This window comes from Cibotium barometz, chromosome 38 (assembly GCF_041138505.1).
Source record: "Cibotium barometz isolate CiBa-2024 chromosome 38, ASM4113850v1, whole genome shotgun sequence".
Classification (NCBI taxonomy): domain Eukaryota; kingdom Viridiplantae; phylum Streptophyta; class Polypodiopsida; order Cyatheales; family Cibotiaceae; genus Cibotium; species Cibotium barometz.
In genome coordinates, this window is record NC_141083.1 from 41,769,771 (window position 1) to 41,913,949 (window position 144,179).

The 144,179-nt window shown below is 43.7% G+C and overlaps 1 protein-coding gene across 1 annotated transcript; it reads right to left on the bottom strand.

The window, feature by feature from the left end:
* Window positions 1-8,061: 8,061 nt before the first annotated feature.
* On the bottom strand, window positions 8,062-95,440 carry ELM1 (fission ELM1-like protein (DUF1022)). The gene is made up of 10 exons (XM_086777796.1): window positions 94,977-95,440; window positions 75,018-75,256; window positions 74,756-74,852; window positions 38,993-39,142; window positions 38,698-38,824; window positions 38,493-38,605; window positions 9,095-9,158; window positions 8,894-8,987; window positions 8,692-8,800; window positions 8,062-8,586 (listed from the first exon to the last, which is right to left on the bottom strand). Exons 1-10 carry the CDS (start codon window positions 95,160-95,162, stop codon window positions 8,482-8,484), a joined length of 1,284 nt encoding a protein of 427 aa, XP_086633922.1. The 5' UTR covers window positions 95,163-95,440; the 3' UTR covers window positions 8,062-8,481.
* Window positions 95,441-144,179: the final 48,739 nt, after the last annotated feature.

Here is a 144,179-nt window from a genome sequence, read left to right on the forward strand (position 1 = left end):
CACACTTGGATGTGGCTAGATGAATCCTCAAGTACATAAAGTCCACAGTTGATTATGGACTTTTCTATGAGGCTATTACAGAGATACAGTTGCATGGGTACACAGATGCTGATTCAGATGGTAGTATTGCAGACAGGAGATCTACCAGTGGTTTTATGTTCTCATTTGGGAGTGTTGTTGTGAGTTGGAGCAGTAATAAGAAGCAGCCAACAGTTGCCTTGTTGAGTACAAAGGCAGAGTATAGGGGTGATGTTATGGCAGCTTGTGAAATAGCTTGGTTTTTAAAAGCTAATTGGTGACATGAGAGAGCCCGTAGATAGGACAATTGTCATATATTGTGACAACATGAGAAGCATACAGTTGGCCAGTAACCCAGTATATCATGCTAGAACGAAGCACATTGAGGTGCATTATCACTTTGTGATTGAGGAAGAAGGTTCTAGCAGGAGATGTAGATCTGGTATATATTAGCACAGAGGATCATGTGGCTGACATCTTCACAAAGGCATTGGGCACAAAGAAGCTCCACAGGTTTAGAAGCTTACTTGGAGTGTAGTGTGTGGAGTTAAGCTCAAGGGGGAGTGTTGAGATATCGAGCTCAACTAGTGCTACCGGCGGACACTGATGACCCGCCTGTAATAGCTTCCGCATCTACACCACTGGCATGGTTGGTGAGATTATGGGTGATATATGGCCAATGGGATGACAGGATGTGTGACAGCCATTTTGGATTACTAGAGACTAGCATAGTTATAGCGCCACCTCATTTAGTTGGGTTCACATTATGGACTGACCCTTGTATGTTGTAGTAGTTGAGTACTAACCCTCACCTACACAATACGAGGCAAATGAAATCTCAAGGCTACATTATAATATTAACTACTTATGGGTATCTAGACACATTGATAGAACTTTTTGTTGTCCACATAAACCATACATTCATATAAAGAAGAAAAGGCATATATCATAGAATTGCAATTACAATCAGACATACTATCACAAAGAACCTCACCTACATAATAGTGGAGAGTTACATGACATATAAATGTGTCAATAAGTCAACATGTTCTTGAATTTATAGCAATAGAACACAACCAAGATATCCAAAAAAGAGCTATAGACCTTTGCTACAAACGTAGTCACAAAAAAACAAAACATCAAAAGCCATCACATCCATAATCCATAGGAAATAAAGACACATAAAGATAAGTCCAATCTCTCTAGAGCGTTAATCCAAAGGTGGACCACACACCACCTTCATCAAGCACTTAATGTATGCATAGGAGTCCAACTCTAAGCATAAGGAGTGCCGAAAAAACAACTCTGCACTAGCTAAACCAAGGCCTTCACAACCCGCAAAAAATATCGAGTACCAAATATGACTCCATCATGAATGTGGCAAGCAACCACCTACGCAATGACCCCAAGAATTAAAAAAACTCACATAACTTCATGTACACTTCTAATATATCCTCCATCACACATGAGAGTCCATGTATGATGGAGTTTCAACCCATCTCTACTTGCACACCTCAAAACCTTCCGAAGATGTTGGGCAAGGCATAAAGTAACTAGAAACCCTTGGTCTACAAGAAACTCTTGTGGCAAGTCCACAACTCCCTTCATGAGCCACGTAGAGAAAACATTCCACTCGGGAATCTCTCTCTCAATGCCCTCTACAATATTTTGTAGTGCAAAAGAGAGAACAAAGTAAATATTTTATCCATAAACAAATAGAAATCACATAAGAGAGTATTACACTTGCTTGTGTAGTCACATGACTTACCCTGTGTCATTAACCCAAGATATTTGGAAACTAGTAATAAGGTGGGAAAATCGGCAGACAAGCCAAGCAACCCTCGTAGATCATGCACCATGATAGATATACATGTCATTCTTGTGAGATTCCATGAAATCTCGAATACTGCACATATTAATTTACTATAAATCATCACAAACAATAACCATTTAAAATAGAACACAATGCTCAAATGCATGTATGCAAACCTTTTGTGAGCAAAGTCATAAATGGCTTCCACATCCATGAGCAATACATCGACCCTAGTGATATATTGAAAACCTAAATTGGGTCATAAGTAAAAAAGTATATTATTGACTACATGCAAGCCCTTATGTCTCAAAAATATATTCAAGTAAAGATATTGGAACTATACCTCTTTGCTGTGTAGGCGGTCGCCTCTCAAATCGCACTATATCCAAGGATGACTCTCCTACAAAGGAAGACAACCTACTCCTCCCCGGGTTTTTCGCATGGCGTTAGGTCACTATCATGTGCCTCTGGATGACATCCCTCCTCTCTTGTTCTTTGTCATTGTCTCCTCTTTAGTAGCATGGCGTTAGGTCACTATCATGTGCCTCTCACTTGGATGACATCCCTCCTCTCTTGTTCTTTGTCATTGTCTCCTCTTTAGTAGCATCCATCTTTTAGATGTGAATGTGGGATTTTCATCTCCTCTCTTCCTTTTCTTCTCCTTCCCCTTCCTTCCACTCCCCCTTTCCTCTGCATTTCTCTTCTTTAGCATTGGGGATTCCTCCCTCCCATTCATAGGACAAAACTCCTTAAGAAACCCTTACAAATGGATGTAAATGACACAAAACATATAATTTTACATAGTCACAATGATATACATATCGAAAAGACATATTTGCTAAACAATACTCACTTGCATGTAAGTCATTTTCTTTTTTAGGAATCATTCCTATGGGATACTCTATCCACCATGGATACTCCAAACACTCCCATGGAGTGATTCCCCTCTCTTGTAGAGTGGGAGATAATATTGTGTTCTCATCCCCAAGATTTGTCCACTCTCCCATGATAGGAGGCATGAGTAAAATTTGTTTATTAGCCATACATTCGCAAAGCCATCTATAAAAGTTTAGATATGCCATATTTGTGAGAGTCATACATTCACACAAAGACATCTATATTCACTTTCAAAGAAATTAAAAGAACGGCCTATACCTATAAATAGCCTCCTGCTTGAGTGCACTAGCTCGTGCATCTTCTCAACATCCGCGATGCTTTTAATTTCACCTAGAAGGTGACAATATGCCTATAACACATGCTGTCTTCATTGCGCTTTCAATAAGACCATCTACCTCTAGCACACAAATGAAAAGACATGCCTCACCATACATGTGAGCCCAATATGCCTATAACACATGCTGTCTTCATTGCGCTTTCAATAAGACCATCTACCTCTAGCACACAAATGAAAAGACATGCCTCACCATACATGTGAGCCCAATATGCCTCTCTCCTCATGTAGCTCCTAAACGTTTTGTAATCAAAAAAGTGTGCTGTGTTTGGGTCTTTTTCCATGGACAAGCTCATGGCAAGCAATATTTCCCTCTTCCTATCAAACACTCCTGACACAAAAAATAGTCAAGGATAAGCGCACACAAAACAAAATGTGGTTATGCACATAATCAAATGAGTTTTAGAAACTTCTAGAGCATTGAAGAGCCATATATGTCAAAGGTACCACAACGAATCCATCTATGCATCTGCTACTTATGGCTAAATATTTGCATATGGCACAATGCATGGGTTACTGCATTGCACTCTATGCCACTTCTAGTGGCATAAACTTGCATATTATAACATAAAATGTATAAGCCTCCCACGATTGCTACTTGAGTTCTTTTAGTTGTCATCCTCTTGGCTTATTTCTTATTCATATCCTAATGAAAAAAGATTTAAGGTAGACCAATGTTAGTGGAGGTGGAGTGCATATTTTATTGAAAAGTAATCTCAAAACTCGTTGGTCTTTAGCTTTTAGGCTTGTCTTCCACTTTGTAAGTTTGTCCCCTTACACCCCCTACCCACCTACCCTTTCCCATTTTTTGCGCAAACTATCGTGTTGAGCCCCACATCACATATCAACTTGGCTAAAAAGTGATCCAATAATTGTCAAAAATAATCCCCACTCCCCCCCCCCCCCAAAAAAAAAAAGTAGCTTACTTCCCCAAAAGGCTTCCTATACCTACATATTATCAAAACATGGTTTTTCAAAGCTATTAGCATTATATTTTGCTCCATAATCTGCTATCAAGCTTGAATTCTTATGTTTTCTTCCCATCTTGCCTCTATATTCTTCATAGGAAGAAGGACATTTCTTGAATAGCGTCCCATATCTCTATTTTCCTACCCGTACTCTTTACTCCTACCAATAAGTCTACATAGGAAGACTGTTTCTTAAGTAGCCTCCCATGTCTCTATTTTCCTACTACCAATACTCTTTCTTCTCTACTCCTTATGTCTTTCTTTCAAGGATTCATTTCCTTATCTCATCATATTCTTTAGTTTCTCCATCCAAATTTTAGTTTTTAGGGTAACGAAAGAACTAGACCTATCTTCTTCAAGCTCTTCTTTATAATGACTACCACAATACACCCTAAGGACTACATCTCTTCTCAACATTTATGCATAATATGTTGAGGTATGTAACTTTTAAGAGTCTTCTACATCAATCACAGAGACCACTTGATTCCCCATCCCGTGTACCCTTCCCCCCCACAGTAACCATAGCACCCATTGAGCTTACAAAGGCATGGACTTGAGCTCACATGCGTGGGTTGCCGCCTGTGTGCTCCATGTTTTATTGAAATGAGAAAAAAAAAAATCTTTCTCTCATAATCATCAGTTCCACGAGCAATGCCTTATTTGAATAAACATGTGAGCTTTCATAGAACTCACATGGCTGTTGCGTGCACTCCTGGCTGCTATGCCTCCCTTTCAACCTCCCTCACTTGCCGCCTTCATGGCCTCTGTTGTTTCCTAAGGTCTCCCTCTAAAAGAAAACCTTCAAGTTTCACATATGTACCAACTTTGCAACAAACAATTTTGATGTACCAACTTGTTTCCTAAGGTCTCCCTCTAAAAGAAAACCTTCAAGTTTGACATATGTACCAACTTTGCAACAAACAATTTTGATGTACCAACTTGTTTCCTAAGGTCTCCCTCTAAAAGAAAACCTTCAAGTTTTGACATATGTACTAACTTTGCAACAAACAATTTTAATGTACCAACTTGTATAACAAACTATTTGGTATGTATATAAACTCATTCATACGTCAGATACCTAGAAGCATGAGTTATACAAGTTAACTTTTATGTGTAGGATTGCAGAAACAACAAAAATAGCTTTAGAGTGCCTTCCAAGTGCTCTAAAGTCTTAAGTTTTTTGTAAGGGACATGCTCAACCTTGAACCAATCCATTTAATGAACTCGAGGTAGACTTAAGGTCAGAAAGAATAATCAATACAATGTTCATCTGAATGATAGTGCAGCTAACGATCCAAGATCATCATACCAACCATCAAGCTTAAAATTATGTCCCTTCGGTGATACACAAGGAAGTGTTGCTAGTCTAAGAAAGTTGTTTGGAATAACATGAAATCTTTTAATACAACTAATAGTGAGGACTTATTGGATTAGAGATAATAAAGTGTACATTTGCATTCTAAATAATAGAAGGGACTACTAATTCAAAAATACCACCCTCAACCCACTAGAACATCTAACATGAAAGTTGATAGCGGGTTCAGCTTCAAACGTGTTTTTTTAATCTCATCACTAATCACTCTATTAACACTTAAATATACGACAAAGCACTTAACCAACACATGGAAGACTTAATGAGGCAATGACTGATGTAGTATTCCTTCTTAATTGTTAATTATACTCTTGATTAGACTCTTACTTGTCTACCTCTTCTTCACGTACAAATCTATATAAAGATAGTTCACATTCCTAATTAGCTCCTTGGTAGGTGCTTACTTCTCTACCTCTTCTTCACCTCTATTAACACTCTATCCACACCAATCCAGACTCATGAGGTTCCCATTGCAACTCAACTGAAATGGTGGGCTTAATTAGTTAAATGGTGGGCTAGAGACACTATTAAGTTCTTGTCTAGTTATTTATGGACTAGAACTAGATTTTTGGTGGCTCAACTAAGGCTTAATCTTATACATGCAAATAATTCCTAAATGAACTAATACAAGAGAGAGCATAACACTAGTTTTCCCAAAACCATTTTCACTTTTCACCAACCCAAAAACCATGGGAGGTTTGAGGTTTACCACTTAGCATTTAGCATAAACCAAGGCTTTACAACCTGTCTAAAGACAATTTCTCATTGAATGTATTTAAATTTATACGCCAAAGCAAGTATTTTCTAATTTCAACGTCAACAATATTAAAAGCTAATAGTAATATTTAAAAAATAAAAAAAATAAACCTTTTGATTAATAAAATCATATTGATAAATGGCTTGCATTTAAAGCTACCCTTATTCAATTGGTTCTAGCCCTAGCCTGAAGGATGTCTTTAAAGTTATGGAGATGTGAATAATAAATGTGCATCCAAAGAATTATTCTTTTAAAGAATGACGGGAGGTAGACAGAGTGTTTTATTCTTCCTAACAAAAGGATCTCATGAAAATCATTAGACATGCCCGACTTTTTGTAAAGTAGTTGTGGCTTGTTTAATGAAACAAGTATGGCCCCTACTCTTACCTTTCTGCTCATTTAACGTCCACTTGCTTGCAACCGAAGAAAAGAATTGTTTCACAAGCAATTGTGGAAATGAAAAATGCAAAGGCTGTGATCTCATGGACTATTGGTGCACAAAACCTTAGTCGACAAGTTCAAATGAGAGGGGATAAGCTCTTACTAAGTGCCTATTTCTTGCAAAGTCTATTACCTCCAGATTTCAAGCTTGTGACATTGAATGCAGTGATTCAATTTAGTATTGAAACTATAGAAGTGGAAGCACCCTCTCAATGGGATATTGAGCGCCTGCAGTATTACTTCTTGGATGCTTCATTGTCAAGTATTTATGTCATGGTACACACTATAACCACTCTATATGTTGCTGATAGCAAAGAGGATGCTGATCAATGCAATGACAAAGGGACTTTTAATGATAATAAGGACACAGTTGACCTTGAGAGCACACCAACAAATTATTCAACCTTAAGGAATGACCTACCAAATATTTATGCTAGTGATGATCCTATAGGAGACCTCCTTGAGAGGTCAGACGGTGACATTTTGAACTTTGAGAAGATGGATAAAGAGAGACATGTGAATATAGACAGTAGGGTATGATCCAAAGAAGAGGCAAGTTAGGAGTGTCTTGCCATGGATATTAGGGTTTACAGGTGCCAACCACTTGAGGAAATTAATTGACAAATCATAGGGACTATATTCTGTTTTTGAGTTACCAAGCAAGTATAATGGAGACATTTTAATTGAGCTTTTGCCTACGTACAACCAATGTAAAACAATGGATGGCATGGAGCAGAGATTTGATGGTCCTAAACGGACAAGGCCACAAAGAACAAACATGTCTATAATTCGTCTAAGCTACTGCCTGGAATCATTAGAGTATCATAGGGTGAAATGTCAATTCTATTCGGACAATAAGAAGTTCAATGATTCCTACTTTCGTGGATATTTAAACAAGCAAGTAAGCAAAGGACTTTAGACAGAAGAGAAGACAAGAATAATATGTCATTATTCAAGAAAAGTGTTTCTTGTGTTGCAATATGCAATGGTATGATCTACTATGTGCTACCTGAAGATGAAGGCATGACATACTCGGTGGTGCACGTGGGCGAGCACAAACATGGGATCCAAAGTGATCTGAAGTCGTCCACAATCAAAGACACTACATACCTTCTGGATGAGACCTTACATAAGAAGCTGGTTGATAGTCTTATCTTCTTGCGTGATATTAGACCAGACATTAGTTTTATTCTTAGTGCTTTGAGTAGGTCTCTAACAAGCCTCGGGAGAATCATTAGAAAGCATGCATGCAAGTGTTGAGATGCATCAAAGATACTCACCAAGAGTAGTTATATCACGGCTCAGACCCTCAATGGCTTTCCTGACGCACAGCGAGTGATTCAGACACCATTCAATCCAACACCCTATCTTAACATTGTGAGGCCCGAATGGGACCAAAGGTAAGCCCAAATGGCCGTGGGAGGTGGAAAAACTTACAAAATTTACAAAAATTTCACAGCCTTCCACAAACACACATTCTTTATTAAGCAAGATTATTCATCAACCTTAAAAAAACCCAAAAAGAAACATACATATATACACCCAACGTGTTGGAAACAAGAAGAAATGAAAATGGGATATTTCCAATCAATATTGGCATGTGGTTGCCACTATGACAGAAGATTATAGTTCAGAGGCTATGATGGCAAGCTCCGAATGTGTGTTCCTAAACACTCTCCTGATCTTGCATTTTGTGTGAGTTTACCTATTAGAGAGGAGGTGCTGCACTAGGGTTCTGATCCGTGTACGTAATGAACTCATGCACCCTTATGAAGCATAACAATCCTGGTGAAGATCTCAACTGTCTGCTTGATGAATAATAACCACACCTTTCTCAAGCTGCTGCCTTAGTGTGAAGACGAGTGGCAGCAGAGGACCAGATCACCTTCTGCTGATGCTCCAGCCGTGTTCAGCAATTGCTTGTCGGACTCGAGTTGCCGCCTCTACATTATCATTGAGAGGAGGGTAGCTCCAGCTTTCGCCTATCTGCGACCCACCAAACAAAGACAAGACGTGGCTTCTAGTCAGAATTCTGCCCACCACCATGACCACTGCATAAGGAAAGTCTTGTATTTAAGGCGAGAAACACACATCCTCTGCACCCGTAAAGGATCGTACAACACCACGGTGACGCAGGCTTTTGTGAAACGCTGCGAATTTCCATTTGCATTTCTCCACTCCTATTACATAGACAGGCTTTCTGCACACACGGAGGGGAGTGCTGCCATTAAGTTCCACACTTAGCTCAGCTGAGCACAAATAATGAAGTTTTCTTTAAGAACCTCGAGCTCACCCCGTGCTGCATGCCTCACTTAGCATACTGATCGAGTCTGCTGTGATAACGAAGGCGTCTGCCCAGGCTAAGTGACCCAGGTGAGGATTCAGACCTGCATTTTCATGATGTAAGTAATCAAAATAGGCCCAAATACCGCTGGGAAGGCCCTTGACTGAGTGGTCAATTGTACTCCGCAGACCACAGGGGGGCCTAAATTACCTTGGCCATCCCAAATGTAGACTTTTGGGTAAAGACTCAGTTCAGATCGTATGAAGTCCACCATCTGTAGACACATTGTTTTTATTGATTAGTATGAAAATGTTGTGTACATTTACACACACACAACCTCCTCAAACGTTTATAAACCATTTGGAATGCATGTTTTCAAAAGTTTTGCACAACCATACTTATTAGAAACTGAAACGTGCAAACAGTGTGGGTTTTTTTAAGTTGTGATTCTCAAAGGGGAGGTACTGTACACATGCAAATGTACATTATTTTTAAGAGAAATTTGAACCGGGGGTTGAAACCTTGGGGATAGAGAGAGGTTTCGTAGGTCTAACTTAGTGTTTGAATTGAAATTTGGGCACGCCGGGAAAGGGAAGGGGGGGGGGGGGGGGGGGGGGGGGGGGTGTTTGTTGTGGGGGGGGTGCGGGGTAGTTTGCAGGAAAAAAAAACCCAATTCTCAACTAAAAATTTGGGGGTTTTGCATTTTTGTCCAAATATGGTGGTTTTCACTGACATTGAGGTTGGCTTACACTCTATGAACCTTGCTTTCACCAAATTTCAAACAAACAAGAACCTTATGATAGGATTAAAAATGCTGATTTGGTCCCTATATATATATATATATATATATATATATATATATATATATATATATATATATATATATAGGGACCTTGAGGTGGAGAAAGTGTATGCCTCATCCAGGCAAGTTCCTTGGGGGTGGGGATGGACCGTGTGATCCAACGGAGCCTGAGTGCCTTCCTCTGTAGCAGGTGATAAGAGCTGAGGACGCCGTGCTGCAGTTGTAGAGAGGAGAGGGCCAATGCTAGGAGAGAGTCACTACAGAAGGAGCAGCACAGAGGAAGAATCTCAAGAGCTACTGTAGTGGTCATCATGTACAGGTCGCAGAGGGAGCTGCAAGATGGAGTTCTGCAGGTTGCCAAGAATCTGCTGAGGAATTTACTACATTTGCTGATGTACAATCTATTATGAGATCCGAGGGAGATATCACTGCCTCTTCCGAGAGGGTTTTGGGCCATTACGCAGGGTCATGGAGTTGAGGATCAGAGATGCCTCGGATTGTTCCTAGTTGAACTTTGAGCTCAGGAGACACAGAGAGACCCTCTTGGCAGACAGAAGACCGAGCCATGATGTACGTAGACAAAGGATCCTCACAAATTTCCTCGGCACCGGCACCTCCTGATACCTCCTCCATCGGGCCATCAGGGCACCAGCCACGCTCCCAGGGAGTCACCACCGATAGAGCAGTCATCTTACGTCGTGCTCGTCGGCCACACCCACCAGGATCCCGACCACGGCATCCTCACCATCGCCAAATCAAAGCCATTATTGCTCGGCATCGGAGGCGCCTATCTCGCTTCTACGACCTCTCCATTCTAGACAGCCCCATGGGGGAGATATTTGATTTGAGGAGAAGGCAACACTTCAAATGATCAGCATACATGGATCTACTTGAGAAGACTTGTCAAGAGAATACATAGATTTATTCCATACTTGTTTGGGCTTAAACTTCTCCCCAACCATACACAATCTACTGTAGCTATGAAGACTGCCCTGTACTCAGCCTCACAAGTAGATGTGGCAACAGTGGGTTGCTTTTTGCTCAACCAAGATATGCATGAACTGCCAAGAAAAAGCAATTCCCACTGGTGGATTGCCTGGTATCATAATCACCAGCCCAATCTGAATCATTGTATGCATAAAGCTGCAAGCTGCCTCCCCGGGATAGAACAAACCAAAATCCAGGGTATCTTGAAGAAAACGAAAAATGCGTTTGACTGCTTGCCAATGCTTTGTGCCTGGGCTGTGCATGAATTTGCTCAACAAAGACACAAGTAAATGAGGCATCCCACTGCCTGGCTGTAAATGCCGGTCTCAAAAGGCTCTCCAATATCATGCATAGTAAGCCGTACACATGATCCACATGAAACCTTTTTATCAAACTTTTTATGTACTTAGTTTGTTGCATAACAATGCCATCATCTGTATGCATAAACTGTATGCCGAGATAGTAGTGTAAAGGCCCCAAATCTAACATATCAAATTCAGCTTTGAAATCTAAAATTTGTGCCTTGCTAGTACCTGTAATGAGCATGTCATCTACATACAAGATGACTATGAGAATATCGGCACCGGTTTTCTTCACATACAATGTGCTTTCAGCTGGACTATTCACATAACCTTGGTTGGTTAGATGAGCATGTATTTTATCATACCAAGCTCTTGGAGCTTGCTTTAACCCATACAATGCTTTGTGTAACCTGCATACTTTATGTTCCTCACGAGGAACTACAAAACCAATGGACTGATTTACATATACTTCCTCCTGTAAATCCCCATTTAAGAATGCAGTTTTGATGTCCAATTGATGCACTTTCCATCCTTTATGTGCACCCAATGCAATCACTCTTATTGTAGTCATTCTCGAAGTAGGAGCAAAAGTCTCCTCATAATCTATTCCCTTTTTCTGGGAGTAGCCTTTAGCCACAAGTCTTGCTTTGTACCTGTCAATTGTACCATCAGACTTCCTTTTGTATTTGTACGCCCACTTTGTTCCAATGACATGCTTGCCTTTTGGCAATTCCACAAGATCCCAAGTATTGTTCTTCATGATAGAAGAGATTTCATGTTGATAGCTTGCACCCAATGCTCATTCTCATGTGCTTCTTCATAAGAAGAAGGCTCTTCTGAATCAAAGAGACCACCCATGGCTAATGCAGATTCCTCATGATGCATATTCAATGCATGGTTGGAACTAGCCCTTGTTCTACCTATGAGTGGAGCTGCAAGTTTGCTTTCTTGCAAAGTTTTCAGCAACCATCTTGGCACTGACTTGGCTGGGTCTATGGCTGTTTGCTCTTCCCTGACAAGATCTTCCACTTCTTCCATAGAAGGGGGCTGAATGGCTGGCTGTTCCACATGTTCAACATGAGGATTTTCTTGTGTAGGGACTGGCTGATCTGAATCCCCCCTAATTGCAATGGGTAATAGTCCATCAAACATGTCATGTATGCCTGTATCATTACTTTTATACAAGTTGTACATGGGCTGTACTGAATTTTCAGCAAATACCACATGTCTACTAACAAAAATCCTTCGTGTTGTTGGATTATAAAGACGGTATCCTTTGCTCTCATTGCTGTAGCCCACAAAAATGCATTTCATTGCTTTATCATCTAGCTTTGTTCGGAGTTGTTCTGGCACATGTGCATATGCCAAACACCCAAATGTACGCATATAATCCACTGTTGGCTTTCAGCTATACCAAGCCTCAAATGGTGTTATGGTTTTCAAAGCTTTTGTTGGACACCTGTTTAACACGTGAGTTGCACACATTATTGCTTCCATCCAAAAAAATATGAGGCAACTTTTGTGCTTTCACCATGCATCTTGCCATCTCCATGAGAGATCTATTTTTCCTCTCAGCTACACCATTCTGCTACGGTGTATAAGGCACAGTACATTGGTGTTTGATGCCCTTTTGAAGCATATAATCCTTAAATGCATTTGACATGTATTCTCCACCTCTATCTGAGCGGAGTGTTTGGACTTTACATCCACACATATTTTCAGCCATTGCTACAAAGTGTGGAAAGCATGTAAACACCTTTGCTTTCGCTTTCAAGGGGTAAACCCAAGCAAACCTGGAGTAGTCATCAATGAATGTGACGAAATAAAGGTGTTAGCAGTCATCTCCTGTCTGTATATTTACACCAGGGCCTCTGTTGCGGGTGTGCCCGCCCGGATTAGGTGTTTTCTCATTTTTCCCCACTCTCCATATTTTTCCCTATTTTTTCTGCAGTGGGAGGGTGTCCTGTGCATGTCGGCTACCTCTGTATGCTAGCCGACTGCAGGACTGTGTATTCAAACACTGGCCGATTACTCCCTGCTTCTCTCCACGTGAAGATCCCGATACTCCCCACGTTCCCAGTGGACCGTCAGTTGGACGGGAACAACTACGGCATATAGAAGATAATGATGGAATATGTTCTGGAGTCTTACAACCTTGCTGATTTCATTGTTGTTGGGGTTCCAAGGCCGGAGTTAGAGGAAGAGGAGTTACCCTCAATTCGGAAGGAATGCGAGGCACAAGCACAATTGTGGGATCGTGTCAATGCGAGGGTCCGTTCTTTAATTTTCCTCAACTGCACACCGCAGGTAATCAATCATATCAAGCATATGACGCTGGTCAGAGGTATCTGGTAGCATTTGGCTTCTCTCTACAACAAGGTATCGCCCATGAAGAGGATCTCCTTGGAAGTACAAATGCGGGTGATGAATCCTGCAAAGTCGTCGACGATGCGGGACACCGGGAGCACATCAACAAGCTACAAGCTTTTCAACAAGAAGTTCTCCAGGCTGGGAAAGAGATATCATCAAAGGATATGGCCATGACGTTGCTGTCACATTTGCCCTCTCAGTACTCAGCTTTCTACTCTTCTTTGATTACCAGTGGCAGGCTCAGCACCATCACATGGGAGGAGCTTGTGCCCATGGTCTTGGACCACGAGAAAAGATTCACGAACCCTCCATAAGGCGGAGGTTCAGAGGCCTTAATTGGCCAACAGTCGAAAGGCCGTAACAACAAGGGCAAAGGGGAAGGCTTTATCGGAGAAGTCTTTTGAGAAGATGTCCGACGAGAAACTGAAGGCAGAGAGGACCTGTAATGATTGTGGCGAGAAAGGCCACTATTGAAGGCAGTGTCCCAAGCGGAGCACCGAGAAGGGTGCCAAATCCTCAGTAGCAACCATGAAGACTCCAGCTTTTGTGCACATGGAGGTTATAGACACCGGTGTCTCATTTTCTTCGTGCAGGGAGGAGGTTGGAGGACTCTCCGCTACGGATACTCGGAGGGAGTGGATTCTAGACAGTGGTGCTTCCAGGCACTTGCAGAGGTGGTGAGGTTGCAGAGGTTACTTGGCAGGATTGGGTTTCCACTGGAGGAACCCACGGTCATCCAGAGGCATTTTGTTCGTGCACAGATCGTTGCTGATGACATCTTGCTAGAGATCTATTCGACGGAGGACAATGCAGTGGACCTCTTCACGAAGTCTCTATCTCAGGCGGCACTCCAGCTCCCTCGGGTTGGTTTCACATCTAGGAGCTGAGTGGGGGGTGTTAGCAGTCATCTCCTGTCTATATATTTACACCAGGGCCTCTGTTGTGGGTGTGCCCGCCCGGATTAGGTGTTTTCTCATTTTTCGCCACTCTCCATATTTTTTCCTATTTTTTCTACAGTGGGAGGGTGTCCTGTGCATGACGGCTACCTCTGTATGCTGGCTGACTGCAGGCCTGTGTATTCAGACACTGGCTGATTGCTCCCTGCTTCTCTCTACTGCTGGCCGACTTCACACGTGTGAAGGCCGACTGTTTGATGCTGGCCGACTTGAGATGCAGCAGTCGAGTGTCTATATATGAGTGCTGTCGACTGTCCTACTACTGGCCGACTACACATGTGGGGCCATATAAAATGGCCCCATGGCCCCCCACTCATTGTATTAGGTTTTCGGGATTTTCTTGTGTATACATAACAGAGTTACACGCCTCTCTCTCTCCTTCTTGTGTATGCAATGCACTTGCTCTTGTGTTCTCAGATTTTGTCATCATCTCCGCTGCATATTCTGACAAGAATCTCCGCTGCATATTCTGACAAGATGCCCCCCTATGGATGGTGTCCGCATTGGACCACATACATCACTATGTATGAGTTGTAATTTACTTTCAGCTCTAACAGCTCCATCTTTGGGGAATGGTTTACGTTGCATCTTTCCCAAAATACACCCCTCACATACATGTCTTGTTGGATACTCGAGAGGCGGCATATTATCAACCATATGATGCTTCTGCAAAAGCATCAAACTCCGAAAATTTACATGCCCAAAACGAGCATGCCTCAGCTATGCATCATGCATAGCAGGAGTGTGGGCAGCCACTGTATTTGCATCATAAGTACGCTTGTCATAGCTGTCCAGCTTATACAAGCCTTTGTATTGTGTTCCAGAAGTGACTATTTCATAACCCTTTGATCCATCTTCAAATTCAACCTTTAAACCTTGGTCGTTTATGGCTGAGATGGAGAGAAGATTTTTCTTTATCCCTGGAATATACAATACATTTTTCATACATATATTGGCACCATTGGCTGCAATAAGTATGACGTTGCCAATTCCCTTTACTGGATATGTGGTATGATCTGCACATGATACAGTGCGGCCATTTGAAGCATAAACCAAGTGCTGAAATACACCTTTGCATGAAGTGATGTGGCTCGAAGCACCACTATCAAAATACCATGATACATTCTATCTGTCAAATGCAATGCAAGACATCATTGTCTGAAGCACTGCATGTGACCAAAAAAGTGTACTCTTCTTGAATTACATTAGCTGATTGTTGCTGTGCTTTGTCATCAGAAGAGTCTGCTACTGCATTGCCTGCTTCTTTCCTTTTCTCTTTTCCGCTTTCTACATTCACTGATGTAGTGTCCAGGCTTATGGCAATAGTGACATTTGCCCTTCTTTTTAGGCTTGTTTGCATCCCCTTTGTGAGACTTTTCACCACCAGAAGAGGGCTGTCCATGACCAACCTTGCTAGACTGTTGTCCCCCATGCCTAAAGCTCTTTGCTTTACCCTTATCCTTGGCTGTAAATGCCTTGCCTCCACCACGGTTGCTAGATAAGTTTGCTCTTGTTTGCTCTTCCTGCAAGAGTAAACCCACCAGGTCTTCAAAAGTGACGGGATCACCACCTCCTCTCATAGAGAGGTTAAGAGAGGTGTGAAAGCCCAAGTAGGAAGGTGGTAAAGAATGAAGAGTGTTGGTGACCAACTGTCTATCTGGGATAACCTCATCAATGTTGAGCAATTGTTCCTGCAAATCTTTCACTTTGGTGAGATGATCTGCCATGGAGTCACCCTCATCCATAGAAGGAAGATCCAATTGCCTCTTCAAGTAGGCAACTCTTGCCTCGTTGCGTACCTGATACATTGCTTCCAATGTGTCCCATGCAAGCTTCGATATCTTGCAAGAACAAATGTGCGGAATAATAGTTGTTTTCACTAAAAGGGCTATCAATGACATGGCCTGTGCATGCCTAGAGTCCCATCTCTTCTGCTCGTGTGGAAGCAGGTTCTACCTCAGGAGCTCTTTGAGCACCTCCTCTTTGAGGCGTTGATGGATGTGTCATCACCACACGATGCCCCAAAACCCTTTGGCTACCATCAAATTAGGGATCATGAAACTCCAGAGGGAGCACTTAGATCCATCCAACTTGTCCTCCTGGGTGAGCACACCAAATACATATGTAGCATTTTGAGCCATGTCAACAAAATATACCTGCAAGCAAACCAAGCACCAATGTGCACTGCCAGACAACCAAATGTCCTGTGCAAATTTTTGCCTGCAAACTGAAGCAAGTGTAAACTTGCACCTGTTGGAAATAAGTGCACACTAGGTGTACTATTTCTCTAGTCTAGTTTCAGTTGAGTCTTTGTGTCTTGAGTCTAGTGCCATGTGGCACCTCTACATTTATCCCATAAGTGAGTCTACTCAATCTTGTACTTCTCACCTATAAATTGTAGGTGTCACATCAATGAAAGAATCAATCTTGTGTCTTGTCTACACTCATCTCAAGGTAACTCTTTTGTCTTTCATTTGTGTTCTTGTTTCATTTCTAGATTGCTCTTGCTTTCATATTTCCTACATGGTATCAGAGCAGGTTTATCCTGGCTCCCCTCATCTTTGCCCTTGTTTCCTGTGAGCGACTGCCCCTCTTCTTGCTGCAGTCACTTGGTTCAGAACAGACCACCGCCTTTACTGTTGGCCGCCGCCTTTGCTGTTGGCCGCCGCTTAGCTGGGAGCTGCCTCACGTTTTTTTCTGTATTTCACCATTTCTATATGTTCGCTTCTGTCCTCTAGTATTGCACATGCAGCTCGTCATATCAGTGAGCAACCCGCCGACCTGAATTTTCTGTCCGCCCATTTTTTTGATGCCCACCCTGTTCAGACTCATACAGCCCGCTGTACTGTTCTCCTTTGGCTGCCTTCTTCATCGACTCAAGGGTGCGCATCATCTAGAAGAAGCTGCAGATTGACTTTCCTCCTAACGAGCTATTTGCTGCATTCAGTTCTGCCATCGCTTCCTCTTGAAGAGTCTACAAGGTACTGTGCATTGTCTCCTTCAGTTTGCTGGTCAGTCCTTTTCTTATCCTCATATCTGTAAACTGCTAGTTCCTCATGCTTCGATGGGCTGTCACATGCTATGGCCCTGACAAGTGGTGAGAGAGCCGGCTTCTAAAAACAGTTTGGATCTCTTCTCTCATTCATTTCTGTAATCTTGTAAGGGAATAGACACTGCCCTTGCATTTTAGCAAGAGGTAAGACCTTCCCACATGGCCTCTTCTACTCATTCTCTCATGTCTATCGACAAATTCAATGGGTCCAACTTTCATACTTGGCAAATCAAAATCAAGTGCCATCTTATGAAAGAAAGTCTTTGGGACGTTGTTCACCATGCTGCTCCCGAAGATTCCGACATTGAGCAAGTTATCACTTATGCTCCCACTGCCAAGAATGACAAAGCCTATGCTATCATCTTGCTCGGTCTTGGAGATGATTACATTCATCACATCTCCAACATACAGTCTGCTTCTCGAGCATGGATCACTTTGGATACCCTTTTTAGACCCCGCTCTAAAAACTCTAAGATTGCACTTATGATCCCATTCTTTGATCTATATATGCAGGAGGGAGCTACTATAGCTTCGCATGTCAATTATTTTCGCAGTCTTATGGTTCAGCTTGCATCAGTGAAGTCCCCCATCTCCGAAGATATTGCTATTGCTGTGCTTCTCAAAAGCTTACCTGACACCTATGCTACTCTTGTCACTACCTTCAAGTATCACAATAATCCTACTCTTGAAGGTATCATCAATGCTCTCCAAGAAGAAGAAAGAACAAAACTACAAAAGGTAACTGACACTGCATTTTTAGCAAAGAAAGGAGGTTCTAAGGTAAGAAAGCCTTGCACCCATTGTGGAAAAACTAATCATATGGAGAAGGACTGCTTCAAGGCTCATCCATGCACCATTTGTGGCCGTGATAATCACCGGGAGAAGGACTGCTACTCTAAAACCTCTACATCAGCCCCTGCATCTACCTCAGCCCATGTTGCTGCAGCATCTCAATCAGCAGATCTTGCTGTTCATTCCTCACATGATGAGGAGTGGGCTTTCTGATTACTTCACCTTTCTTGTCTACCACTTTGACCACCGATGATGTAGGTCAAGGGGTTCTAGTGTCTTACTCATTATGCTTTTTGACCTCTCTCTTGTCCCTACCCAAGAGGCAGAGATTGCCCTTGAGGAGGGGATGTCTTCAAGGTCCATCTGGATGTCTTCAAGGTCCATCTGTTTGTCTACAGTCAGTCTTCTGTCTATCTAGTCTTGTCTGTCTATCTATTTGTCTATCAATCTGACTGTGTCTTGTTTTAGATCCACTCTTGTCCCTACCCTTGTGGACCCATATGAGGATATCACTTGAGGGGTGTCTCAGGATCTTTTGTCTCTCGTGTCTTGTCTCTCAGTCTATCAGTCTTTATGTCTGTCTTCTAGTCTTGTCCATCTTGTCTTCTAGCTTGTCTCTCAATCCTTGTCTAGTCTCTCTGTCTTGGTCTTATCTTTTGTCATGTCATAGTCTTGTCTTTTTGTCTTCCTCCTAGTGTCCACTTAAGGAGGGTGTTGGAAATAAGTGCACACTAGGTGTACTATTTCTCTAGTCTAGTTTCAGTTGAGTCTTTGTGTCTTGAGTCTAGTGCCATGTGGCACCTCTACATTTATCCCATAAGTGAGTCTACTCAATCTTGTACTTCTCACCTATAAATTGTAGGTGTCACATCAATGAAAGAATCAATCTTGTGTCTTGTCTACACTCATCTCAAGGTAACTCTTTGTCTTTCATTTGTGTTCTTGTTTCATTTCTAGTTTGCTCTTGCTTTCATATTTCCTACAGCACCAAATAGTCCAATTACACACAATGTGTATACATATGCGACAATTCATTGCTGTAATGCCTAATTACATGCTCCAATCTGAAAAGCCCCAATTTTTGTGCACTACAATTGCTTCAATGTACAGTTAATTGACCAATTTTCACAAAAGCCCTAAATGTTTGCAACTAAAAGAGGCTCAATTTGCTTATTTTGACCTCAATTTGGGAAACCCCCAAATTCTAAGCAAAGCAGTATGTTCAATTTTTCCAATTTATCATCAAATTGAGAAATCCCCCAAATTATCCGAACCCTGTACCACCTACAATTTTCCAATTTTCTTGGCAAAGGGGAATTTTGATAGACCCCCAAAAGTTGTTGAACCTGCCCTCCTGAAATGGAGGCAAAGCCCTTTTTTTATATATAATATATAATAATAAAAATCTGAAGCAAAGGTACCTGCAGGCGAGGACAATACGTGTGGTGCAAGTGTCACCCGGGCAGTACACAAAGGTGCAGGTACAGATGGCAGGTTAGGCACTGCACCGGAGCAGTGCCAGTACACGTGGTGGACTGGAGTGCAAAGGCTATACCCGTAGGTACACGCACTGGAAGAGGCAACGGGAGCACGGCGGCCGGAGATGCCGTGCAGACGGGCGACAGGAGCAAGCCGTGACGGAGGGTGCGAACAAGACGCCGCCGCCAGGGGAAGGAGGCGGAGGTGGTCCTGGCCACAGTAATGCCGACGACGCACGTGGTGGATAGTAGCGCCGCCGGCTCGGCTGAGAGGCGCCGCCTGCGAGCTGAGCGGCGGTGGTCCTCTCCACACTAGTGCCACCTGTTTTGGGCGGCGATGACGGCTGAACCTGGCGGACGGAGTTCCACAGGCGACAGATGGAATTCCATAGGCGACGGAGTTCGGCGGACGGAATTCCACAGGCGACGAACGGAATTCCACAGGCGACGGAGTTCGACGGATGGAATTCCACAGGCGACGGAGTTCGACAAACGAAATTCCACAGGAAACTGCAGAGACTGAATTTCCAGAAACTGAGAACCTCCAGAGCTCTGATACCAATTGTTGGTGTTGGACTCACACACACATAAACCTGCACATTAGGGTTAGGTGCAGGAAGAAGAAGCTCACACAGAAATGAGAGAGAGAGAGAGAGAGAGAGAGAGAGAGAGAGAGAGAGAGAGAGAGAGCCAAAAGTGTGGTAGCCACAAAATGCAAGTCAACCCTTGCATGTGTGTCACATCCATATAATATAGAAGTACAAAATATTATATGTAGAGTGTCCTTTCACACTTGATATCCAAGGGGAAAAACCACATGGGAAAAAGTGCCCTTGGTTAAGCCCTGTTCACACATAGCAGTACCATAAGTGAGCATATGCGTACAAAGGAAACCCTTCAGAAGAGAAAAGAAATACGAGTGTCTAAGGAGGGTCAAACACCAAAGCTAGTGAAGCATGAATAACAAGGTGAAAATGTACTAGAATGACTAGCAAGAAAAACTCAAAACAACTGTTGGATATTTCGGAGTCTAGTAAGTGTCCAGTGGTGTGTGAACACCCTCTTATTAAGAGAACATAAGACAGGGACTTGGTGCCTGTATAAAGCATTGTACATGTAACAAGCCTTCGCAAGGGCTGTGGCACGCGTACCTAGCTTATCTTCAAGAAAACAAATTCATGCATAAAACCTTGATAAAAACAGAAAATAAACGAGAGAGAGAGAGAGAGAGAGAAGAAGAAGAAGAAGAAGAATATATTATCGTCCTCGGGAGGCCGAAAAAAACGGCCCATGGGACCCCACGAAGTAAGTACAAAAGCTGTAAACAAAGCCTCCTCCTTTCATGGGAGGGAACTAGTGTGTGGCCAATTGCGTTACAAGGTAGTCACGGTGCTTGAGAATTTTGATGAAGTATATGCCAAGGGCAGCAAGTTGGCAATGCGAGAGCAAATTCACTAAGTCGGTGTATCCTTCTAACGTGGTGCTGAAATCTCTCCTAATGTGCTGATATTGTGGGCATGTTAAAAGAACATGCTCCTCTGTCTCCACTGCTCCCAGACTACATAGCCGGCATAATCTTTTCTCTCTCGAGACACCGCTCCATGCTCCTCTCTCAATCTCGAGAGTGTGTGACCAGGTGCGGATGAGCGCAAGACCTCGCCTGGCATTAGCAGGAATGGGTGTGCTTATGTATTTCTGAGCATTATCTTCTTCTTGCGAGTATGTGACCCAGTGGTTTGAATTAATGTGCGAATAGTAGTATTCATATTTAGCCCTTTTTTCTGTTGATTGCCATTGGCAATGTAGTGCTTCCAATAATGCTTGGTGGAATGCTATCTCGTCTACTTTGTCTAGTGATGTATCTAGGTACGAGGCTACACCCCATCTTTGGAACCAGCCCTTGATGTCATGCATCCATCCTGATGATAGCATCTTACTTTTGTTTGTCTTTTGTGGTCTCTTACTTGCTTCCCATGCTTTCCTCGGTAGTCTCTCTACCTTCATGGATTTGATATATTAACTTTTCTAAGAGGCCATATTGGCCTATGAGACCAAAACTGAGAGTACATCTAAAGTTGGTGTCTCATCAAAGAGAACAACTAAATGAGACTAAAAAGTACAATAAACAAATTGTCCTACAGTTATAAGAACAGAACTGTAAGACTTCGAGATGATACTGAGTAGAAAATATTGAAAAATACTGAAAAATGTATATCAGGTAGATCCATGTATGCTGATCAGTTGAAGTGTTGCCCTCTCCTTAGATCAAGTATCTCCGCCATGGGGCTGTCTAGAATGGAGAGGTCGTAGAAGCGAGGTAGGCGCCTCCGATGCCGAGCAATAATGGCTCTGATCTGGCGATGGTGAGGATGCCGTGGTTTGGATCCTAGTGGGCGTGGCCAACAAGCACGACATAAGATAACTGCTCTATCAGTGGTGACTCCCTGGGAGCGTGGTCGGTGCCCTGATGGCCCAATGGAGGAGGTATCAAGAGGTGTGTGGGCTGGGTTGTTGGTGCTGGTGCCGAAGAAATCTGTCAAGGTCCTCTGTCTAGGTACATCATGGCTAGGCCTCCTGTCTGCCAAGAGGGTCTCTCTGTGTCTCCTGAGCTCAAGTAGAAACAATCCCAGGCATCTCTGATCCTCAAACTCCATGACCCTGCGTAACGGCCCAAAACTCTCTCAGAAGAGGCAGTAATATCTCCCTCGGATCTCATAATAGACTGTACATCGGCAAATGTAGTGTTCCTCTGTCTCTACCTCCTGGTAGCATAGCTGACAAATGCGGTCATCCAAGATCTAATGCACATATCGCCTTGTCTCAATCCGCAGCTCGTGTGATGAGGTCCAGATCTGTCCAATGGCACAACGTAGAAGAGACAACTAGGGGTTGGAATAGCCTTGGGCTGACACACCCACCCCCCCACCCACCCCCTGTCATGTGCACAGTGTGTATCTACCGTGTGCTACACGCACACAAGACTAGCTTCGAGATCTGGGGAAGCTTGGAGCTAGGCAGGCTGATTGGCGAGCTGAGTTAGGGATAGACTAACGGACCGGCACCCAAGTATGGACGGGCGGGCGCCCAAGTGTGGACGCCTGATGACCGGCCAAGAGCCTATAAAAGGGTGGCCAAGGTTAGTCATTAGTTCATAGAGTTTCGCGTGCCTTTGTGAGAGCTCTATGGTCAGGAGCCTGGATCTAGTGCAGACGTGCACCTGCTTTATGCAACCGAGGCCGGCAGCAGTCTCGAGGCCCGCGAGGGTAGCTTCGTGGCAGTATGGAACGTCACGAGGTAAGAGATTGGTCGGTACGTCCATCTAGTTAGCTCGGCTCGGTGGGGACAGCAAAGACTTGTGGGCTTGCCCACGTCTGTCAAGGTTGGGAGGTGAGTTAGGCCTGCACCCCCTTCATGTTTGCAGGTTTCGAGTCTTGTACCAGGAGCGTTCTGCGAGGTGATCCTATGGGGATTTGACAGTGGTATCACACTATATTTCCATGGATTTTATAACCGGATTGCCGAGAACACATCAAGGCCACGATTCTATTTGGGTTGTGGTAGATCGCTTGACAAAAATGGCTAGAATTTTACCGACACAGAAGACCATTACAGCTACGCAATTAGCAAGGCAATTTATCGAGCAATTGTTTAGACTGTACGGGTTACCGCAGGACATAGTCAATGATAGGGACTCTAAGTTTACAAGTGATTTTTGGAAACTTGTTTTTGAGAAGTTGGAAACAACTTTAAAGTTGAGTTCCTCAGATCATCCTCAATCTGATGGCCAGACTGAAAGAGTGAATCAGATTTTGATGGATATGCTTTGAGCATATGTCTCCAAAAGACAGAGTTCATGGGAGGAATATCTTCGTATGTTAGAATTTGCATATAACAGTACTAAGCATACGAGTACAGGTTTCAGTCCTTTCATGCTTATGTATGGTTTTCAACCTCAATCACCTATTACAGTGGGATTCTCAGGACTTCAACATGAAGCAGCACGTAATTTTTTGCAAGATATGCAAGAAATGTTACAAGTTGCGAAAGAATCTATTAGAAGTGCTTAAGATAGAGACACATTTTATTCTAATAGACATCGTGCACCCAGAGAGTTCTCTGAAGGAACGATGGTGTATTTGCCAGTTCCGAAAGATTCCGAGATTTCGAGACTTTACGGACAGGTCGATCTCCGAAATTATCCCCTAGATACTGTGGACCGTTTCGTATTACACGATGGATTGGTTCAGTCGCATGTGAATTGGATTTGCCTTCTCATGTGAAAGTTCATCCTGTATTTCATATCAGTAGACTTAAGGAAGTACTGGGTGGAACTGACCAGTTAGTTACTCCTCAAGAAATCATAGATGTCGAGGACATGACATTTGTTCCACACGAATCTGAAAAGATTCTTGGATTTCGTGAAAGAAGATTGCATAATACGCTTATCACGGAATACAAGATCAAGTGGAAGGATCGTGTTGAGGAGGACGCTACATGGGAGACATTGACTACTCTTCAAAGAGATTACTCTGGCTTTTTATTGAGCTCAGGAGTGAGCTCTTAGAGGAAGGGTAGTATGTCATGTGCACAGTGTGTATCTACCGTGTGCTACATGCACACAAGACTAGCTTCGAGGTTTGGGGAAGCTTGGAGCTAGGCAGGCTGATTGGCGAGTTGAGTCAGGGATAGACTAACAGGCGGGCACCCAAGTATGGACGGGCGAGCGCCCAAGTGTAGACACCCGATGACCGGCCAAGAGCCTATAAAAGGGTGGCCAAGGTTAGTCATTAGTTCATAGAGTCTCGCGTGTCTTTGTGAGAGCTCTATGGTCAAGAGCCTGGATCTAGTGCAGACATGCACCTGCTTTATGCAGCCGAGGCCGACAGCGGTCTCGAGGCCCGCAAGGGTAGCTTCGTGGCGGTATGGGACGTCAAAAGCTAGAGATTGGTCGGCACGTCTATCTAGTTAGCTCAACTCGTGGCTCGGTGGGGACAACCAAGACTTGTGGGCTTGCCCACGGCTGTCAAGGTTGGGAGATGAGTCAAGCCTGCACCCCCATCAGGTTTGCTTGTTTGTTTGCAGGTTTCGAGTCTTGTACCAGGAGCATTCTACGAGGTGATCCTATGGGGATTTCATAGATGGTATCTAATCAAATCCCCATACGATCACCTCATAGAACGCTCCTGGTACCATTTGTCAAATCCCCATAGGATCACCTCGTAGAACGCTCCTGGTACCATCTGTTAAATCCCCATAGGATCACCTCGTAGAACGCTCGTGGTACAAGACTCGAAACCTGCAAACAAACAAGCAAACATGAAGGAGGTGCAGGCCTGACTCACCTCCCAACCTTGACAGCCGTGGGCAAGCCCACAAGTCTTGGCTACCATCTGTCAAATCCCCATAGGATCACCTCGTAGAACGCTCCTGGTACAAGACTCGAAACTTGCAAACAAACAAGCAAACGTGAAGGGGGTGCAAGCCTGACTCACCTCCCAACCTTGATAGCCGTGGGCAAGCCCACAAGTCTTGGCTGTCCCCACCGAGCCACGAAGAGAGCTAACTAGATGAACGTACCCTACCTCGTGACGTCCCATGACGCCACGAAGCTACCCTCGCAGACCTCGAGACTGATGCCGGCCTCTCGGCTGCATAAAGCAAGTTCACGTCTGCACTAGATCTAGGCTCCTGACCGTAGAGCTCTCACAAAGACACGCGAGACTCTATGAACTAATGACTAACCTTGGCCACCCTTTTATAGGCTCTTGGCCGGTCATCGGGCGTCCACACTTGGGCGCCCGCCCGTTAGTCTATCCCTAACTCAGCTTGCTAATCAGCCTGCCTAGCTCCAAGCTTTCCCAAAGTCTTGTGTGCGTGTAGCACACGGTAGATATGCACTGTGCACATGACATACTCCCCTTCCTCTAAGAGCTCACTCCTGAGCTCACTAAAGCAAAAGGGTGCAAAGACCAATGCAAGACCCAAGCCAAAGGCAGCTAACCAGTTGTCTTTGACAAGTACGTCAGTTACTATACTTTCTCGCCCTAGTTCATGTTTTGATTGTCTGTTCAACTTTAAAGTTTTTAGCTTGCATGATCTTCTCCAAGTTTATGGAGAAGCAATGGCCAAAGAATCCACATTCTTCTAGCCCCTGGCAGCTCACACAATTTTGTTAATTACAAACTTGTGCAAAAATTGGGTCTTGACGCAACACTTAGCGATCATACCTATGAGGTAAGCCTACCTGCGGGTCGGCAAGTATGGGATCGAAAGGTGGAGACGCTACCGATCCGGATTCAGGACTACGAAGATCCTCTGGAATGCTATATTATGCATCTAGAGCACGTAGACTTGTTATTAGGGATTGAGTGGTTTAACACTCTTCAAGTCCAGATAGATTGGTCTAGTCATATTTTTTCTTTTGAACATAGGAATACCCAGTATAGTATCTTAGGTGATTGTATACATCCCTCTCAGGGACCTCTTGTACATACAGTTGATTTTGGTAATATAATGGATTCTTCTTTGTATACTGCTTTCCATTGTGTCTTGATTCCACTTTCTTCATTTCTCATACCTACTATGGATGTCAATGAATTAAGTGTGTTTGAAAGCAAAGAATTAAAGCAGATACTTGATTTGTTTCAAGATGTATTTCCTAAGGAACTGCCATCGGGCTTACCACCCGAAAGGACAGTAGATCATCGTATTGACCTGGTCCCTGATACTCACCCTGTTAGTATTCCACTTTACAGGATGAGCCAAGCTGAGGAAGATGAGTTGGCCAAACAACTCGAAGATTATTTGAGGATGGGCCAGATCCGTCCAAGTAAATCACCCTGGGATGCACCTGTGTTGCTTAGGAGAAAGAAGGGCAACAGCTAGAGAATGTGTATAGATTACAAGAGATTGAACAAGCTGACAATTAAGAACCGTTATCCTCTTTCTAGATCAGATGACCTAATTGACCGGTTAGCGAGAACGAAATATTTTACAAAGATAGATTTACGTTCTGACTATCACCAGATACGTATCCATGAAAGGCATGTCGAAAGAACCGCCTTTCAGACTAGGTATGGCCATTACGAGTTTCTCGTATTACCTTTTGGGTTAACCAATGCTCCAGCCACTTTCCAGCAAATGATGAACGATTTTTTTCGTGAACATTTGGAAAAATTTGCGGTTGTGTTCCTGGATGATATTTTGATATATAGTCGTACTCTTGAGGATCACGTTAGACACCTCACGATTGTCTTAACTATTTTAAGACAGAATCGACTATATGCTAAATTAAGTAAATGTGAGTTTTTCATGACAGACATCATTTACTTGGGACACAAGATCACTAGAGATGGATTGAGCATTGACTATGACCGAGTTTAGAAGGTCTTGGCTTAGCCTATACCGCAGACAGTGAAACAACTTCGTTCTTTTCTCGGTTTTGTTATTTTTCTTCGGAAATCTATGTGGGAGTACTCTCAGCTCTCACACTACCAATGACCGACTTGTTGAAAGGTCGTGGACGTAAGTCGAATCAACCTATCACTTGGAATAACCATCTGGATATGGCCTTCAGACTTTTGAAAGATAAAGTCAAGGAAGCACCGATCTTAGCATTACCCAATCCTAGTCGGCCTTATGTTCTTGAAACTGATGCTAGTGACTATGCAATCGGGACTGCTCTATTTCAAGATGGTAAACATGTTGCTTTCGAGAGTAAAAAGCTAGACGACACTCAATTTCGTTGGCCAACCCTTGAGAAGGAGCTTTATGCTGTGATTCACGCTCTCAAGGTTTGGAGACATTATTTTGTGGTATTGACTGATCATCAGTCAATCAAGTATATGTGTGATGCAGATGATTTGAGAGGAAGGAAAGCTCGATGGGCTGAATTAATGCAAGATTTTGATTTTGATTTTGAGATTCGTTATAGAAAAGGGTCCATGAATAGTGTCGCAGATGCACTTAGTCGAATTAGAGAGGTGAATACTTTGTCGTTCACCGAGATTTCTATTGACTTATTTCAATCATTGAGAAGGCTTTGCAGGACTGATAGTTATTTTGGTACATTTTGGCAGAAGATCCAAGACGGGAGCTCATCGATTGACCAAGACTCAATGACTGAGCAGCCTACCATTCAGGCTGCAGGAGGCGAGTGGATGATTTGGAATGGTTTACTATTCCGTAATTACAAGACTCAATGATTGAGCAGTCTACCATTCAGGCTGCAGGAGGCCAGTGGATGATTCGGAATGGTTTACTATTCCGTAATTACAAAATTTGTGTACCACAGATCCCGGACATTAGGTCCAAGATTCTTAAGGAGTGTCACGACAACCCTTCTGCTGGTCACCCTGGGGTACACAGGACATTATCGTTAGTGAAACACAAAGGGTCTGTAGAAGATTATGTTCTCAAGTGTCAAGTTTGTCAAGCAAATAAAACTGAACGCTTTAGACAAGCTGGGATGTTGCATCCTTTGCAAATCCCAGGTGATAAATGGGAAAGTATTTCCATGGATTTTATTACCAAATTGCCAAGAACACGTCAAGGCCACGATTCTATTTGGGTTGTGGTGGATCGCTTGACAAAAATGGCTAGATTTTTAGCGACACGAAAGACCATTATAGCTACGCAATTAGCACGGCAGTTTATCGAGTAATTGTTTAGACTGTACGGGTTACCGCACGACATAGTCAGTGATAGGGACTCTAAATTTACAAGTGACTTTTGGAAACTTGTTTTTGAGAAGTTGGAAACAACTTTGAATTTAAGTTTCTCAGATCATCCTCAATCTGATGGCCAGACTGAAAGAGTGAATCAGATTTTGAAGCATATGCTTCGAGCATAGGTCTTCAAAAGACAGTTTATAGGAGGAATATCTTCCTATGTTAGAATTTGCATATAACAGTACTAAGCATACGAGTACAGGTTTCAGTCCTTTCATGCTTATGTATGGTTTTCAACCTCGATCACCTATTACAGTGGGATTCTCAGGACTTCGGCATGATGCAGCATGTAATTTTTTGCAAGATATGCAAGAAATGTTACAAGTTGCGAAAGAATCTATTAGAAGTGCTCAAGATAGAGACAAATTTTATTCTAATAGACATCGTTCACCCGGAGAGTTCTCCGAAGGAACCATGGTATATTTGTGAGTTCCGAAAGATTCCAAGACTTTACGACAGGTCGATCTCCGAAATTATCCCCTAGATACTGTGGACCATTTCGTATTACACGACAGATTGGTTCAGTCGCATATGAATTGGATTTGCCTTCTCATGTGAAAGTTCATCCTGTATTTCATGTCAGTAGACTTAAGGAAGTACTAGGTGAAACAGACCAGTTAGTTACTCCTCAAGAAATCATAGATGTCGAGGACATGACATTTGTTCCACACGAACCTGAAAAGATTCTTGGATTTCGTGAAAGAAGATTGCGTAATACACTTATCACGGAATACAAGATCAAGTGGAAGGATCGTGTTGAGGAGGACGCTACATGGAAGACATTGACTACTCTTCAGAGAGATTACCCTAGCTTTTTATTGAGCTCAGGAGTGAGCTCTTAGAGGAAGGGTAGTATGTCATGTGCACAATGTGTATCTACCGTGTGCTACATGCACACAAGACTAGCTTCGAGGTTTGGGGAAGCCTGGAGCTAGGCACGCTGATTGGCGAGCTGAGTTAGGGATAGACTAACGGACGGGCACCCAAGTATGGACGGGCGGGCGCCCAAGTGTGGACGCCTGATGACCGGCCAAGAGCCTATAAAAGGGTGGCCAAGGTTAGTCATTAGTTCATAGAGTCTCGCGTGTCTTTGTGAGAGCTCTATGGTCAGGAGCCTGGATCTAGTGCAGACGTGCACCTGCTTTATGTAGCCGAGCCCGGCAGCAGTCTCGAGGCCCGCGAGGGTAGCTTCATGGCGGTATGGGACGTCACGAGGTAGAGATTGGTCGGTATGTCCATCTAGTTAGCTCAGCTCGTGACTCGGTGGGGATAGCCAAGACTTGTGGGCTTACCCACGGCTGTCAAGGTTGGGAGGTGAGTTAGGCCTCCACCCCCTTCATGTTTGCTTGTTTGTTTGCAGGTTTCGAGTCTTGTACCAAGAGCGTTCTACGAGGTGATCCTATGGGGATTTGACACCCCCTCCAAGTTATATTAGATAAAACCCCTTAGACAGCACAAAGAAGAGTCAAATTCATTGCAAAATCCACACTCAGAGTTAGGAGATACATCACTTAGAGGAGTCTTGAGTACAAGTTCTTAGAGCTAGAGAGCTCTCTAGTCTTTTGACATGTCTCAACAATGAGAGAATACCTGAATATATAGTTCTCACTTTCTTGCTCTCGCGGCGTATACTGGCACCAATCTGCTGTGGGGGAAAGACTCGTAGGTGGGAATTGTGGGTGTGTACTAGAGCAGGGCCATTGAGGGCCGTTACATGGGTGATTATGAGTGGGTGTGTGCATGTGTTGCAAGGTGGGGGGTGTATGAGCGTGTTTTTAGTCTTTTGTGGTTTTTAGCTTTTTTTTGGGTTTTTAGATTTTATTCTTGACAGATGTGACTACACACAGGAGTGGGGGTACTATGTTGTTACATATGTATATCAAGGGTTATTTTATTCCCGATAGATGTGACTGTACACTCGAGTGGGGGTACTACATTTTACACATGTACAACAGAGGGGTTTAGGGTTTATGGCTTACCATGTGGGTTCAATGAACGAAGGTGGAGAACCGCTTGCCCATCCATGACAAAGTCTTTGATGCCACTGATGTCATTAGTGCGCTTGTTTGAACTTTGGCCTTCCAATTGGCAAGTTGATGTTGTGTCATGGTACATAGGGATGTTGTGGGATTGTGTTGATGCAATTGAATCTGAGGGACTCTTGGTGGTGCCAAGTGAGTGTATATGCGGCTCTCTTGGGGGCTTGGCACCAAGGGTGGCTCCTCTTTGATTTTGATTGATAGGGGTGTGCGCCCACGGTGAATGAACTTGGTGAAACATCCACGGTTTCTTTCAACTGCTTTGTTGGGGCATTCGACACGTGAGTCAAGGGTGTTGCCACTGCTCTCCACTCCTGCTTAAACTTTAGGGGTTGCATCAGAGGGATGGCCTCGGTCTCCACATCCACTTGGATTTTACATTCGAGAGTGTGCTTCAAGTGGTTGTGGCGCTATTTTCTTTGGTCGTACAACCCAAATGTAGGGGTCCTTGGGCATTTAATGATTTTATCTCAAGAGGCCCAGGGCACGGTTTTCTTTGATCTTAGAACCTAAATGTAGGGGTTCTCTTCGTAGAAGCCTTGGGCTTTTAACAATTTTTGTTCAGTCTCTACTTGGGTGGCATGGGTATTAGGGCCCCCACTTGGATACTTTTGCTTAGGGGATTGCAATGCGATAGCAAGATTTTTGGAACCCAAACAAAAGGGTTTTCCTTATAGAAGCCTTGAGCTTACTGAGATCTAGCGGGGCTTGGGTCGAGAGTAGTACATATTTGCTTAAGGGTCATCCCGTTAGGTAGATCTCCGCTCATGGGTAGGGTTCTAGTTAAATAGTGGTGGCTAGCTAGGTCTTTTCTTGGTTGTCGTACCTTCCTTGGCTAGCCAAGGTACTCTTGGGTACCCACTCTCTCTCTTAGTGGTCTTCATGAGGGATTGTTTAGGATGATGTTTGGGGGGTGGTCTTCATTTTTGTTGGTAAGGTTTTGAATCTTTACAATGGGTTGAGGGGGAAGGGCCAACACGGCGAGACAAGAGGAGGGTTGAGTGTTAGGTTCACCTAATGTGATGGCTTTTAAGTGGGCTTGGGGATGTTGATAGTTCTGGGGTGTCCACCAAGGGCACGATAACCATCCTGTAGTGGGGGAGACAGAGTAGCCTTACGAGGTCGGCGGTATGCGATGGCTTTGCGTGGTCTATGTGCAATGGCCGTGAATTTACGTGGTGAGGAGAACAAAGGCGAGGGTGAAACTGGGTGTCTTGGCCAACGTAGAAGGCGCTGAGGTGAGGAGGGGATTGGAGAGAGTCATGGCTTGCATCTTCCTAAAGCATGCATGACCACGTGGTTTTTTTTTGCCTAGAGTGTAGCCTAGATGTGGCCACATGCCCTTTTTCATACTATTGGGAGCTTATTTCACTCTCTTTCTCACAATTGGGAGCTTATTTCACTCTCTTTCTCACAATTTTGTGAGCATACTCATTGGTTTGCTTTATATGAGAGGGTGATGGGACGAACCACATGCCCAAGTGGTCTGTCAGAGGAGATACATAGTTCTATGGGGGGTGAAGCAGGGCTGCCCACTCTCCCCGCCACTCTTTGGCCTGTACATAGATGAGATCACAGACTTGATAAACAGAGGAGGGAGTGGTGCAGCACTCTCAAGGGTTTTGGTCACTTTACTACTCTATGCAGATGACATCATTCTGATATCTGACTCGCAAGAGGGACTGCAACGCCACATGGACGCCTTAGATGATTTTTGTACACAGAGAGGCCTTTCAGTGAACCTTGGAAAAACCAAGGTCATGATCTTTCACACTTCAAAAGAGTTATGAAAGATACAATGATCACATATAGAGGCAGTCAAGTGGAGGTGACATAATCATATGTATACTTGGGTATTACCTTCACTAGTAATGGGAGCCGTTTCTCCATGAGACACGCATCACAAGACAGGCTCACCCGAGATTATGTTGGCCTTGCATTGATGAAGCGAGAGTGTCATCAGGCTTGCTTCCAAGAGCCTCGCACCAATGGCTATTTGACAACTTAGTCACCCCAACGATGATGTATGCAACACCGATATTGGCCCCTAACATCTCCGCATATGATTGGCGTCGGATGGAGAGACCGCAGATCCTCATGATCTCCAGGATGATTCGCAACAAACCATCAATACCACATGAGATCATCAGAGCAGGGCTTGGAGTGTCCCCCATGATGGTAGAGGCTCTCTTTTCAGACCATAGCCTACATCAGACGCATCAGAGCCATGGGTCCAGAGAGACTACCCCACTTAGACATGGAGTCCTCACAAACTATTGCCACAGAGGGCCATCACCCATCATGGTATGCTACAGTAGATGAGTGGTTCTCGGCACATGGGCTCAACATGGATAGATTACCGCCCTTCAAGTACGATGATGACTCCCCATACTTTACACTCTCCCGAGAGGAGAGGAATAGAGTTCTGAGACAGGATTTGATCCAGATGCACACCAAGGAGACTTGGTCGGGTTCCCTTCCCACCAAGATGCAGTGCTACAGAGATCATTTCCTTAGATTCACAAAGGATGGATTTGTCAGACGCCCAAGCTACATGGATGTACACATGTCTCACACTATGAGGGTGACTATTGCTCAGATCAGAGTTTCCTCTCACACTCTGAAGATTGAGGCAGGGAGAGCAGCACAGACCCCTAGAGAGGACAGAGTATGCAAATTACGCCACAAAGAGGTAGAGTCAAAGAAGGATTACATATGCAGATGCCCTGTATATTATGAGATTAGAGGGAGATACCACTGCTTGCTCAGAGAGGGTTTTGGCCCACTTAATCAAGTGATGGAGTATCCTGATCAGAGATGCCTAGGCCTTTTCCTCTTTGAACTACACCGACATAGAGAGAGGCTTCTACAGGAGAAAAGCCAGAGATCCCAGCCACAGATCACCGGCTTCTTCAGACCTAGCAGCGAGCCACATCCCCATCGCCTTGTATCATCTACCTCCCGACGAGGGCTCACACTACAGAGAGCCTCGGAGATTAGAGCTGCCAAGAGACCGCGATTACCCTGACGCAGACCACCACTACTCCATCAGGCCTAGTCTGCCCAGATTCACGCACAATATCGCAGAGCTATGGAGGAGAGAGTCGAGAGGCTACACCAGGGCACAGCAAATGTGAGAGTCCTCCTCGCCCCATGCCCCATGTATGATGTACTACACCCCACCATCTCCACACTGGGTGCAATTAGTAGTATACCACTTATCATGATCATACATCTATAGCATGCTAGACAGTGACTGCACAGTGAACTACATATGACTAGGATTAGCTTTTCATTTCAGTTTTTCTTTCCATGATACTCAGGACATGGACTTGTTGTATACAGATTTGTCTCATAGGCCAATCTGGCCTTCCGTAGACGTTAATATATCTTTTCTTTCTCATGCTCACGCTGCACGTCACACGACCTTGGTGCTTCTTGGCTCTTGATCCCTGGTGCTTCTTGCTCTGTCTCGCTATCTGAAGTGAGCTTTTGTCCCCTCGTTCTTGCTTCTTTTGTGAACTCTTTTAGCTGTCTAGCGCTCTCTTGGTCTTCTGAGCTTTCTTTGGCTATCTTGCATTCTTGCCCACTTAAAAAAAGTGCTTCAAAACTCACTTATAGGCCAAAAAGTATCTTTTTAATAATAAAATCTCTTCTCTTTTTAGTATTTATATTTTGCTTTCCAAAAGCTGGCCGCATCATTCCAAGCCTGTAAGGTTGCCCTCCACTACTATCCTGCCATGTGGTAGTACCACGTCATTACCGTCACGTCAGTATTACCACATTTAAAAATATATATATTTTTGTTGTGTTGTGTTTTTGCATGTCAACAACTTGTATCATGATGCTTCGGTGACATCTTCCCAACTCATTAAACAATTGTCCTCAACTGATAGGTCTAGCTTTGTCTTAGCTTTTCCTTGCTTTTTCTTGCTATGGTCCTAGCTCTCCTCTCTCTGGATCTTGAGACATGGTTCTTCATGCGGAATGTCCTCTTCTCTTCTCTTGTGCTTGGCTTCGGGGGCATCTTTCCCTCACAGTTTTCACCCTTCACATAAAGTGACCTTGTTGGGTTTGACCTCTCTCACAGATACTCCCACCCCTTGCACCTCTAGAGTGGAGTTTCCCAACATGATTCTCTTCCTGTCAAGATCAACACACACCCGTTATATGTCAAAAGACACAAACACATGCACACATCATAGTCATAGGGGACGCAGGGGATGGGACCTTGGGACGCGGGGACGTCGTTCCGGGACGCAACAGCAATGGGGATGGACGGACGTCCCCCCTTGGAGGCATCCCTCAAAAGGGACGGGGGGACAGGGACAGGGACAGGGACAGGGACAGCTAGGGACATTGTGGGGGATGACAGAGAGTCATTGAGCTCTCAACGGTTAGTTTTGTGACCGTTTATCTGGCCGTTTGGGGACGTCGTCTCCTCTTACCTTGGCCCTTGCCTCTTCTCTTGATTCTTGCCAAGTTGCCTCTCTCTCTTGCCTATCTATATAAGAACAAGCACACACACACACCTTCAAGCCTTCAAGGAAGTTCAAGTCTCTTGAGTCTTTGCTCATTGCTCAAGCTTCATGCAGCAAGCCACACTCTAGTCTCTACTCTCTCTAGTCTCTCTCCCTCAAGCCTCTTCCAACTTCCAAGCCTCTCACACAAGGCTCAAGCACCCTAGTCTCTAGAGTCTACTCTCCACTATCTAGTCTCTCTCTCTCAAGCCTCTTCCAACTTCCAAGCCTTTAGGCTCTCACACAAGCACTCTAGTCTGTAGTCTTCTCTTCCTCAAGCCTCTCTCCTCACGTGCTGGGGCTTCCCGTAGAAGGACGACGGGATGGACATGGTCGGAGGAGGTTAACTACACCCCATCCGCTCATGGAGGCAGTTCTCAGCCATGGGCATGCAAGCTTTGCCTGTACCGGCGAACGGGTGGCGCCGACAAAGTGTGAGCCCACCTCTTGCATGCGAGTGGGCATGAGGTGCGGTTTTGCACGAATGTCACACCCAAAAAGAGATAGGAACTTCTCGACAAGCTTGCCGTCTATGAGGCAGTCGAAGCGGCAAGAAGGACACCACGAGTGGCCGTGGATCCTATGACGATGGGGAGAGGAACTCAAGCCTCTACGATGGAGTCATGTGGTGGATCGGGATCATGCACGCCATCACCTTCACCATCGAGTCAGAATGTTGCTCCATCCATGACGCCGGTACCCTCCATCTCCACAACCTCTCAACCCTTGCGTGGCCCACGGCGACAATCTACACTTGGGGAGAATTGGAACCCCATGTTGAAGGAGGAGGTGGATATAGCGGTGGCCCGCTTCTTCTTCCACGACCACATTGCCTTTCAAGCGGCTAGGTAAGTGTGATCGATCATTGCCAATTCATCATTCATGTTTTCATCATACTAGTCTCCTTCTCATTAGTAGATTGCTTTCATGAATAGGTCGGAATACTTCAAGGTCATGGTTAAGAAGATTGGGGAGTATGGCTCAACCTATACACCCCCCTCATCCGAACAATACGCTTGTCAACACTAAAATGAACTAGCCACAATACACATAATCACTAAAAGATACATCAATGCTCAAGACAATCTGCAAAAGAGAAGCATTGCACAGTACACCACCATTGGGGCTGCAAACGGGCCAACTCCCCCTTCAACACTAAAGCATGTTATTGGAGTATTTTATTTGTGTACAAAGTTCCAAGGGCTTGCTAGCCAGATAATCCATGCAATGCATAATATGAAGACATATTACCCAAGCAAGTATTTGCCGGTGAAGAATGTCGAAGCCGGACTCATTGAATGAGTCAATACATCCAACCCCGACTCCTCATACACCTGGAGTTGTGTTAACACGAAACTGTCGTTCCAAGACCACGCACGAGCAGGCGCTCTCGTACTAGAGCCTGGCTCACACAACTCACAGAGGAACGGTCTTGTTCCTCCCAAACAGACAGGTGCTCACACTCTACAAGTACACAAACAGGTACTTGTAGATCCGGTACACAAGCTAGTACTATTAGGGTTTCATCAGGTACAACCTTGAGTACAGTTCTGATTAAGCAAGTACAGCTGGTACAGTTAGGTTTTCAGCAGGTACAACAGGGAGTACAGTTCTGATTTTCAGCAAGTACAGCTGGTACAGTTAGGGTTTCAGCAGGTACAGTGGTTGGTACACACGGTACAGCAGGTACACAGAAGGTACAGTTAGGGTTTCAGCAGGTACACAGCAGGTACAACAGGTGCCCACAGCAGGTACTCAGCAGGTGCAGAAGGTGCTGAAAGGAGCAGTCAACCGGCAGAAAAAGGGGAGTAAGCCAGGGAGCGTTGGGCGCCAGCTTCTAGGAGAAGGGAAAGTGCAAAAAGGTGGAGGAGAATGGGGTTGAGGAGGTGGAGAGGTCCAAATCCCCTGTGCCATGTGGCACAGCCCACCATAATTAATGGTGGGCACCGCCTTAAAGTGTCCACACACTTATGAGGCCCTTTGTAGAATGCCCACCGTTTGGGCTGGCCACACTTTTGACCTTGGGCCCAGGGCACTGAGCCAATGGCCGGCGCCCAGCTTTAATAAATGTGAACTGCTAAGGTTATTAAACCTTTGCAATAATAAACAAGGGTTAAATGAATACTTACCACCTATTCACATGCCACAAACCATGTCATCCCATGTGCTGGCTGACCTCCTCTAGACTCGCACTTGCTGCCTAGGTCCCCCTTGATGGCTGCCGACTGCAGGCTGGTTGCGTGTGATGGCTGCCGACTAGGGTCCGAGACCCTCCATCATGATGATGGTGCTGCTGATGATGAGGATGATACTAATGTTGATGCTAACAATGCTACTAATGTTAATGCTGCTACTACTGATTCTCATCCTGATGAAGATGGTGTAGGCGACCTAACTGCACATCTTAACTCATGATTAATCAAGAATTAAGACTATTCATGCTAGATATTAGCCACGGCACGGGCGTGCACGTGACAGGTACAGAGAAACTCCTGAAGTTCAGGAGCTTACTTGGAGTGCAGGGTATGGAGTTGAGCTTGACAAGGAGTGTTGAGCTCAACCAAGCGGATATGAGTGACACGCCACGATAACAGCTCCGCACTGGCATGGCTGGTGAGATTATGGGTGATACGTCACCAGTGGTTTACAGGTTGTGTGATAGCCATTTTAGTTTACTAGAGTTATGGCATAGTTATAACACCAGCTCATATAGTCGGGTCCACACTATGGACCAACCATTTGTATGTTATAGTCATAGCAACAAAGAAACGTGTTTCTTTCGAAAAGAAATGTATGGGACGTTTCTTACAATAAGAAACGTTTCTTTCATAAAAAACGTGAGGTAAGGGGTTTTTTTTTTAGATTTTAGCCTTCGCAAAAGTTTTAACGTTTTGACGTTTTCAATTCCACGCTCGCTCTCTCTATGCCGCGTGAGCAAGGAGGAACCGGCTTGCATTGCACCTGGACATTCATCAGATCATCGTATAGGCCCTTGTGACATCATGAGATCCCTCTACACGGGGGATTCCAGCTAGCAGAGGATTAGTAGTCTTTGACACTCCCATTGCAAGGAAACTATTGGGAGGACACCCCCCCCCCCCAGCCGCGCGGCACGCCCGTCACCATCCCCCTCTGATGGGAGGTGCACAGAGATCACCAGCACCATGCACACTAAACTTACACAATTCCAACCAACAAAAGCCCTAACAGAGCGTAGCTACAACCAAAAAGGCCGTACCCAGCCAATGAGGTGGTAGCTCAAGTGGTGAAGTGTTTGTCTTGGGACCAGGAGGTCCTGGGTTCAAGCCCCCACTAGGCGCTCAAGTGTGTTTGTCTTGGGACCGGGAGGTCTGGGTTCAAACCCCCACTAGGTGCTCCCTTGGCGCCATCACCTACGGGCAGAAAAAAGCGCCTACAGGTGGTTAAAAAACAGTAACTATGGGAGGATCCAGTGAAATGCGCCTACGGGCGGTTTAAAAACAGTTAACTATGGGAGGATCTTGGGCCTAAGGCCAGTCAGAAAAAAAAAGGGGTCGTACCCAGCCATTTGCCAAAAATTTCCTAAAAAATAATTGCATCACCTTGGTTGGGGTTCTTTGTGAGAACGAGATGCGTACGCTTCCACAAGTCGCTAGAACCATCTTCAAAGCAGAAACGAGTTCAAGCGCAAGATTATCCCCATATTTACAGTGCCCTGCATGACCCCGAGTTCAAAATTCACAAGGATTTATGATCATGTATTAAAACACAAGAGGAACTACAAGAGGACCTAGAATAGAATCATACTTGTGGGGCCCCCAATGTTCACCACAAGCAAGGGTTTTGGAAGCGGAGCCAACTCATCATGCCACTGTGCAGCTGCCATGCGAAGCATTACCGCATCAGCATGGTGAAGAGCCCCAGTGGTAAGCACCTGTAAATACAAGTAAGAATAGCTAACATTCAGTAAAACACACTTGACATTAATACAGCTTTTCTACTTGAACTTCATGCATCACACTTGACATTAATACAGCTTTTCTACTTGAACTTCATACAGCTTTTCTACTTGAACTTCATGCATCACTGATCACAAGCTCACCACATGCTTATCGGGTGGATGCCGAGGAGAAATCCATCGCAGTAGAAAGTGAGGAACCTCTTGACTTGCTGCTGGCGTCAATGCATGATAATCGTGTTGAGGAGTAATTACCATATCATACTGCTCAAGGCGACTCCTAGGTAGTTGTATCTGAAGAGAAAAAGAAAAAGCAAAGACACATGTTTCTCCAGGTCACATTATGAGAAATTTAACCACCTGGGAAGAGTTTACAAAGGACTTTGCAAATAGTTTCCGTCTTTCAGCTTTGGTGAACATGTGCACACTAGAATGATCTAAACCATAAAAGTTACGAGTCAGTCAAGTATAACATATGCAAAATACTCGAAGATGGTGCTAGAAGCCACGGTTTGAGGTGGCATGAGAAAATTAAAGCAGGCCCATTCCCCTATATTTGAAAGACCTTGGACCTGTATCAAAACCTCCCTAGAAGAGATGAAGAGCACAGCCCAATTGCTTAAGAACATTCATCACTTGGCCCCTAAGCACATTAAAAGCATGTTTCAGTTGTTTCCACCATACCAACCAAAGCAGTTTCGGTTTCCGCAGCAATGCATTTTTCCGATTGGACTGTTCCTTTTCTGCTGTTTAAGCCCATTCCCCAAGAACACTTGCCAATTCAACGTTGCACCCTGAATTGTGGGCTAGGTTTAGGTCAGATTCAGTTTAAGTCAATAAACTAGTTTCCAAACTTATCATCTTCTATCTGAATCTCCTCCCTCTTTCCTCTCTGCTCCTCTTTCAATTTATTTCTAATCCACACTCCTTTCCCTTCTCACTTCTCCTCCTCCCACCCCCCTTGCTTGAGTCATCCTCAGTGACGTGGCACGGTGTTTCCTGTTTTAGCCCCCTCGAACTATGTAGCATGCCTTGCATAATTATATTTAAAAAGGTATGCTTTTGAAATCAAAGAAACCTTCAATTGAACTTTCATGAAAGTTGGACTACTGATTAATAAACATGTTGATTCGTCTCCTTTTCAATGTTACCCATTATTACGCACCGGACATAAAGGAGCTGTAAATGTAGTATTTACTAGACATCAAAAACACAGAAAAAAGATTTTCAAAGCTTGGGGGCAGCTCAAGAACCATTCAGCTCTATCCTCATTGGATTCCTCTTATAATAGTCAACAGGGAGGGAGAATACTAGCTATCCAAAAGCTGATATTCAGCTTTAATGTTTCCAAGTAATTCTTATATTGAAAAAATGTAAAGCCAAACATTCCCAACTCTGAAGCCTTAAGTCCTGTAAGGAAAGAAGCGAAAAAGAAACAACAATGATTAAAAGATAAAGAACCAGAAGAAACTAAAGAGCTCTTAGACACAAAGAAACAACAATGATTAAAAGGCATGGAGATAAAGAACCAGGACCTTGCTCATCAAGATCAAGTGGTGGATCCTACCTTGGAAGAAGAAACTAAAGGGCTCTTAGATGCAAAGAAGCAGGAAGCACAAAAGGCAGCTTTCTTGAAGCATGCGAGAAACAAAAATGCAATTCCCATTGACTTAGCAATGGCCTAACTTATTTCTCAAGGGTTTTCAGTCTTGGATGCAGCTGGAGTCATACATGATTGTACCAGCCTTCTTCGTCCCTGAGTAGGTTAGGAAAAGTAACTCAAGTGTTACTAAGAGAGAAGGAAAAGTCAAATACTGTAGCAAAGGGTACTTCTTCTTCTGAGCATGCAATCCATCATTCATAGAGGAAACAATCTCATCACAAAGCAACAGAACAGACTTCTACTCATGTTCTCAATGTACTTGTTGAATTCTTTCTCCCTATAGGTGAAGATCCTGAAGTTCTACTCCACTGCATGAAGAACACGAAGGTCCATAAAAAGGAAGAGGGGCAGTTGAGAAAAAGCAACAATAACATTAAGTTTGAACATTGAATGGTAAGTTGAAGATTGACGGAATAATGCTAATTTATTCTCCATTTAAGTCTTTTATTACGGTTTCATTTGTATGAACATTATTAAGTGACTTAAGGACATTTTAGTGTGTGAATGTGAATTTTGTAATAATCAGCCATGAAGAGGTACGTGCATCAACCTCTCACAATTGTAATCAACAGAATTCTCATGCAATAGAGATGCTTTCAGTTTTCTGATGCAAGGCAATGAATCAAAGGTATGTTCACTATTCAATTGTTTAGTCAATTGTTGAATTCATTCTCATTAAATTGGTATCAGAGGGCCTATGGGAGACAAATTGACCAAGAAGAGTCCATCTCCGTGGCATGTGGAAGAAGAACAAAGAGAAATGTCTTAGGACTCATGTGAGTCCAAGGTGTAGGAGAGAGAAGAATCTAGGAGATGATTGCATGCCCAAAAAGGATAGGGCAAGACCAACGATAAAGACAATAGCAAGGTAACGAGATGAACAGCCTGTTGATCGTGATGTATTGCAAGTAGAGCACTCCGTGGAGACAAAATCAGTAATGGTCATGATGAAGGCCAGGGCTGACGTGCGTGAGTTTCTCCTTTCTCTGTGCGCGTGGCAAGCTCCTCTATTTGAAGCCAGGTCCAGTTTTTCGAAAATCTGTAGAGCGATGTCTTCTCTTTGAAAAGCTCAGGGAACGTTTTTCCTAATGCATCCTACGGTTAGGCTGCTAAGGAGAAGAAACAGTGGTTGTTTCTTGGTCTCACTGGGACAGATGATGCTCCTTTGCTTCATTTGTAATTCCACCGGTCGGTGTGGAATGCTTGGTTGAACACAATGCTAATCAATACACTTACATACACCAAGATCTAATGGACAACAAGCACAATACAAGATGTAATTTGCTGAATTGACAAGAGACGCACAATGAGCCGGAACAGCCGACCCCTCCCTCAAATAGTGTATATTAATCTTGGGTACATAGTGTCATGGGCATTTCGGACCAGATTTCCATACCAATGCATATGAATACAGTATTGCAAACAATATGGTTGTCGGTGAAGATCTGCAACTCACACTACCCTCTCAAGTGCCCATGTTCCCTACCATCTCCTCTTTATTGTTCCACCAACACATGACATAGGAAAAGAAAATACTACACAAGGTATGTTGGAGTCCTGCTCCTCCCTCCTGCTACTTGCTTCCATAATTGAGCATTAAAGCTTACCAATTACAAGTAGAGTCGATGACAGCGGAAGTCTTCGTGATGGAAGCATCTCGAGTGTTGAAATCTTCAATCTGTCGCAATTCTTTGTAACAAAAGTCTTCAAGAGGATGAAGGGAACCTTGGGAAAGATTCCCCTATGGTTCAAATTGAGAAAAGAATGCTGAAATTAGGGTTTTCAATCAAAAGACCAAAAATTACAGCAAATATAAGAGCTGTTTTGCTATAATTCAATCATTGGAAGTGTGTAGGAGAGTGAATACCACCTGGAAACACTCTTGAAAGCTTGGAAAACACACTAGCAAGCTTGGATATGGAGTTGCAAAGGAGAAAGTGCAGAAAATACAGCCAAAGAGACTCATGAAGGGGGGGGCGCCTACTTCTAGAGAGAGATCAGAGAGGGAAGAGAGAGATGATGAGATGTCCACCCTGGGTGTTGTTAACAATCCTAATATGGGATTGATCATAGTGATAGACACAAGATTAAGCATAAGATTAACATGGGTTATACCACACTAAAAACTCCATGACTGGAGAGAGAGAGAGAGAGATTGCACACTCAACAAAAGTTCTCTATTGCATTCACAATGAACCATACAATGATATAGGCCTTCTAGCCTTATCCCACTTTACACATCATCATCCATGTGACACTCTCTTTTTCACTCTTTCGGTCAACATTTACACACCATATAATATTACATGTGGCATTCTTATCTTACCACACTATCTTGCACCTCTAGGGTGCTTTCCCACATACACACAACACCGCGATTACATCTCTCAACACCCCCTCTTAATCGAGGTGTTCCACGGCTCACCCATCACCCATAACACCAATGTAGCATTGCCAAATGCAACGCGTCTCTCAACACTCCCCTCAATGTGAAATTGGAGTGTTAGTCAACGAACGTATGCGCGTGTCTACCATCTTAGATACCGAAGTCCAGTTTGAGCCAACTCGCTCATAGCGGAACCACTGAATCCGACTTGAACAAAGAAGTTCGGATAGGAACCAACCCATGCGCATGCACCTCACACATGCATCGCTCATGCACACATCACAACCACCATTTTGAGCTTCTCAGTGAGGTTGGGCAGGGCAACCCTCATACCAATGGGTGAATACACATCTCGTTTTGAGCACGCAGGCTCGGGCACGGTTGCTCTCATATACATGGGTGAAACAAATACAATGCCTTTTGGCTGAAGCCAGGCAGCGGACCCTCGTACAAATATAAACATGGCTCCCAAAGTCACCATGTCTCTCAATAGGGCTAAATCCATCCTTTTGTGCCTCTAAAATTTGAGCTCATCAATTTGTGGATTGAATGACCACATAGCACTCCTCGTATCTTGCCATGAGAAAACCACTTTGCGATCCCACTCGATCACCAAAGAACCATTCATGATGGTGTAGATCTCCTCCATATGAACCTTCCTTTACCTAAGGCTCTTTATACCACACACGATAAGCTTCACCTTATCTTGGTATGTGTTTGCGTAGCGATACCTATGATTCTGTCAGGACCTGGTTATGACGGCTACAAATGTTGTGCAACTCACAGCCACACAATAGCTGGAGTGACAAGTGTGAGGCCACTTATCTCACTTTGATCCACTTTCTGACAAGTGTGAGGCCACTTGTCTCACTTTGATCCACTTTCTAACAAGTATCAAGCCACTTGTCTCACTTTGATCCACTTTCTTGCCACATGTCCCAATCTAAGACATGGGTTCTCCCATAATCTTTACCTCTAAAAATATCCCAACTAGTAGACATTCTGTCATAGGCACTCTGCCAACTCTTGGTATCTGCTCAATTCCAGATGTAATGACGAGAACAGAATTTCCATCGGAGTCGGGCCAAAAATAGCAACTCTCCTAAATTTTAGAAGTATGGTCCTTTGTATTCTAGGATAATCCCCCATTCCCAAAGCTTGTACTTTCCAAATATTTAGACATCTTGGAGTCCACCAGACCCCTTTCATACTGGAAAATGTCCAGGCTGGTGACAGTCAGCATAACCCAGTAGCATTCTTAGTAGAAAGCCCAGTATCCAGACCATTCAGGAGTCTACCATTCTCAAAATCTCTAGAAAAGACTTGGATAGCATGACCAATCCGCATGTCGATTCCGCACAGTTTGGTACTCAAGCCAGTTTGGCCCTCAATTCTAAGCCTGGCCATTATTCAGTTCACAGACAGGCACATAAGTCTAGACGAGATGTCCACTTCAAAGAAGGTGATAGGGTCTATCTGTGCATCATAAAACAGAGATTGAAACAAGTGGTCAAACGTTGTCCCAAGCTGTCTTTCTGTAGTTTTGGACCTTTCCCAATAGTTAAAAAGATAAGTGATGTCTCCATGAAGTTGAAGTTGCCTAATAGTTGGACAATGCATGATGTTTTCCATGTTTCTTGGCTAAAACCATATGTTGGACCAAAGTGTTTGATGTTTAAGATGAACAGCAGCCAGACGTGGTAGACAAAGTAGAAGTCATCGAGCCTAAGCAGATCCTTCTTCATCGTTGGAAGCATGGTTCCGGTCGACGAATACGTCAGTTCTATACGAAGTTCCGAGATCGAGGTACCCACGAAGCTGTTTGGCTAGACCAGGAGTTCTTTCAAGAGTACTCCCAGTTCTTGGCAGACTACTTGGAAGCCATGAACCTGCCGCCAAGCTAACCAGGAGGGAATGTCACATGCACTCTACACTATAGTGCATGGTAACAAGATGGCTCATCATCATCAATGCAACATTGTACATTATTAGTACCCTTTAGGATGATAATTGTCGTACGCCGTGACCCCATTCTAATCCTCAATCCAGGATAAGTCAGGCACGAGCTACGTAAGTCATTCCTTAGCCATAACAAGTCAGTCAATCAGTTAGTCAGTCAAGTCCCTTAACCCACTTGAAGAGATGCATTCATGCATGTAGAGTCAATAGAAACCTTAGGGTTTGCATTAGAAAGCACTCTGCATATTGCATATCATTCATCCATTGCATATAGACCATTGCAAAAGCCTTCAATAGTATTTATTAGTATTTATCTGGCATTTTTCCCATAATTTCTAGCATTTAATACCATTTATTTATCATGAACAAGTCGTGTAGCATAAATAGCTACAGTCGGCCAGCGTCACAGCCAACCGACCAGCACTTGGGAGCATATAAATAGGTTTGCTTTTGCACCATTCAATCATTCATATCAATCTTCAACCAAGTGTTGCAGTCCTCAGCCATTGGAGCATCATCACTTGCATCATCAGCCACCCAACAGCAAAACGCAGCAGATTCAGTAGCCGGCCAGCATCAGGTCATCATCAGCCTTGCGTTTTCAGCCTTCACAACAGCCGGCCAGCATCTGTGCATCATCTTCCTTGCGTTTTCAGCATCTAACAGCATTCAACCCGCATACAACTCATCGTTTTTCTTCAGCCACTTTGGTGAAGGTAAAACTCAGCATTCATACATAGCCTAGAATAGTCCCAAACACTCCACACCTCAGCCTCATATTTGCAGCCTTCCCTCATTCCATTGGGAAGAGTGCATAGGCTCGAGATTGGTCATCATTGGTGCTTCTACAGGCGTATACAGTTCTGCCCGACTCGTTAGGACAAGCATTTAGGATATCAACAATAGCAAAGCATCAGAATTATCATCATCAGGAGCAGCAGCAGTATCATCATCATTATCATCAGCATGGTCATCAGCATTCACATCTTCAGCAACCCATTAAGGAGGTATGGGGCTTGTCAGCTGGGAGCCCATGGCCTGTTGGCTGGCAACAGAGCTCCATACAGCATGCAGCAGCATGAGTTGAAGGCCAGAATCAGATTGGACAGCACTCATTGAAGCACAGCATTTAAATGAAGATTTTAAAGAATATTTGTCCAATGCCATTGGTCGACAGCACCACAGCTGGCCGACCAGCACTCCTGGAGTATATAGAAGCATCTCACATAATTCAGCAAAGTCATATTCAGTATTTCCTCATCATTCATTCATAGTACTCAGTAGCACATATGTAGAGAAGGGGCCAAGTCACCCCTACGGGGCTGACCATAGGCCTGAATCATGTACAAGCATCAGTTACCTTTTTGTACCATAGTAATAAAGAAAACTTGACACCTAATCTCTCTCTCTTGTGTCTTAATCTTGTGTTAATTAGCATCAATGTTCTTAATCACACTTAGGGCTGTGGATCTATACAGCAAGGCTTCTACGCATGCAACATTGGTATCATAGCATTCAAGGTCAGCCCACTAAGCTATGTCCCAAGGAAGGTGCCCAGTTCCAACAGATTGGATGCAGCGGGGTAGCAAAAGGAGTGGTCTGCAAAACAGGCGAAGCCATTGGAAGCATCCCCGTAGTTGCATCTTTCAATTTGCGGAATGTATCTCTCTCTACATTAGTCCATTTGAATATTGCCTTCTCTGTCAAGTCATGCAAAGGAGAAGCAATCCATGCATAGCGCCGAATGAACCTGCGGTAGTAAAAGTATAATCCAAGAAAACTACAGATCTCATGCACCGATCTCAATTCAGGCTGAAGGGAGAGAATTAGGGTTTCATGTGGGAGACATACACAGAGAAGAAGAGAGAGGGAGAGAGAGACATGTGGGGATAAGTCAACTCATTGTATGAGTGTGTGACTCCCCTATCACACATGTATATTTGCTCTAGTACACATAGTGCACTTAGTACATTAAAAGTACTAAGTGTACTATGTACTATAAAACACATGGGCTTGTACACACTATAAGGGTGGGCATAATGCCTTTACCCCAACAACCTCCCACTTAAAGGCAAAGTGCCCTTAAATGAAGGAAAAGAAAAATCAGCATGTACATGATAATATACAAGGCCATATCAAGGCTGAAACTGGCCTCATCCAAATGCCCATCAAGTGTCTGCAATGAGCAAATCGCTCTGGAGGCAAACTCTTTGTCAACAGATCAGCCGGGTTGTCATCCGTATGAATCTTGACAAGCTGAATCAGCTTGTTCTCTATCACCTCTCTGATGAAGTGATACTTCACATCCACATGCTTCGTCTTTGCATGAAAGACAGGGTTCTTTGCGAACTGGATGGCACTCTGACTGTCACAATGCAACAATGGAATATCCCCTGTATAACCAAATCAACCACTAACCGAGATAGCCATAATGCCTCCTTGCAAGCCTCTGTGGGGCTGCAATATACTCGGCCTCTATAGTAGATAAGGCAGTGCACTTCTGCATCCTGGATATCCATGACACAGCACCTCCTGTGAATGTAAACACATAACCGATAGTAGACTTCCGGTTATCTGGATGACCGGCATAATCCGAATCCATGTAACCATGCACTAATGCATCCTATTTGCCAAAGCATATGCACATATCCTGTGTGCCCTTCAGGTATCTCATGACACCTTTCAGTGCTTCCCAATGCTTCTTGCCAGGTTTGGCCATGTATCTAGAAACCACTCCCACTGCAAATGCAATGTCCGGCCTAGTAGCAACCATGGCATACATGAGACTGCCACAAGCTGAAGCATACGGAATCTTGGCCATATCAGCCCTGTCACTATCCGACTGTGGGCTGTCCATAGGACTGAGTTTCACATATGGAGGCAAAGGAGTACTAGTCTTCTTCCCCCCGTCCATATTGAAACTCTGCAAAACTTTGCCAATGTATTCCTTCTGAGACAAATACAACACATGCTGATTTCTATCCCGAAGTATCCGCATACCCAAAATGTGATTTGCATCACCTAAATCCTTCATATCAAAGGTCTGATGCATCCTCTTCTTCAAGGCATCCATCTCTTTACGAGATTTCCCGGCAATCAACATATCATCAACGTACACGATGAGGATCAATAGACTGCCATCCAAAGCTTTCTTGGTGTATAAGCAGTGATCTATGTCACTTCTCCTGAAATCTTGGGATTGCATGAATGTATCAAATTTATGATACCATTCCCTTGGTGCTTGTTTGAGCCCATAAAGACTCTTTTTCAGCTTGCATACAAGCTTCTCCTTTCCATTCACTGCATAACCCTCTGGCTGTTGCATATATATCTCCTCATGGAGATCACCATGAAGAAAAGCAGTCTTCACATCCATCTGAATCAAATCCAGATCATCATGAGCAACCAAAGCTAATACAACTCTAAGTGTGGTCATTTTGACCACTGGAGAGAAGATCTCATCAAAGTCCACACCATATTCCTGCTTGAAGCCCTTAGCCACTAACCTGGCTTTGTATCTTGGCTTTGCATCAGGTGCAACTTTGAGCCTGTAAACCCACTTGCATGGCAAAACCTTTTTGCCTGCAGGCAAATGCACCAACTTCCATGTTCCATTTTTGTGCAGAGAATCCATCTCTGACTTCATAGCACGCTCCCAAAGAGCCTTGTCTGCCCTCTGTAAAGCTTCCTTATAACATGAGGGCTCCCCACAGTCAGTGAGCATCAAGTAGTCAACCCCTGGAACAAACCTGTCAGGGATTCTGGAGGGTCTTGTTGACCTCCGTACCCATTGACCATCATTTGCAGGTTGCTGTCCAGCCTGCATATCACCCATTGGTGGCTCCTGTTCCATGCCATAAGGTTGAAAGATCATGCCCGGAATCTCCTCTAACTGTGGGATATCCATACGGATATCTTCTGCTATCTCTGGCTGTCCATTTGGACCATTTTCAGCACCATTTAAGGGCTGGTTTTGTTGCTGTAATGGCTGATTTACAGCCCTTGGTTGTTGTCCATGATGTCCATCATCATCAAAGATGACTCTGCCAGGCTCCTGTTGCCTTGCAGGCTCCTTATACATGCATGTTTCATCAAAAATGACATCATTGCTGCGTATAATCTTTCTATTCACTGGATCCCAAAGTCTATACCCCATTTCACCTCTGTCACCATATCCTAGGAATATGCATTTGTGAGACTTAGGATCAAGTTTGGTGCGCATTTCCCTGCGTATGTGCACGTACGCAACGCAACCAAACACTCTCAAGTGCTTGTAGGACGGAGGCTTCCCTGTCCATACTTCCTCTGGCACTTTCCCACCAAGCCTCGTGTTAGGTGACCTGTTTATAAGATGAACGGCTGTCATAACAGCTTCAGCCCAAAAACCATGAGGTAACGCAGCATGTGACAACATAGAACGGACCTTCTCCTGAATGGTCCTGTTCATCCTCTCTGCTGTCCCGTTTTGTGGAGGATCATAAGGAGTAGAGAGCTCCCTCTTGATGCCTTTAGCATCACAAAAGTCCTGAAACTGTTTGGACATATACTCTCCACCATTGTCGGAACGCAAAGCCTTCAGTGTTTTGCCAGTTTGATTTTCAACATGAGCAACAAACTTCTGAAACACTGAGATTGTATTGCTCTTCAAACGAAGAGGATAAACCCACACCTTGCGTGTGGCATCATCAATAAAAGACACAAAATATTTTGCCCCTCCCAAAGAAAGCTGAGGCATCTCACACACATCTGTATACACAAGCTCTAACTGAGCATCTTTCTGTCCAAGAGCTTTCTTGTGGGGGCACTGGAGTTGCCTGCCATATATACAATGCTCACAAAACTGAAAACTTGAGAACTTTAGAGAAGGCAAGTAACCAAAACGAGACAATTGCTCCATTCCTTTGACACTCATGTGTCCCAACCGGCTATGCCACATAGAGATTTCCGGCAGCTCGGTTGCATTTACATTAGCATGATGACAAACATTAGCATGCATGAAGTAAAGACTGTCCACATTAGAGCCTCTGGCAACAACCAGTGAGCCCTTACTAATCTTCCACTTTCCACGACCAAATGTGGTAACATAATCAGCATCATCAAGCTGTCCAGTAGAAAGCAGGTTCTTCTTGATCTCAGGCACATGCCTGACATCATGGAGCATAAGCTGTGAGCCATCTGAAAACACAAGCCTCACATCACCTCTGCCAAGAATCTTGCATGCATGGTTGTCACCCAAATAAACTACTCCTTCATTGCCAGTAGTATACCTGACAAACAAGTCTCTGCAACCTGTGACATGAAAGGAGGCACCTGAATCAATGATCCATGAGTGCATACCATGACCATCTCTTGCAAGAAGTGAATGGGCATCAAGTGAAGACGTGAATAGGACTTCATCCTCACTGTCACCTGCATGTGACACATTGACTTCTTCAATCTTGACTCCACTTTTGCCCTTTGGCTTTGCATCTTTGGCTTCATCTTTGTCTTTGTCTTTTCCTTTGCCCTTTTCCTTTTGATCATTCTTCCATTTGTAGCATTGCTTTTTGATATGTCCCTTCTTGCCACCACAATAATGGCATTCCAAGTCCTTTTTGGAGCGGGACTTGCTCCTTCCCCGTTCTTGGCTTTTACCCCTTTGTTGGGATCTCCCACGTGCATTCATTGCATTGAACTTTCCAACAGAGTTGTTCTTCTTGTTCATCTCCTCTTGAAGAAGAGCACCCTCCACATCTGCATATGACAGCATAGCATTTGAATTGCTAGTGGCTGTCCTGAATGTGTCCCAACTCTCTGGCAAAGTGCATAAGAGAAAGGTGGCTTTGAACTCATCGTCCATTGCCAACTTTTGATTGATGACCTGGCTGACAACACCATTAAACTCATTTAGATGGGCTGTCATAGACGCCCCTTCCTTCATTTGAAGACCTATGAGTTTCTTCAACCAATACACTTTGCTTGAGGCACTTTGCTGGCCATACAAGTCCTGCAATCTTTGCCACATTCCCCAAGCTGTCTTCTCTTCACGTATGCTGAAAAGTAAAGAGTCTGACACAGACAACATGATGGTAGATCTTGCCAGCTCATCCATATCTTCCCATTCTTCACCAATAAGAGAAGCGGGCATTACACCCCTTTCCTTGATGGGCTTGTGCTGCTTCTTCTGGAGCAACACATTATAGCACTGGGTTTGCCAAATGTCATAATTATGTGAGCCTTCAAGCTTCTTGATGTGAAGCAATGAAAAGCTCTCACCTGTGGTTGCCATAGCAATATGCAACCTTTGACACAGTCAATGCCTGACTCCCTGCAAGATGTGCAAACACTGCACCAAAAAGCACACAAAGTGCTCACAGTTGTTCTCCCAAAGTTTATCTCCCACTGCGGACGCACGAATGCAACTCTCTTCCTACTGAATGTGATAAAATCACCAAAATCTGGTTGCTGCAGATTTATGACAGCACCTTAGATTTCCCCTTGCAAAGTACTGTACAACAGTACTAAGTGCTCACCAATGATGTACCAAATCTGTACCGGCAAGTACAACAGCTGAAAATGAACCTTTTCCTCACTCAAATCAATGTACAGCCATGCCAAAACTTGTACAAAGTTGTACCAAATCTGTACCAGCAAGTACAGTAGCAATAAATGCTCTCCTGGCTGTCCAAATGAGTGAAAATCAGACCTTGACAGTCCCCACCACTGCATACAACAGTCCCGGACAGAAATTGGGCAAAGCCCCTTGACTGCAAGTGGATTTCTGAGGGTTCAAGGCATAAAAGTCTTCCCTGCTGCTTTGCCAAGCTCAACAAGCATAAAATCTTGAAAAGCCCCTTGATTCAAGATCAATTTCTGATCATACATGGTACATTAACGCACACGAAGGCATCCAGAGTATTCACAATGCTTCCCCCTGGCCACATATACATCCAATACATAAAAGCCCCTTGATTTACAGGCACATTGAGTGCTTGACAGGCATCAACACATTGCCCAAAGCAATGCCAATGCCTGCATGCAAATCAACCCAATTGGCACAAAAGCCCTTTGATTTGCACTCCAATTTCTTGCAATTTTGGCTGAATGTGAGATTGCTCACATCATACAGCATGTATGAATGCCCAATGGCACAATTACATCAAAAGCCCCAAATTTGACATCCAATTTCCTGCACATTGACGCGGAATGTGACCAATGTCACCTAATTGTTGCCAATTTTGCTGAAAAACTGAGCAATTTGGACCTGTACCTGCTCAATTGATGATTGTACCTGCTCAATTGCAAATCCCAAAAAAATGAAGCAAATACCTCTGGAATTTCTGATTTCTGAGGCAGAAAAAAAAGAGGGGGGGGGGGGGGGGGGGAGCGTAATGCTGACTCGTGTGAGGTGCTGCTGCTGCTGCTGTGCAGCTGATTTACCTGCGCTTCACGGCCTGCCAAGACACCTACAGTAGCCCACAAATCAGTTGCTCCATGTGCTTTACGTTGGCCAGCAACCTTCTTGCTCACTGCCTGTAGTCAGACCTACACACAACTGTGTTTGCTACTGACCACAGTCGACCTGGCAGCATACCTACCAACGTCGCTTACAGCTGGCCAAGCTTGCAAACGCCTGTACTGCCCAGCGATGACACACATGCGCTCCCTGCACCTATGATGCTATTGCGCTGCTAATGGCTTCCCTTGTTGTCGACCCTACTCACGCTTCCAGGCCTGTATTCTGCACACAGGCGACCAGTTCTGCACACGCAGCACACCCAGGTGACCAATTCTGAAGCGGCACGCAGGTCCGTACAGCACACGCAGGCTCTGATACCAATTGAAGGGAGAGAATTAGGGTTTCATGTGGGAGACATACACAGAGAAGAAGAGAGAGGGAGAGAGAGACATGTGGGGATAAGTCAACTCATTGTATGAGTGTGTGACTCCCCTATCACACATGTATATTTGCTCTAGTACACATAGTGCACTTAGTACATTAAAAGTACTAAGTGTACTATGTACTATAAAACACATGGGCTTGTACACACTATAAGGGTGGGCATAATGCCTTTACCCCAACAAAGGCCAATTCCGAATTACATCAATCTTTGCAAGATCCGTCCACACTCCATCTTTGGACACAATATGCCCAAGATAGTGTATTTCTAACAAAAAGAACTCACTCTTCTTTGCATTTATGAAGAGTTTATGCTTACAGAGTTCTTCAAAAACAATAGCCAAATGAGCTCTATGCTCTTCTTCGGTCTTCAAGAAGAGTAAATTGTCATCAAAGAAGACACCTGTAAATTTTTTGTACCCACGAAGCATGCAATCCATCATTCTATTGAATGTAGCCAGGGCATTCGTAAGACCAAACGACATAACGAGATACTCATAAAGCCCAAAAGCTGTCCTAAAAGCAGTTGTATATACATCCTCAGGTACCACACTCACTTGATGATACACACTCTTGAGATCAATTCGGCTAAAGCATGCCGATCCATCCAACTTGTCAAGGATGTCGTCTATGCGTGGAATTGGAAACCGATTCTTGATAGTGTGCTTATTCAAAGCTCTATAATTCACACACATACAAAAAGATCTATTCTTCTTTTGAACCAAGAGGACAGGTGAACAATATGGGGAAAAGCTTGGCTGAACCAAACCCTTCTCTCAAGAAGCTCATTTACTTGCTTCATAACCTCCTCTCTGTGGGATGCACTCACACGATAGGCTAGCCTATTAGGTGGTCAGCTACCCGGTACAAGATCAATGTGATGATCTTCCGGTTTTACGGATGGCAACTCATTTGGTAACTCATCAGCAAAACAATCATTGTACTCTTGCATGAATTTCAGTCTATCATTACTAAGAGTGTTTACATACACGTTAGTTTCTTCAACATGATCCCGTACAAAACTCAAGCACACAAAAACACCCTTTTTCATTACTTTCTTAATTTGTACATGAGATACAATGGAAATAATATCACCCTCTTCACCAACAACAATCACATGCTCTCGGCCTTTATGCATGAAGGTGATCATGTTGGTCTTGTAAGCCTTGCACGTATCAATGCACGGCCCTTGCTGCTTCAATTTGAGGACCCATGTCCTCCACTTGAATACCCAAAGCAGATGCCATATGTGTAGATATAAAGTTCTCAGTTGCACAATCATCAAACATGAACAAATAGGGCTGATCCTTAAGCTGTCCCCAAGCTTTACATACAACCCTATCTTTGCTATCATGTGAAGTGTTGCCCTGCACATCCGGAACCATATGCACATTGGACTTTGACGCATTCGCATTATCACCCTTTTTCTTGTTTGGGCATGCATTTGCAATATGCTCGGTACTACCACAAGTAAAGCATTTCCCCTTGCTTATATATTGCTTTTTCTACTCCGCAGTGAGACCATAGTCTTTCACTTGGAAATGACGCTTCTTGGTAGACTTACTTTTAGCATTTGGACCATTTTTATCTTGGTTTTGGTCCTTTTTAGGCGGCTATCCACTACTTTGTAGGTTTTGGACAGCCCTCTCTTTGCCTTGGAATGAGGGTTTAGGCTTATTGGATCAACTCAGCTTGAGTTACAATTGCTCAGTAGCAATTGCAGGTGCAATTAGTTGCTATAAGGTGTAACCAAGATACATTTGTAGTCTTGCTTTGTACACGGGTTGCAATCCCGATTGAAACCTTCTCTTCCTTTTTGTCTCTGGAACATGCATAAATGGAGACACCTCCGATAGCACTTTCCAAAACTTTTGCACATATGCATTCACCATTTCCCCCTCATTCTGCTTCACCCGAACCCACTTCATTGTTATCTCATTTAATGCATTGGGAGACAAGAACTGGGCATAGAACCTCTTCTTGAACTCTTCCCATGATCTAACAAGATTTGGTGAGAGCTTCTCAGTAAGCCACTAATGAGCAGCAGTACCTTTCATGAACATGCTTACATGCCAGAACATGGATTTCTGAGTGAAATCCTCATCCCTAAAAGCAATATCAAACTAGGCAATAAAAGCAAGTGCCTTTGATGCATTATATTCCCCATGATATGTATCAAACTTCACAAATTTGAAGTCATGAGATTTTGATGCATTAGCTTGCATCTCAACATGTTTCCCGCATGTATGTTCATTGGGACAGCCCTTGTGACCGGCATCATTGTAGGAACAAAAGGTGATGCATTAGGCATAGATACATATGCCCTGTAAGCATGAGGCATGGCTAGCCCCTCAACACACAACACTCCAGGGCATGAGTGGCATGAGAGATATGCGGAGTACTTGCACCAGCAAAAAATTGCAGCCTATGTTGCATGTGTTGTGCATGCACATTTTCAGCTAGCAATGGCATTTGACATACATTTTGACCATTGCCATAAAAATTGCATCCTTCATGGGCTACATAAGGTACACCTGCATGGCGTGAAGTCGCCGATGGTTTCTCTCTAATAGCACAAGAATTCTTCTTCTTAGACATATTTTCTTGTTCAACCAGATGTGGAAATACCAAGACATGTGGGATGTTGCCTTTTCTGCATAGGCGTCCTCGGTACAAGCCAAGTATGCACATTGCACATGTTGCATCTCTCGGTTGCATGTGCAACTCTTGAGCAATCATTGCCATGGCATGATCCATAAAAATGCTTTCTTGGCCTTCAAATGATCATGTATCAATGGATCCTCGCGGTAGAGCTTCGATTCTTCTTGTTGTGCATAAAGAAGAGCTTGCATACGAGTAAGTGCAGTCCTTAAAGCTATGCACTCTTCTTCCTGCATTTTCTCTTCACCACGGGACAGTTGTCCCACATGTTCTTGTTCCTTGTTATGCACCACATCAGTTTGCTCTTCCTGTAAAGCATTGGAAGCATGCATTTCATTATCCCCGTCTTTTGTGTTGGCATCTTGAACATTCACTATACGGCTGTCCATAGTGTTCTAGGTGTAGAGATATATATACCTAGATGAATCCAGTAACATGCCCAAATTCACCTTTTAGGAACGTGCATGTTCTATACTCATGGTAGTCAACCCACAAGACTATATAACTATCAACTCCATTATGCATAGTATGGAGTCATGGACTAGATACTACGACATCCCCACTAACGTCATCAGTGCCCAATAGTGGGTGTAGAACTCTGTATCAAGATATGCTCTCACACACGCACTCCACACACACACACATAAGAGCATATATTCACACAAATCCCTTCGTACTGAGTTTCTGTCAAACCTCCGGAGATGCAGGGCAGACTCAACCATAATGAAGCCTACCACTAAGGGAAGTAGCAAATAGAAAGAATTAGTACAACAAATAAGTAGTTGATAGGGCAAATGCACCGCTAAAGATAGAAAGAATAAACACACTATCATCTAGCCACAACTCGGATGAAAACTCCACAGTGTGAAATCTGCATGTCCGCTAATACAGCTGAATTATATACCCGCCTGATAAGTATTTCACGATAGAAGTGAAAGAGAACCGTATGCTCTTATACAAAAGTAATTCCACCGGTCGGTGTGGAATGCTTCGTTGAACACAATGCTAATCGATACACTTAAATACACCAAGATTTAATGGACAACAAGCACAATACAACATTTAATTTGCTGAATTGACAAGAGATGCACAATGAGCAAAAACGGCCGACCCCTCCCTCAAATAGTGTATATTAATCTTGGGAGAACTATTGTCGATGAAGATCTGCAACTCACACTACCCTCTCAAATGCCCATGTTCCCTACCATCTGCTCTCTATTGTTCCACCAACACATGGTAGCAACAATTTGCAAGGGAGCACGTAGGACACGAGAACACTACACAGGGTATGTGAACATGGAGTCCTACTACTTGCTTCCATAATTGAGCATTAAAGCTTACCAATTGCAAGTAGAGTCAATGACAACGGAAGTCTTCGTGATGGAAGCGTCTCGAGTGTTGAAATCTTCAATCTGTTCGCAATTCTTTGCGACAAAAGTCTTCAAGAGGACGAAGCGAACCCTGGGAAAGCTTCCCCTATAGTTCAACTTGAGAAAGGAATGCTGAAATTAAGGTTTTCAGTCAAAATCCCAGAAATTACAGCAAATATAAGAGCTGTTTTGCTGAAATTCAATCATTGGGAGTGTGTAGGAGAGTGAATACCACCTCGAAACACTCTTGGAAGCTTGGAAAACACACTAGCAAGCTTGGATATGGAGTTGGGAAGGAGAAAGTGCAGAAATACAGCCAAAGAGGCTCATGAAGGAGGGCCCCTACTTCTAGAGAGTGAGGGAAGAGAGATGATGAGATGTCCACCCTGGGTGTTAGGTAGAGAGGACACGTGACTTGTGGTGCAAACTCGATGGACACATGCCTGGTTGTTTTCTTTGTACAAAGGGGATAAGGTCTAGGCGGTGGGCATTGAGTTTTTTCCACCTCGGGACATAAGTGTATGTGAACACAAGGCTGGTCATAATTTGTAAGTGAGTTTTGGTTGCCCAAAACTTAATGAAGTGTCTACACACTCTTTCACAAATTAGTGCTACTTTCTAAGGGTAGCTTTTGACCAATACTTACAACCTGTCACGTGCCACATAACCATGTCAGAAGACAGTTTCACACGCATGGTTCACGGGCGGGCATCCCCTTACCCTGAACTACACATTGGTCAGGCAAGCATGAAAACAACATGCAAATTCAATTGCAAGCAAGCACATAAAGATACTATGCAATGCAACATTAGTATGCACAATCCCTGTTCATGAGACTATACCAAAATAGACGTGTTCCAAGCAAGTACACGAGGTACCAAAACCAATGGAACAAGTCCCAACGGAAAGCCAAGTCCACAGTATCACATGAACAGGAAACATGAAAGGTGCATCCGCGCCCAATAGATGGTATACCACTCTCCAAAATATCAAGCATGGGGTTAATGAGTATGGCAAAGAGGTCTCCCTCAGCTAAGTCACGTGGAAAGGTAGCTCGATGGCGATGGAGCATGTCCTGAATTTGGAGCTGATAGGGGATTGTGGCTAACGTCCCGAGAGTCGGGGGCGTCGGGCACACTAGAATGCGGACGCTTGGTCCAAGGTAACTCCTCTCAGGTGAGGTGGGTGTAGAGCAACCCAAGGTGGGTCCACAGGATCCACTATATGGGTGTCATCCTCCTCCAGGGTCCGGAAGAAGCTAGTGATGGTTGGTTGGCGAGGGAAGGATCGCGATGGCTGGGACCGAGTGTCACCAATTGGCCGACCAAATTTGTGTCTCATTCACTTGAGGCCAGGGCGGTGTCTCATGTGAAGGGGCCAGTATTTTTTGCATAACATGGACGGGAGCCAGACTGGTGCCACCCGTGTATGACCTGGACCGTGTTCTATCCATGGGATTGTCACGCCATGGAAGAGCCAGTATTTGTGCCATGTCTTGCCTATGGGACTATCACTCCATAGGGAGGCTCGTGCCTGGATCTGTGTCTTACCTATGGGACTGTCACTCCATAGAAAGACCGGGATTTATACTTTCTGTCGTGCCATCACTGTGCCCGACAAGAATGTTAAGTACTTGTTCCATGAACGGGAGATATGTCCATGATACTGTTTGCACATGCATTCATGTTTTGCATGCTTGGAACTGTTTTCGCGTGACTTGTATTCTTGTGTTTGCCTGCTGACGTGCCACTTACTGAGCGGGGACGCCTGCCAGTGAGTCGTGAAGTTTGCTCTGTCTTCTGACGAGTTTTGTTGCGTGTGAACAGGTGGTAAGTGTATTCCATTTGTTTATTTTATGGCATTATTTCTAACCCATGGTGGGGAGGGGAGCCCTCCCTTAACTGTATGTGGGTGGTGGTGGGTGCATGGTCACCTAACCCACCCCCCCCCCCTTTGGAAACCTTCAACTGGCCGCCCCCCCATGCAAAGGGTGAGTCGGCCAGCTGTACGTGGTCGGCCACCTTTGCCCGCAAGTGACCCTCTCCACCTTTGGCGTGCGGGCAACCTTCCCTTTGCTGCCCACAGGCAGCGGCACACTAGTGATTCTTCTATTGCCCGCAGGCGACTGCAACGAAACGACTGCAATCCGACGACCCGTCCTTCTCTTGCCCGTAGGCGGCTGTGCCCAGGCGTCCTACTCTTGCCCATAGGCGGCATCGCACAAGCACCACCTTACTCTTGCCCGTAGGTGGCATCGCACAAGCGCCACCCTCTCTAGCCCGCAAGTGGCATCGCACAAGCGCCACCCTCTCTAACCCGCAAGCGGCTACAACAGGCGTCACTTTTCTCTTGCCCACTATGATTTTCAGGTTCGTGGAGCACATGCCACCGTGCTTCATGAAACTTCCCATGATGGCCCATGGAGCCCATGCAGATAGGGCTACCCCGTTGGATAAGGGGAAAAGAAAAAGAGAGGACCATGAGCCTCATGCAAGAAAGCTCAAGCAGGTGACAAGTCCGTTAAGTTTGATGTTTTTCATGGAGAGCATGATGCTTCCAAGGTGTTAGCATTTGTGGCACAGTTTGATATTGCTTTTAGTGATGAGGACTTCACTGAGAAGTCTAAAGTACGCCATGCTAGCATGTTTTTGAAGGGGACAGCCGCTCATTGGTGGATCACTGAAAAGACCACCAAAGATCCCATTTGCACTTGGAAAGAGTTTAAGGACAGATTTTATGCCCAATTCTTGCCACCTAATGCGGAGCAAACTCTCACCCAAAAGTGGGATAGACTTGAGCAAAGAGATAATGAAAGTGTGCAACAGTATGTCAATAAGTTTTGGAAAGTGTTGCTTGAGGTAACTCCCTTTATGCAAATCATTGAGGATGAAAGAAAGAGGAAGTTTCGCTCCGGATTGCAACCAGCTTATCGTTCGGGCATTGAATTGCACCCGAAACACACTTTGCAACAACTTATAGCCTCTGCTCTGGCTACGGAGCACTTGGGGCTCAAAATTAAGCAAGATCAAGGAGGTTCAAAGGGCAAAGATAAGGCTGTCCCAAATCTGCAAAAAGGTGGACAGCCACCTAAAAAGAGTTTTCGGGAGATCCAGAAGGGAGGTAAAGCTGAAAATACCTCATCTAAAGATCATGGGCCAAAGAAGAACAAATTTGGCTTGACCCCCGAGCAAAGGGAGCAATATGCCAAGGAGGGGAAATGTTTCTCTTGTGGCAGCAAAGAGCACATGTTTCGACAATGCCCTGACCGCAAACCAAGGTATGAGGACAAGCAAACCAAGGCAAATGTGCATGCAGTTCCCGATGTGCAGGGAAACACAAAACATGATGGAAAAGAGCGGATGGTATGCAAAGCATGGGGTCAAATCAAGGATCAGCCCGCCTTATTTATGTTTGATTATTGTGCAACAAATAACTTCATCTCTATTCAGATGGCAGCTGCCTTGGGTATTGAGGTTGAGAACATGAGACCTCAAATTGAAGCAGAAGCTGCCTTTGTTGGTAAAGAGGTGCAGGTTACCCCACTAATAGGGAAGTTGCGCATACATATCCAGGGTTACCTTGATCATGAGCATTTCTTGGTTGCACCACTTAATGCATGTGATGTATTGCTTGGCAAGCCATGGCATCATAGGCTTGAGCCCCACAAAGAGTACAAGACAAACATGATTTCTTTTATGCATAGAGGCCGCATGCATGTCATTGATGCCGGCAAGGAAGGGAATTCCATCCCACTTGTATCTCACATCCAGATTAATAAAGCAATGAAAAAGAGTCTTTCTGCGTACTTGGTTTTTGTTCGTGATAGCATTGAACCAAGTCATCAAAATGTGAATGCTTTGACTCATGATAGGCTGAATTTCCTTCATACATTCAAAGATTGTTTTGCTGATGCATTGCCAGGTAAATTACCTCCTCAAAGGCCCAAGGATCATCGCATAGATCTTGTGCCAGGCAGTTCTCCACCTAATAAACCCGCATACCATGTGAGTGCCGCACAACAAGAAGAGATCATGAAGCAGGTTAATGAGCTTCTAGAGAAAGGTTTGGTTCAGCCAAGTTCCTCACCTTATTGCTCTCCCGTGCTTCTTGTTCAAAAGAAAGACGGGTCATTCTGCATGTGTGTGGATTATAGAGCTTTAAATAAGCTAACCATCAAGAATAGATTTCCAATCCCGCATATTGATGACATTTTGGATAAGCTTGATGGCTCGGCTTGTTTCAGCCGTCTTGATTTGAAGAGTGGTTATCATCAAATACGAGTAGTGCCACAAGATGTCCACAAAACTGCATTCAGGACAGCTTTTGGATTATATGAATTTTTGGTGATGCCTTTTGGTCTCACCAATGCCCCAATCACATTCAATCATATGATGGATAGGATATTCCGACCCCATCGCAATCATTGGTGTATTCTTTGATGACATCTTGGTTTTCTCCAAGAATGAGCAAGAACATAGAACTCATTTGGTCACAGTGTTCGAAGAGTTGCGGAAGCATAAACTTTTCACTAATGCCAAGAAAAGTGAGTTCTTTCTTTCAGAGATACATTATTTGGGTCACATTGTATCCAAGGATGGAGTAAGAATGGATCCTGCAAAGATAGAAACCATTCGGAATTGGCCAGAGTTGCAAAATGTACATCAAGTACGTAGTTTTCTGGGATTATGTTCATACTATAGGCGTTTCATAAGGCATTTTGCTACGATAGCCACCCCTCTACATGATCTCACAAAGAAGAAAGCCACTTTCAAATGGACTCCAAAGGAACAGGATGCCTTCTTGCAACTCAAGCATGCTATCATACGTGGACCCGTATTGATCGTTCCCGACCTACAAAGGTCATTCATAGTGGAATGTGATGCTTGTGGCGATTGTATAGGGGTTGTCCTAAATCAAGAAGATCATGCAGTAGCATATGAGAGCCATCGTTTGCATGATGCTGAGCTTCATATGGATATCTATGAGAATGAGCTCTTGGCTGTAATTCATGCCTTAAAGATATGGAAACATTATCTTCTTGGGACTGAATTTGTAGTCAACACAGATCATCAAAGCTTGAGATACTTTCTATCTCAAACAAAGCTTTCGGAGAAGCAGATGAGAATGGCAAACTTTCTTTCCATGTTTCATTTTCAGATTGTACATACTCCGGGAAAGAAAAATGTGGTGGCAGAGGCATTATCCACGAGGCCTTACGTGGCTGCAGTTTCAGTGGCCTCTCATGGGGACTTATCTGCCATGCGAGATTTGTATCATTTGGATGCTGATTTTTGCCATATATGGACTGATTTGATGGCTGGTCACTCTCACATGCCTCTTATGTGATCAAAGAGGGTTATCTTATGAAGGATAACTGCTTATGTGTGGTGAAGGATATGCGTCCAAAGGTTATGGAGGAATGTTACGCTCCACCTTATGCTGGTCATAGAGGTATCATGCCTACTACACGCATGATTGAGAGATATTTCTTTTGGCCAAGCATGCGTAAAGACATTGAGGCATATGTACGTGCATGTATTACTTGCCAAAAGGTAAAATTTGACAGGCAAAAACCTCCAAGTTTGCTTCAGCCATTACCTATTCCCTCGCAGCCATGGGAAAGTATTACTATGGATTTTATTATGGACTTGCCTAGATCCCAGCATGGGAATGATGGAACTGTTTTCGCGTGACTTGTATTCTTGTGTTTGCCTGTTTGACGTGCCACTTACTGAGCTGGGACGCCTGCCAGTGAGTCGTGAAGTTTGCTCTGTCTTCTGATGAGTTTTGTTGCGTGTGAACAGGTGGTAAGTGTATTCCATTTGTTTATTTTATGGCATTATTTCTAACCTTTGTTTTTATAAGGTCTCCCAATGTAGCGTTTATGACTAAGGGACCGTCCTTGCACAAATACGAGCGGTGCATTTAGGGTGATAGGTTTAGGGACTCCTCTCTAGATCAAAATGGCCATGTCCAAATCTTCTCCCTTGTACATAACTTGAGAATCGAACTGTCTAGCCTACCTATACCAAGGATCTCCAAGTGATGTAGCAAGATTCTCTCATCCTACCAATCAAGTGTACACTACCAGTCTACCTTGCCATATTTTTTAGGCCTCTCAACAACCCCATATGGAATACTGAGTGGACATGAAAGTTGCGAAGTACTGCGGGCATTTGGGATCTTCATTAAGCAGGGTTTCTATATTTTTTTAAGCATTTGGAAATTTTTTTCCCAAAAAAATTTTTTTGGGAAAAAACAAAAACCCAAAAAAAAAAAAACTCGTACCGGCTCACACTCGTTAATGAGTGGGCGGTCTCCCCAATATCTCATGGTGCCCTTTTTAGGGTGGGCACTCATTATGGGCACCCACTCTTGGACCATGGTGGGAAGGGGAGCCCTCCCTTAACTGTATGTGGGTGGTGGTGGGTGCATGGTCACCTAACCACCCCCCCCCCCTTTGGAAACCTTCAACTGGCCGCCCCCCCATGCAAAGGGTGAGTCGGCCAGCTATACGTGGTCGGCCACCTTTGCCCGCAACAAGCGACCCTCTCCACCTTTGGCGTGCAGGCAACCTTCCCTTCGCCTGCCCACAGGCGGCAACGCACTAGTGATTCTTCTATTGCCCGCAGGCGACTGCAACGAAACGACTGCAATCCGACGACTCGTCCTTCTCTTGCCCGTAGGCGGCTGTGCCCAGGCGTCCTACTCTTGCCCGTAGGCGGCATCGCACAAGCGCCACCTTACTCTTGCCCGTAGGCGGCATCGCACAAGCGCCACCCTCTCTAGCCCGCAAGTGGCATCGCACAAGCGCCACCCTCTCTAACCCACAAGCGGCTGCAAACAGGCTCACTTTTCTCTTGCCCACTAGCGAGCTACACACAGGGCCCAGGTCTATCTCCTACCCACAAGCGAGCTGCATTCAGGCGATTCTCTCTTCCACAAACGGGCAGCTACCGGCGTCTCTCTCTACCACGTTCATTGAATGAGATTCAAGCAAAGGTCCTTGGTGTAAAACATTCGAGGGATATTCACTGCTGCTAAGACCCATTCGGTGCCGGGTAGTCCAAGCTTTTGGAGAACCACGGTCCATGGGTGCCGAGATCGGGAGAGCCAGGCGTTAGTACGGGAGCGCCTGTTTGTGCGTGGTCCTGCAACACCAGTGGGGCGCTCTCTGCGGATTCCGGTGAAGGCACGGGACCATAGAGACTAAACTTCTTCGAGTGGATCGCTCTTCCTCGAACGTCTACTTCAAGTCTCTTGTTTGGTAACTGTATTCATTTCAGTTGTACATGGACATCATCTGGTTCATTGAACCCATGGAGCATTGTATCACTTAAATACTCCCAATAATATATTATATATTGAGGGGGGGGGTCGGCCCGTTCCGGCCCCAGTGTTGGTGTCCATTGATCATTTCCTTTCATTTCAGTTTTTCAGTTGTTATTGAGTTGTCCATTCATATTGTGATATTTAAGTTGTGCTATTACGCGTGTGGGTGTCCAACGGAGTCTCCTCCCACTTGACCGGATCGGTTTCACCGAGGCTCTCTCACGAAAGTGTCCGTGTGTCTGCAGACCTCGAGCTAGAAAAGCCCTAGGCAGCGCTAGTCCATGAAGTCAATGATCCTAGAGGTTGGGCGAAATCCCTCATGGAACAGATAGTGAAACCTCTCGCAGATCTCATAGTATACTAGGCAGCGACATGTAATGCTCCTTTGTCTCAACTTTTGTGTGGCATGATAGGCAGACCCTCTCCTCCCTCCATCTCCATATGAGCTCCCCGGCTCTAAAGACGTGCTCAGCACTACCTATCTCCACTTTGAGGCAGTGGGATTAAACCCGTATCTCGCCAATCGCAATGCACATAGCATGGGACATGTGAATACTCGGGTAGCCCGGCTGCTAGATGATTCCATCCTTAGTGAGCCTGAGGAAGTGATCTCTATAGAAGTGCATCTTTGGTGGGAGGTCAGAAGGTGTGATCCATGTGTAGTGGGTGTAGATCCATGTGCAGCGGGCGTAGACGCTAAGAAGATCTAACCGGAGAACCTCGTTGGTGTCCTCATGAGAGAGGTGGAGAAAAGGGGAGTCCCATCTGTATCGAAGGGGTGGGAGGTGGTCCATGCCGAGCCCATATCCTAAGAACCAAGTGGAAACTAAGGCATTCCATACTCCACAATAACCCTCGTGTGCTAGCTATCTCGAGGACTCCAGGGCAAGCCTCAGGTGCCTGTGGGGATCCATGTGACTGATGCGATGGAGGTATGTGACTGTCTCGAAGAGTGAATCCACTACCATCGCGGCCGTAGCAAACTCTATCTAGATAATCTGGTGTGGGACTCATGCTTTGTTAGGGATCATATGAGAGAACATCATGACTTGGGGCCTCTCAACTTGTTGCCAATCCTTATCGGATAAATCTGGCCCCCAAAGCTTGCTCCATACATCAAGGCTAGTGTGACGAGGGTGTCAAAAAGCCAACCCTTTGTCCTAGGCTCCTCGAAATGTGCCTGAAAGCACTGCCGCTCATGTAAGCTCAAGGCTGCATATCCTCGTGTCACTCTAGCATGTGCTGCAATGGGAAGCATGGTGAAGCATGGGCCACTGAAAGTGACACCAAGGTAGACATAGGATGAGACAATCTCCACAGGATCCCCTCTATATGTGAAGCTATCTGGATGTAAGGGGCGGGAGGTATTGAAGACCATTAACTTGGTTTTACCAAGGTTAACAGTGAGGTCCCGCTGAGTGTAGAAGTCTTGTAAGGCATCTAAAGCCCCTCGGCTAAATCTGAAAGGAGGACGATGTCATCTACATAGAGTAGTAAGGGGATCAATATGCCTGCCAGTGTGGACCCAGCCCCACCTAATCTATCAATGAAGCTTGAGATCTCATCAATGTAGAGACCAAAAAGAGTGGGTGATAGAGGGCAGCCTTGTTTCACCCCAATAGTGCTGGAAAACTCCTGCAATGTACCTACTAGGTCTCACTCATCTGGTGACAGACTCACACAGGGCGATGCTGATCCAAACCATGTTAGATGAGACTCCCATCTCTTGTAGACGTTGTAAGAGGCACGCTCAAGGTACAGTATCAAAAGCTTTGCGGAAATCCACAAAGCAGCAGTAAATCCTTTGATGCGTGCTCTACCCTCCTCGACGATGGCACGGAAGATGAAGATGTGGTCAAGGGTAAAGTAGCTCCTCTGAAAGCCTACCTATCCTAAGGCTCTACAACCCTGTCTCTCTGCAAATGAACTGAGCTCCGCCTCTAGCACCGATCCATAGAACTGAGCTGCTCTGAAAGCCTACCTATCCTAAGGCTCTACAACCCTGTCTCTCTGCAAATGAACTGAGCTCCTCTGAAAGCCTACCTATCCTAAGGCTCTACAACCCTCTCTCTCTGCAAATGAACTGAGCTCCGCCTCTAGCACCGATCCATAGAGTTTGGCCAATGTGTGGCCCATCATGATAGTCCTGTACTTATTAGGATCAAGTGGATCTCTAGCTGTGAGGATGGGGATGGTTGTCACCAGGAGGTGAAACTTTTTGCAGTTGTTTTCCTTATTTACATTTCTTTATAAATATATATATTTTTCTTTTCTTTCTCTTTGGTTGCTGTTGCTTTCCCCCGGGATCTCTTGGAAGGGCTTGGGCCATTGCAATGTCAGAATGGGTCAGCTAGTGGGACTTTGGACCAGTGGTTGGCTAAGCCTGAGAACTGCACTGAAAGATGAAGGACAGTGTCCAGGACATGGGCACTGAAAGATGAATGACAGTGTCCAGGACATGGCCACTGAATGAGGGTATAGGCCAGTTTACATTAGTAAGTGGCCGCCACCGAAATGTGAATGTATCTTGAATTCTAAGCAAATTCTGAAGTGACCATAATGGTCAAAGATGGTCAGGAGACCAGAAGGAATGCACATGACATCATCCCTAAAATCTAGGGAACTGCTATTTTTGGCAGTGTCGGAATTGAAAAGTGTTCGCGTCAGTTTGTGCGGAATGTCAAGGGGACCAAAAGCTGACAAAGGACTGTTGTGAGAATGTGAATCAGTCAGGAGATTTTTAGCCTGGAAGATTGCATGTGGAAAAGGCTTAAAAATGTGCCAAGTGTCAAATTTTGGTGCATTTTCCTCATAGAGAAGAGGGAAGCGTGGGAATTTGGAAAAAGGAGACTCATTTGCAGCCATCGAGTGGTTTTGTTGCAGGAAAAACAGCTATGGTGGTGCCCTACAACTCATGAATTGAGGGTTGAGCTTGCTCCCCATAGCCTCTCTCTCTCTTTCTCTCTCTTGCAGACTATGGAAATGCTCTCATCAGATAAAATCAGGTACAGTTGTGTGAATTTCATGCTTATATGCAAAGGTTAGTTGCCTCCTTGAACAGGAACAGGTGTAGTTGGTTCCTACACCAAAGCAGGGACGGAAGAGGGTAATAACCTCTTCAATACAATGCTGTTCCAGCACTGTTTAGGTGCTGTTTTTGGGCTGTTATGTTGCCCGGTTGATGCCAAAATGCAGTAGGACCTTGCTTTAGTCCTCCAGGACAGTACAAGGGTTATTTTGGGCTGAAAACAGAGCTGAAAACAGGTCTGTACAGAAAATTACAGCAAGCTGAATTGTGATGTTTTGGACTCCATTGGGTAGCTTGATGCCTATGGAAGTGAGCCTATCAGTTGGGACTCATTCTGAGATGTTATGGAACAGTTTTAGTGCAGTTATGCTGGCAAATTTCTCCCAGAATTTGTAAAACTCAGCTGATGCAAGTAGAGTGCTTTGTTGCACTTGTACTTTGTATTTTTCCAATCTTTTAACAATAAAGAAATACCGCAAGGGGCACCGGACTTCGGGGCCAATGTGTTGTTGAGCGAGGGAGCGAGGATTCTGTGATTGTGTGTCTGAGTAAGACCAGGTTATTTGTGAATGAATTACCGCTTTATGTGTCCATAGACCGGTTTTATGGTTCCGTTGCCGGGACAGGGTCCTCTTTTCTGCAAGAGCCCGGACACGGATTGGATTGGGTGAACAGGAGACACACATAGTGAGGTACAACTGATTACAGGTGAGAAAGAGTACGGTCTCTTTCTTTGGATACAGGTTCCCTTTAACTTTCAGTTGACAGTATGACAGACAAAGGGAAAGGCAAGCTCCCTGCCGAAGAGAGTTCCTCTTCTACTCGCAGACACCATATAGAGGTGACAGGTGCCCAGGTGTCAGCCTCTGCTCGGATGGAGCCAATAGTACAGCCAGCCAGTCCGCAAGGGGCACCGGACTTCGGGGCCAATGTGTTGTTGAGCGAGGGAGCGAGGATTCTGTGATTGTGTGTCTGAGTAAGACCAGGTTATTTGTGAATGAATTACCGCTTTATGTGTCCATAGACCGGTTTTATGGTTCCGTTGCCGGGACAGGGTCCTCTTTTCTGCAAGAGCCCGGACACGGATTGGATTGGGTGAACAGGAGACACACATAGTGAGGTACAACTGATTACAGGTGAGAAAGAGTACGGTCTCTTTCTTTGGATACAGGTTCCCTTTAACTTTCAGTTGACAGTATGACAGACAAAGGGAAAGGCAAGCTCCCTGCCGAAGAGAGTTCCTCTTCTACTCGCAGACACCATATAGAGGTGACAGGTGCCCAGGTGTCAGCCTCTGCTCGGATGGAGCCAATAGTACAGCCAGTCTTGTTAGAGGAAGAACAGGAACAAGAGGATTTATTTCATGCGCAGCTCCTGAGCATGGTTGGTACCTTTGAACAGTTGGTGAAGAATCCCAGGATGAAGAGGTATTTGCAGTCAAGGACAGGGGATTCCCAGGTTGAATCATCTTAGCATGCAGTTGAGAGGGCACACGAACAAATGCCAAGGATGCCACAGCATGTAGAGCAGACACCAGCAGTGGCAGCTGATCCAGTGCAGCATGTTGAACAGGCACAGGTACATGCATTTAATGGCCAGGAAAGTAATGTGCAAAGGGTCATGCCGACCATTCCTCCATTCGTTGCTTTCCAGCCTGGCTATTTTGGTGGTGGATCTGTTTTCCAGGCCATGGCTAGACCGCCCACAGTTTTGCCAGGATTGATGTCAAGAGGGTCACCAGGAATGATGCCTATGGAAGCTGTGAACCCTCTTTATGCCAATATAGGTGTGCAGCCCGGATTTCAAACTTATATTAGTCCAATTTTGGGGCCCGCAGCACCTGTCAGTGTGGCTGAATTTTCTCAACCTAGTGGACAAAGAGCAGTAAGGACTGATGCAGAAAAGGTGCAAAAGGATTACAAAGAAGGAGGTCAAGCAGTAAAGTTTGAGACTTTCAGTGGGATGCAAGACAAATTGAAAGCGCTGACTTTTATTCAGCAGTTTGATGCAGCATACACTGGGGGTAACTTTACAGAGTCTTCTAAGATGCGGAAGGCTGCTACTTTCTTGAAAGGTAATGCATTGCAGTGGTGGACCTCACTGTTGATGTGAGGACAAGCACCTGCTACATGGGTTCAATTTAAGCAGCAGTTCTCTTTTGCCTGGCTTACAAATACTTTTGAAGTGGATGTTATGACAGCATGGCACAAACTTGATGCAGCCAACTGTGTAAATTTGGAAGAATATAATAAGAAGTTTTGGGATGCACTCTTGCCAGTAACTTCCTACAGGACAGTGCCATTGTCAGAGCAAATAGAGAAGTATTGCTATGGTTTGCCCAAAGAAATCAGGGATTATTGCATTAAGACCAATGTTTCTAATATGACTCAGCTCATTGAGAATGCAAACATGGCTAATGCATTGCTACAGGGAGGTTCACGTGGCTTTAAGAGCACAGTGAAGAAGGAACCTCAAGACAAAGGACAGAAGAGGCCACTGTATGGCAAGTCATTTGAAGAGAGAAAGGCATTGATGCAAGCTGGGAAATGTTTCATCTGTGAACAGAAAGGGCATATGGCTGCAAAATGTCCACAACAGCCACCAAAAGATGCGGAGGATAAACAAGGGCCACCCAAGAAGAAGACAATGCCTAGTGCAGGATTGATACCTGACATGGTTGGTGACCAGCCATGTGATGATGCGACAGAATTGTGCAGAGCATGGGGTAAAATCAGAGATGCTACAGTGCTGATTTTCTTTGACCCTGGTGCTCAAGCCAACTTTATTTCACCGGCATTGGCAGCCAAGTTGGGAATTCGTGCTGAAGAGATAGGACCAGTTGGACAGGCTGATTTGGCATGCCCTGGGCATTCAGTTCCTGTCACTCCTATACTTGGCAAACTTCGCATGCATATACAGAGTTATGTGGACACAGAGGAGTTTCTTATCATGCCCTTGGAAGGATGTGATGTCTTGTTGGGAATTCCATGGTGTCATAGGAAACATGCAGTGTTGGATGCTTTCAACAGGAAAATCACAGTTGCACATAGGGACAAGACTCATGTTCTGGATGTGAAGCTGAAAGGAGAGCCTGTCCCAGTTATTTCTGCTTTTTGAACCTGAATTCTGAATGACCTGTACATTTGTATTATATGTTTGGCAATGTACAGTTTTGACGTTTGTTGTCAATGACTTAATCAATGAATGAACTTTCAGTGCTTTGAAGTTGTATCTGTTACGCTTCAAATGAATGATTTACATGTTGTGACACTAATAGTACAAGATATATGCTATCGCCCTGTGTTGCATCCGGAAACATGTATTTGAAAGGCTTGAACCTGCGATGGCACAAATGGTAGTGGGGAATTCCTATCATCGCCCCGTGTCATCCGTTGGCAGGAGATACATGCGATGACACTAATCACGTGGTGTGATAGTCCTGTGTCATCCGTTTGCATGTGGACTTGCAAGGACAGTGTCCAGGACATGGGCACTGAAAGATGAATGACAGTGTCCAGGACATGGCCACTGAATGAGGGTATAGGCCAGTTTACATTAGTAAGTGGCCGCCACCGAAATGTGAATGTATCTTGAATTCTAAGCAAATTCTGAAGTGACCATAGTGGTCAAAGATGGTCAGGAGACCAGAAGGAATGCACATGACATCATCCCTAAAATCTAGGGAACTGCTATTTTTGGCAGTGTCGGAATTGAAAAGTGTTCGCGTCAGTTTGTGCGGAATGTCAAGGGGACCAAAAGCTGACAAAGGACTGTTGTGAGAATGTGAATCAGTCAGGAGATTTTTAGCCTGGAAGATTGCATGTGGAAAAGGCTTAAAAATGTGCCAAGTGTCAAATTTTGGTGCATTTTCCTCATAGAGAAGAGGGAAGCGTGGGAATTTGGAAAAAGGAGACTCATTTGCAGCCATCGTGTGGTTTTGTTGCAGGAAAAACAGCTATGGTGGTGCCCTACAACTCATGAATTGAGGGTTGAGCTTGCTCCCCACAGCCTCTCTCTCTCTTTCTCTCTCTTGCAGACTATGGAAATGCTCTCATCAGATAAAATCAGGTACAGTTGTGTGAATTTCATGCTTATATGCAAAGGTTAGTTGCCTCCTTGAACAGGAACAGGTGTAGTTGGTTCCTACACCAAAGCAGGGACGGAAGAGGGTAATAACCTCTTCAATACAATGCTGTTCCAGCACTGTTTAGGTGCTGTTTTTGGGCTGTTATGTTGCCCGGTTGATGCCAAAATGCAGTAGGACCTTGCTTTAGTCCTCCAGAACATACAAGGGTTATTTTGGGCTGAAAACAGAGCTGAAAACAGGTCTGTACAGAAAATTACAGCAAGCTGAATTGTGATGTTTTGGACTCCATTGGGTAGCTTGATGCCTATGGAAGTGAGCCTATCAGTTGGGACTCATTCTGAGATGTTATGGAACAGTTTTAGTGCAGTTATGCTGGCAAATTTCTCCCAGAATTTGTAAAACTCAGCTGATGCAAGTAGAGTGCTTTGTTGCACTTGTGCTTTGTATTTTTCCAATCTTTTAACAATAAAGAAATACCGCAAGGGGCGCCGGACTTCAGGGCCAATGTGTTGTTGAGCGAGGGAGCGAGGATTCTGTGATTGTGTGTCTGAGTAAGACCAGGTTATTTGTGAATGAATTACCGCTTTATGTGTCCATAGACCGGTTTTAATGGTGGTGTTAGCGGACCAAGGGGGTGGAAATCCTTCACAAAGGGCTCTATTAAACATGTAGACTAGTAGGGGCGCCAAGGTATCATCGACATATGAGATGTACTCAGCAACAATAAGTCCCTCCTGATCCTATAGTCTACGGATGGCCTTGAGAACCATGCCCTTTGTGAAGAAGGTGGAGGTGGTGGGGCAGGGATTTGGTGGTGGGGATGGATGGAGATGGCTGATGGGGGATATGATAGAGGGAGCGTGCATAGCAGTGCCATGTGTCCAGGCAAGTGATAAGTGTGGGGGGACGGTGTTCTCAGAGTTTCCTCCAGACCTCTTTGCAGTTTGGCCCTAAGAAGAGTCAGTATAACTCATCTTCTTTCCAAGCGTAGAACTCTCGTTTCTTACATTGGGTGAGGCGTTGAGAAATCCGTTGCGCTTGGCGCTTCATGATTGCTCAATCCGTGCTAAATGCTTAAGACCAGAGCGTGTGGCTCGGCATTCATCATCATACCAACAATTCTCAGGCATGGAACCACAAGGTGTTTTGGCAGTAGACCGTTGCGTGCAAATGAAAGAGGTGGTGGCAGATGTGTGGAGTATGGTGGTGATATGTGATGTGAGGGTGGTTAGGGAGACAGTTGATTCCACATCCTAGAGTTGGCGGTAGATATGGTCGGAGTAAACAGGGTCAAGCTCGTGATCAAAATGGACCTAGGTGTAATGTGAGAGGGGGGGGGGATGGGTGGTATGCAAGTAAGAGTGAAAGAGAGGTAGACATGGTCAACTTCAAAGGGGGGTGATAGGATGTCAGCGGGGTGGTGTGCCAAAGCCGGAGATCCCATCAGGCAGTCCACGGTGCTCGTATCTCCCGAGTAAGGGAAGGAGGTGAGGGCGTCGCAAGAGGGCGATCAAGACATCCCATTATAGATAACAAGACCACATGCAGCTCCCAACTCTAAGAAATGTCTCCCAGACACTCATAGTAACAAAAAAACCAGTTTCTAGCTTTCGAAACCTTGAAACTTCGAAACGGTTTTTAAAAACCTCGAAACCTCTCTAGTGCAGCAGTTTTGCCCAAATTTTAGGTTTTGTTCCTGTCCCCCCTCTCCCCCGGGTGGATTTTTCTGGGATTTTTTATTTTTATTTTTCTTCCATATCCTCCTCACTACCTTCCTTCCCTCTTCTTCTCCTGCCTCCCTCCTTCTTCTGCTACTTCTTTCACCTCTACTCCTTCCTTCATTCTCTTCTTCTCTCCTCTTCTTCTTCCTTTCTCTTCTTCTCTCCTCTTCTTCTCCCTTGCTCTTCTACTCCTTTTCTCTTCTTCTCCTCTCTTCTTTTCCCTTTTTCTTCATACACCATCCTTCAATGTCTTAAATCTTTCCCAATTTCTACCTTCTCTTCTTCAATTTCGTAGGAGTCCTTGATTGAACCACTTGTGGCATCTAATCAAGCAAAATTGCCATAATGCCTCACCAATATAAGGATGGTTCCCCGAGATGTGTGAGAAGACATTTTTTCATCATTACACTATGTTTTTAGATGGATACTATAAGTTAAAGCTTTAAGTATTTATACTTTATGAAATTATTGATTTTTCGAAACCTCGTGGTTTCTTAGCCGAGGGACGAAACCTTTCGAAACAAAACCCGAAATAACTCAAAATGAAAAAAACCTCGAAATGTTTCTTGTGACTATGCATACACTGTAACTTCCTGAATAGGGCCTGAAGAAGAGGTACAAGCATAGAGTCACATCCTGAATGCAGGGGTGTGGCTCTTGATCAAAGAGTTATGTCTTTAGACGCACTATTGTGTCTCTTGAATGAGACATATCCTTTCACAATAACCCTTGTGACGCATTGTGACCTTTCAATGATACCCTTTCACTAATGATCAGTGATGAGGCTGTAATTAAGAGATTAATCACAAGTTGTGGCAAGAATTCTCAAGAGCCAATGAGCCGGGCTAATCTGCAGCTAGTCAACGCTGGGCCGAGTACTTCCTTCTTAACAGTTGTGGTTGGCCGAGATAAGGAGACATCTACTTGTGTTGACATTTGAGGACATATACAATGTAGACATAGGTAAAGTAGGGTAGAAAGACTATTGTGAGCCCTTCATTCCATAGACACAGTCATTTAGTGTTTTTGAGGCTAGGTAAGGATTTGCACAGGATCGACTAGGTGCATGCCAAGGAAGGGTCATGCAACGCTCAGAGGCCACATGCCTATGCAAATGAAACAGGCTGAGACCAGAAAGCGAAGAAGACCGGCATTGGGCACTGAGAAGGGCTAGAGGTCAGCAAAATGCAGCGCCGGGTGTGCATTTGGGGGGCAGGATTTGAGCTATTCGACACTAAGAGATGGGATTTTGTTTATGAAAGAAAATTTATGTTTGAAAATATAGAAAGAAAGAAAGAAAGTAATATTAATGTCTACAAAAGACCTCAAGGCCTATGAGACCATAAGTGATACAATGACACCATAGAGGTAAAAGAAAGAGAAGCCAGAGCACATGATGTGCAAGGAGCCAAGATGGAATCACTCCCCAGCTAGCCTCAGCAATATTGAAGATTTTTTTATGAATGAAGCTAGGCGAGAGATGTAACACCTAGTATGCATGGTACCTATATCACAGGTGTGTTCCATAAAGATGGTAGATAGCAGCCTGCCTTCACCTACAACAATTCTCAATGCCATTTATGCTCCTAAAAGGGGAAAAAACAGCAGCAAAAGTGCTCGGCAATCTGTTGCCACAACACAACCCCTAATTTATGAAAGTAATAGTCACTAATGGTGTAAACAAGAGAACGGAAGCCCTCATAGATGTACAAAAATTTGAGAGCAAAACAGCTAATTACAAATATTTAAGTTCACAAACCTTCTGCATATCCCCTGATTGAAAGTATTACCCTACCTTTGACACTGATTTGAGAAGAATACCTGAACAACAAAGGTGTCTCGAGAAGCCAACTGTTTCACTGCTGCAGCAATGGATGCTGTGTCACGGCCTGAGGCGACCACTAACAATGGCCCCTCTCTGCAATGTTGCATTCAAACCAAGGGGCTTATTAGAAAAAACCAAAATTAGATAATTCAATTCAACCCCTCTTCCATAGAGTATGTCTAGAACCTTCTAAAAACAGATATTTAAATACTTCTTAAAAGCAGTTAGATTTACAAAAAAATAAATGTCAAGAAGTACTTTTCAACATCCTGTCTCGCTAATGCTGCAATCTTCTTGGCATCTGCCTCAGGAACAAAAGTTGAAAACTCCTTGTCCCTTAACATGGGTACACCTTCAGCGCCTTTGACATGTTGAGACAATAGCAGGTACCTGAGATCTGATTGGATACATTTAATTATACTATCAATCTTCTTGTGTATGATGACTGGCAACCACCTCAGCCACCTATTATAGCCTCCCTTTGGTCGATTGACACGCTGCAGAATTTATAAGTAGATAAATAATTACTTGGCAAAAAAAACCACAGAAAAATTCTCACGCATACAAAATCAAAACCAAAACATAAGCAGTCACAATATATAAGGCCAAAATTCAGCTACACTTGTAAGGGGAAAGGAAGAAAGACGGGGTTGGGTGTTTATAGAAAGGACTATAGCATCCGAGGTGCACAAAAAAGGCCACATGTAAGCATAGTTGCCAGGCGTTTCATGAAACGCGTTTCATAAACGTTTCTTTCAAATCCCAGAAGTTTCAAAAACGTTTCATACAGAACGGGGGGGGGGGGGGGTGGGTTACAGGCCCCAAAATTTATATATAAGTTTATAATATGTAAAAAATATGTTGCCTTCCCTCCACAACAATATTAAACATGCATCATTTACACATTAAAACATGTTTTCAAGTAAAAACTAAAGAATCTGGGTAAAAAAACGCTTAAATCGTACAGTTCCCAGGTGGACATGAATGAAATGTGTTTCATTCATATGAAACGTTTACAAAACGTTTCGTTTCATTGAAACTAAATGAAGCACGTTTCATTGCAACTATGCATGTAAGATGGGATGTGTTTGCTTAAGATTAATGTGTTTGAGTAAGATAAATCAACAAAATTACATGCAAGATAATAAGAGCATATATGAATACAAAAGATGATAATGGTAGAACCAATTTGCAAGTACAAGGCAAAAGCCGGACATGAACACATCAATGGCAAAACTGGAATAAGTTACGGTTAACCACTCCATAGGTTAACACATGGTTTCACCCACCCGACCTAGCCCTAAGCACTGCATAGGAACCCTTGATGCAAGAACAATGTTACATGCACTGAGGTTGATGTAGTAACGCACAACAAGCCTTCTTTGAACCTTTACTTTGGTTAGATCTTTAGCATCCATTCACTAAGTAGAGAGAGAAGAGAATAGAAGAGGAAGTAGACCAAGGTGGTTCCAAACGTTATGTACTGTACGGATCCGTACGTACTGTACGTTGTTTGGTACGGAAAAAACTTTTAAGGTACGTAAAAAGACGTACCATTGGTAAAAATACATAAAATCTCAGAAATTTCAGCCACCTACATAAAATTTCAGTCCATGTCCACATTGACATATAAAACTTTCGAAATAGAGACACAACAAGGTCAAAAACCTACTAATTCAAAAGTGAGAAATTAAAATCACAAGTCAATGCATGATTGCTCTGACAAATTCAATGCACAATGCCATACAATTTCAATCAGGATTTAGCAATCATGCAATGCATAATATTTAGTGGGCAGCTCAGCTGAGAGAAAGAAAGAAAGAAAGAACGATTTTATTAACGTCTTCCAAAAGACCGAACTCGGCCTATGAGACAAATCGGAGTACCTGAATGGGGTATCCTCTGTCATCCCAACAAAATGAGAGAGAGAGAGAGAGAGAGAGAGAGAGAGAGAGAGAGACTTGAAGGAGAGAAAGAAAGAAAGAAAGAAAGAAAGATTTTATTAACGTCTTCCAAAAGACCGAACTCGGCCTATGAGACAAATCGGAGTACCTGTATGGGGTATCCTCTGTCATCCCAACAAAATGAAAAAGTACTGAATAAAAAAAGCTGAATCTGGGTGTGCAGGGGATGGAGCTCTATTACTAGGAGAATGCAAAGCTATATGCATGGAGTATACAATCATGATATGCAACCTAGCTAGCTCCATCCTGTACCATACTGGGGGTATAAAATGGTATACATCAGTGAAGGGGGTGTCCACAGCTCCCTGAAGAACATGCCTGGGTGTGCTCTGAAGCGAGCCAGTCGCTCCGCACCCTCTCTGTGAAACTGAGCTCTGATCTCTGTCATCTCTCTCTGGTATAGGCGTGGTGTCCGAAAGCCAGGTGTCCTCTGTCTCCTGCGGGCTCTAAGTGTCTCTGCTCTCTGGAGAGTAATTCCCTGCCGTGTAGGGGCTGGTAGGGGTATGGATCTCTGAAAAAATGTAGTAATCTGTGTCTGTCGCCCCCCCTCTGGAGCTGTCTGAGCCTGTAATAATGTCTCTCTGTGGCGCTGTATGTCTAGAATGTATCTCCCCAGTATGCGCTGGTCTGCTGTCTCAAAGATCTGGCGTAGGGAATGTGGCTCTCTGAATAAAATGGAATATCTCTCTCTGATGGCTGTATATGCTCTGCATCTGCATACATAATGCTCCTCACTCTCCACCTCCTCTCTGCACAATCTGCATACCCTCTCCTCTCGGGGGATCCGTGCTGCTCTGCCAGTCTCAATCTCCAATCGGTGTGATGAAACTCTGAGCTGACCAATAGCCACTCGGGAGCCGTGTGGTAAAAAGCCCTCCATGTATCTAGGCCTCTCTATAAATCCATCATCAGTGATACTCATGAAGTGATCTCTGTAGTATAGCATCTTCGGTGGAAGAGGCTGTGTAGGCGATATCCATGTCTCTCGTGTATAGAGCTGCCATAGATCCTGTCTCAATACTCTGTTCCTCTCACTATGAGAGAGACGGATATGTGGTGCATCCCTGTCATACTGGAATGGTGGTAGATGATCCATGTCTAGGCCATGCTGTGAGAACCAATGTGTGACCTGTGCATACCATGATCCTCTGTCTCCTGCCTCAGCCAACTGTCTAGATGCCTGAAAAGCTCTGTATGATAATCTGTCCTGTGGCATCTCTCTGAATCTGTCTAGCAGGCATATAGTCTGAAATATGGCCTCTACCATCATAGGAGGCGCAGCAAACTCTGCTCGGATAATGTCATGAGGTACTGACGGTTTGCTGCGTATCATGCGTGCCATCATGAGGGCCTGTGGTCTCTCTATCTGTGTCCACCAATGAGTAGCAAGGCCTGGCGCCCATACTGCTGCTCCATACATCAATGCCAGTGTGACTAATGTGTCAAATAGCCACCCCTTCGTCCGGGGCTCCTGAAAATGCGCCTGGTGGCACTGTCTCTCTAGCATAGCCAATGCTGCATATCCCCGTGTCAATCTAGCTCTGGCTGCTGAACCCATGGTAAAGCGTGTGGCTGCTGCAGAGAAGGTAACCCCTAGGTACACGTATGATGTCACCACCTCCACCTGGCATCCTGCGAGAGTGAATGTCAGCTGACTCCTGCCCTGTCTCGATGTATGAAAGACCATAACCTTGGTTTTCCCAAGGTTCACAGTAAGACCCCTCTGTGTGCAGAAATCATGGAGTGCATGTAGATGCTGCTGTAGACCACCTGGGGACTCAGACACCAATACAATATCATCAGCATAGAGCATAATATGTACTGAGGTACCTGCTAAATCAACTCCATCTCCGCCTCCCCGTGTAATGAAGTCAGCCACCTCATCAATGTATAACCCAAATAGCGTGGGGGAAAGTGGGCATCCTTGCTTCACACCAATGGTGCTAGCAATAGTCTCGGACATACCTCCTGGACATCTGACTCGCCCAAAAACCTGCTCATATAATGCATAGATGCCCCATGTCATATCTGCTGGTATGCCAAGAGACTGTAGGCGCTGAAAGAGCCTCTCTCGTGGTACTGTGTCAAATGCCTTGCGGAAATCCACAAAGCAGCAATAGAGCTTTCTCTTCCTCACTCTGGCCTGATCAATTATACATCTCAAAGTGAATACATGGTCAGTGGTAGAGAAAGCTCTCCTGAAGCCTGCCTGCCCTGATGAGCGTAAACCTGCTCGCTCAGCATATAAGCTAAGCTCCTGCTCCAGCACTGCACCATAGAGTTTGGCTAGCACGTGGCCAACCATAACCGTCCTGTAGTTGCTCGGATCGAGCATATCCCCTGTTTTGTGAATCGGCACAATGGTGTGCATCGTCCACTCCGCAGGCAAACCCTCTGCTAGTGCCCTGTTAAACAGGTGTGCAAGAAAAGGAGCTAAAGAATCTACTGCATATATGAGATGCTCACCCTGCAGGCCCATATGGTCGGCGGCCCGTCCATGCTGTAGGCGGCGGATAGCTTCCTGTACCATCGAGTGGGTAAAGAAGCTAGCTGTGGTAGGTCGAGGCTCCTGTGGCTGAGGTATAGGTGGCTGCTGTGGGGCATGGTATAGACCCTCTGCATATGTGTGCCATGTCTGTGGGTCTGCAATAGGTGTCGGGGTCCGGGGCTCTCTGAAGTGCCGCCATGAGACAGGGCTATCTCTACTCATGAAGAAATGAAAGATCTCTAGCTCCTGTATCTCTGCAAAGGCCCGCCTTTTGCGGCGAGTAAGTCTCCTCATCTCTCTCCTCGACTCCTGCTCTGTGATGGCTCCCAAGGCTCTCTGTATGCGGAGTCGTGAGTATAGGGCTCTGCACTCGTCATCATACCATCTGTTCTGGGGCATAGTCCCAGGTCTCGCAGGCTCTCCTGAGTGTACACGATGTGGGAAGCTCTGTAATGCAGCCGTGTGTAGGAGTGATGCGAGCTGGGCTGTAATGGTATCCATAGATGCCAGGGGATCCATGAGTAGGAGCCCATCCTCTACTCTGCCAGTGTATATGTCTGCCATGTCATGTGTGAAGTAGATGGTAGTGTGTGGCGTCGGTATATGGGGGGCTGGTGATACTGGTGATCCGGCTAGTGAAAATGCCAAGTATGTATGATCTGCCCCAATAGGACGAGGTGGAATGGAGAATGAGGTGACAAGCTGTGATGCCTCCAAAGACCCCATAATGTAGTCTACCACCGTGCCTCCGGTCCGTGTATGACCCCCATGTGGGAAGCATGTCAGCCCTCCTGATCCCGGCCACTGTAGCATCCCGTTATAAATAACGAGACGATGCCTGGCTCCCAACTCTAGTAAGTGGTCCCCATAATGCCCTCTGTCTGGTCCAGTGTCCTCTGATGCCCGACTAGCCCCTATCTCCTCTGGATCCACAGGGTGGAGGATCTCCATGTCATCATAGTCATACACCTCACACTGTCTGCTCTGTGTGTGGGCATTGAAGTCGCCCGTAAGAAATACTTCCCCTAGTGTAGAATAATGCATAATCTCCTCTGACAGACAAGTGTATGGCGAGGCTCCTATCTCCTCCTCCTGTGGCATGTCCTCTGTAATGACGTAGGAGGATCCTGATGGAGAAAAGTAACATAGAGCTATGTATATAACCCTGTCCTGTGAGAGCTGTAAGCTGATCCACATGTATCTGGCCTCTGGATCCTGTGCTACCACTCTCAGTCTCCCCTGTAGCTCCCGTCTGAATAGGACTGCTACTCCCCCCGACCCTCTCGAGGTACCCTGGCGTGTGGTCCTCCTGTATGCTGACTCCCACTGGAATCCCTCTACTCGAGGTAGCCCTCTCTCTGGGCTCTGATGTGTCTCTGTCAGAAGTATGATGTCTCTCCCCACCATAACATGCTCCAGTCGTCCAGGCTGCACCCATAGTGAACCATTACAGTTCCATACTGCTATGTGTATCTCTGTCAGTGGCCTGGTCTGTGTCCCATAGGCCCCAAACCGCTAATCCATGGGCCGGCCATCAATGATGACCCGACCATCTCGATAGAAGGCCTTCTTGCCTTCTCTCCTCGCGTGTAAGACTCGTGGCATGCAAGTTCTCCTATGCTCAAGCTGCATCCTCGTGCGATCATCATCCAAGAAAATAGGAGCTCCCTCTAAACCCCGTAGTATGACCCTCTTCCTCATGAAGGCGACCCTCTCCGTCTCTCCTGCAAACTGTAGGATGAGGGCTCGCTTGCGTGTTGAGTCTTTCCCGGCTCTCCATGCTTTGGTGAAGGGGAGAGGGTGCTCTTCCTTGTAGCCGAGCTTCATGCATAGAAGCTGTCCATCTTTCTCGGGAGTGGAGTCGGGTGTCTCGGCTATACCTGTGACTCGAATGTTGAGGCGGCGGGCATGCCTCATCTTCTCCTCCTCAATGGTGGTGTGAATGATTTGGTGTTCTTCCCTTTGAGTCTCCTCCCTCACTTCTTTACGGATGTTCTTCTTTACCACCTCGACCCATCCTGACTGCTTGGCTTCGAGCTTTCCCTCCATGTCCTTTGTGATCTCCTTGGAGATCTCTTCTTTGATGGCCGTGAGAGTGTTGTCATTGATCTCCCCTTCTTCCTTCTCAGCATTCTTGATGGCTACCATTTCCACTTTCAATGCACTCACCTCCTCCTTGAGTGCCGTGTTCTCTTGTTCGAGGTTCGTGACCCGTGCTTCGAGAGCTATGATGTGCCGATGTAGTTTGTTTTCCACCTCATTGAGGTTGGAATCGGATGTCTTCTTGTTCTCCTTGATTAGTGCCTTCATTGCCATCTCGAGGGCCTCGAGTTTCTCTTGGAGACTCGGGGCCATCCCTCCAGGTCACTCTGCAGTCCTTCCCACAGGCAGGGAGGAGAGAGAGAGAGAGAGAGAGAGAGTTATGTTGCTGCCTTGGGGGCCTGAGCAAGGGTGGGTGGGGAAAGGGGGAAAGGGGGCAGAAATGGCGAACTGGCGGAATGTGGGGCACAGGCGAAATGGAGAGGCGAAGTGGCGGGCACAGCGAACTGGCGGAATGGGAAAAGGGGGCAGGCAGAAATGGCGAACTGGCGGAATGGGAAAGGGGGCAGAAATGGCGAACTGGCGGAATGTGGGGCACAGGCGAAATGGAGAGGCGAAGTGGCGGGCACAGCGAACTGGCGGAATGGGAAAAGGGGGCAGGCAGAAATGGCGAACTGGCGGAATGTGGGGCACAGGCGAAATGGAGAGGCGAAGTGGCGGGCACAGCGAACTGGCGGAATGGGAAAAGGGGGCAGGCAGAAATGGCGAACTGGCGGAATGTGGGGCACAGGCGAAATGGAGAGAGGCTGAGAGCTCTATGCACGGTCCACAGAGGGTGGGCTAAGGCTCTAAGAGAGAGAGAGAGAGAGAGAGAGAGAGAGAGAGAGAGAGAGAGAGTTATGTTGCTGCCTTGGGGGCCTGAGCAAGGGTGGGTGGGTGGGTGCGTGGGTGGGTGGGTGGCGAAGCGAAAGGAAGGCGGCGGCGACAGTAGCGACGGCGACAGTAGCGAAGAGAGAGAGAGAGAGGGGGAGAGAGTGCGACTGTAGAGGCCCTTACCGGAAGGTGTGCGCCGTGCAGAGTCCAGACGCTATCGCAGGCGAAACCCAAAAAAAAAACGTTTATCGCAGGCGAAACGTTTATCGTAGGCAGGCCAAAAAAAAAAAAAAAAAAAACGCGTACGGATCGATCCGTACGTACGGATCCCCGTACGGTACGGATTGGATCCGTACGTACGTTTTGATCCAACCTTGAAGTAGACGACACTGTATTGGATCCCAAATACCCACTGAAGGGCCCCCCCTTGCAAGCACGCAAGTAGGAGTATTTGCTTATATTACTTCTTTGGAGAACTGCTATACAATGCTTTAGAACAAGATCTAAGACTGCCCAACGCAAGGAAGAGGAAGACCGTACGTCGGCTGAGAATCCACCAATCCAAGGGCGCTACAGAAGACTCTTCTAGGCCACTCATGCAAGTCCAGGAAAGCTGTAGGATTGCAAGTATGCTGGCTGAATGCTGAAGAGCACCTTCAATGATTACCTGGAGAGGAAGGAAACTTATTTGCTGACTTGATGCCTGAATTCTGCTTCTTGACTTGTCTAATGAAGAATGATTTAGGCTGAATACAAGCGCTTGCTTATATATGGACAAAAGCTGTAGGATTGCAAGTATGCTGGCTGAATGCTGAAGAGCACCTTCAATGATTACCTGGAGGGGAAGGAAACTTATTTGCTGACTTGATGCCTGAATTCTGCTTCTTGACTTGTCTAATGAAGAATGATTTAGGCTGAATACAAGCGCTTGCTTATATATGGACAAAAGCTGCTAGTCGGCAAGTTTTAGGGCTGTCGGCCAGTTTCATGCGACACAAAAAAGCTATATTGCAGTGTTTAATGTTGTGCTTAACATTGTATGTGCCCCCTTTTAAATGCTGGCCGATTGGATTCACCCACCCAACTACTGCTGCTGCTGTTCTATAGTGACCGACTAGAGCATGTGCACATGCCATGATGTTGGCCTGCTGTGTATGCTGTCTATTGTGCAAGACATGATGATGGCCAATGCCTGTAGGCATTTAATGCTGGTCGACCGCAGGTCATAGTCTGCCGATTGTGTCCCATGGCCATGGCTGGCCTATAGGATTGCTTAATATGCAACTAAGCCTCTACAGGCTTGCTACATGCTTCTAAAGCAAACCTAATGCTAAGGCTGACTGCTATATGCACTTATCTAATGGGGTTCTCCAAGTGGTTGAGAGGACTGACTCGAGACTGACCTCTATGGCTCAGAGACTGACCTATGTAGCTCGTGCCTTACTGTCCTTGGACTAAGGGCTCACAATGGGGTCACGGTGTACGACAAATATTCCTAAAAAAGGTACTTATTTTTGTACAAATGTTGCACTGATGATGATGCTAGTGTGTCACTGCGTACCCCACTGCAGGGTGCACATGACATTCCCTCCTCCTTAGCTTGGCAACAAGTTCAGGGCTTCCAAGTAGTCCGCCAATAACTAGGAAGAACTCTTCATCCAGCCATACTGCTTCATTTGTTCCTCGGTTTTGTCTTATTCTTCAACCGGAACCATGCTTCCATCTATGGAGGAGAATTGGTTCTGGCTCTATGACTTCTACCTGGTCGATCATATCTATTGGACCTACATATTGCTTCAAGCAAGAAACATGAAAGACATTTTGCATAGTCCAACTTTCCAACAACTTTAACTTTAAAGAGACATCACTTAACTTCTGAATGACTGGAAAAGGGCCGAAACTATGGAATGAAAGCTTGGGACAGCACTTGCCCACTTGCTTCAACCGTTGCTTCATGATCTAGATATATACCCAATCCCCTTCCTTAAAATTAACATCTCCCTTGGATTTATTGGCTTGTCGGGGTATAAGCTTTCTGAGCTTTGGCAAGGCGCTCCTTAACTGACTCAATGATTTCCAAAAATGTTCCGGTGGTCTTGTTGGCCTCTAGGGACAGTGATACTTGTCTCGTCAAAAGAGATGAGAACCGGCAACCAAATGCTACAGTGGTGCTTCCAGGCACATGACTTCTTCCTGAGAGTTGTTACAGGACCTTTGGAGACGAACAGGTCACATCTTTATTAGTGACAAGTCTACTATCCCGATTCACAAAATGAGAGCAAGTTGGAGATCGTTCCCGATGGCAGAGAGGGGAAGCATTCCTCCTGGGTTCTTTATGTCCCATCTCTTGGCTTTCATCTTTTGTCAGTTCATGAGGTTTGCAAGACTAGCATGCACGTGGAGTTTGATGAGCATTCAATTGATATCTCGGACACAGCAACAAGCCAGGTTGTTTGGAAAGGCAGAGTGGAGAATGGGATTTACAAACTCTCAGCACTCTCTTCTCTTACAAGTGCTCAGCTCGGTGATTTGTGGCATTTTCGTTTTGGCCACTTGAATGTGGACGCGCTGTGGCGGGCTTTCCGAGACCAAATGGTGGATGGCTTGCCCGATGTTGGCAACAAGCAGGCACATTGCAGTTCCTACATTCGTGGGGAAGCAGCATAGGGAGTCTTTTCCGAAGCAGGCTTCGAAACCATTGGAGTTGGTTCACACTCACTTATGTGGGCCTATGCAGACCCCATCTTTGGGAGGAGCCTTGTATTTCATGCTAATTATGGATGACTGTAGCAGATTCACATGGGTGTACTTTCTGCCACATAGGACCAAGCCTTTGCTCGGTTCAAGGACTGATATGCTTTGGTGGAAAAGGAGTCTAGATTGGAGGTGAAGACTGTTCGAGCTGACAAAGGAGGGGAGTTCTCTTCCAATGCTTTTGTGCGGTTTTGTGCGGAGAATGGCATCAAGCGGGAGCTAGCCAATACTGGGTCTCCTTCAGAGAATGGAGTGGTTGAGCGAAAGAACCAGACTGTGGTGGAGATGGCAAGGACGATGTTGGAGCATCACGACCTTCCTCATCCACTTTGGGGAGAGGCTATGGCTACGGCTGTCCATATCCTCAACCGATCTCCGACGACTGTAGTGCCTAAGGTGACTCCATTTGAGGCTTATTTTGGCAAGAAACCACATGTGTCCCATTTCCGTGTTTTTGGGAGTGATGCCTATGTTCACATTCCGAAGAAGCAGAGGGGGAAGCTTGACTCTTAAGTCCTAGAAGCTTGTTTTTGTGGGATATAACTTTCTTTCTAAAGGCTATAAGTTATATGACCCAAAGCGGAATGAGGTTGTTGTCAGCAGAGATGTTGTCTTTGATAAGCATGTTCCAGCTTCCACTGTTGAGGAGCCACCGCTTCTTGGAGAGCCAGATGAGATTGTTCCAGCTAGCCAACCTCAGTCAGTAGGAGAGATTGATCCCAAGTTGGAGATTTGCCCTAGCAGCAGGCCGCTGCACGTTCTATTCGGGTACCAAAGTGGTTGTTGGATACCCTTCGGGAGTCTGGTGTGACAGGGTATTCCTCCGAGTGGACCACGACGGATGGACCTCAAAGATCGCACAGAGTTCGTGACAAAAGTCAGTCAGAGGAGCATTTGCATGTAAATTTTGCCTTGATGTCTTGTATCATTCGAGACAAAGAGCCTACTTCAGTTAAGAAAGCTCTTTCCCAAGAGACTTGGAGGAAAGCCATGCAAGTGAAATTTGAGGCCATAGAGAAGAATGGGACTTGGGCATTGGTTCCAAGGCCATCGATGTTGGAGGAGAATGACTCAAACACAAGAGCTTGCAGCCAAGGAAGTGCAGAGGAGGTAGAGAAGAGTGAGAGAGAGAGAGAACTCACACAATGCTCAAGAATATCTTGATGTCTTATTGAGGCTCAAGGGAGACCTCGTATTTATAGAGATACAAGGGTAAAGTTAGGGTTAGGTCTAATATGGGCGGGCGCCCAACTTATGGGGCGCCCGGCGGACCAAATACAAAGAATGCCGTTACAAGGCCCAAATGGGGGCCAAATGTACAAGTAAATATATGGCCGCGAAGCTCTCGAAAAGAGCTACGCCATGATCAAGGTCCGGAGGCGAAACTGGGACTTTATACCCAACAACCTCCACTTAAAGGGCCAATGAAGCTCTCTAAGTGAAGCTATGTAACTCCCACCCGCTGTAGACACATATCAAGCTGTGCTTTTGGCAAACTTTTGGTGAGAGCATCTACAGGGTTCTCATGAGTGCCAATCTTGACCAAACTGACCAAACCATTATCTAGCACCTGTCTGATGAAGTGGTACCGTACATCAATGTGTTTGGTACGAGCATGAAACATGGCATTCTTAGCCAGGTATATGGCACTCTGGCTATCACAACCAAGGACCGGAGCCCTCTCTGGCAATCCAAACTCTGTGACAAGGCGTGCTAACCAAATGGCCTCCTTAGAAGCCTCTGTGATGACGGAGATGTACTCGGCCTCAGTAGTAGAAAGTGCTACTATCCTCTGGAGTCTAGAGCACCAAGAAACAGCACCACCTGCAAGAGTATAGATGTACCCACTAGTAGACTTGCGGGTATCAGAATCACCTGCCATGTCTGAATCACAATAACCCTGCACCTCAAGTGGAGACCTTTACCATACATAAGGCATTTCTTCTGTGTCCCCTTCAAGTACCTCAAAATAGACTTTATAGCATCCCAATGTGCTTTGCCCGGGTTGGACATAAAACGACTGACTACTCCCACTGAATGAGCAATGTCTGGCTGTGTAGCAACCATAGCATACATAAGAGATCCACAAGCAGAAGCATAAGGGATCCCACGCATAGTACTGGTTGCATCATCATCTTTGGGCAATCATCCTTGGATAGTTTAACATAGGGCTGCAATGGAGCACCCAAAGGCTTAGAATCAGCCATGTTAAATCTATCAAGGACTTTCTGGATATACTTCTCCTGTGAGAGGAAAAGCAACTTCTGTGCTCTGTCCCATCTAATCCGAAGACCCAAAATATGTTCAGCTGAACCCAAGTCCTTCATAGCAAAGGCTGACTTCAGCTGGTCCCTTAAGAGCTTCCAAAACGCTCTTATTCTTCCCGGCAAGGAGCATGTCATCAACATACAGCACAAGTATCACTGGGCTGCCATCTGCATCAGTTTTAGTATACAAGCAATGATCTGCATGGCTACGATTAAACTTCTGGTTAAGCATGAAAGCATCAAACTTTTTGTACCACTGCCTCGGGGCTTGTTTCAGCCCATAGAGACTACGCTTCAGCTTACAAACCAGATGTTCTTTGCCAGGAATGACAAAGCCTTCAGGCTGCTTCATATACAGCTCTTCATCTAAATCACCATGTAAGAAAGCTGTCTTTACATCCATCTGATACAGTTCTAAATCCAAAACAGCAGTGAGAGCAAACAAAACACGGAGGGTGGTCATTTTGACCACAGGAGAGAAGACCTCCTGAAAAATCAATCCCTTCCTTCTGAGCATAGCCCTTAGCAACAAGGCGGGCTTTATACTTAGGTTGGCCGTCAACTGTCTTGACTTTGTACACCCACTTGTTAGGAATAGCCTTCCTTCCTTTGGGCAACTCAACCAAGTCCCAAGTGTCATGTGCATGTAGAGACTTAATCTCCTCCTGCATAGCATGCTCCCACTTGTTTCGGAGTTCACAAGACTTAGCCTCTTTGAAAGAAAGAGGCTCACCCTCATCTGTAAGCAAAACATGTTGCAAAGAGGGATCAAAACGCTGAGGTTCCCTCCGAAAACGAGTAGACCTCCGTACCCAATGATCATTGGCTGGTTGGGGGTCAATATCGGGAGGAATCATAATTTCAGCATCAAAAGGCTGCGGGTTTTCACGAACAGCCTGATTTTCAGCATATAGGGGTTGCTGCCCTACACCTCCAAGAGCATGAAGCGGCTGTCCAACCTCTTCTGGCTCAAATATCACGGACTCATTATGTTCAGCCCTTTGTGAAGCATCCTGGGGCTCATTTTCAGCATCAATGGGTGGCTGCCCTTGCTGAAATTTGACCTTTTTCTGATCACCATGAGAGGCACAAACATTACGGAGCAGCTTTGCCTCATAAAATACAACATCCCGGCTGCGAACCACTTTGTTGGTTGATGGCAACCACACATGGTAGCCCATCTCACCTTCATCACCGTAGCCAACGAAGGTGCCCTTCTCGGACTTAGCATCAAGCTTGTTCCGGTCTTCCTTGCGGATATGCACATATGCATCACAACCAAAGATGTGTAAGTGCTCATATGAGGACGGTTTGCCAGACCAAACCTCCTCAGGGATTCCACCTTTCAAAGCTGTGTGTGGAGATCGATTGCAAACATGAACTGCAGTTTTCAAGGCTTCTCCCCAAAAATCCTGAGAGAGATTAGCTGTGGACAGCATGCATCGAACTCTTTCACACAGTGTACGATTATACCTTTCAGCCACACCATTTGAAGAGGGGCTATAGGGGGGTGTAAGTTCCCTCTTAATGCCATTATCATCACAAAATTTCTGAAATTTAGGACTAACAAACTCACCCCCATTGTCAGTGCGTAAGCATTTAATCTTCACTCCAGTTTGAGTATGAACAAATGCATAAAACTTTTGAAATGCAGCAAAAGCATCATCCTTAGATTTCAACAAAGTGATCCATACTTTTCGTGAGTGATCATCCACAAAAGACACAAAGTACTTTGAACCACCTTTAGATTTAATGGGCATGCTGCATACATCAGTGGACCAAGTCCAACTTTTCAGCCTTGCGAGAGGCACGAGAGGAGTAAGAACTCCTATTCTGTTTCCCATACAAGCAATCATTACAAAAATCAAGCTTGCTTCCTTTTGCATCAAACTTGTTCAAGGAGGACAAAATGGAGAGACCCTTTTGGCTCATGTGGCCAAGTCTCTTATGCCAAAGCTCCATGTGGGAGCGTACCTCTGCAAAAGCAATAAACTTACCAGACAAAGCCTGACCATGAAGGCTATATAATGTTCCTTTCTTGCATCCTTTTGTAATCAGCCTTGTGCCTTTGGTCAATTTCCATGTGCCATTTCCAAATATGGCCGTGTATCCCAAGGCATCAAGCTGGCCCACAGACAGGAGACTGGTTTTCAAACCAGGCACATACCTCACATTTGGCAGCACAAACTCACTACCATCCTGCAAAGTCAAATTCACGGTGCCCATGCCTTCAATATTGCAAGCATGATCATTCCCCAAGAACACCTTTCCTCGGGAGCCTGCAGTGAAAGTTGCAAAACACTCCTTGATAGGAGTTACATGAAAAGAGGCACCCGTGTCAATAATCCAAGTCTGTGAAAGCACATCAGATTCATACATCAAGGCATGAATAACATCTGGTTCTGTGACATGCAAGTTATGAACATCAAGAGCATTAGCAGAAAAAACACATAGCACATCATCTGAGTCAGACAGTTCCTCTATGACAACACCAGAGGCCACATTGGCCTTGCTCTTGTCCTTTTCGAACTCTTCTGCTTTGCTGGAATTACTCTCTTTTTCCTTCTTTTTGTCATTTGAATGACTGGATTTCTTCTTCCGGTCTTGCTCCATCTTGTAAAACTTGCAATCTGGCTTCTTGTGGCCTTTACGACCACACTGATAGCATGTAACATCAGACTGCTGGCCCTTGCTCTTGCTTCTACCCTTTGAACTGGTAGTAGTATTTCCCCGCTTGGTCGTCCTCGCTCGTGAGACATTTGCAGAACCGCTAGTCTCTGAGGTCTTCCTCCGGATATCTTCATTGAGAATAGCACCCCTGACTCCATCAAAAGTTAGGTTGGGATTTGTCCCAAGTGACACCACAAGTGTCTCCCAAGAGTCAGACAAAGTAGTGAGAAAAAGATAGCTTTCAACTTATCATCAAAAGCAGGCAATCCAGAATCCTGCATCTGATTAAGCACCCCTGTGAAAGCAGTAATATGCTCTACTGCATTCTTAGAATCATCAAGTTGCATATTCATGAGTTTCCTGATGAGATGTACCTGTTCACTGGCGTGGTGATCTCATAGGTGCTTCTCAGCTTCTCCCAGACGGCATAGGCTGTTGTCAGCCCTTTGAGGTCAACAAGAACCTCATCAGCAACAGCCATCTGGAGATAGGCAACGGCCTTTCTGTTCAGGACTCCCCATTCATCATCTGTCATAGCAGCAGGTTTGAACTGCTCAAGTGCAGTATCACATTCCCGCAGATAGAGGATATTCTGAATCCTCACCTTCCAAAGATCAAACCCAATGCCTGCAAACTTCTTAATCTCTAGTAGACCCTTAAGATCACTTGTAGACGCCATGACTTATCAAACTGACACTTCAAAAAGTAAGCAATAGCAAGATGTTATGTACCAGATACGGGTTGACAGTAGGATGCTCGTAGATTGATGAAACAACTTCAAGTGAAGAAGACGGCGGAAGAGAATCACCGGATGTCGATGTAAACCCGAGGGGCAGCCGGAGATACTGCAAAAGAGGACCGGGGCAGCTCTATATTGATGCTGAAGTGAATCCGGGGCAATATGTTGCTGTCTTTGGGGCTGCTCGTAGTTCCTGGCTGCTGGAGGCAACGTCGGCTGCTGCTAGTGGCCATGGGGCTGCTGGCTGCAGCCCGGGCTGCTTGCTGGTGGCCGTGGGGCTGCTGGCTGCAGCCCTAGCTGCTGCTGGTGGCCGTGGGGCTGCTGGCAGCAGCGTTGGCTGCTGCTGGTGGCCGTGGGGCTGCTGGCAGCAGCGTTGGCTGCTGCTGATGGCAGCCGTACAGGAGGCAGCCGTAGAGCAGGGAGAGGAAAAACAGCAAACGCTGCTGATTGCAGCAGCACAGCAGCAGAAACGCAGCAAAGGGGGCAACAGGGGAGAGGAAAACGCAGCAGAAGGGCAGCGTAGAGTGGAGCAGAAAACGCAGGAGAGGGGAAGAGCAAGAAAAACGCAAAACAGGCTCCTGCGTTTAAAAAAAAAACAGAGCAGCGCTCTGAAAGAAAAAAAACGCACCAGATTGATGATAGAAGGGAGGTGTTTGACGCGAAAAACGCAGACAATCCCGTAGTCAAGTGGTGGAAGACACCTCTAACTCCATAGCTTCTGCATACAGCTTCCCTCCATAGCTCTGATACCAGTTGTTGGAGGAGAATGACTCAAACACAAGAGCTTGCAGCCAAGGAAGTGCAGAGGAGGTAGAGAAGAGTGAGAGAGAGAGAGAACTCACACAATGCTCAAGAATATCTTGATGTCTTATTGAGGCTCAAGGGAGACCTCGTATTTATAGAGATACAAGGGTAAAGTTAGGGTTAGGTCTAATATGGACGGGCGCCCAACTTATGGGGCGCCCGGCGGACCAAATACAAAGAATGCCGTTACAAGGCCCAAATGGGGGCCAAATGTACAAGTAAATATATGGCCGCGAAGCTCTCGAAAAGAGCTACGCGATGATCAAGGTCCGGAGGCGAAACTGGGACTTTATACCCAACAATCGAAACAGTCAATCATTGGTATCAAGTGGGTCTACAAGACCAAGTATACATCTGACGGGTGGGTCCGTGGACAAGTACAAGGCCAAACTTGTGGCTAAGGGCTATGCTCAACGGCCACGCATCGACTATGAGGACACTTTTGCGCCGACAGCTAGGATGGCCACAATTCAAATAGTTCTTGCCCTTGCCTCTCATCAGCAGTGGCCGGTGTATCAAATGGATGTTAAATCTGTGTTCCTCAATGGTGACTTGTTGGAGGAGGTGTATGTTGAGATTCCGGGCTCAAAACGTATGGTTTACATGTTGCGGAAGGCCTTGTATGGTCTTAAACAGGCTCCCAAGGCTTGGAACCAAAAGATTGATGCTTTCCTTCAAAGACAAGGTTTCCTCTATGTGGATCTGAACTCGTATCTCTTTTGGGAACGTGGTATGGTCACATTGATTATCCTCTATGTGGATGATCTTATCCTCACTGGCAATCATGTGGAGAACATAGCCGTGACGAAGATTGCCTTGTCAGAGGAGTTTGAGATGACGGATTTAGGCTTGCTCCATTTCTTTTTGGGATTGGAGACTCGGCAGACCCAGAGGGGGTTCTTTGTTTCTCAGCAGCGATATGTTCATGAGTTACCGGAGGCTTTGGGATGAAGAACTGCAAGCCTATTTCATCTCCGATGGACCCGAATACCAAACTTATTGTACATGATCCTTGTGTGCGGGTTGATGCCTCTTTATATCGGAAAATTGACGGTTCATTGATTTGGTTGCTGAACACCAGATTGGACTTAAGTTTTCCGATTGGGCTGTTGAGCTCATTTATACAGACGCCTTTGAAGACTCATTGGGAGTCGGGACGCAATATTTCGGATCTTGCGGTATCTGCAAGGTACGAAGGATCTTGGACTCTTTTATGACACTGGAGGGGGATCGAAGAACTGAGTCCGTCTCTAAGGTTGGGGTGACTCTGAATTGGGAGGAGATCCAAACACGAGGAGATCTACTTCAGGATACGGCTTTACCCTTGGCTCAGGAGTGATTTCTTGGAGAGCAAGAAGCAACCAACTATTACCTTGTCTTCCACTGAGACAGAGTATCGGGCTGCTTGTGGTGCTACTTGCGAGGTGGTGTGGCTGAGGAGGTTACTTGGCGAGATCGGGTTTCCGCACAGAAGGAACCCACAATCATCCAATGCGACAACCAGAGCTATATAGCTATTGCTCGAAACCCGCTCTTCCATGCCCGAACCAAGTATATAGAGATACAATAGCACTTTGTTCGAGAGAAGATTTTGGATGGTGACATCTTGCTAGCCGTTTGTTCGACGGAGGACAATGCGGCAGACCTCTTCACAAAGCCTCTTCCTCAACAGATGCTCAGTCAGCACTCCAGCTCACTACGATTGGTTTCGCATCCAAGAGCTGAGAGGAGGTGTTAGCATTCAGCTCCTATCTATACCATACCGTACCATGTGGAGTGAGGGCATGTGATGTGGGTGTGCTCGCCCGTGGGAGAAGTCCCCGATTATGTCCATATTTTTTTCCAGTTTTGTAGGCGTGTAGTGGAAGGCTATTTTCTTTCTCGGGCCGGCCTGTAGAAGGCGGCTAGCCATGGGGGCCCGCCTAGAGGCTGGCCGACCAGGCTAAGCTTGGTCGTGGGCTAGCCGACAAGGTCATGCCTGGTCGTGGGGCCCCTATAGGACTGTCAGCCTGTTTATACAGGGCCAACTGGCTGTCCCTAGTCCATATATATATAGGCACCTTGCCTCCCCCCCACGTCTTGTACCGGTTTTAGTGTGTATAGATCAGAGTTTCAGAGCACATCTCTTCTCCAGCACTTCTACATATTTTGCTCTCAATTTTCGGTCTAATTTCCGCCGCACATTCTAACATACCATTCTTAAGAAGCCGAAAAAGAGTCAGTTCCGAAGCCTCTACCTTTGGAACCAACCAAACCAGATTCCATATTGCTAGATGCAGTGAAGGAGAATTGAGTGGGAGGTGAAAGTTGGCCTTCCATGGGTCATCATAATCACCACAATATTTTCTCTGATGTGATAGGTAACCACTTCATTTCTCCCCATCGTCTCCTAGGGAAGGAGAACTAGATTCCATATTGCTAGATGCAGTGAAGGAGAATTGAGTGGGAGGTGAAAGTTGGCCTTCCATGGGTCATCATAATCACCACAATATTTTCTCTGATGTGATAGGTAACCACTTCATTTCTCCCCATCGTCTCCTAGGGAAGGATCAATGCACATCCCTGACACATTGGATGTGATTACTTGCATGCCACTTATCCGCAACCTATCCAACCTACCCATGTGCAGCCAAACACATTCATAATGCTAGCTGCGCGTGGCATTGCTATTCACCGATAAAACCACATGGAAGCCTGCCAAAGCCATCTTCAAACCTTGTGTCAAATCCTCTTTCAGGATAGTGGCTGCTCGAACTTGCTTCTCCTCATGACACACCCCAAAAAAAGAAAGAAGAAGGTTGTGTTTGGGTGGTGTTTGTTGGTGGGGTGGTGGTTTTTTTTTGGGTGGGGGGAGGGGGGGGCATTGATTTTAACCACCACACCCTTCCTATACATTCAGACCCAGATGGACCATTTGCACCACCCCATTGTGTTGAGAAGCTGGCGACCCTCCTTTCCATTTCCACCCCCTTTTTTTCTCTTATGTAGAACGCCATGTTTAGTTTTTGAAAACATGGTTCTGTCTTTGCAAGGGGCAGTTATACGCTATTGCCATTCTTACTGCATATCACAGGATGTATGAGTGGGATCTCTTGTCTTTGGGGGTATGTTGGTCTCAAGGGCGAGGAGGTTTCATCGTATGCCCGGATGTTGTGGGTTCAATTCCGGTCAGACACAGATTTTAGCCTTTTTGCAGAAGATCCCTTCAGGGAGTGGCATTTAGTTTTTGCGGATGCAATCACGTTGAGGAAGGCTGTCTGACGCCTGATATTTTTAGACAAGTCAAACCCAGACAATAGTCTGGACACTGGAAAAACCCTCTTCTTTGAAAAGAACCCGTGATTCTTTAAAACGAAAAAACTCTTTTCTTTCAATGAATTTCTGTAAAACTATCCATAATCCTTTAAGACGTGCCTAGTGCAGAAAGCTGCAAAAACGTTTTTTTTAGTAGATTTTGAAAACCCACTATCCGATTCATGATCAAAAAGGGGATGCATTCGTGTGCGTGTGTGAGTGAGAGAGAAGAAGAAGAAGCTCTTTTAACGTCGTAGGAACAATCCAAGAGACCAAATATGATCTATCCGAAGAGAGAGAGAAGCGGAGGTGTGCTACACTTACAAAGAAGGAAAAGTTGTCAGCAAGACCCAATGCGTTGATGAGACCTATGCACTGATGTTCCGCACCAGGCGCACCATTGCCGATGATGACGGCACGTCGCACGACACATGAGATGCCTCGGTCGAAGATCTCCGGCATGCTCGCCACGCTGCTGCTTGGGGGCTCCGGCAATTTGATGGGCCTCATTGCCCACTGGTACTATTGCTGCTATTCATAACCTCTTGAAGTGAGATGTTCACCCGACAGCACGCGCAGAGATGTGATTGATGCCCAAATTCTTAAGACGGTGCAGCTCTGTGTTTTTGATATTTTCAATCGCCCAAAATGCATCGCTTCATGCTCTCTCCATCATCTCTCTCTAACAATGTCAAATGAGGTGGAAAGAGCATTATAAATAAACTAGTATTGGACCCAGGTGTTGCTAAGGCAGCTAGGTTCCAAAAAGAACCGGTTCACTTCAACATAGAACCATCTTCAAGAATCGGAGGAAAAACACGCTTTGTTTCTCCAAAATTTAGGCCATGTTTTAAGTAAACACAATACATAATTTCAAGTGACCTCATATATACATATCTCAAAATTACATCCATATCTCACATAGATTTATAACGAGAACAAATATCATAGTAATGTAGCATACAAAGATGCAAAAAAAGACCAATATCACATATTTTCAAAATCCATCACACAAAATTACCTAAGTTAACAATATATATATCCATACAAGTCACCAATCTAAGTCAATAATGTCAAAATCAGCAAATTGAATTATTCTCCTACAAGAAGGATCATTCATATGTCTCACAATACTCTTTGTATTGAAAGGCGGTGATCCGTCCCCCACGTGCTCTACTATCAATGAACAAAAAGGACCTACACAAACGACAAAACGATAAATAAAATCTCAAAAAAAAACCATACAATAGAAAAACATAATCAAGATTACCTCGTACAATAGAACATTCAGTGGATTGTACATGAGGAGCTCTAGTATGAAACTCATAACGAATACCAATTATCACGATGGATATAAGAAACAACTAGTCGTCGAATATTTAATACCCCTCAAAAGATGCAAAGCATCTCTCCATCTCTCTCCGAAATAAATAAACGGCCCACTTTTCATCGGGAACACTAATTCCGTACATCTCGTAGCGTTCATGGACAACTCTCACCATAAAGGTAGCAATGTCATGCAGTATCCTAAAATAAAAGCATAACAAATAGGTTCAACAAATATTTATACGATGTCTCCCTAGCCTAATAGTTACACTTATACTTACCCATCCTTATAGGCATCAATCATAATCCCTCCTACGTGACCGACAATAATAGGAGCTGACCATAGACGTGGCTCTGTACAAACAGACATCAATATAGAATGCCATGTTCCATACTATGTAATCAAGAGAAGTTATGTAAATATAAAGAATAACTAGCCTACTATCCTTGACAAAGGCATGTCCAATGTAAAGATAACCTCAGACATATCTAAACAACAAAAATAAATACTTTTACCATGGACAAATGTGTATAAAAAATAAATCACAACAACATTAATCAAAACACAAAACTTAAATAAGAAACCTGACTTGTCGCTCTGAAGTCTTCAAGATCTTCTTATAAATAAAGTTATTTGTCATCATAGGTGTATAACTTTGAAGATCATCAAATGAAGACTCTACATTAGCATTATCCTCAAGCAATACCTTCACAAGATGAGGAGATCATGCTCGTGAGCAGCGCAACATACAATTGCCCATGAGTAAACACTGGAGTCACCAAATACAACCCCAAGACATTCGGGTTTGGCCTTGTGATTTGTTTATTGACATGCCAAATGCTAGCCGCAGGGAAACTGTCTCCGTCTTATATTGAATAGTAGTTGAGTCTCAGTGCATATAAAGTTAATCCATGGAAGACGTACTCTTTCACCAACTTTAGTACCAGTGATGATTTCAGTCTCCGAGTGAAAGGCCTTGCATATCATATGTGTACCGTTACAAAGTCCATGCCTTGGATCCAAGTTACAAAGCAAAATAACAGGAGCTTCTAACTTTAAAACCAAGTAGTGAGGTGGATATTCACCTCGAAGGTCGATTGCATTCAAAAATTTCGTGGAATATAGGAATGAATTTTCATCATTTTTAAGAATTGAATCTACATTGAAATATAGGAATGAATTTTCATCATTTTCAAGAATTGAATCTACATTGAAATATTGCTTAGGCTCACCAAGCATTGCATCCAAAGCTATCTTATTCACAATATCCACTTGACTATTTATTGGAGCAAGAATAGCACACTCACTAAAGTATGAAGCATACGTCATAGTGATAGAGTATACCCAATGTACCAAGTCTTTAAGGGTCGATCTTTGTCAGATCATATTACTTGGTAGTGCCACCATCGGATTATCATCACTACAATCCACTCCATTCCCAATATTCATGACCCACTATTTAAACTCATTGCATCCATTAGTATTGCTTGATTGAATATGCATATTTCCAGTCAACTTTAGAACTTTGATAGAGTTCTATGGAAAGGAACGACACAATGTTGCATTAACAATATCCTCACCTCTTCCCTTCATAATAACAGGCAAGATTTGTCTAAAATCTCCCCCCATTAATACAACCTTTCCACCAAATGGCTTATCTGAGAATAATACATCTTGTAAGCTCCTATCCAATGTTTCAAAAGCATAACGACGAATCATTGGAGCCTCATCCCAAATAATGAGCTTACAAACTCTCAAAACCTTTGCAAGTTGTCCATATATAGGGATTTTATAAGTTGAAGAATTGTGTAGTTCCAGAGGTATCTTGAATCTAGAATGTGCAGTATGTCCATTCGCCAAGAGTAGAGAAGCAATACCTAACGATGCAGTGGCCAGAGCAACATGCCCTTGTCCACGTAATCGCGCAAGCAAGCAATTATACAAATATGTCTTGCCTGATCTCCTCGGACCATCTAGAAAAAAAATTTCATCTACACCTGTGGCAATTGCATGCATTACAACTTCAAAAGCAATGTGCTAGCAATCTGTTAATGGTGACTCCATAGCAATTGATAAGTTAGATTGTTCGACAATATCAAAATCTCTCTCTTCCAAAAGCAATCTGTTTTCACCGAAGACTTCCAAATCAGTTCTGTTTAGTTTAGGCATTCCTTCAAAATCTGCCAATATCCGTCTGTGAGAGCACGAAGAATTTCTTCTAAATGCAATAGCGCTTGAGTTTCCCCTAATTGTTCAATATCGGTAAATTGACCCTTGCTTCTCAATAATTGGTATAGAAAATCTTCTATCATTGCTTTTCGAAATCTCTCCCGCAATATTCCTAGATAGAAAGGCTCACAAAACAGCAATATAGTCTTCGAGAGGACATTATGGGGTGTAGCACATTCTCTGGTGTATGACATTCTCTCTGTTGGAGCACAGTCTCTCTTGTATTATTCTTTTCGGCATTTTGTTATACAGTATTATGCTCTTGTGGTGTTTAGTCTATCTCTCTATGTGAATGAGGTGAGTGAGTGGTCAATGGTGGGTGTGGTGTGAGTGAGAGGCCTGTAGTAGGGATACTGCGGTGTGAATGAGTGGTCAATGGTGGGTGTGGTGTGAGTGAGAGGCCTGTAGTAGGGATACTGCGGTGCTAAGTGGTGGTCGGAGAGCATGGTAGATAGTGTAGAGCATAGGTCTTGCATGTCTAGCCAGTGAGGTCAACTCATCCTTGGCGGGTATCCTTCCCTGAGAGGATCCATGCTCCCCTTCCCCCAACCCTAGTGTTTGTGTTGGTAGTTTGCGAGCTCCCTAGGGAGGACCGACGGAGTTATCCACACAGCTAAGACAAAATTTGGCGATCACGGTGGGTTGGGCCACCCTCAGGCAGTTCTTGGCTACCTTTCGGCCTGGGAACTACTTCGACCTCATTACTCAAGAGCTCAGCCAACTCTCCATGAAGGCGGGGGAGTCAGTGGCCCAACTTGTCATAAAGAGCTAAAGTTTTGGTCGCTTGGCTACCCCAAGATCATGGAAACTACATGCTGCAAAAAACAGTGGGTGCTTTGTGCACTCCCTACTTAAACGGCTATGAAGATGAGAGAGACCTTTCCACCCCAAGGCACCCTCCTGTAAGACTTCCAAGACACAGCTACACAACTGGAGACTGCTCGCCTCATGGGGCGGAGCGTAATACCTCTTGGTCCCCATTTATCCCTGGCATGTCTTCGGCTCCAAGACAAGTCTATGGTGTCCGTTATGTAGTTCCCAAGGCTATCTTCCAAGTGATTGTCCCACCAAGAAATATTGCTCATTTTGCTCAAAGGCAGGCCATGAGGACAAGGAGTGTTGCTACCTCAAGGAACTTCGACTTATGCAACAACAAATTAAGCAAGGTGCCACCTCGCTTAATCCCTTCGTCCAAAGACTACATTGTGACCCCAACCAACAATGCTTCAACTTTTGCCCAGGTCCCTAACCACCAACCAAACCCAAACACCCTTCTTGAACCATCAATCGACAAGAATGGCTATCCACCCAGGTCCCTAACCACCAACCAAACCCAACACCCTTCTTGAACCATCAATCGACAAGAATGGCTACCCCCCAACCCAAGCTTATATTAACCCTGTCACCACTTTCCCCTCCTACTTAGCTTCCCCATATACCCTTCCCTCCCCCATGGCTACTAATGTACCAACCCCTCAACAGCCCTAGGCCACATTGCCTCAACAGGGAGCTCGAGTAGCCACAATAGCATACACCAATACCCCTGCAAAATTAATATAGAACCCCCTGCCTATGCAAATCTCATATTAAGGAGGCACTCTCCCAACCTATCAGCTGTACCTCCCACCTGTGTCAATCCCACAAACACCCCAAGCCTATCAAAACCCACCCCCGGTGGTCTATGCGGTAGCTCCTCCAGTACTTCCAACATGTATGGGGCACGACCTAACCAAAGGTTCCCCAATCGCCGTCCTCCCGGACAACCCCACCTGACTCCTTATATGCTATCGTTGTGGGGGGAGCGGCCATATGCAAGCTTAATGCACTGTACCAGAGGGATCGCCTCCATGCCTCCATTGCCTGAAGAGCCAAGACCACTACACTCGCGATTGTCCTAGAACCCCACTGGTTAACATGGTGGAAGCAGTGGTGCCATCTCCCAAGGCGAACACTTCAATAGTGGCAACCGTCACCGGTCCCAAAAGGAGTCCCAAAGACACGAACTCCTCCTCTTGATGGTGCAATCTACACGCATCCATTGTGGAACAAGCTTATAAGGAGGCTATGGAGGAATTCACTCAAACACCACCCATGGAGAAGTAAGCGGAACCTACCTTGGTCATTCCCCCAACCGCTACACCTTCAAAGGGCAGATGAGGAGTCTACTCAACCCAAGGTTAGTAATTTACATTGGAGGCAGTGTTGGTAGGGGAAAAAGGTGGAAATCGCACTTCCTCAATTATGTGGTTTGAGCGAGGAAATAGGAGAGCAACTGCTAGGCTTGGTCGAGCATTGGGTGGATTCGAAGGCAATTGGGGGGGTGAAGCCACATTTAGTAGTAGTGGGCGACGGCCCTTGCAGCAAGCAAGGGTATGCCTCACTGCCCCAGGAGTGGCTGATCACCGAAGCCCGAGGGTGACAGTCTCTACGGGAGGAACTCAAATTACAAGAGACATTGTGGATGGTGGTTCTGGTATTAACATCATGCCGAAAGCTACTAGGAAAGCCTTGGGTCTCCGAATTACCGAGCCAGCTCCCTTTGCCATCAGAGTGGTAGACCAGAGGGAAGTGATGCCCTTGGGACTAGTTAGGTAAGTTCCGATCACAATCAACAGTCCAACCAACCAGGTTTAAACCTGTGTGCTCACATGTGGAGAGTTTGCGTGGTAAAGAAAAAATAAACCAATGGTCCAACTAGGTTTAAACATGTGTGCCCACATGTGGAGAGTTTGCGGTGGTAAAGAAAAAACAAAACACTCGCCGACAAGACCGACCTCAAATGGTGAGGTCCTCTATACTTTACGCAATGACACTTAAGATAAAAGCACGCTAGCTGCCAGAGGCAATAATCATGAAATGGGTAGGCATGGTTGTATGAATTTAGGAGCATTTTCCTCTTCTCTTAATTATTGTGTGATCTCAACCTTTGGCTTGTGTTCTTGTTTAACTTGTGGTTCTGAAATTCCTTCCACACATTCTTTTATGTCCCTCTCCACAAGGCAGGATTGCTACAAAGCAAGGGTCCAATAGACATTTTACCCTTTGATGATGAGAATGTCATTAGGCTAGCTACATCTTGTCTTGCCATTTCTATTACCCTTTGTAACTAAGCGATAGTGATATTTGAAGTCTTCCACCAAATATCCTTGAGGATTAAACCTCACTTGTGCAGACCCTACTCAACCATCTGTCCAATATAAACCAGGTTCTTTGTAATATTTGGAACATGAAGTATATCTACCAAGTACTTCAGTTTGCTATTCTACATAGACAATGGCACTTTACCAACATGCACAATGAGATGCATAGTATCATCACATGTTTCTACATAACTTGGCTTTTCCAAATTTTTTCATGTCTCTAAACCACTCACCCCATGACTGGTCATGTGGTTAGAGGCGTCAAAATCCACATACCATATATTTTGAGATCATGACACATCTCTTGTTGTTGTGGAATTAAGTATGTGCTGTGGAATTGAGTATGTTGTTGTGGAATTGAGTATGTGCTGTATCACAAATAGCTGCTCACTTCTATCATCACAAATAGCTGCTCATTTCTGTCACCACCATGTTTTACTCTAGAAGATACATAGTTTCCTTGATATTGCTCTGCTTGTAACTTTTCACTTTTAATGTCATTCTACTTTTATGGTAGTCTTTTGCCATGTGCCCTGGTTTGCCAATAATAGCACTCTATGCTATTTGCACTCTCTGATTTCATTGCCAACCACCTCAGCCTCTTTGGCTCCCCCTACCTCTAGACTGTCCTCTTCCACCTGTGTATGATTACTGCTTGCTTCTGCGAATCATTGGACTATTATTGTCTAGAATTCTAGTTTCCTTGTTGGCTACCACCTTGGCCTTGACCACGACCTCTATCTCTGCCTCCACTTGAATTAGAGTAGAAGACCTATTCTGATGTGTTCTTACTCTATCAAGAAGAGTCCTCACCAAGAGACTTTTCTTCTATGATCAGGATATACACTAACTCTCAAAAGTTGGGAACATTCTCCCTGACTGAAATGGAGTTCTTGAATGGCTTGTACTTTAAGCCCATTCAAACAGACACACCAAATCATGATCTTCCACCGATACATTGATAGACCCAAGGGATTCAACAATGCCCTTGATCTTTAAGGCATACTTATTGATAGACATGCTTTTCTATTCCACAGTATGCAACTCTTGTTTTAGCTGTAGTTTCCTTGTCTTTGTATTAGTTTGGAACATATGCACCAGCAGATTCTTCCATGAAAATGCTAGAGTGTTGGCATTGTGTATGTGTCATGTCACTGTATCTGTGACACTGATCGAAATCTAATACATGACTTTCCTTACACCTTGATTCCAATCCTTGAATGCCTTATATATGCTAGAGTGGAATTCTTTTCAGACAACTCTTGGAGGCTCCTCATCATTGTCTCCTTGAAATAGTCCTAAAATCCTTTACCCATCAAGAAATTGGTCATTTTGAACTTCCAGGCATGGAAGTTTTTATTGTCCAGCTTCTCACTAGAAGTGGTACTTCAGCATAACCTGTATGTCACGAGATCTAACCAGAGTACATGTACATACACCCAATATCAACAATACATGTGCAAACATTATCTGCACTCTCGAAATGCACTGCTGCATTGCAGTAACCAGATTTTAACTACTAGAGACAGTTCTCTACCAAAACTTCTCAAAACTACAAAAATACCTTGTAGAGTGACCGAACAGAGACCAAAATGTGCATGTGAATCTGGTTGCAAAACTGCATTAAAAAGTATTCTGTACCACACATGCACCTCGAAGCCTACAAAGACAGCTCCTCAATCGGAGATGTGTTTCCCAGAGCTACTAAGGAGGTGTCATGCGCATCAACAAGAAGGGAAAGAGATGATGATGCCCTTACCATAAAGAGACTGCGGGGGAGAGGAAGAGCTTGAGTTCCTTGCAAGCAAACACACACACACACACACACACAAGAGAGTGTAAGACACAAGAGAGAGATGGGTGGTTGAATTTTCTTACATCTTCTTCTCTTCTCTACTACCATATAACTAAAACATAAGAGTACATACATAAAAGGAAAGTAATCTTCTACAACAACATACAATTGTTGATCTATAGAGTAAACCCAACTATATGAGCTGGCACTATAACTATGCCATAACTCTAATACTCTAAAGTGGCTATCACATAACCTGTCATCCACTCCATATCAACCATAATCTCACCAACCTTGCCAATGGCATAAGTGTGGAAGCTATTATCCAGGCGAGTCATTAGTGTTTATCGTAACTAGAGTTGAGCTCGATATGTCAACAACGAGTGGTAGGGCTATAATATCTATAATCTTTCTTCTCTATATAGCATAACAAAAAAAGGTGCATTTCTTTATCTTTGGATCCAACTTTGTTCTTATTGCATCATGAACAGGCACATATGTAATACACCCAAACACTTCCAAGTGAGACGCATCCGGTTTTATGCCTGAAAACTTCTGTTGAGGCATAAATAGCTGCAGCAGTGGGTGTTATGTTCTTAATGTACTCAGTAGTTGTTGCTACTCCTTTTGCCTAAAAATAATATGGCATATTCTTTTCGGCCCATGAAGACACATGGTACTTCTGCAATGTGCCTATTTTTTCTTTCTATTTTTATGCCTGAAAACTTCTGTTGAGACATGAATAGCTGCAGCAGTGGGTGTCATGTTCTTAATGTACTCAGTAGTTGTTGCTACTCCTTTTGCCCAAAAATAATATGGCATATTCTTTTCGGCCCATGAAGACACACGGTACTTCTGCAATGTGCCTATTTTTTCTTTCTACTACAACATCGTTCTATTGCAGAGTGAATTTGCATGTAAATTGTCTCTTGATTCCTTGCTTTCCCAAGAAATTGCTGAACTCATTGGAGAAATACTCTCCCCCAGCATCTGATTTGAGGCATTTTATTTGCATGCATTTTGCCTTCTTGACCAAGACTTTAAATCTTTGAAAGTGAGCAAACACCTCACTTTTCTCCTTCATGAAGTAAACCCACACTTTCTTAGTATATTTATCAATGAATGTAACATAATACCTACAACCTGCAATTCTTGCAGTCTTGGTCAGTCCCCATACATATAAATGTTTAACATCTAATAGCCTTGCACTGACATGCTTTTCATGTGGGAAAGCATGTTTAGCATGCTTACCAAGTTAGCATGCTTGCTATATTGATCCACATTCATAAGCTTGATTAAGAACATTGATGCTAATTAAACATAATTAACACAGAGGAGAGAGAAGAAGAGAGATTGGGTGTCAGGGTTTTCTTTTATTTATATGGTAGAAAAAGGTTACTTTGATGCCTGTACATGACTCAGGCCTATGGTTAGCCCCATAGGGTTGACCCTGGCCCCTTTCTACATGACTTAGACGGATGCTAATGATGAATGAGTGAATGAACACTTCATGGAATGCTGAATTTTGAATTATGCTTATATATATGTTGAGAGGTATAGGTTAGCCAGTAGATAGCTATCAACCTACTGCTCTGGACATGAAATATTCCCATAAAATCCCTTAAAATGTTGTGCTTTATGGTACATGCTATCCCATTAATTGGCCACTACCTAGGCTTAGTTTCCTGCTACCTAGGACCCCCCCTTGATGGCTGTTGGTTGTAGGCTGGTTGCCTTTGATGGCAATCGACTTGGGTCCTAGACCCTTCATGATGATGATGTTGCCGGTTGTAGGCTGGTTGCCTTTGATGGCAATCAACTTGGGTCCTAGACCCTTCATGATGATGTTCCTGAGAATGATGATAATGCTGAAGCTAATAGTGATGCTGATGTTTTTGATGCTATTGATGATGCTAAACTACTACCTAATTCAGGGATTAAGAATGTTCATGCCAAAGATTAGCCATGGCACAGGTGTGCACGTGACACTTAACCTTGACACAATGGTGGGTTACCTCTGCCAGAACTGATCATGCATGTTGCTAGGCATTCGAAAATGATCTCAAAGGTTAATGAGGTACTGGGTATGCGTACCTACCCTCAGGGAATGCGTCCTATGCCTTTGCCTATTGTGCAAACTATTGAAATGTGCAATGTAAAATGTGTCAGAGTGAATCTTGAGCTTGAGTATGTGAACGCACCTAAGAGGTGCAAGATATTGTGAAAAGATAAGAATGCCACATATGATATTGTATAGTGTGTGAGTGTTACCAAAAGAGTGTGCCACATGGATGCACACATGTAAAGTGAGATGAGGGCTATCTATATTAGAAGCCTCATTGTATGGTTCATTGTGAAATGCAATAGAATTTATTATTGAGTGTGCTACTCTCTTATGGAGTTTTTGGTGTGGTATAACCCACCTTAGTGTTTATGCTTAATCTATATTGTTAATCACCATGATTAATCCTATAGTATGATTCTCAACATGGTATGAGAGCCAAGTTAAGCTCTTGATCATGGTGCATATTTATATATAGTTTTCTTGTTTTTGTGAGAGTTCATTGAATTAGGCATATTGTATGATTTTGCATCTTTTACTATGAATAAATTAAGCACACTCATTATCATTAGTATTTCATTTGGAGAGAGATTATGTTATTGGTGATTGGAGAGATCATGAAGTTGCCTAAAAAGTTAAAAATGGAGATTTCAGCAATATGAAGACCTTTGGAGTCTACATTATCATCAAAAGCTGCCAAGGAGACAACATGGAGGTAATTTATTACATTTTTGCCTCAATTTTTGGTTATTGATCATGGGAGAATGCTTTTGTGAAGGGTTGCTCATGAAAAGGAATGTGGAATCATTCTTTGAATTCTTAATTATGACAAGGAGCATGTGCGGAGGTGCATGCTTGCAAGCAATGACGGGCAAGTGGTGATGGATTGATTGCAGTCCACAATGAAGCATGTCAATTGGGACATGGCTCATGGAAGATGGGTGAAGTTTGGTGGAGAACTTTGAAGGCTTTCATAATTGATTTTGCACCTATGGATTATGTGTTGAGAAGCTTTATGAAAGCATCCTTGAAGATTAAGCATGCATAAATGGAAACATGGTTGTCTATGGGAGTTCGCGATGGCCATATTGATGGGTTTGTGAACCTCTTAATGAAGGTTTGGTTTTTTGAGGCAAAATTCCAAGATATGTAATAATTACAATTGTATATAACATGGAGAAAGTTGTGGAAGCATGGGCAGCCTGGACAAGTAGAAAACTCGTAAGACAAGGCAAGTGTAAAGTAGCATACAATAAAGAGTGCAAAGCAACAAGCATCATAGCCTTTAAGAGCACCGCATGAAGAAGTAGTTGCATGATTGAGAGAAGAGGACTGATTCTACACGCTTCAACAAAGGCATAAATAACGGAGCCCCTTTGGAGCAATGAAAGGGCAGAGAAGAACTAGCAAAATGAATCAATCAAGGAAGGACTGGAGATAGTCAACATGGCAAAGTAAGGTAAAAATGTGTGCTATATCAGCAATAGCATTTGACCTTGAAGCTCTGGCCATGGTGTTCACAAGGGTAGAACAAATAAAGAAGAAGCAAAAGCATGGAAGCTTAAGCAAAGCTGTAAGGAGGTAGTGGCCTTTTCAAATTGGCAAGTTTAGAGCAATGGTGGTTACATTACTCGAAGATGATAGACAATAATTTCTATGGTAAGAAAGATGGAAAGAAGGTATTGGAGTAGCCATGGCAGTGATAAACTACAGTAGTAGCAGAGCAGCAGATGGATAGCAGAAGGTGTAGAATGAGCTGGGTGCATCAACACAGCAGAGCTCTTACTGTAGATCTCAACCTTCATAGCCAATGGGTCAAGACGACAAAGAGAAGAATTGATGAAGAAGCGACGACAACAATGGTTGCAAAGAATAAAGCAACCCACAATAAAAAAAAGGCATAGCGTGCTGTAGGCTCGAAGGAGGCGATAGTAAAGGTGTCCGCTGTGCAGAAGAGCAGAAGAATGCACAACAAGGTAGAAAAGAAAGATAGACTCTTTCTTTTCACAAACACCCAACACATGAGAAAGCACAAGGTTATGGCTGTTGAGAAGGGAGTGCCTAGGATCGAGCTGCACCATGGGAGCTATGTTAAGAAGTAGCACATACTTTGAGTAGAAGACCACGTGTGTGGGTCCAAAGTTGTAGCATGCAGGAAAGTGCAAGTGACAAAAAGTCATTATTTGAAGATGATAGTGAGGAAAGCGCGTGGAGATGCTGCCAATCCTTAAATTGTTTAATAAACCCAAACCTCTAAATCTTTATAACCTTTCCTCATTGTCATTGCAGATGACAGCGAGGAAAGTGTGTAGAGATGCTGCCAATCCTTAAATTGTTTAATAAACCCAAACCTCAAAACCTTTATAAGCTTAAAGGAAGATTCACACACACAAACCTCAAAACCTCAAAACCTTTATAAGCTTAAAGGAAGATTCACACACACACACACACACTTTTATTTGAAAGGTTTTATTCACATGTTTCAAAAACATTGTTAACAATATGTGAAGATTGAGGATGTTCACACACACATGGGTCCCCTGCCCGACTACGGTCAACTACGGTCAAAATGGCTTTGTAGAATTTCACCCATGGTATGAGGGTAATCGTACTCGAGCTCACCAAGAAGCTCAAAATAGTTTTATAGTAGTGTGCATACGCAATGCACGTCTAAGGTGCATGCGTATGGGTTGGTTCCCACACCCGAACATTTATGTTCAAATGGACTCAGTGGTTCTGCTGTGAGCAAGTGGGAGTGTTGAGATTGACAATGCCAAATTGATGGGGGTGAGAGGTGAGTTGATCAAATTGATTGGAGAGATTGTATGTGCACACCCAAGTTTACATTAAGGAGGTGTGTTAAAAATGTGCAATGTGCAATGCGTGAGAGTGAATCTTGAGCTTGAGTATGTGAACACATCCTAGAGGTGCAAGATATTGTGGAAAGATAAGAATGCCACATATGATATTGTATGGTGTGTGAGTGTTGACCAAAAGAGTGGAAAAGAGTGTGCCACATGGATGCATACATGTAAAGTGAGATAAGGGCTATCTATATTAGAAGCCTCATTGTATGGTTCATTGTTGTGAAATGCAATAGAATTTATTGTTGAGTGTGCTACTCTCTCTCTCTCTCTCTCATGGAGTTTTTGGTGTTATATAACTCACCTTAGTGTGGATTGATCATGGTGGATACATGTATATTAAGCATAAAGATTAAGCATGTATATTAAGCATAAAGATTAAGGTGGATTAAGCCACACAAGAAACTCCATGACTAGAGAGAGAGATTACTTACTCAACAATAGCTCTATGCAATATGTTGTAAATCATACAATGATATAGGCCTTCTAGCCTTATCCCACTTTTAAACACATCATCATGCCATGTGGAACTCCCTTTTCCACATTCTTTTATGTGGCTCTCAACATTCACACATCTTATGTGGCATTGTTATCCATCCACACACTCAAGATAATATTTAGCACCTCTAGGGTGCATTCACATACTCAAGATAATATTTAGCACCTCTAGGGTGCGTTCACATACTCAAGCTCAAGATTCACTCTCACAAATTTTACATTGCACATTTCAACACCCCTCCTCAATGTAAACTTGGGTGTGCGCATACATTGCACATTTCAACACCCCTCCTCAATGTAAACTTGGGCGTGCGCATACAATCTCTCCAATCAATTTGATCAGCTCACCTCTCACCCCCATCAATTTGGCATTGCTAATCTCAACACAAACCACTCCATCTGCTAACTGTGCTGCATCCTTTCTATACTAGAATTGTGCACCTTCCTTGGGACTATGCATAGTGGGTTGAGCCTACTTGCTCTCTGATACCAATGTTGCATGCATGGAAGCCTTGTTGTACTGATCCCTCCATAACCCTAAGCCTACTTTAGAAAATTGATGCGGATTAACACATGATTAAGATAGAGGAGAGAGAAGAAGAGAGATTGGTGTCACGTGTTTTTTGTATTTAAATATGGTACAAAAAGGTTGATAAATTCTTGTACATGGGTGGGCCTTGGTCAGCCCCAAGGGGTTGATCTTCAAAACCCTTTTCTACATGGTTTAATTAAGGCTGATGATGATGTGGCATACGGAAGTGTGGTGGAAGAGTTGATAACTTTAATGCTCAGATTTCAGCAATCATTCGTGAACGAAGATAATGCACAACATAGAAGAAGATGTCTAGAAACTAGAGAGAGAGAGAGAGAGAGAGAGAGAGAGAGAGAGAGAGAGAGAGAGAGAGAGAGAGAGAGAGAGAGAGGACGACACAATATATCTATATATATATATATATATATATATATATATATATATATATAATATATATATATATATATATATATATATATATATATAGAGAGAGAGAGAGAGAGAGAGAGAGAGAGAGAGAGAGAGAGAGAAGACGACACAATATTGGGTCCCGAATACTCTTTGTGGGGCCCCCACCATGAATGGTGCATTTTGTGAGAGAGAGAGAGAGAGAGAGAGAGAGAGAGAGAGAGAGAAGAGGACACAATATTGGGTTCGGAATACCCTCTGTAGGGCCCCCACCATGAATGGCATATTTGCTTTATTAGAAAATGATGTAAATTCGAAATAAAGACTAGTTCTTGACCTGCACTTCTTTACCTTGAACCTTCCCCTTGGCTATCCTAGCCCTTCGACGAATGCAACAACTGTTGTGAATAATGAGATGAAAAGACTAATTTTTGGTTTGGTCGACTAGTTCAAAACCTCTTCATCACTTGGTATTTTTGTAATACAATGCTTTTAATCCCATGTTTTCACACTGGAATGACTTGCCGCGGGTTGTTGTTTAGTCCTCCATAGGCTGCTAGGCATCCCGTGGGCACTGGTCGACTTTGACCACCTGGGTTGGCCCATGGGCATGTTACCTACCTAGCCAAGCCCTCTTGGGCTGGCCGATAGCCTACCTAGCCCTTTTAGGGCTAGTGGGCAAGGCCTGGGTTTTCTTGGCCCCTCTTGGGTAGCCTAAGCATACCCAATGCCCAATGTAAGAGTCTAAGGCTCTCTTTTGGGGTAGCCCTATGGGTTGGACCCCATCCTACATGCTTCCTACCAAGTTAGTATACATACCATTAACCTTGAACTTTAGCAAACTTGCAACAATATTTTGGGCCTGAATGTATATTTACATTACCAATGCACTTGTACCATATGTCAATATCTATAATGACACATGTTCCATACACAAATATGGCTTCCTTTACCTCAGGCATGTTGACATCCAAAGTAAACATCCTGCCATTTCTATTACCCTTTGCAACCAAGAGACACTGATTTTTGAAGTCTTCCACAAAACATCCTTGAGGATTAAACCTCACTTTGTAGACCATTCTCAACCATCTTTCCAACAGAAACTAGGTTCTTTGTAACATTTGGAACATGAAGTACATATGCCAAGTACTTCATTTGTCCATCTTGCATAGACAATGGCACTTTACTAACATGCATATGCCAAGTACTTCATTTGTCCATCTTGCATAAACAATGGCACTTTACTAACATGCATAATGCGATGCACAGTATCATCATTGTTTCTACATAACCTATTTTTTTCATTTTCTACATGTCTCTAAACCACTCACCACCATGACTGGTCATGTGGTTAGAGATGCCAAAATCCACATATTATATATCTTAAGATCCTGACACATCTTCTATTGTGGAACTAAGCATATGTTGCATCACAAATTACTGCTCACTTCTATCATCACCACCCTCTTTTACTAGATGATGCATAGTTGCCTTCCTATTGTAACTTTCCACTTTTAATGTCATTATGCTTTTTATAACAATCCTTTGCCATGTGCATTGGTTTGCCACAATAATAGCACTCTATGCTATTTGTACCCTAATTTCTTTGCCAACCACCTCAGCCTCTTTGGCTCCCCTTTCCTTTAGATTAGTCTCTTCCACCTGTGTGTGTTGCGAATCATTGGACTATTGTTGTCCAAAATTATGGTTTCTTTGTCGGCCACCACCTTAGCCTTGACCACGACCTCTGCCTCTACCTCTACCTAAATTAGAGTAGAATGCCTGTTTTGATGTGTTCTTGCTTTGTGAACAAAAGTCCTTACCCACAGAGACATTTCTTCTATGATAAGCATAGACACCAAGTCTTGAAAGTTGGGAACATTCTCTTTGACTACAATGGAGGTCTTGAATGGCTTTTACTCTTTACCAAGCCCATTCAAACAGACACTCACCAAATCATCATCTTCCATATTGATAGACCCAAGGGATTTAACAATTCCCTTGATCTTTAAAGCATACTCATTGATAGACATGATTTTCTTTTCCACAATATGCAGATCTTGTTTTAGCTACAGTTTCCTTACCTTTGTATTGGTTTGGAACATCTACACCAGGTTCTGCCATACAACTATTGGAGTGTTGGCATCCTGTATGTGTCCTATCATTGTGTTTGTGACACTGATCAAAAGCTAATACATGATTTTCCTTGCACCCAGATTCCAATCCTTGAATGCCTTATATATGCTAGAAAGGCATTCTCTTCCGACACCTCTAGAGGCTCCTCATTGTCGCCTTCGATAGAGTCCCAAAATCCTTTACCCATCACAAAATTAGTCATTCTAAACTTCCAAGCATGGAAGTTGTTCTTGTCCATCTTGTCATTAACAATCGATTAAGTCCGTCAAACATGTTTGCTTGCAATAATCAGAAATCGACAAACATACAATTTCTATATGCAACCTGTAACACAATATTATCTTCTATGATTACTGTGGTACTTCATCATAACTTATATGTCATGAGATTTGATATCAACAATACATGTGTAAACATTGTCTATACTCCTGAAATGCACTGCTACTCTATAACAACCAGATTTTGACCAGAGATAGTTCTCTACCAGAACTTCTCTCAAAACTTAAAAAAATACTTTGCAGTAGTGACCGAACGGAGACCAAAACATGCATGCAAATTTGGCTTGCAAAACTGCAGTACAAAGTACTCCATCTTACACAGGCACCTCCAAGCCTGCAAAGACAACTCCTCAATCAGAGATGTGTAGCTCTTGGAGCTATTGAGGGGGAATTGTACCTAAACAAGAAGGGGAAGAGACAATGATGCTCTTACCCGTGTACCTCTTTCTTCCATGCTTGTTCTTGCCTCTTGCTTGCTTCCTTAGCTCCTAAGGGGGTTCACTTAAAAATATGTAAGTATAGTACACGAGTTTAAATGAAGGGGTTTTTTAATTCAAAATTTTAAGGTAAATTAAGAGAAATACATTTTTACAGAAGGGGTTTTTTAAAATTGATTTTAAAAATAAACCCGTGAATTCATAAAGAAAAAGGGGCCATTTTATTCATGAAAAATTCATAGGTATAAGGGGTTTTTTAACTACCCCTTGAATGCACTGATACATAGGGTTTCTTAGAAGTGCATCCCTTAAGCTTAGCTCTCACACAAACTGAAGCTCTAATACCATAATGAGAATATGGGGGAGAGGGAGAGCATGAGTCCCTTGAATGCATGCGTGCGCGTACACACAAACACACACAAACACACACACACACGAGAGTGCAAGACCCAAGAGAGAGATGGATGGCTGAATTTTCCTGTATATTCTTCTCTTCTCTATAAATATATAACTAAAAGATAAGAGTACATATAAAAAGGGAAAGTACTCTTCTACAACAACATACAATGGTCATTCCATAGTGTGAACCGGACTATATGAGCTAGTGCTATAAGTATGCCATAACTCTAGTACTCCAAAATGTGAACCCGACTATATGAGCTAGCGCTATAAGTATGCCATAACTCTAGTACTCTAAAGTGGTTATCACACAGCCTGTCATCCACCACTGGCGGCATATTAACTATCATGCTAGTGGCATAAGTGTTGAAGTTATTACCCAGGCGGGTCATCAATGTTTGTCATAGCACTTGTAGTTGAGCTGGATATCTTAACTGTCCATATACTACCAAACTTGATGGGAGCAATCCTCTACCTCTGGTCCACATGCACACAAAGCTCCAACTCAAATCTCCTTCAATAAGCCCTCCACCATCAACCCTTTGAGATGGCTATAAATTGGCAAATGGAGATGATTTGGACCAGACAATAATCCTTTTGCTGCACATAGACCCAAAAATGATGAAACTTTGCAGATTTGTTCCTTGACTTACATAAGACCCACGTATCAAGTTCAAAGGAGAAAGCCCCCATGAGCATGTAAGTCCTAAGATGATGACAGTAGCTATTAAATTGGTATTCACACTTGCAAAAACCTGCCCCTTGGTGTTAAAATCTCATGATATTTGGTATGCTTCAAGTACAGCATATGGAAATACTCCACACAAAACCGTGTATCCTAGTTCTATTCTTCCAGCATGGAGAAAACAGGGTTGGAATAGGGCACTTTAGCTAGTTTGGATTTTTGGAACAAAGCAACATTGCTAGGCCCCATCTCCTCCCTTCCACACTCCCACCAATTGCAAAACTTGTATTGCAAGGATTCCACCCTACAAACCTTGTTCCCTACTATCTCTCACATCAAGCTCCCTTCTTAGGGGTGAAACCCCCGAGCTTATACTTTTTAACACATAAAAATTTATCTTTTTGTAAACACATATATTTCTTTTTTGTAAAGATAGATACTCATGTTTATATAAGTATCTGTCTTTACAAAATGACTCATATTTTGACCCTCCCCATCTTGGTGGCCAAGTTTCTTTGTGGCTTCACTTCTTTTTAAAAGAATCAAGCCAAAAACCAAGGGTAAGCCTTAATCCATGGTGTTTTTCTATCTTTCTCAATGGTTATCTTCTTCCCAACCTCTCTAATGCTTGGAAAGCTTCTTAATCAATGGTTTTTTCTTGAAATCAAGATTTTTAGTGATTCATAATGTTAAATTGGATTAATGCTAATCTTTTATGCTTTAATTTAGTGTTTTGATTAGTAAATCTCTCTTTTTGAAAGATTAATTATATTTTTGGATGGATCTTAGTGCTAATCTCATTATCTTAATCAAAACTCTAGGCTTGACAAGCTAGAGAAGAAGATTAAGTATTTTTATGAGTTTAATCTAGATAAAAATGATGATTAATTCTCTTAAACTTGTTTATGATTAAGAAAAATCATATTGATTCATTTTAAGATTGAAAAAGAGTTATGCTAACATTTTTGTAAGTATTTTCATATAGGAATGATAAATGGATATTTTTAAAGATTAATAAAGAGGTTTAATTATAATGATGCTTATAATTATGTTTATAATTATGCTATGTATGCATAATAATTTTTTTTTGTTTAAAAGAGAAATTTCCACCACATTTCATAATTATGAGTATTTATTTAAAAGTAGAATTTTGAGAATTCTTAGAAAATGCAGCAAAACTATGATTTTAAAAAAAATAAAATAAATTTAATTTTATGTATAATTTTGTTAATACAAAAAGAGGAATTCCCATCGTATTCTAGGCATAAACATTTTTATGCTAAAAGAATGATTTTTGTTACATTTATGCAAAATAATTTTATAATATTTATGCATAATTGTTTAAATAGAGAAAAAAGAAATTTTTGTTATACATGCATAAATAGGCCACCAAGTTATGAGAGTGATGCACATCCAGATTTTGTGTGCAGGTTACGAAAAGCCTTGTATGGCTTGAAGAAGTAGGCACTTTCTTCTTGAAACACTTGGATTAATCCTATTGGCCCTTTAGAACCTTATTTGGATCTTAATCAAATTTTTTTTGAAAATGTGGACCCTTAGTAGGCTAAGGTCTCTTATACACATAATCAATTGATTTCTAATGCACATTGGAAAATTCTTTTTGAACTTCTATTTTAGGAGAATTCATCTTAAATAAAAGGGATAACTTTATATCCAAAAATATCTTAAAACTGTATTATCTCTCTCTAGAATATGTTCTCTCTCTAGGCCAAAAACAAAGGAAAATAATGCTTTCTTACATCCTGAAATAGGGGATGATTACATGGGACTGAGAGGAGAGCTTATACATATTTTAGGAGCTAGGGAAGAACCTTACATTGATTTACCTTTTCCTTCCTTTTCCACGATACATGTGTACCTGTATCATTCCTCAACCTGCTTGACCATGGGCTAACAATTGATCCAGTGCTCAAGGACACCCTAGGTTCACTCAGCACCTATGAGTGCTGCTCTACATGTGGTGCAATAGCATCACTTCTTCTTACATATGCATCTCCAATTGCCTTCACTACTAGTGCGTACGAGCTACTTATCTCGTCGAAGACACGATGTGTTCTTGCTTTGTGAAGAAGAATCCTCACCTAAAGCCTTTTTTTCTATTATTAACATAGATATCAAGTCTCGAAAGTTGGGAATATTCTCCATAACTGCAATGGCGGTCTTGAATGGCCTTGTACTCTTTTCCAAGCCCATTCAGACAGACACTCAGCAAACCATCATCCTCCACTGATACATTGATATACCCAAGGGATTCAACAATGCCCTTGATCTTTAAAGCATATTCATTGATGGACATGCTTTTCTTTTCCACAATACGCAACTCTTGCTTCTTTAACTGCAACTTCCTTGCCTTTGTGTTAGTCTCGAACATCTGAACCAGATTCTGCCATGCAAATGCTGGAGTGTTTGCATCCTGTATGTGTCCTATCATAGTGTATGTGACACTAATTGAAAGCCAATACATGCCTTTTCTTGCACCCTGATTCCAATCCTTGAATGCCTTTATATCTGCAGGAGTGGCATTCTCCTCAGATAACTCTGGAGGCTCCTCATTGTCTCCTTTTATATAATCCCAAAATCCTTTACCCCCATCAGGAAATTGGTCATTCTAAACTTCCAGGCACATGGAAGTTATTCTTACCCAGCTTCTCACTAACAATCTGATTAATTTTGTCAGACATGTTTTCCTATAGCAATCAAATAACTTGCAAACAGACAACTTCTGTATGCAACCTATAATATAGTAGTATCTCTTGTAATTGCTACAGGCAGCGGTACTTCAGCACAGCCTGTGTGTCACTAAATGCAACCAAAGTACATGTACATACACCCTGCATCAACAATACATGTGCAAACCCTATCTGCACTTCCAAAATGCACTGCTGCATTGCAATAACCAGATTTCGAGCAGTAACAGTTCTCTACTAGAACTTTTAGAAAACTGCTGAAAATACCAAACGGGGTCCATAACTCGCCCGAAACATGAATTTGGCTAAAAAATGTTGTCCAATAAGACGATATACCTGCCCTGTAGCTTCGCTCCCACAAGACAGCTCCTCAATCGGAGATGTGTAGCTCCCAGAGCTACTGAGAGGGTGTTTTATCTAAACCAAGAAAGGGAAAGAGATGATGGTGTTCTTATCTGTGTAGTACCGCTTTCTTCCTTTCTTGTTCTTGCCTCTTGCTTGCCTCCTTAGCTCTCACACGAACTAGACTTTGATACCATAAAGAGAATGTGGGGGAGAGGGAGAGCTTCAAACCCTAGCAAGCAAACACACACACACACACACACACACACACACACACACACACACAAGAGAGAGAGGAAGACACGAGAGAGTTGGATAGCTGAATTTTCTTCTATCTTCTATTTCTCTACTCAACCAACATAACATAAAGATAAGAGTACACACTATATGGGTTAGTACTCAACTACTACAACATACAAGGGTTGGTCCATAATGTGAACCCGACTAAATGAGCTGGCGCTATAACTATGCCAGTCTCTAGTAATCCAAAATGGCTGTCACCACACAGTCTGTCATTCCACTTGGCCACATATCACCCATAATCTCACTGTCCATGCCAGCAGTGGTGTAGATGTGGAAGCTATCACCCATGCGGGTCATCAATGCCCGCCATAGCACTAGTTGAGCTCAATATCTCAACACAGTAGGGAATCCAAGATGGATGTCTTGCAATATTAGAAGTGATTATTATGATTCTAGAAATGAAGAAGATTACTACAATCGTAGAAGTGATGAAGATTAAAATCGTAGAAGAAGGTTACTACTACTACGACTATAGAAACTATTACTATGAGTATAGAAATCGTACTTGAGAAAAATTCAAGATTGGAAAGTTTGATCCCTCTTCCACTATTTTTAGAGCAGATTCTTCTCCCCATTTGTCTAAGGAAGGTAAAAAAAGTCTTGATCCAAGAGACATTGGCATGCAAGACTTTCCCTTAAGTGCTCACATGAAGAGGCTAATGATGTGATGAGAGATCTTCAAAAGAAAGGACCTACTTTGACCTGGCCCTAGTTCTTACAGTTATGTCCCAGACTTAGGAGAATGTGGAGTAATTTTTTCAACACCAAAAGCTCTAGGAGAGAGAAGAAGGGAGGAAGATAGATTAATGTGGTGAAAGTGAAAAAGGAGATAAAGCTTACTTGCCAATCATGGATGCTTGGGTGAATAACCACAAAGTTCCAAAAGTGTATATAGATGGTGGTGCACAAGTATGTGTGATGACACAATACAGACAATGAAAGCCTTGAGATTGAAGGTAGGTGCACCCTTTGAATTCAAAGTAAGAATGGTGAACAATACAAAGGTCAAATGTCTAGGGATTGTGAAGAAATTACAGGTGAATGTACTGGGACAAGAGGCTAAATTGGATGTACATGTGATGTCAGCCAAGTTAAAAGCTTACCCACTTATCCTTGGGAGGCCATGGTGGTTGATTGCTATGAGGGCAAGACAAGATTGGTGGAGAGGGAATTTGATTTTGGGGTTGGACAAGCCTGTAAGGAGGCAAATTAGGTATGATATGGCCAAGGGAAGGGACCTTATTCAGGACATTAGTACATAAGAGGAAGAGAATGAGGAAACAAGCTCTGCAGAAGACTCAAAAACTGAGGAAATTATCTCCAAAGATGTTGGGGAATAGGTCCCATTATTGGAGCCAGATTTAGACCTTTGTGCATGTCTATGTAGCTATGTGTAGAGGTAGGGATAGAGGAGCCTTGTGTTTGTCTATAGGAAGATATGACCATGGAGATGGAAAGCCAAGTGATGTCAGGTTGCTCATCAAGGAGTGGTAACCATGCATCATGGGAGAAAGTTGGAGAGAGGAGATGCACCTTGAGGCCATGTACATGGATTTGTACACATGTTATCAGGATGTTGATACAGGTGTTCCAGGTGACCAAAACATAGATGAGGCTATGTACATGGATTTGTACACATGTTATGAGGATGTTGATACAGGTGTTCCATGTGACCAAGACATAGATGAGATGTTGGACATACTTTTGGATAATGCTTTGGGAGTTGTATGTGGAGGAAATGGTGAATTATTTTTTCTCAAGATCTCAAGTGCACATGGATTTTGGTGTGGAGGACATATATGAAGAGCCTAGTAGTGCTATGCAAGTTAGTGTAGACTTGAGGGACAACGTGGATGCTTATGACTACTTGGAGGGAAAATGCAATGTTGTAGATGATGTGGTGGTAAGTATGCATGATGATTGGGACATTGATGATTTCAGTGAGAATGAGGCAAACGTGGAGCTTGATCTAGAAGTACAGGTGAATGTGCAGATCATGCATGTACAAGAATTGCTATGTTAAGGAGCAAGTGTAATAGCCTACCTTTGTTTGATGATGATGTTTGTGAAGATATTGATGATGTGTTGGATGCTTCTATGGACTCCTATGATATGTTGAATTAGAATGTTTTGAGGCAAGGTGATTCTATGGGATTTTATGAGAGCCCGCTAGTGCTCGATGTTTATGGGTGGTGTCTTGGACTTGCACGGCATAGGTATTGTAAGCTGTGTTGATGAAGACATGATGCATGAAAAGGTCATGGACATGCCATTTGATCCAAGAGGGGTGGAGTATGTGGATGTGTTGCATGTCTTGCACCCTCATTTTGCATTTGATCCAGGCAGAGGATCTTATGATGTGGTAGTCGTACGAATAAGCCAGTAGGACTTGGAGCTAGCTACAATGTTTGAATAAGGTTTTTGCCAAAATAAGTGGTTAAGCATGAATGCTCTAACCAAGGGGAGTTGGGAAAATAATGATAGGTTTTTTTTGTGTGTCTAGGCTATAGTCCAAGACATGTGCCCACCCAAACCCCAAAAATGAGAATAAGCCCGTTAGGTATACTTAGAACCATAGAAATAAGAGGCTTTTGCATGGACACCTTCTAAAATAGAACTAGCTATTGTTGTCAGTTCCAGTTAAGTGCAGGAGGAGATTTTACATGCGTAGGGGAATCGGGAGTAGTCGATGATGACGAGGATAGTCAAGGGAGAGCATAGGAGCTGGAGAAGTCGAGAGAGAGATGGGGATTGTGAAGAAGCTATGTGGAAGCTTGTGAATACAATTTTTGTTTGGGAAGAAGACATGGGAATAGAGTGAGGAAGCTTGGGTCTGTGTCCACCAAAGCAGAGTGTGCAAAGGAAATAGAGGATCTTGTAGGAGGTTGAGATGCCCTAGGATCTAACGATGACTTTACGAATTACCGAGGGTACGGTGTGAGGATCAATCATGAGGTGATTGCCACCACCTGACGTGTGTTGCTCAATTGTTCCTTGATGTGTTTGAAGGTGGAAACCTGAAAAGTGTGGCTGTAGATTCCATTGATATTGGTACTTGTGGAAATGAAGACACAGGCTTGAAGAGTTATTGCTGGGATATTCTTGTGGAGAGTCCTTCGGTTTCTTGGTGCTTTTTCTTTTTTGTTTGAACCACATGTCTCAGGGTTGTTGAGAGACTAGCTCAATTTCCACTATATGCAAAAGGCTTCCTATGAGTTCGGATTGATGAGTTTTTATGCTCTAGTGTGTGTTGTTTTGTTTGAGATTGTTGAGACAAAACACGTGTGAGTGAAGATCTGAAGTCTATTGAGTCACGTCTGAGTAAGATAGCATCAACTTGAAAATCTGTAAGTGTCAGGTAGGGTCAGTTGAGTATCAGAAGTAGTTAGTTGGGGGTGTAGAAGGGTAGATATGATGGTCAGTAACAACAGGTATCTGATTCAAGTTACAGTCAACAACTAATCAGTTGAGTGTCAACAGAAGCTAAGAGATTTTTTAGTCAGCTAGGTGTTAGAGGAGATTAGCTGAGGAGTTAGGAGTGAAGATAAGAGTTATGAGAGGACAGCTGGAGGAGTCAGTTAAATCAGTTTGAGGGGTTTTGAGGTGTCTGACTATGTGAGTAGAGCAGCAACAGAGAAGCTGAAGGATAGAGGATATCAACAGCTAAGTAGGTTGGTACTCTGGAATTGTGTTTTGTTGGTGTTGTGGTGCTAGTTGATAGTGTTCCCCCTACGGTGGTGTGTTCGAATGAGTTATGGAGGTCGACTCCCCCGATGCATGAGCGGCATATCAACCATAATCTCACCAACCATGCCAGTAGTATAAGCATAGAAGCTATCACCCAAGTGGGTTATCAATGTTTGCCCACAACACTAGTTGAGCTCGATATCTCAACACTTTTTAGTTATATGGTTATAGAGAAGAGGAGAAGATAGAAGAAAATTCAGCCATCCATCTCTCTCGTGTCTTTCTCTCTCAAGATAGAGAAGAGAAGAAGATAGAAGAAAATGCAGCCATCCATCTCTCTCGTGTCTTTCTCTCTCTTGTGTGTGTGTGTGTGTGTGTGTGTGTGTGTTTGCTTGTAAGGAACTCAAGCTCTCCCTCTCCCCTATAGAGCACATTATGACCTCAGTCCTCCCTACCCATCCTAAAGGTGAAAATCAATATGCCCTAATAATGGATATTCAAGCTGTGCTTGACATTAGGAAGGACTACTACCATGCCATCATCGCACATGACATTAGGAAGGACTACTACCATGCCATCATCGCACATAATCTTGAAGAAGATGATGATTTTGTCGATCCAGATGTGGATCAATATCTTCTAGTGGATTTAAATGTTAAGAACAGTGAGTTTTGTACTCCTCTTGAGACATTAGCAAAGCATGCATTTCACTATGAAGCCAACCTTCCCACCACTGAAAGAGGAATTTTATGATACTCAGTAAAGAATCAATATTTCACATATAGGAAAGGAAGGCGAGTCTTCATCTATCTAGGACACCAACTTAACAATCAACATATGAATCAATGATTTACTTATTATAATGATGAGAATCAGAAGGTCTTCTTATATACAATAAATGTTGAATATTGTGATGAAGTTCCATATTGCATCTGTTTTGATGTCTTATGGACAACATTGTTTTGTAGACCTGGTAGTGTATGGGGATTATTTTCTCGGGCATGCATTGTTTTGTAGAAGTGTATGGGGATGATTTTCTCAAGCGCGCATTAGGAAAACGAGTGGGAGGAATGAGAAAGGACTCAACATTGGGAGAGTACATTAATCAACTAAAATTTCCATAATTCATTATATTCCACAAAACAATCTCAAAGGATAGTGCATAAATCCCATTGTTTCCAATCAAGATATTATTTAGCCCTAGAGTGTATGCTCTAAGGAGTAAATACTACTTCGCCTATACTGTGTATGGATTAACATGTGGGATCAAGGATTCCAAGATGCTAAGTGAATATGGAAAAAGGAAGCCTCTCAAATCCAAAAGACCAAGAGTTCTGCCAATTTTATAATTGCACGATGATGCTGAGCCATCTTCAAAGAGGGAAAGGCTTCACAAACTAGAGGATGCTAGTCAAGCAAGATCGAAAGTAGTAGCAGAATCCTATCTCTTGTAATAATTGGCTCTTGTAATACAATGACACCTCAAGCTATGTTCATTTCTAAAGTAAAATTGTTAATCAAGTATATAAAGGTATCCAAATCTTTCCATGTCTTTTTTTTCTTTGTCGCCATTTTGCATGCCTAATACTTGCATTATATCTCCTTCATATATCTTGATTTTTTTTCCTTGTTTAAAAGTTTTATTACTTGATTAATTTTGGATGCTTTGAACGGTTCCTTCTTTTTAGCTATGTGTATAAGCTTCTCATATTTCCATTGATGCAATTCCTCTAAACTGTTAGCTTTCTTTGCTCCTCCACCATGTCTCATATGATTGAAATACCTGGAGCATGCTTGATAATATGTTTTCTCCATGCCTTGGCTTGACCATATTGATAAACTACTGTACTCTTTTTTAAACCAGGAATTATGATTGTAGATGATATAATGTAAAAGAATAAACCAATATTTTAATTACTAAATTTCTCAACATATAGTTTTAGAACTAGTTCAATGCATATTGAATCAAACACCATATAGTGGGTGATGTGTTGATCCATTCATGCAGTAATCATTGATCTCTTGAACTTATCTTACAGTGTTAGAAAGATCTCTTGGTCCTTCTTAGTCCACACTTTAAAATCATAGAACTTAAATATAGTGTCTAAAGATTTCCACACGTTGGCCTTACGTGATCTTTCTTGATCACTGTCAGCATGGTCTACTACTGTGTAATGAATGCACTTTTGTTGGCTGTATTTTAGAGTCTCCACTAATCATCTTCTTCAATGAGCATGGCGAGGGTTATCCTATAGTGTTGGTGAAGATAGAAACCGTATTGCTTTAACACCCCCAATGGAAAATTTCTCAAGTGCATCCCTTGCATCCTTAGACCTTTTTTCATGTTGTTCAATCTTTGCATTTTCACCATGAAAACCAATTTTTGATAGAACTTTCTCTAGTGCTTTGATGGATTTAATTTTTGTTGTATTGGGTCATAGAGTCTATGAAAAACATATGTAGAAGAACAAAAGTTTTTCAATGATTTCAAGATAATGTGGGGGAGAGAGAGAGAGCTTGAGTTCCTTGCAAGCAAACACACACACACAAGATAATGTGGAGGAGAGAGAGAGAGCTTGAGATCCAAGCAAACACATACACACAAGATAATGTGGGGGAGAGAGAGAGAGCTTGAGTTCCTTGCAAGCAAACATGCAAACATAAGAGAGAGCAAGATACAAGAGAGAAATAGATGGATGAATTTTATTCTATCTTGTTCTCTTCTCTACAACCATATAACTAAAAGATAAGAGTTCATACATAAAGGGGAAGTACTCTCCTACAACAACATACAATGGTTCATCTATAGTGCAACCCGACTATATGAATTAGCACTATAGCTATGCCATAACTATAGTACTCTAAAATGGACTAGCGGTATGTCAACCATAATCTCACACCAACCATGCCAGTGGCATAAGTACGGAAGCTATCACCTAGGTGGGTCATCAAGGTCCGCTGTAGCACTAGTTGAGCTCGATATCTCAACCTCCCCCTAAAGCTCAACTCCATGCACTATACTCCAAGTAAGCTCCTAAACCTATGGAGCTTCTTTGTGCCCAATGCCTTTGTGAAGATGTCAGCCACTTGATCCTTTGTGCTGACATATACCAGATCTACATCACCTCCTAGAATCTTCTCCCTCACAAAGTGATAGTGCACCTCAATGTGCTTCATTCTAGCATGGTATACTAGGTTACTAGCCAACTGTATGCTACTCATTTTGTCACAATAAATGATAACTTCCCTATCCACGGTCTCACCTGTATCACTAAGTAGCTTTTGAAACCAAGCTACCTCACAAGCTCCCATGCAACACCTCTATACTCTGTCTCTCTGTACTCAACAAGGCAGTTTTGTTGGCTGCTTCTTACTGCTCCAACTCATAGCAGCACTCCCAAATGAGAACATAACACCATTGGTAGATCTCGTGTCTGCAACACTACCAGCCCAATCAGTGCCTATGTTGTACCCACGTAGCTGTATCTCTATATACCAGTCTCATAGAAATTTCCATAATCAATTGTGGCCTTTGTGTACTTGAAAATCCATCTAGCCACCTCCAAGTATGGCTTCCTAGGGGCCTGCATAAATTAACTCAAAAGTCCAACAACATAACTCAAGTTGGACCTAGTAATGGTCATGTAGATCAAGCTACATGAACTAACTCACAAGTCCAACAGCATGGCTCAAGTCTGCTGACCTAGTAATGGTCATGTAGATCAAGCTACCTAATATACGCCTGTGCATAGTGGATCCTCCAAATGCTCACGTATATCTACAAAAAGCTTTGGGTTATTCTCCAATGGCACTGAAATAGGCTTACAACCTGTCATACCATACTTGGATAACATTTCCAAGCCATACTGCATTTGTAATAACAAAATTCTATAAGGTGGTCTCACCACCTCTATGCCTAAGAAATACCACAACTTACCCAAATCCTTCATCCCAAACTTCTGCTTCAAAAGCCTCCAGACATCATGTATGTCAGCATCACTATCACCAGCGATAATCAAGTTATCCACATAGATGACTAATAGCATGATCTCTCTACCTATCTTTTTCACATTAAAAAAAAATAGCATTGGATATTCGAAATCCAATGGTTACAAGATACTCCCTGATCTTGTTTGACAATGCTCTAGGTACCTACTTCAAGCCATATAAGGCTTTATATAACTTGCATAAAAAATTTGGGTGTGCATCACTCTCATAACTTGGTGGTTGCATCATGTATACTTCTTCTTGAAAATTACCATGCAAGAAGGCATTCTTTACATCCATTTAATGTAAAGACCAACCCTTTGCTACATCTATAGCAACAATGACAGCTCTCACAATTACCGTTCTTGCAACTGAGCTGAATGTCTCCTCATACTCAATGCCATAAGTCTCCGCAGAATCCTTGGCAACCAATCTTACCTTATACCTGCTCATTGAACCATCACCATTATGCTTAACTTTATACACCTGCTTATATCCAATTGCCTTATTTTCCTTAGGCAAAGGCACTAGCTCCAATGTTGCATTTGCATCCAATGATGCCATCTTCTCATTCATGGCATCTTCCCATTTCTTATTTCCAAGTGCCCGTTCAAAACAAGTGGGCTACAACTCATGTATTGCTTTAATCATGTAAGCATAATGATAGATTGTATATCCATCATATCTAAACATGTTAACAAGGTACCTAACCCTCGTACACCTAGACACTACTAGCTATCTTCAAAACAAGGTTCTCCTTTTAATAATAAGAGCAACCATAGACGGAATGACAAGCTCCTCATTAAGGCTCTTCTCAGAGTCATTAGAATCACCATCCATATATGAGTGACATGCTCATAGATCAAGAACAAAAGGTTAGTCTACCTTTTCCTTCCCTTGTGTGATACATGTGTACCTACATCTCTCCTGAACCTTTATGATCATGGATTGACATTGGATCCCCTGCTAGATGACTCTCGAGGTCCACTAAGCACCTTTGATTTTGCTGTTCAACATGTGGTGTAGCATCAAAGAGATGGTTTGCCCAGAGAGACACATGTTTCCCATGGCAAAAGATTATGGCTAGCTATGGGTGACATCAAGCATGTTTCCGTTGCATATTTCTTCCCTCCAAAGGGAAAATCTATCTAGACCCTAAGGGTGGTTGTTTCAGGTTGTGGATCTAGGCTTATACTTAGGGTGTTAAGCGAGGCAATGGCCTTGTAAGGTTCATGAAGGGTATGGCCATTTGGGAGTATAAATTGTGTGTCGAGTTTGCGACCTAGGAGGGTTTCAAGTGTAGCTCAAGGATTTTAGGCCAATCGTGGTGGTCGACTTCGTCACTATTGACAATAGCGACCTTGCATGGCACCCGCGCATCATCAAGGACTTGATGACAAGCATCACAAACCAAGAGATCATTGCTCCTGGTGGTGGTCATAGAGTCTTCAGCAAAGGGAGATTTGGCCATGGGATGTGAGTGCCAATTATATAAATTGACCTTAAGCGTTTGAGACCCTTTGCGGAGATAGACATGATGTATGTCCTAGTCATGGATCAGTCGGGTTTGTCTCATGAAGGATCAACCCAAGATGGCATCATAGGTGGCATTACAAAAGTCCATAAGCGCAAATGTGAGGTGGAATGTCATGTCACAGACTTTTGCCTTGAGGTTATATGCTATGCCCATGGGTTTGGCAGATTTCCCATCTGCAAGCTTGATCACTGATGTGATGGGAGCAAGGCGTGGTTGGCCCCAGTTTTCCTAGCATGTTTGTGTGAGGATGCTTATGCCAGCACCTCCATCTAGGATGCCTTTGACCACATGTTCACTATAGAAAATGGACAAGGCTGCGTTGGTGTCATCACCCTAAAAGTAGTGGCATATCACATTGATGCGAATTGTGGGTGCACCTTTGGGTTCTAGGTTGTGGTGATGGAGTAAGTCTAGATGATGGGGCTTAGATTTATCCGAGGAATCTGAGGTAGCATCCTCCTCCATAGATTCTTGGAGTTTGCGTTCCATCCAATCTTGAAGGTTATTTCATAAATTTGGACTATTTTTTAATAAGGTTCTAATGGGAATTTGGATTTGGAAGAAAAGGAAGGCAGAGAGGCTGACCAGGTCGCGTTGATGAGTAGGAGCTTCTTGAGGGACGGGCCATGATCATAGGGTGGACCAACAATAGTATATGGAAATTCAATTTAGTCCTTATTTGATAGCTGTGGAGGTCGAGAGTGGGTTGCCATAGGAGGATAAACTACCTTAGCAAATTTGGTGTGCGGACGTTGTGAGTCGTTGTGTCTGACTTTGTGTAAGTGTTCGCATCGATTTGTTTGATGTGAACGTGGGATTTGGGGTGAGACAAGAAGAATTGTAAGCAGCGCACATAGAGCAGCAATAAAGAGAAGCCATAGCTTTGAAAGAGAAAATTTTACACACAAAAGACAACAATGAGGAGCTCGAGTAGATGTATCAAACGGCTTCCTCTGTAGTGTAGAGGTTCAATGCAAACCTCAAAGGCACAACAAGCAGTTGGAGAAAGAGACATATGAGGGAGGAGCGTGTAGAAGATTTCAGTTAGTCTACGCAACAACTTTTTAGCAAAAAAATATCACTAGTAGCACACACATGTAAGATCTGCCGTGAGAGAGAGAGAGAGAGGAAGAAAGGAAAGATCGCAAATTTGTCACTAGGATAAACAGTGAAGAAGAAGTAAGAAAAATATTAAACGTCATCTTATCACAGTTGATAGAGAGGAGACAAGAGTCAACAGCTTTAGTTAGAAACAACATAATTGAGGAGATACTCAACGCAAGAGGACATTGCTAGTAGCAAACAATAGCATCGACAAAGCGTAATACACACCTTGCACTGCAACGTAGAGAGGCACCATCATTGTGCATTGGCCAAAAAGGATAGCAAGCAGCCATCCATCATGGAAGAGCACAGGAGAGAGAGAAGAACTTGATGATGATGATGATTGGTAAGTTACTAGTATGCCAGTCTCGCAAGTAGCATCTTATGTAAAGAGATTTTCCCGTGTACTTAATAAGCGCATCTTCACAGCACTATGTTGTGGTTTTTAAAATGTGTGTTTTGGGCTTCATGGACATTGATGGCATCAAACGTCTCATCCGAGATAGAATGTGTTAGTTAGTCATCTGGATTTTCATCATCAAAATATCTTTTGTAAAGTAGCCAAATGAGCATGCAATCAAAAAGTCTCACTACCCAATTCTTAAAACAAAAATTTGTTTTAAAAAATCGCGCTTTCTACAAAAAGTGCTTGTAACTAGCCTCTGGGACAAAGACGGTCGATTGGGTATTGTCAACACCTTCTAACAAGGACAATCAAGCTTCATCGTCTCGACAATCCCCCTAGACTTTACATCCTTGACCACCCCCGCAAGCACCCCGAAATCTTACCTTTACCATGACAATCAATGGTGGGTGCCCAAAAATCTTCTTACAGCTCAGGGCTTCTATGATGGCTACATAGAACTCTGGATCCCTAATCAGTCACCTCTAAAACCCAAGCGCAAAAAGCCAACTAAGCCACCAAAAACTAACCCTAGCCAAAGCTTCAACATTGGCTCATCCCCAACCGCATGCTACAACACAAGGCTACTATGAAGGTAACACTTGCCTTTGGCTACCCAAGCATGCTGCCTATGCTCCACGATCACAACAACTCCCCAGGAAGCCGTGACAAAAGTTCTTGCAGCCCCACGGGTTAGGCAACCCCAAGCACAGTAGTGCAACCAACAATGCTGGGTGTGCCTACCAACGTGCTCAAAGCTCAAGGCTTCTATCAAGGCAACACACACATGTGGCTCCCAAAGCCACAATCAAAAGCCTCTCCTTCGCATCGATACTGCCACATCATAGCTCCCAACCTCGTCGACACAAAACCAAGAAGCCTCAACAACCACGGACCTTTATGACTCGGCAGCATTGGGTGCCCAAATGTCTCTTAGAAGCCCAAGGCTTCCATGATGGGAACTCCATCATTTGGCTCCCACGACTTAACCCTCCGCTATTCACCCAAACCACACCCACCAAGCCAGTACCTGTCCCACTGAGACGAAGATGGTTTGGCGACCAATGGGAAACCAATGGGAAAGCAAGTCCCCTCCTCTTGGACAAAATTCTACGGACTTGCTCACACCCAACCCATGGGCACTCAAACTATCAATTCACCCACCCCTTTTCCCTAGCAAAGCCTACGTCACGAAGCTCCACCTATCCCTCAACTTTCTCACCAAACCAAGGGGTGGTGCTACAAATGGCTTAGCTTATCCAACCACTCAAAGATAAACTCAAAGGTAAGCTCACAAATCTAGCCGAGGCAGATTTATTTTTTTTAATTAACCATATATTTATAGGCATGTGAGGCCACGTGGCAATGGTATGGACTCCACGTGGCCACATAATGCATTCATACGTGTGCAACGTACGGTCGCATGTGGGAACCCATGCGTCCACGTACAGTCACACGTGTGAGCCCACGTGTCAACGTACGGTTGTACGTGTGCATTAACACTCGCATGTGTGGATACACGTGTCGCCATACGATTTTGTTGTTTGTACACCATGTGGCATAGTGAATGTCTTCTATAAATAGGTGAGTTTTTTTTTTGACCGTATGTGCATAGGCGTTAGGTGTCCTTCTTTACCCAAGCTCCTCTTGGTCTTCACCCACACCAGCTGTCCTTCTTTACCCCAACTCCAGTGGTGTTTAAATTAGCAATAGGAGCCAATTTGAGTGCTGCCTAGCTAAGCTTGTCCCAATGGAATAATGGCACGATATCCACATACCGGAGTGATTGGAATTTAGCATATGCGTGGTTCTTCCAACATGTCAAAGGTATGCCTATTCTAATCAAATTTTTAAGATTCAAGTCTCTAATTTACATATTTTGCATCAAAATCAAGCCCTCTAGGTAGCTGACTAAGGTTGAGTGTCAAATCTGGCCTACTGCTGCACATCAAGGACCAGTCAAGGAAAAAGGAAATTTGGCTGAAGATTGGCATTCCAATAGGCTTCCCATGAGATTCTTCTAAATCATTGTAATAGGGTAACTCAAGCTCTAGGAAATTTGGATGCAGACCCCATGAAATTTGGGTGGAGATCCCATTGTAATTTGGGTAACTTAAGTTCTAGGAAACCCCATGAAATTCTTCTAAATCATTGTAATAGGGTAACTCAACCTCAAATTTGTAATGTTTCAAACGTGGCCAAGTTTGTAGGGGGAGGGATAGGATTTGCACAACCATCCAGTAGCACATATATGAGTGATGCCAGTCAGTAGCTCACCAATGCGAGGGAGGAAAGACGGCGTGACTAGGACAATCCGATAACACATGATATCATATATCGCACCATCTTTCCATTGTTGCTTGTGCCTCCCACCAGCCCACACCACTCTCTATCTAGTTAAATTGCCTCTACAATGCTTATTCCTCCCACCAACCCACACTTGTTTCTACACATGAAGTACCAATCAAAGAACTAGGAGCCACATGTTACTACTATTGTGGGAAAGTAGGAAATTTGGCTGAATATTGGCATTCCAACAGGATTCCCATGAAATTCTACTAAATAATTGTAATAGGGTAACTCAAGCTCTAGGAAATTTGGGTGAAGACCCCATGAAATTTGGGTGGAGACCCCATTGTAATTTGGGTAACTCAAGCTCTAGGACCCTATGAAATTCTTCTAAATCATTGTAATAGGGTAACTCAACCTCAAATTTGTAATGTTTCAAACCTGGCCATGTTTGCAGGGGAGGGATAGGATTTGCACAACAAACCAGCCAGTAGCACATATATGAGTGATGCCAGCTGTCAGGTGTTTTTCTGAGTGGTCTTTTTGGTCAGTGTACATACGTGTGCATGGTGTGAAGGAAAATTTGGCCGTGGAATGCCTTGCCTGGTGTACAGGGTGGATGCATTTCATTTTGAGGCTCTTGCAGGCCTGTCCGGAATGTGGTCAGTTGCGAATGATATTAACTTCTCGATGGCTTTGATTGTGGGCACGTCAAAGAAATAAATGGCACAAGTGGCATTACGAGGTGTGTGGAGCATGGAGCAATTAATATTAATGGGTCAAGGTAGCCTTTAGATGAGTGTGAAAGCCTTGATGGTGGCCATTTTTTTAGGTAAATGAAAAATAATATATTAACATGGCCAAAAAAGCGTGGCCACATGGATGTTTCCACTGCAGCCAGCGAGGAGCTTTCGAAATCGACCTGCACGTGAAGGCGATTTCTAGATGTTGGCTCTCTGGCGCAACTCTGCAAAAAAAAGGGAAGGGAAGAGCAAGGTAGAAAAGTGACTCTGCTGCTGCCGACGTGGGAGAAGCGGCCGCCTTGTACAAGGTAGCTGGTCATGTGAGGGATGGCCTGGCTGCCAACGCAAGAGAAGAAGAGCGCGAAGCTGGCGTGAGTAGGTGATGCGCAGTTGTTGGTATTAAAGGCGCTGCTACAGGTGAGGAAGAGGAGCCTCCGTGTGTGTCTGGGTGGCTAGGTGCGAGTACAGTGGTAAAGACAGGTTGGCAACGTTAGACAAGCCACAAGTGCAGAAAAGCTGACAGAAGGACCGCCGTGTGAAGAACCGCCGAGGTGCTGGTGTGTGTGCAGCCGGGAGTGTGTGCAGTGGAGGGGTTCTAAGGCGGGCATAGCCGCAGCCATACAGGGTGGAGGATTCACTGACGTAGCTGGAGGACAAAGCTGAAGACGGGCTGGTGACAGTGCAAAGTTGAGTGGCGTGGAGAGCAGTTCTGGGCAGAAAGGTCACCGTGTGTTAAGGTTGTGTGGCGCTGCAACAGATAGGCGCAACTGTGTAAAAGGGCTGGCGTTAAGTCGATGGCTGGGGTGTAGCTGCTGCAAGCTAGAGAGAAGACCGCCAAGGTTAAGGGTCGAGGAAAAGAAAGCGCTCAGAGATTTGTGGTGTGGCCGTGTGTGGGAGATCTTGTGAGTCAAAGTTGATGGCTGATGCATAGCAACTAAGGCAACCAGTGGAAGGTGAGGTTGGCAGAAGTTCAAGCTGCTGGTTTACAGGAAGACAGCGCAAGGAGTATGAGGCTGGCACTAGAGGCAAGGGTAAAAAACTTGCAAGAGCTGGTGATTCGGCATAACCAGAGGAAGCTGCTTGGGAATCAACCGAAGGACGGAATAGAACAGAGAGAGTAAGAAGGCTCGTGTGGGCTGCCTTGAAGATAGGGCTAGTGATTGGAGCAAATAAAGGAAAACCCTACGGGCTAAGGAGACCATCGGGTATATACACATATATTGTTGGAGTGTTTTTTATCATCATGTATTTAATTTTAGAACTAGGTCCCGATATTGATGAAATTTATTTTGAGGACCCTACACCCTTTGAAATAGTGTTCTCCAATAGTTGCTCTAGTTATTGGTCTGTAGTAATCTATATAGATGAGGGGGAATGGTCAAATTGTGAGTGGGTTTTGGATGAGGATGGTTCAGAGGACATCTTAGATGTCCAACTCTGTAAAGATGAAGATTTTTGTTAAAATATAGGTTTTGGATTGTGTTGCCTGTCTGGTGTGGAAGAGTGGTGTAGTGTGAGAGAAGGTTCCAGCTGGTGGCTGGTGGTGCCCCCGTTCGTGTGTGTTATTCCAAGTTTGCGAGGTGGAAGGGCTATAGAGGTAGGTCTTTCTTTCTTTTTTTCACCTCACATCCTTCTGGTGCCCCCACTGAGGATTTCTCAAGGCATTGTGTGACTGAGGAGTAGCTCTGGTGTTGTTCTTTGCCTAAAAGGGCGTGTGTTCCACTGAGGAGAGCTAAGGGATTGGTACAGGTTTCCAGGATGTGGTCTTATCCTGAGTTTCATGGCCAGAAAGGTGAAGGTGTGGTTGATTTCTTGGAGCAGATGGAGCTGGCATGCATTAGCAATCATGTGATGGATGAAGAGCAGGTTCTGAAGCTGATAAAGATCTTTTTGAAGGGAGATGCCCGAAGCTGGCTGAAGGGTTTTGAAGCACAGGATGCTGGTGTCTTGACCTTAGACAGGTTGAAGGAAGGCCTTTTGGAGCATTTTCAGCAAGTGGAGGATCCTAGTGTGCTTTGGCAGGAGTTGAGCATCTTGAAGCAGGTACATGGGCAATCACTGGCTGGATGATTTTGTGAAGGTATTTATATGTTTGTGGAGTAAATGGTGTATGACATTGAAGCAGGAAGTTCCTCCAATGTTTCTGAAGAAGAGCTTGTTTATTGATGGTTTGTTACCCCATTTGAGGATCAGGGTTGAGTTGAAGAATCCCAGGTCATTTGCGAGGGAAAAAGAAGGCAAGGTTTTGAAGCAGATGGAGATGGGTATTTATCCGTATGAAGGTGTTGTGTCTGCTGCAAGGGATATGCAGGTGAATTTGGTTGAGGTGAATAAGAGTCCAATGCAAAGTTGGAATAGACAGGAACCTCAAAGGCCGATATAGGTGCAAAGGGGGATGTTTTATATGCCTTCTGATTTTTTTCCAAAGTTTGAAAAGCATGTGCAGGTGGATGAAAAGCAGGTGAAGGAGCAAAGTGCAGATGAGGAGTTGCCAGCAGATTCTTCTTTGGATGAGGACGTTGTGGCTGTACATGACAGTGACCTGGAAGATATGCATGTTGGCAAGCCGAATGAAGATTTAGGATCACAGGCCGAGTCTTTTGCAGGTGAAGAATTATTAAGGGACTCTCCTTTGGTAATGGATGTCATGGCTATGAAAGGTAGCGATGTGGAAAGTTTGGTTGACGATCCTTCAAGTGCTGAGAGTGATAGTATGCAGGTACATGAAAGTGAAGACCTGGATGATACTTTGGAATTTGCAGATGATGAGCCGGACACAAAAAGTCCTGAAGATAACTCTAGCAGGGAGGAGGATGGGGTAGAGATTGCTAGTGAGATTTTTATTGAGAATGTTGGTGATATGGATGTTCAAAACAGGGAGGACGACCTTGTTATCATCGATTTTCTTGGGCAATTGGATGATGATCCAGTACCTGTGATGGAAAAGGTGGATGTTCTGTCGTGGGATGCTTCATGTGAAGAGGAGTCTTTGGACAGCAGTGACACCTGGGGGGTTGGCAATGCCGTAGAAGGCTATCAGCTAGAAGAGTGTGAAGATGAGAGTTCGATCGATAATGATGCGTGTCCTAGATGGTGTACTCCAAGACCTGGTATGCTTGGGAGAATTGCAAGCTAAGCAAGTGAGTGGGTGTTCTGGGAGTTTGAAGGTTGATGAAACTGTGGAGCAATTAGCTTGCGAGCTTGGAATTCCCTGTATGGATGCAGACATGGTTGTGGGTGTATCAAAGGCTTCTATGCATGTGGCTGAGATGTTGAAGACAAAGGTTTTGGTTGAAAAAGATGCTGAAAAGATTGAATTGGAGGATGATGTTGTGATGCCTGTCTTGGAGAGCACTGAGGCACCTTTGGATGCTCCTGTGGTGGAGAATGATGATATGCTTGTGTGTGAAAATGTAAAGGTTGAGACTTGGGCCTCTCAAATGTTGTTGAATTGGATGTTAGCTGTTGTGATGCCGCAAGTGTTGAGAACTAAAATGTATATTGTAGGAGAAATGCTATATCAAGGTTTGTCTCGAGAGCAGGTGCCTATGGATGAGGATATATGGAGAGAGACTATGGACGCTTACGAAGAGATGGACATAAATGATTTTAGAGCACATGTGGTCGACGTGTGGTGTGCTTTGATGCCATTTTTTGGAAGAATGTTTTGAAGGTGGATGATGGATTAAAGCAGTTTCCTTTTGATCCAGGTGGCTGAGTTTTTTGACAACAATTTGGAGTTTTGTATATAAGGTTGTACATATTGTGTATGAGTGTAGATGCTTTTTGCTGCTGAGCATGAATGCTCTAGCAGATGGGGGGGGTGGCAAAGTATGTCAGGTGTTTTTCTGAGTGGTCTTTTTGGTCAGTGTACATACGTGTGCATGGTGTGAAGGAAAATTTGGCCGTGGAATGCCTTGCCTAGTGTACAGGGTGGATGCATTTCATTTTGAGGCTCTTGCAGGCCTGTCCGGAATGTGGTCAATTGCGAATGATATTAGCTGCTCGATGGCTTTGATTGTGGGCACGTTAAAGAAATAAATGGCACAAGTGGCATTACGAGGTGTGTGGAGCATGGAGCAATTAATATTAATGGGTCAAGGTAGCCTTTAGATGAGTGTGAAAGCCTTGATGGTGGCCATTTTTTTAGGTAAATGAAAAATAATATATTAACATGGCCAAAAAAGCGTGGCCACATGGATGTTTCCACTGCAGCCAGCGAGGAGCTTTCGAAATCGGCCTGCACGTGAAGGCGATTTCTAGATGTTGGCTCTCTGGCGCAACTCTGCAAAAAAAAGGGAAGGGAAGAGCAAGGTAGAAAAGTGACTCTGCTGCTGCCGACGTGGGAGAAGCGGCCGCCTTGTACAAGGTAGCTGGTCATGTGAGGGATGGCCTGGCTGCCAACGCAAGAGAAGAAGAGCGCGAAGCTGGCGTGAGTAGGTGATGCGCAGCTGTTGGTATTAAAGGCGCTGCTGCAGGTGAGGAAGAGGAGCCTCCGTGTGTGTCTGGGTGGCTAGGTGCGAGTACAGTGGTAAAGACAGGCTGGCGACGTTAGACAAGCCACAGGTGCAGAAAAGCTGACAGAAGGACCGCCGTGTGAAGAACCGCCGAGGTGCTGGTGTGTGTGCAGCCGGGAGTGTGTGCAGTGGAGGGGTTCTAAGGCGGGCGTAGCCGTAGCCATACAGGGTGGAGGATTCACTGACGTAGCTGGAGGACAAAGCTGAAGACGGGCTGGTGACAGTGCAAAGTTGAGTGGCGTGGAGAGCAGTTCTGGGCAGAAAGGTCGCCGTGTGTTAAGGTCGTGTGGCGCTACAACAGATAGGCGCAGCTGTGTAAAAGGGCTGGCGTTAAGTCGATGGCTGGGGTGTAGCTGCTGCAAGCTGGAGAGAAGACCACCAAGGTTAAGGGTCGAGGAAAAGAAAGCGCTCAGAGATTTGTGGTGTGGCCGTGTGTGGGAGATCTTGTGAGTCAAAGTTGATGGCTGATGCATAGCAACTAAGGCAACCAGTGGAAGGTGAGGTTGGCAGAAGTTCAAGCTACTGGTTTACAGGAAGACAGCGCAAGGAGTATGAGGCTGGCACTAGAGGCAAGGGTAAAAAACTTGCAAGAGCTGGTGATTCGGCATAACCAGAGGAAGTTGCTTGGGAATCAACCGAAGGAGGGAATAGAACAGAGAGAGTAAGAAGGCTCATGTGGGCCGCCTTGAAGATAGGGCTAGTGATTGGAGCAAACAAAGGAAAACCCTACGGGCTAAGGAGACCATCGGGTATATACACATATATTGTTGGAGTGTTTTTTATCATCATGTATTTAATTTTAGAACTAGGTCCCGATATTGATGAAATTTATTTTGAGGACCCTACACCCTTTGAAATAGTGTTCTCCAATAGTTGCTCTAGTTATTGGTCTGTAGTAATCTATATAGATGAGGGGGAATGGTCAAATTGTGAGTGGGTTTTGGATGAGGATGGTTCAGAGAATATCTTAGATGTCCAACTCTGTAAAGATGAAGATTTTTGTTAAAATATAGGTTTTGGATTGTGTTGCCTGTCTGGTGTGGAAGAGTGGTGTAGTGTGAGAGAAGGTTCCAGCTGGTGGCTGGTGGTGCCCCCGTTCGTGTGTGTTATTCCAAGTTTGCGAGGTGGAAGGGCTATAGAGGCAGGTCTTTCTTTCTTTTTTTCACCTCACACCAGCCAGTAGCTCACCAATACGCAGGAGGAAAGACGGCACGACTAGGACAATCTGATAACATGTGATATCATATATCGCGCCATCTTTCCATTGTTGCTTGTGCCTCCCACCAGCCCACACCACTCTCTATCGTCGAGTTAAATTGCAGCCCACACCTGTTTTTGCACATGAAGTACCAATCAAGGAACTAGCAGTTAGTACTATGGTGGGAAATTAGGAAGTTTGGTTGAATATTGGCTTCCCAAGACACTTCCCCAAAGCAAGACACCCCATGAAAGTCTTCTAGGTCATTATAATAGGGTATGTCTCTGACCCAGTGTTGTAACTCAAACTCTAGTGTGTGTAATGTTTTAAATATGGCCAACTTTGTAGGGGAGGGTAGGATTTGCACTAGCCAATAGCATATATATGAGTGAAATGCCAGCCACTAGCTCACGAACGTGGAAGGAAAGACGGTGCGACTATGATAATCCGGTAACACGCATTATCGTATATCGTACCGTCCTTCCATTGTTGCTTATGCCTCCCACCAGCCCACACCATTGCTATCTAGTCAAATTGTACAATGCTTGTTCATCCCACCAGCGCACACCTGTTTCTAGCCAGTTAAATTTCATGTACAATTCTTTTTTCTCCCACAAGAGTGGTCTCTATAAATTACATGTACATAGGAGTGTTCTGCTTTGCATATCTAATGATATAGTATGTACATATCATTTTCTACCATGCATATTTGAACCCAAAATGATGCAATTTCTTAAATGAAGCCGTATTTGGTTATGTGTTTAATTGATAGGCCGAAGATGGCTAGTACAAAGAAAACAACAAGGAGGGTTGGACCAAGTCCAGGGTTGGAAGAGAAAGCAGCAAGTGAAAACACATTGTCAAAGAAAAAGTTGAAAAAGAGAATCAATCAGCATGTGAATGCCCTGAGAGAGATAAGGAAAGCCCATAAACATGTCGAGTTACTCATATCTAAGCTTACCTTCATGAGAGTTGTGAGAAAGATTTGTGATAAATGGAAGCTTGGGATGAGATGGGCTGGAAATGCAATATGTGCCATTCAAGAGGCTACAGAAGATTTCATTATAGACTTTTTTATTGATAGTTACATTTTTTCTGCCCATTTGCATAGGGTCACTATTATGGACAAAGACATGCACACCTATAGGCTAATAAGATATAGGTTTGAGAAGTTATTGCATCCTATACCATTGAGTGACCCCAGGGCATTCAATATCTTGAACGTCCCACCAGTTAGAAAACCTAAGGATACAGATATTAAGATTGAGGATGTTACGCATGATAGGGATACTAGGATTGCAGATCAATTAAATACTAAGAAGGGAAAAGAACATATGGCTTGTGCGGAAGAAAGGAGGGTTGATGGAGAAAGAATAATGGGAGATGAGCTGATAGACCTTAAAGAGAAGAATCTACAAGATTTAAAGAATGTACCTAGATAACTTGTTATTCATGTGAAAGATTTTGCTAATGGTATAGAGTATCTTGATATAGTACCTTTAGATATGTATATACTGTCAGAGAGAAATCAAGAAATAAACGATGTTGTGATCTTGATATCTCTCAAGTATGTAAGCTATCTTTTTTGAAAATTTATCTATTGATTTGTTTTTTCAAGATAATTACTTGATTTATCCTCTTATTTGTTTTTTGTAGGCTTCTTTTATCCACCCTACCCCCAGAGGCCTATTTTGCTAGACCTCATAGTCTCTGTTTATGTAAAAGAAACAAGCACCAATTTTGCAAGGTTGGAAGAATGGTTGAGGAGATGCGACATTGAAAAGGTGCAATATATAATTGTATCTGATAATGAAGTTTAAGTATTTTATTTTAAATATTTTTTTACTTTGTTTTATGTCCTTTTATATATCTCTATCATGTTTTTTATTTTCTCTATTTTGTAGGAGCCATTAGAGTGTAATTATAATTGATATCAAGAAAAGAAAGACATATTTCTTGAATTCCATGCTTGGTATGCATGAAGAAGCCAAATTGTAAGTTTTTAATTTTAATAAAGATTATGTTTACGATTCAATTTGTATTAGATTGAATAATTTATGTGGTTTGTTAATTTTTAGGGCATCTAAATGTATAATAAGCACATTAGGAACACTCCATTCTCCACTCCTTGATAATTTATGCGGTTTGTTATTTTTCAGGGCATCTAAACACATAGTAAGCACATTAGAAACACTCCATCCTCCACTCCTCGACAATAAAATCCACATCAATTTTTCATTTTTCCTATAAGTTATAATAACATAAATGATAACTTATAAGTTTGTAATAAAGCTTTAGTTAAAAGTCTAAACAAGGACTATCATTGCTATAGGTTCCAAAAAACTAATGGAAACTCATGTGGATGGAGAGTGGTTGCAAATACACGGAGATATGTGTAATCAAAATTTCCAATAAACATATCAATAAGAGTACCTGTGAGTATTTTTGATAGACACATCAAAAAGCGTTGTAAAAAATTAAAATATTTTCCTTAAACTTTTATATCCTGATATATACTAAGATTTTGGTCATGATTTTTTTCAATTCACAACTTCATGTTATAGAGACACATACATTTGGTGGGTGAGAGCAAAAGCAATCAGATTAATGCTCAACAATCGTGTGAATCTTCATGCAGATCCAGATTCACCACCACCACCACCATCAATCACACCTATGATGGCAATCGAAAAAGAAAGGACCTATGATGTCTCCGTTGAAATTCGGGAAGAAAAAAATGACAGACATGGAGAAGGGAAAGGCTTCTCGAAAAAAGAAAAAATCTAAGGAAAAAGAGGCCAAGTCAAAGAAAACATCCAAGAAAGGAAGGTGAAGAGGCCAAGGCTTCTATAGTTACTAATCCTCCAAAGTATATAGTTTTTTGTTCTCATACATTGTAACCAATAAATTTGTATAGATACCATTATTCCTGCTTCAAGAGCATGTGGTAACAAGTTAGGATGAAGTCCTAAGTGATATACTTCATGGATATATTATGAGAGTAATCATTGTAATAGCCTAAAGTGCCTGGCCGGCCATAGTTTAAGTGAGTGTAAACACTTATGGCCATGTATATAAGTGATTTTCTCTCATAATACAACATACTCTCCCATTGTGCAATTGAGTCTTGCTCTTGCTAATCCTCTTGCTAATCTCTCTCCCTAATGCGCATGCTAGTGAGTGTGTGTGAGTGAACTGAGGTGCGAGGAGGGACGAGGACCCATAGTGCAACACGACGGTGTGACAACGCTCACGGGAGATGCAATGGAATTGCTTCTCAAGGAGTTGTAGTGACTGGAGACCTCAAGGGTTACGAGCTCGGCCAGTAGAAAGATCCTCACACGATAGTTTGTGGTTCACCAGGTAATCTCTTTTTGGATGTGTTTCAAGGAGGGTTAGCGTGAGCCATAACAATGACATAATTCTATCCCGCAGGGGGAGCGTGGTCTTTCTAAAGTATTTCTAAAATCAAACCACTCATAGAGTGATCGACCTTAACTCTGGAAACCTCTATTCTTGACTTCTAGAAACAACGCTTTTTTCCTCATCTATGCAAGGCACAGCTGCCGCTAACCTAGTCCTCTAGAGTAGGGTTGCCTAGGGATTTATTTATCTAATATAAAGCTTTAATTAATTTATTGGAAAGTTACCCGACTAATCAGGCCCACCCGTCCATAGGATATTGCCGTGAGAGCATTCCATCCTCCCACTTTCCACCCAACGCACGCGTCAATTTGTTTTCTAATTAATCCTACCACACTATTTGACAAGTTCCTTAATTGAAGGCCTTACACATGGCTCGTTTAGACAATCTTTATCAATGATACACAATGTTTACAAAAAAAGGATTTTTAAAAAATATATACAATGCTCAAAATTATTCATAGCAAATCCAGGCTCTTTACTTTATTTTGTAGATGATCTAGAATTTGGCCTTCCAGCCTCTATAGACTAGGCAATCCCTACGGGGCCATACACCTCATCGCGTCGATCAATAGTTGGCGAGAACTCAAGGCAGCCTGTCGCCCTATCAGGCTCCATCGCTTGATCCTCTCGCCCCTCAGAGGGATGTCTACGCACTAGGGAGGGCTTATTCATCATCGCACTAGCCTGGGCCCGCAAAACTAGGCAGCATCACAATATTCCCCTCCATTGGTGAAATCTCATTCTCCCAATGGTATGAGGGATACCTTGGGTTGACTTTGGGCCTCGCTAATGTCGCTGCTTGGCTATACAGGCATGGAAACGAGGTTAGTATCGAGGTGGGGAGAAGATTTACCTGTATTGGCCTCTAGATGATAATCTACCTCTTCCTCTACCTCTACCTGAGTAGAAGGCCTTCTCATTTCAATTTCCAAAAGACGAACCTCTAACAATATTCATCTCCTCAATGATGAGAACAAGAAAGTTCTCTCGAACTCCAATAGAGGTCTAAAAATTGGTTGTATTCCTAAAAATAAGGAAATTTCTCTTGAACTCTAATAGAGGACTCTAATAGAGGTCTAAAAATAAGAAAAGTTCTCTTGAACTCCAATAGAAGTCTAAAAATTGGTTGGATTCCTTACCAATAGAGCTCTCTCGACCTCTATTGGATCCAATAGTGGTCTAAAAATTTGTTGTATTCCTTGCCAAGACTATTCAAGGTCATGAAACCTTATCAATATGTTCTATTGGTGATCCAAAAGAACATATATCCACCAGATATGTTCTTCTTCCTTCACCCCCAGGAGGATGCCTTAATATGAGACAATAAATTCCCTCTGCTTGTAGCTCTCATAGCTACCCATTAAAGGCATTGCTCCAAAATCAAAGAGGGAAAGAGATGAAAATAGCCTTCCCATTACCGATTTCTTGGTTATCTTGTTCTTACATATTTCTTGCCTCCTTAGCTCTCACGCACATTGGAGCTCTGATACTACCATAAATATAATGGTAGGGGAAAGGGAGAGCTTGAGTTCCTTGCAAGTAAACACACACACACACACACACATAAGAGAGAGATGGATGCCTAAATTTTCTTGTTCTTACATATTTCTTGCCTCCTTAGCTCTCACACACATTGGAGCTCTCATACTACCATAAATATAATGGAGGGGAAAGGGAGAGCTTGAGTTCCTTGCAAGTAAACACACACACACACACACACACACACACACACGCACGAGAGAGATGGATGCCTAAATTTTCTTCTATCTTCTTCTCTTCTCTACAACCATCAACTAAAGAGATAAGAGTATATACTATAAGGGAAAGTACTCTCCTACTATAACTTATAATGGTCTATCCATAGTGTGAACATAACTATATGAGTTAGAACTATAATTATGCCATAGTCTAGGAATCCAAATATGGTTCACACACCCTCTCATCCATCAACCATAATCTCACCAACTATGTGATTGGGATCATATGTGCAGAAGCTATCACCCAAGTGGATCATCAATGTTCACACCACTAGCTAATCTCGATATATCAACAAGACATAGGGGCTTCTTGCCAGACGTAGCATAAGTTGGAGTGCTCGGGCTCAGCGCGGTGCATATCTTCTTGGTTTGAGGAGAAGAGGGGTGGTGCAAGGATATATGTTTGGATATATATAACATTGTTTCAATTTCTAGATGGATGACATTCTAGAGTTTCATTATGATAAATATTCAATATGAATGTTTTTCAGTACTTTTTAATGTATAAAAGCTTTAAGTTTAAATATCATTTTTTAAAAGACTTATATTCCATGGAGTGTGTGCATGAGCTATTTTTCATTACTTCAGTTGGGTGCATGAGTAATGAACCAATAATATCAATTATGGGTATGTGAGTTTACACTAGCTCCATAGTCCCAATGGTAGGGCAGCAAGGTAGATCTAGGGGACTGCTGGATGGGGTCCAAGCTATGCCTATGGATCTGGTTGAAGTAGAAAATGGATACACCTCTAGAAAGTGGGTGGTACGGTGGACTAGGAATTAGATAAACAATGGGTACATGGGTTCTTTCCAAACAAAATAAAACTTTATTTGAAAAAATTAGAAAAAATGGCCAAAGTGGGAAATTAGAGTCTAGGAAATAGTGGAGCCAATCCAAAGGTGTAGAGGCTATCCACTTTATGATCAAAGAGTAAGACATTGGTATGTCATGCTATACATAGTGCCAATCACATCTTACTTTGTGAGAATCATGAAGGGACATGACATTGGTATGTCATGCTGTACATAGTGCCAATCACATCTTAATTTGTGAGAATCATGAAGGGACATGCACATCAGGGTTCATCATATGCATTTTCTAGTGTAAGGATTTTTGGTAGATGTGAGCTGTTAGTAGCCGGATATTAGGCCATTGTGTATGTCATCCCTAGGTGGGACTCTCTACTGGACACATAGAGACATTATTACCATACTTTGGGAATACATATTTTGTTGTATATAGGATGGGGGTCCTTACAGGAAAAAATTTCTTTATTTATTTTAAATTTTGTTTCTAAAATTATTTTTATTATTTTCACCTACCGATATCCCGACAAGAGACTAATCCCTCGATTCTTTTCCAAAACTGAACTCGGAAAAACTTCCCTCGCCTAGCAGACATAGGCGATTCCTCTGGGATATTTTATTCTAACGTAGTCAAGGTCTTCACTAACCAAATTGATCCGACCGGACCTGTAAGTCTCATGGTGAGATCAAGGAAGAGACTTGCACTTGGATCATAGAGTTCAACACTTTTTTCCTCATCAAGAGGCACAACCGTTGATTCTTTTCCATAGAAAAAGGGTTATCCGGGATTTAATTCAACTATCGTAACTTAACAAAATTGAGTCTCATTTTAGGGATCCATCAGTCCGGCCTAACCCCATCCAATCCCATGGGTTAGCCAACCACCCAATCATTGTAGTGATAGGATCCATTTAGGAATTTGGTTATGTTTTTCCCTGAGTACCAGGGAAAAGAGTTCCCAGGCCCCCTAGCCGGTGCTCCAGGAAAACTTCAAGACAAACTTCTTTCTAAGCAAGATCTTTACATCAAAGATCTCTGCATCATGGTCTCCCATAATGATCAGGTCATCTACATAAAAGACAACAAGCACAACCCTCTATCACTGTGTCTCACATACAACGAGAAATCTGCATTGGCTACATGAAAGCCAATAGCGACAAGATAATCATAAATCTTGTCAGACCGTGCTCTTGGTGCTTGTTTTAAGCCATATAAGGCTTTCTTCAACCTGCAATTCAACCTGTAAACATGCTCAGGGTGACTCAACATATACACCTCTTCTTGCAAATCCCCATGCAAGAATGCATTCTTTACATCCATCTGATGTAAAGACCATTGCTTTGACGCAGCCACTGCTATCACAACTCTCACTATTGCCATCTTGGCAACTAGGCTAAAAGTTTCCTCATAATCAATGCCATATGTCTGCACATATCCTTTGGCTACCAATCTAGCCTTGTACCTGCTTATGCTTCCATCACTGTTATGTTTTACTCTGTACACCCACTTGCATCTAATGGCTTTCTTGCTTTCATGCGATTGCACTAAATCCCAAGTCTCATTTCCATATAGTGCATCCATCTCCTCATCCATAGCTTTCTCCCAACACACATTTCCAACAGCCTCATCAATGCATGTGGGCTCTACAACCTGTATAACTTCATTCTTGAAATTTTCGATCTCCTGGTTCTGATTGGGACCTTGGTGTCTCTTTGGAGGCGGAAGGTTGGAAGAACTTCTTGGTGTTTGGAACCTTTTAAAGGATGAGGGAGATGGCTTTGGCGGGCCCTTAACAATAAGGCCTTGGTGAAGTCCTTTGCCATCCTTACTACTTTAGTCATGGAAACTGGCTTGGCATTCTTGACCACGGTGTCCAAAGGTTCGTTCATTCCTCAAATGAACTTGGCCATGAGTTGCTCTTCGTCCAG

Excerpts from the sequence above, each read along its gene's own strand:
- ELM1 (XM_086777796.1), bottom strand. The coding sequence starts at position 95,162 with ATGAGGCCCATCAAATTGCCGGAGCCCCCAAGCAGCAGCGTGGCGAGC. Across the intron at positions 74,853-75,017 it reads GCGAGACAGGATGTTGAAAA|AGAGGGGCCATTGTTAGTGG; the intron begins GTACTTCTTGAC and ends GCAACATTGCAG. Across the intron at positions 8,988-9,094 it reads CTACATTTGGGATGGCCAAG|GTCTGAATCCTCACCTGGGT; the intron begins GTAATTTAGGCC and ends ATGAAAATGCAG.